Source organism: Drosophila suzukii, chromosome 2L (assembly GCF_043229965.1).
Source record: "Drosophila suzukii chromosome 2L, CBGP_Dsuzu_IsoJpt1.0, whole genome shotgun sequence".
Lineage (NCBI taxonomy): Eukaryota > Metazoa > Arthropoda > Insecta > Diptera > Drosophilidae > Drosophila > Drosophila suzukii.
In genome coordinates, this window is record NC_092080.1 from 13,879,999 (window position 1) to 14,022,186 (window position 142,188).

The window sequence follows — 142,188 nt, forward strand, 5'->3', positions numbered from 1 at the left end:
CACTTTGATATTGTTCAAGAGCAAAAATACATAAAAAATAAATTTTAATTTTCAGAGGAACACATTTCAGCGCCAACCTATCCGCCATAATTGAAGTAAAAGCCAACGGCATTTGATTATTTGTATATAAATAAAACGACATACCTTTTTTTACGATTTGTTTGACATGGAATCAAGAAACACAAGAAACATGATGTTCGTAGAGGGCCAAAGGAAAAGCTCCTTCCCCCAAACAACAATTTTTCATTTCCACCAAGGCAAGAGGAAAATAAAAGTCTACAAATATATGGCAGTCTCATAAATAGGAGACCAGAAATCAATTGACAATTTATTGTTTGAAACATAAAAAATGAGCGAGTGCAAGTTGAGCTTGGGCAGGATGTTGGGTGGTTTTGGGAAAAAAATCTATATTAAATTACGAGCCAGCTAACAAAATGTCAAAATAATAATAATAAAAAAGAAAATGACAAAAAAGGGAAATTCGACAAGTTAAGAAATAAGGATATCCTGTAAAATAAACTGGAAGGATATGAGATATTTTTCGTGTTAGGAATGGAAATATTTTAATATCTCCTATTAGTTTATATTGATAACAATACAATTTATAAATATAGACCTATAATATTGAATTGCAATCGATAAAATCAATTAAGAACAAACAAACCATTTTAAATCGTTTTGCAACATAATATTTTAATAATAAATGTATCTTGGTTCTCACTGCCTGTTGCTCGGATTCTCTGACAGCAAATACACCCATTATTTGAGGAGAATCCCATGACATAGACATATATGTACCATACACATTTATATATAAAGAGATATGGTATGTGCATTGCCTGACTTTTTGTGGCCATTGTTGCTCGGTCGCTGTTGTTGATGCTGTTGCTGTTTCTCTGGTGTGCCCAATTGCCTTTAAATTGTACCGAGTGTTAAGTGGCGCACGTTAAAAAAACATTTAACGTTTTTATTTACGATACACATACACCCAGTCGCCAACAACAGAAACCCCAGAAAAGCAACAGAAAAAAAAAATATTGTAGGACCCCTGATGGAGGAGGCAGTGAAAGTGTTTTGTTCTGGCCCTGGCATTAGGGACTCGCAAAAAAAAGGAAATATATATATGTATCTATAGGTACAACAAAAATAAAAAAGGATATTGGAATCGCAAACGAATGGGAGGCTCAAACCGGGCAAGAAAAAAAATAAAGCGGAAATTAAAGTTAAAATATGGCAGGAGTCTGAATGGCAGAAAGAGCGATTGAGGGTTAGAAGTGAGAGGGCGAGACAATTGCTAGTGGAAATGTGAAAATGGAAAAGTGAGCAAGTGCAAAAAGTTATCGCAACTATGAAATATATAGAATTGAGTACCTGACTATTCAACATGACCATTGAAGTGAAATAAGTGGTTTTACATGCGTGAATTAAATGCATGGTCTCATATCGCTAAAAAATAGCTTTACATGTTTGCATGTTGATAAAAAAATATGATTTTTATTCGAGAATCACTATAAAAGCCAATAAATGTTTACATACATAAATGCATGTATTGTAAATCTCTAACATAAATTTCAAAGATGTATTTGTTTTTTCCCTTACAAAATAATAAAAATATTGACAGTAGATAAAACATTTTTAAACTCACTTGTCGAAATAAATGTACTATGAACAAGTCTTTATTACTTTTCCACTACAAGTAGGCACAATGATACTTGTTTTACTTTGTTGTATTAGCAAACAAGTTACGTATTTTCAAAAGAACAAAAGGGGCGATGTTCCCGGCTGGATTAGCATATTCTCTCCGATTTCTGCGATGCGGGGCTCACTTTTCATCCGCGGATCTGCCACGCCCACAGCCCCCGAAAGAATGTATCGAAGTTCTAGCCCATCATAAACCTAAACAACAGGGCAAAGGCGAAACATATGATGGACCGCGTTTCATATGTCTTCAAAAGGATTTTAAACTGCATCGGTTGACGGAAGGCCCCAGTATGATGGTGTCTCTTAATAAACTCGAGGCCCTGCGGTACTATCGTCAACTTCTGGCCCTTCGTCATTTGGAAATGGCAGCCTCGAATCTTTACAAGGAGCGATTAATTCGAGGATTCTGTCATTTGTATACTGGCCAAGAGGCTTGCGCCGTGGGAATCCGTGCCGCGATGGGCGAACAGGATAAAGTAATTTCAGGATATCGAATACACGGCTGGGCGTACATGATGGGCGTGTCTGCTCAAGGTGTCCTTGCTGAACTCACCGGGCGTTTAACAGGTGGGTTCTTTAATTTTAATTAAATACAAGATTAAGGACTATAGCACTTATATATGAACATATCTAAACTCATATTATGAACAATTTCAACCTATGACATTTTATATACCCCAGGTCTTAACCCTTGAATGATTATTTTCAGGATGTTCGGGTGGAAAAGGCGGTTCCATGCACATGTACGGAAAGAATTTCTATGGCGGAACTGGAATAGTTGGAGATCAGGTACCCTTGGGAGCCGGACTGGCTTTTGCTGGAAAGTATCTGAAAGACGAATCAGTATCTTTAGCTATCTATGGCGATGGTGCTGCTAATCAGGGCCAGATATTCGAAACATTTAACATGGCACAACTTTGGAAGTTACCCATTATCTTCATATGCGAAAACAACAACTATGGCATGGGCACAAGTTCCAATAGATCCTCCAGCAACAATGAGTATTATACAAGAGGGGATCATCTGCCAGGCATCCAAGTCGATGGTCAGGATGTTTTGGCCGTAAGGAGTGCCACCACTTTTGCCATCCAACATGCCAAGGAAATAGGTCCTCTAATACTAGAACTTAAGACCTATCGCTATGGCGGTCATTCAATGTCGGATCCTGGAACGAGTTATAGGAGTAGAGAGGAAATCCAAAAGGTTAAAATGGAGCAAGATCCCATTAAGAGTTTTCAGCAGGTTATTATGAAAGAATTCAACATTTCACAGGATGAAATCAAGGAACTGGATAAGCTGGTGAAAATTGAAATTGAGGAGGCCACAAAGGCAGCTAGATGCGATGAGGAACCCAGTTTACCACATCTCTGGAGCGATGTTTATTCGGGTTATTATGAGGGGTACATAAGGAATATCAGAGAACATTCATTGAAACATATAAATTTGCATAGGATATATGATGTTAAAGCTTAGACCGAATCATAAAATTCAAAGTTCTAAACTGTAAAATCCTACAAATAAATAAATGGGAACTAATCAAAAAATCTTAATTAAAGAAGTGTCTTACTTGCAAAAAGTAAACTTAAGGCGCTTTCTGATTTTTCCGTCTTGCAGAAATCAAAGCCTTTAAAGTTGAACCCTCCACATACTCATCATAACTTTCATTAGCACTTGTGTGTGCTCTATTTAATTTATGCTAAATGATCAGCGGCTGCTTCTTATGTCTACGTTTTATTTTTATTTTCCCGGCAAAACGAAAACAATAATTCAGCACAGCGAGCTGCTGAAACAGCAGAAAGCGAAGAAAAAATTGTTACGGCTCAAGAAAAAAAATGAAAAAAAGGGTAAGCAGGAAAAGGAAGTGTACACACATACACACGCATGCGACCCATTGGGGGCAGGTCCTTGCTTCCCCCTCACCCACACCCACGCACTCATTTGCCTTTGCACTCACGTCTGTGTAATTTATGCCAAAAAACAGTATGCAAGGATTTACCCTGGGCAGCGCACAATTACAATGGGTATATAAGAATTTAAAGTTTTGGTCTAATGTGATCTTGAAAAACTTGTTATTCTGTAAAAAATTCCAATAGATATTTTAAAATTATTTATGGAATATTATAATATGAAAAAGGTTAAAATAATTGAGGAATTTCAATGGATATTGTAAAATTGTTTATGTAAAATTATCAAAAATACAAGCAAGGTTAAAATAATTCTTTAACCAATTATAATTACCAACTATAATTACGTAAAGGTATACTTCACTAAATTTTATTAAAAAAGTAATCCTTATTTTAATTCCACAAATTTTAATTAAATAATTAATGTCATATTTAAAATATTTTTATATTGGACATTGCATTTTACATTTTACATTGTAGCGCCACTGCGAAGAAACATGAAAGCTTTGCAGTTGCTTTCTACATGACATTTTACATTGTGTCGAATTTCTTTTTAAAAAAACTCACACATTTGTTTATAAATAAGAAACTAATTAAACTAAATTAAAATTCACTTACTCGACGCCATCACCACATTACATCCACCTCTTTAGTATTCCAAACTTTTGAGCAGAGGTAAGCCGGAAATGAGATATCACACACGAGTAAGTACACCTCCGAACAGGAAACAAGTGGAAGCGTCGATGATGGGAGATAGTTATGAATAAGAAGGTGGGAAGAGTTAGTGTTTTTACCCTAAAGCCATGGAATTTATATAAATAACAAAAGCATAATTATTAATTGAAGTCTGAGCACCCGGTGAGACCACAATATTGGTTATGAGGTGATAATGGAAAGATTACAAGGGACTTACCGGTTTACCTATAAATGGACGTAGGACTTTAGTTCATTTTTAAGCAGTGATATAATTTTGAATACCAAACCATAATTAATTAAACCCTTATCTACATATTATACAAAATATTTTCCCAGTCTAGGATCTGAAGGAAACGGAAATTTAAGAACATTTTTAACAACATCGGCTTATCAAAGTATCCAAAAAGATGACACTGTGTGTGACCATGTAGATAATAAAATACGTTTTTTAAGCAAGACGAATTTAAATCACTAGTAATTTGTTTTACTTGCAATACGAAATTTAGTAGAACTGGATAAGGTGTAATGAAAAGTAAACAATTTAAAGATTACTATTTAGTCTCCACCCAGGTCTTTATCGAAGGCTCTTATGTACCGCAAAAGTTGTCAAAAATCGACATTTTGGCTAGACCATATCCATATTTAGGTTTGCAAATAATATAATAATGAACAACAAATATGCACAGGTATGTTTTGTATGTAGTAGGTGCTCCCATCGAGAGACGCTTGGCAAAATTTCCTATCAGCAGTTCCCCCGTAAACGCCGGACTCCACATGTACATACAAAGTTGTTATAGTTAAGGGTTTTCTTCTCTGGACAAGACCTACTTGCCTTGTCTTATTACACTGCAAATCCCGTCGAGATTATCTTTCCCAAACGAGCTGTATACGATGATGCGATAATAAAGGGTTGGCACAATAAGTATGTCTTATAGGTGTTTCTTGTAAGTAGTAGCTGTTTCCCAATGAAGCACGCTGTTTATTTCAAATAAAAAAGTACTGGATGCATATATTTCGTCTGCTTATCTTGGCTTTGCCCCGATCCGGACAGGGAAGTACGGACGAGGAAACCCGGCTAGATGGTAGACTCCATATAGAGATGTCAGGTGGCTGCACCCAGTGCTCCTCGACTGGACAAGATCTCTACTTCCTATTCTGGTTGTTGCGGGCCATGTCCTTGGGGAAAGAGCGCAGTGGGGGCGTACGGATGCGGCGAGCCTCGCGGGATCGGTTACGCACCACCTTGGAGTGGATTGCGCAGGACACGCAGTAGTGGAGCTTCGCGTAGAGCTTGGGCAGCACGTACGAGTCCCAGATGCTGGCCTCCGTGATGTCACGGACGGCGGCGGCCTCCACAATGTTGCGGATGACGAACTTCTTGATAGCCTTATCCTTGGGCACGCAGCGGGCGCAGTTGGTGCAACGCACGGGCTTCACATGGCCGCGGTTGTGCTTGTTGCGTCCTCCATTACGGCGCTTCTTGGTCATCTTGCCGGCTGTTTTTCAACGGATTAGAACAGACCGCACGTCGGTTAGCATTTATCACTGGTTTTGCTGCTCGGATGGCTGCCATAATTACCTTATTTATCGATTTTCAAAATCCGCCCAGCGAAATCCGCGTGTGTTCACGTTTCGGGAAACGAAAAGAAAGAAAATAGTGTGGACACACCCCGCGAAACTCGGAAAGAGGGGCTAAAAAATCTCAAGCCGGCAATGGCGGCGTGGTTGGCAACCAGGGCTACTTACTTTTTCCCGCCAGATCTAGCGTTTTTGTGTCAGAAAATAGAAATCGCCTTCAAGAGGCTAGCTTATTATTCATTACCTTTTTTTAAATATTATAAAGTCACAAAATATCATCTTTAAAACCTTTATTTTCAATGCCAGAAAATATATTTGGTCGAAAGCTGCAGCCTTTTTTCCTTTTATATTAAAAATTTGAACGAACAGAAAAGTTTTAAGTATATTCTCTAGAACCATAAAACAAAAACTATATAAAATAAAAACGTTAATAATTAGGGCTATCTTATTTATAATATACATAAAACTGTATGGAATAGAAAATATTTTATATTAGTTGTACTGGTAGCTTTTTTTACCATAAGAAGTAAAAAAAACTTGTACAAAAACATTTTACTTTTCACTGACTAACTATGAAAAATAAAATTTTGTGATGTCCAACAATATGGGCAACCTATCACAGCTGTGTGTGAATTCGGAAGAACATTTTTAAGTTTTCGCTTTTTCTTAAAGAATACGTATTGAGCTTTTAACAATTCAGCAGTTCACAAAGTAAACACAATTTCTAAATTGTTTAGCTTTTTCCCGCTATGATTCTAGTTAGAAAAAGTTGTTATCTTGCTGAAGTTGGCAACGCACATAAGAGTGACCAGTTTTTTAGTGAAAAATAGCTGTCTTTAGCGGGACATTTTGTTAGAAAACGCATTTTTCAACTATAAATATTTTTACATAAACATATTCAAATTATAATATATAAAAAAATGGCTTCAGTAGAAAATAAAAATAAACATGTTCCAGGAAAATATAAATTAAAACTATTTTTTAGTTGAGTAGCATTTTACTGTTCGCATCGGTAACGATTTGTTTGAGAAAATAACTTTCAAGTTTGCTAGTTGAACTTTTTAATATTCTATGGAAATTAAGTTAATTTTCAAAATAAATGAAAAAAATGTCATAAGCTTTAAAAATAATTTTTAGAGAACTCACATTTTGTGAATTTATTTGAATCTTAATATCACTAATATGGGTGAAAGTCAATTAAGTTTTAAGTTTTAAAAGAAGACTACGTTTGCTTATCGAAAAAATTGTTTTCTTACAGTCTTGGCAAAAAAAAATAAATAAATATCTCTTAAAAGTAATGAATACTTTCTGCCCTTGCTTTAATGGAGTACCAAACAAAAAAAAACGGTTGTCAAAACAATAACATGTTATGGTCGATCGATCGATTGCAGTCAGTAGTTAAGTGTTTAATAAATTAATGGTCCACCTTGATATAAATTAAAAAGAATTTGTAAATTAAATGTGTATTTGTATGCTTTAAATTTATTAAATTGGTTTGACAAAATATTACAATTTTTTGTTTATCCTAAGTACAAAGCTGCTGTCAATATAAGAAAAACGAAAATCGCGCAAAACTTTTTTTATCTGTACAAATGTATAAATTTTGTCCAATTGTTAATTACACCTCATCTGAAGAAATGCCTAAAAGTCGTGAATATACGGTATAGTAAAGCGTGTATAACTATTTGACAGTTGCATTTTGTACATTTATTTTTGTTTATCAGCTTAGTGGGTTTTTCTTTGTACACATGTAGAAGTAAAATATTTAACACAAATTTTAATATGCCTTAGTTTTGTCGCGGTTTCCAGTCCAGTCTCCAAATTCAGCCACGCCCCTTGGAACGGTGTGAACTGCGCTCTCCTCGCGAGCGGTCACGGTCACGAGATTCGACGCGTTCCTGGTCACGCTCTCTTTCGCGTCCCCGTTGTCTCTTCAGATCGCGATCACGTTCCTTTTCACGACCACGATCTGACCTTTCACCACGATCAGACCTTTCACCTCGATCTGACCTCTCATCTCTGGACAAACGGTCACCACGTCGGCTGTCTTTTTCACCACGACTGTTCTTCTCAACACGTCTTTCGCGAGGGGAAGAATCCTCTCTTCTGCGAGGTTTCTCATAAGAAAGGGATCGATCTCGTTTTCTTTGCTTATCGTGAGAGATCGACTTTTGAACTTTCCTTTCTTTGTCATATGAATTCTCCCGGTTTCTTTCTCTATCGTATAAAGAATTCTCCCGGTTTCTTTCTCTATCGTATAAAGAATTCTCTCGGTTTCGATCCCTGCCATGGGAAGAAGAATCCCGATTTCTTTTTCTGTCAAAGGAGTTGTCCCTGCGTCTCTGGCCGTTGCCATTCGACTGATTGCGATTGCGTTCTCTAGATTCAGGACCTTCTAGGTTGAATTCATCACTGTCTTGCGGTTGCCCCCGAAATTTGTTGTTTTTTTGGATTTGCTCCTGGCGCTTGATCTTTGCCTTAGGCTCAACGTCGCTTTCTTCGCTGGAAGAATTCGATGAAGAGGATTCAGACGACGACTTTTCGCTTTCTTGGCTGCTGCTGGAACTTGAGCTCTCCTGGCGTTTCCGCTTGCGTTTTGACTTCTTTTTCGCTGCCTTCTTTTCTTTCTCTTTCTCGCGCTTTTTATCCTTCTCCTGTTCCTTCTCTCGTTCTTTTTGCCTTTCCCTTTGTTTCTCTTTTTCCTTTTCCTTTTCCTTCTCAGATTTCAGTTTTTCTTTCTCCCTTTCCTTATCCGCCTTCTTTTTCTTCTCTGCCTTTTTGTTCTTGCCCTTTTTGGCCTTCTCTTTACTGACTTTCTTTGACTTTTTGTCTTTGTCCTTGCGTTTGCGTTTCTTCTTGGGCTCTGCGCTGGAATCGGAGCCTGAAGATTCACTAGAAGATTCGGAACTGGAATCATCTTCACTGGAGTCATCGCTGCTAGTGTCCGAGGAGGATGATGATGACGAGGAGGACGACGGTGGGGCTATCTTGGAATTTCCAGCGGGAGCAGACCCATCTTTAAAAGGATTCCCTCCGGTAGTGGCCAGAATTTCAGCATTTATTGCGGGAACAGCCTTGGGGGCAGTTTTCAAGAATCTTCTCAAATCATCGGTCAGACCACCCAAACCAATGGAGGTGAAGAAATTAATGGAGAAGCGGGTGTTTCTTGGATTATCCTTGGGGAACAAGCCAGCCAGGCTTTCAACCAATACTTCGTCCTTGAGCTTTGCATTTAGTTTGCCCAAGCCCATGTACTCAGCTAGCTCCTGAAATAGGATTTTTATAAAGATCCTGCTCGATGACGTGGTGTCATCCTCGTTCAGTTGGATGCACTCCAGCACATCCCAACTAATGGCGTCTGTAAATAGGAGATGGGCGAAGAACTTGCTGACGTTTCTCAAGCGATTCGTGTCCAATCTGTGGGTGGTTTGATAGGTGTCCTTAAAGATCTCCTCGAAGGGTGGTATATAGATCTTGTTAATGTTGCAGAACCGTTGGGCCAGCAGTCCATAGAACTTTTCATATGTTCTCTGTTCCGCACAGCAATCGAGGAACATGTGGCAGAGTTCTATTTCTTGTCCGGGTTTCAATTGCATCTTCATCAGTTTGTGGGCACACTCCTCGTAATCCAAACTAGAGTTAATTGTTAAGTAAATTGTGCGTCGCAGGGCAATCAGATTGGTCTCGGTGTTGTCAATTATGTCGCCACCCTCGGTTTTCTTTTCCGCATCCGATCCAGATTCTGCATCCGAATCGCTATCCGAGCCCGATCCGGAACCTGATCCCGAACTACTGCCATCATCACTGCCCAGGATCTCGCGACTCAGTCCTTTGTATTTCTCCTCATTCTCCGCGTAGTTGTCGTCAAATTTAAAAACATCTTTAAAGGGAATGAATAAAAGCATTAGGTAAAATACAAATCTATTTATGGTATGGACTTACTCAGTATATCCTCCGTTTCAGTGGCTTCGTCTAACATCATTAGATGCGTGAACTGATCGTCCTCCTCCACCAGCTCCAGTTCCGAAACAACAGCCTGATGGTCCTTAAAGCCATCCTTTCGCACCTGGAACAGCACCTCGATCATGTACTGCACTCGCTTGTCCAATTTTCCCTCATGCAGGATGTTTCTCAGCATCTCGAAGATGGCCCCAATGCCTTTGGACGAAACCTCAGTCAGTTTCATGCCACACTCCTTCAGAAAACTGATGGCCACCTCCACGGAATCATCTGTAGGAGTTTCCACCAGCAGGGTGAGGATCTCTAAAGCCAGAATTTCATGGGCCACACGCTGATTGACCAGGTGACCAATGAATCTAGTGGCCGACATGCAAACCAACTTATCATTACGGCGGAACGCCCTACGAAATTGGATGACGAGACGTTTGAGAAGGAGCTCTCCAATATTCGGAAACTTTGAGTTGATAATGCTCACCAGAGCGGCGTAGACATGGGTAAACGTGGGCGAAGCAGCCTGGGCTTGGATAATACTCCTGCTGAGTAAACCCCTTCCCCTGACGATATTCTCTCTCAAAAGCTCCCTGGTGATAATTGCTATATTTGTTACGTTCACTTTGTTGATGTAACCATGGATGGATTTCTTGAGGGCCTCCCAAGCGATTCTCTGATAGGCAGCAGATGCTTTATCCGTGATCTGTGACTGCATCAAACGCAGCTTAGCTGGTGGAATATAGGCTCCTCCTGTTCTGGAGGTTAAAACATCCACCGTTTTCCGTTGACGCTCTGTTATCTTGGCAGCAGGTTCGGTTACGGTTTCATTATCAGCATTAGTGGGTTCTGGATGGCGAGCAGTTTTGGATGATTTCGATCCTGGGCTCGAGGTGGAACGATCTCGTTTGCGATCTGAAGACTTCTTCCTTTCCCTGGAATCATCTCTACGCCTGCTAGTGGACCTCTTTCTTTCCTTGGAATCATCTCTTCGCCTGCTGGTGGACTTATCACGCTTCTGATGGCGCTTTTCTCGCTCCTTAGCTCTTGCCTCATCCCGTTTATCCCGCTCCTCATGACGCCTCTGGCGCTCCAGGCGTCGTCTCTCCAAGGAATTTGACCTACGACGGATGGGACTGATACTGCGACTTCGGGTCCTACTGTTTCCGCTCCTCGAGCGAGGACGACGGCGGCTGCGAGGTGAGGGACTCCTACTGGAGGATCGTGGCCGACGTCTCTTGTCGTCCTGGCTGTGGCTGCGTTGGCGGTTGGACTCTTTGGATGGACTGCTCTGGGCGGCGCCGGGTTTCTCACTCTCCTTGGCAGGCGGCTCGTCATCATCGTCTTTCTAAAATAGGGGAAAATTAAACACAAGAGTATTAATTTGAATAGTCATAAATAAATTATAAAATGGAGTTGAGTGAATAGACTTTTTTACAAGGTCAATACAGATATTCCGATTTTAAAATTATTTAAAATCAAAAATATGCAAAATTATGATTGATTTGTTACTAATAGTATAATAATCTTGTTAATAAACGATTAAAAACTAATTTTTGAATTTCAGTGATGATGAAATGATACCCTATACCAAAGATTGGTCTTACATCGGTTATTTCGCCCTCCTCGTGGTTGTCCGATGAAGGAGGTTCCACTGCGCCTGCAGCAGCTTCCTCTGGCGATTCCTTGCTACTTCCGCTGCTTCCATTGGTGGTCACCGGCTGCTCCTCCCCATTTCCCCGCTCTTCTGCTTCTTTTTCAACGTGCTCCGCCTGTGTCTTCGGGCTTTCCAGCTTTTTCGTCACACCTGTGGCTTCTGCTTCCTCTTCCCGTTGGACAGGTGTTTCTACATTTTCCGCTTCATTTAATTTCTCACTTTCCGCCGTCGCAGCAGCTGCTTCTTCTTGCTGCTTTTCCACGCCAGCAGAATGGGAAATTGGCTTGGCCGGCGAGGGGGTATCTTCAGCTGCATTTTTTTTATGGTCACGCGGATCCTCATCCTCTTTAGCTACTCCTTCCTTATCGCTATCCTCCTCCCGATCCCTATCATCAGTTTTTTTCGCATCTTTGGCGGATTGCTCCGGCTCTGCTTCCTCTTCCTCGCGCCCGCTGCTCGCCGAGGAGGAGGATTCGCTCCTGGCGTCGCTGTCGCTGCCACTGGAGGAGCCGCTGCTGCTGGAATTACTGCTCGAATCGCTCTCGGCATCGCTTTCCCCCATCGCGCGGTTATTTCGAGAAAATTTAAGGGAAAACAACGATGAAAATTATTTGGGCAAAAAAACACAACGCGGCGATACAGCGGAATTATCGATAAATTATACCGTCCGGCCCTGACAAATATACTTATACCTATTAATATACCAAAAATATTCTCCCAAACGGTCACACTGAAACTCAGGTGGGTGTATTAGCTGACCTAGCGGGTCACCCTTCTGATATAGCGAGGGCACACACCTAGTTCGGGAAATCTATAATTTCTTATTAGATTTTGTTTCGGAAATTCAAAATATTCAATGTCGTTGGTTTTGCTTGACTTTTGATAGGCATACTGCATGGCTTTTTTCTAGGCTTATGGCTATGCTTTTTGAATGATTGCCAGGATTATTACTAGGCTTCTTGTTAGGCTTATGGCGAGGCATATTTGTATGCTTATTTCATTTTTTTCTTGGCTAATTGCTAGGCTGTTTGTTTGGCTTTTTCCCACAATTTTTGCTAGGCTCTAAGCTTTGCTTATTGCCAGTAATTTAAGAAAATTGCCTTAGGGCTCGTGGAGTTGGGAAAAAAAGAAAAAAAAACAATTTGATATTTTCTCTACTTTCAGTCATAGCTCCAAAAATAATTATTTTTGGACCGTCGAATTGCCCTACTAAAATTGCCAATTCATTTACATCAGTGCAATTTCGCAACAAAACAACTAAATTTATTTTAGTTTACAAGTTTACAAATTGTTTATCCATAGTAAATACTTTAAAAATAGGCTTTAATCACGACGGGTTAAACTAGAAAAGGACTTTATCCAAAAGCCACTAAGCCTTGCTGTCCGGTTTGGGTGGAACGGTTTCGGGTATCGATGGCGACACATCGTCGTCGCTGGAGGACGAAGAGGATGACGAAGAGCTGGAGTCATCGGCCTTCGTTCGCTTCTCGGGAATCGTGTAGGGGAACTTCTGCGATTTCTCCTCAACCGCCTGTTTTAAACGAAGCAGAGCTGTCCTATTGATGTTCTCCAGGGAGACATCCTTGATGGCATTGGCCAAAACATCCATGGCCTTGTCGGAGTTTCCTTTGGTCGTCTGGATGTCGATGAGGCAGGAGTACGCATTTCCGATAGCTCCCTCCGAGATTTTGCTGCCCTTCAGCTGGGAAATGACCGTGGAGGCGAGTTTCTCGTCGTTCTGCTCCCGTGCAGTCTGCAAAACGCGCTGGAACATCAGCCTTGGGGCATTGGACAGGTGCTTATCCCAGATCTCCTTGGAGGCCACCTCCTGACCACTGGAAATGAGGTGCATCCATAAGACATTCATGGGTCCAAGTTGATTGTGGGCGGCAAACTTCTCGGCCAGGGATTGGTCTGCAAAATAAGTGGGTTATTATTTTACTCCCTCTTCTACTCTTAAATATTTTGATAACGTACATTGTGGCACCAATTCCGGGTGTTTTTCCAAAATGCCCACAGCACCTCCGCGTGGGAACTTCGCGGCCAGCTTGGTTGACTCCTCAGGAGTTTTGGCTCCATCAATTTCCGTGGTTAAGTGCTTAAGAAACTGTTCCGCCTTTCCGGCCACTATATTGGCATGACAGAAGCGGTTGTCGAACGATACCAGACGCTTTTGCTCCTCGGTCAGCTGCTTGCCAATCTTCTCAAGCGTTTCCAAATCCCCGGCAGCGGCAATTTTGTTGAGGTAAAACTTAAAAATCTTGGGCTGTGGATGCAACTTGTCGCCCAGGAGTTCCTCAACGTATTTTGTGGCCTCTGTTAGGCGATCGGCGCGAACAAGAAGTTCAATCAGTCGGGAAGTGTCCAGGGCACCAACCTTCTCTCCACTCAGAAATCTCTGTTTGTGGGAGATGGCTGCATCGGGATCGTTGGCCAGGATGGCTTTGCGGAAGCCAGACAAATGCGATACGGGTTTTGGTGGAGTAGTCTTTACTGCTTCCGTTTTTGTTTGCTCCTTCTTTGGAGACTTCTCCTTGGGCTGCTCTGAAATCTTAGCAGTTTCTGCAGTTGCTTCTGTTTTCGCTTGATTATTAGCTTTGTTTTTCCTAGCTTTGGCTTGTTCCTTTTGCGTTTCGGGCACCACAAAAGGGACATCAATGTTTTTCCTCTTGAGAATGTCTGCCAGTTTCAAAAGGAAAGCATCGTTGGGTGTCAAAGACTCCTCCTGCATTTTGGTCCACAGGCCAAGTGCCTTCTCCGCCTCATCTGCCTTGTCGTAGCTCAAAAGAAGGGTGTAGTAAATCTTGTTTCTATCGATGTGGCCCAGGTCTTTTGTAGCTTCAATGAGACCTTCCAGAGGCTGGAGCAATCCCTCATTCTTGTAGCGATCACAGGCACTGCTAATCCTCTGGGGACGAGTGCGCAATCCGGGGGTCTCCAGGATCTTCCTGGCCTGCCTCACACGGCCGCATTCCACAAAGGAGAAGACCAGATCGTAAAGGCTGTTGACTTCACCATGAATTGCGGTGCTCAAATCGGTCAACTTCTGCAGATTAGCTGCATCTTCTTTTTGGATCAAGCGGCAAGCCAGCTCATTTTTCCAGGGAGTTGACTTATGCTTCTGGCAAATCTCCTCAAAGGCTTCGATGGCCTTTGGAATATCATCCTTGACCAGATGAACCTTGATCAGAGGACCAAGAAGCACATTGGTGGGCACAACATAGTTGGCAGCGACCAGGGCATCGAATATTTTTCGCAGTTTTTCCGGTTCACCAGCTTCAGCGAGGGAATTTAATATTCTCCACACGGTGCTCACATAGTTAAAGCTTCCTTCGGCTTCGGCAATAGGCGCATCCTTCTTGTTATCCTCGAGTACCTTAAAGGCAGCATCCACACGTTCCTCTTGCAGGAGGAGATCAGCCAGTCGCACAGTCTTTAAGTTATCCAACTTGAAGGTGGCATCCTTGGCCTTCAGTTTTTCATAGTTCTCCAAAGCCTCTGCACTTTTCTTGTGATGCGTATAGAGATCAATGAGCTGGGCATAGACGCCAATCGGGATCTGGAATTTTTCGGTCTCGAGTTTCTCGATGACCTGAAGGGTTTTATCCAGGTTCTGTGATCGGAAACAGGCGGTCAAAAGTTGTCTCTTGATGTTGTTGGCATTTTCTCCCTTGCCCTCTACATTGACTATGAATCGCTCGAGTTCTGGAAAAATATAAAAACTTGTTGAAGAAATAACATTAAACAAAAGTGTTAGAAAGTACTAACCATCAATGGAGAGCGAATCCAGACTTCTCTTGCCGTTATTTGGCAGAGCAACCGGCTGCAGTTCACCTGAGCTTAGTTTGCCCAAAAGTTCCGAAATCCTTGGAGTCAATTCGGAACCCAATTGCTCCGATAACTGGCTAGCTTTGGCACTGCTAATGGACAATCCCTGCTTGACCAATCCCTTGAGGATTTTCTCCAACGTAGCCGCGCGATCTCGTCGGAAGTAAATGGACGCCTCCTGGACAATGGCACCGACCACATCAGGAGTGCTGCGATCCGCAGAAGCAGCAGCTCCGCCTTCCACCGGCTCAGCTTCCTCCTCCTTGCCTTGTCTGAATTGCAAGCCTTCATGAATTTGGCGAACACAGCGGATGAAGGAGGCATAATCATTGGTGTGACTGAGGGCCAGGATCAAGGGTTGTCTAAACAAGAAAGGCACATAGTAAGCTCTGTTCTGCTCCATTAGCTTGGCTGCATCGGCAATTTGATGGGTCACCAGGGCGGAGTAAACGGCAGAGGTTACAGCCGTGGAGTTGGGAACTCCAGCGTCCCTCAAAGCGGTTACAATTCTCTCCCAGTTCTTCTCCTTTAAGTTGGGAATAACATAATCCCTGACGGTTTCAGAGTTAGGGTACACCGAAAACTCCTGCTGCATGCGACGTACGATCTCCAAAACCTGATTGGATTCCACAGAACAGATTAACGGCCAGAAATAATGCTGTCTGATGGGCAAACCAGCATTCTTCATCTCTTGCAGCAGGGGAAGAGCATTGTTTACAACTCCGTTGGTCAGGCCAGCTTCAGTGGCAATTGTCAAAGCCTTGGGATTAAGTCCCTCCGATTGCAACGCCTTGCAGATGGACAGGATCTTCTCCACGGGCCGGTTAGCCTTGACCATTTGCCTGATAAAGAAGGCTCCCACATCAACAGGTTCGCCGTTTACACGACTGCTCCTTGGCATCACTCGGAGGAGTTTCAGACCCACATCCTCGTAACCTTTGTTGACCAGGCGAAGGATCACATTTACCGCATCTTGATTAAAGCCAGGAGAGAGACGCAGCTTGGTCAGGAGCTCATCCACTTGTTCTCCATGGCCATTGACGGTGAGCGTGTAGACGATGTCCAGCAGATCTTTGTCCAGCAAAATGATCTCCTTTTTCTCGCTTTCAGCCAGGGTTTCCTTCAGGGCAGCCAGGTCTCCGTGGCGGGCAAAGGCGCACAGAAGAGTCGTGTATGTGTCCGCACTGGGCTCCAATCCTGCCTGCTTCATCACTCCCAGGATGCCCTTGGCGGACTCCAAGTCGTTGGCCTGTGAATGTCCCAGAATCAGGGAATTGAAGACATTCTCATTGACCGGAAGACTCTTTGCTCTCATGAATTCCAAAATCCTAGTGGCTCCTTCGATGTCGCCCTGCTGGCAATAGCGAGCAATCAATCGCTGATAGGTAACCCTATTGGGCTCGATTCCCTTTGCCTCGATCTCCGCTAGAAAATCAGTGGGCGCAAAGCCGTGCTCGTTCTCCAAGTAAACTCGGAGCAGGGCATTGTAATGCGAGATGTCCATGGGCACATTCAGGGCATTCAGGGTCTTCCAGATCTCCTGGACCAAAGCCGTCCTGACCTCGGGCAGCTCCTCAGGCACCAGGTTTCCGCAGCACCGGATCACTAGGAGGGATTGCGAACTGGTGGCCGTCCTGTGGGTGCGAATCTCATCGAGTATCTCCTCCAGATCTCGTCGAGAAATGCGTCCAATGCGGCGAACATCCTGGTCCAGCCGGCGAATCTGTTTGTCCAGACTCAGCTCAGTTTTTGCTGCGGCATTTGTGGCAAAACCGCTAAAAGGAGGGAATTTAAAAATTAGTAAGTCACTTGAAATCAGCTTTGTCAATTAAAAATAATTTTTTTAAATCGTTCTAATTTTTAAAAAATTTTTATAATTGCAGAATTAGTATAAGTTAATTTAAAAGAAGAATATAAGATATATATTCTTTCTGATTTTACAAGTAAAGGAGTTTTAAGCCATACCGAATGTAGGTACATAAGTTTAAATTGGAAGAGTTTATAAATTATTGATCTTTGTAACTTAAAATAAATATCAACAGTTGGTCCATAAAATATAAATAGCATTTACAGAATTTTTAAGTTTAGTTTAACTTTTGAAGTCCATAAATGGGATGACCACATAGGTGCCTCCCATGGGTCCCCTAAACCAGATGAGGTTATGTAAATATTTGAGACCCTATATGGCCCAGATTACCCTGCCCTATAGTGACATGCCCCCTACTTCTCAGCTATTAATCAATGGAAAACGACTAATCCCAGATTATTTACAGAAATACTCGAATGCATTGCGTAATGCCGGTTCTTTGTGGTTTTTACTCACTTCTGGAACTGTCCGCACATGCAGGGCGCATTGTTCAGCAGATTGCTGCTCTCGTTCTCGCGCACCGAGTTCACCACCACGTTCCTCGTGAAGCCGGCGAAGTAACGCAGCAGTTTCCCCGTCCTCAGGATGGATGCCATTGCGGGATTGCTCGGTTTTAATTAATAAATTCAAATTATTATTAAAATTCGGTCGCACGAGTGCGGTGCGGTAGAGCTGGAACTAAAATCGATGACTATTCGATGACATGGATGTCGAGAATCGAATGCTGCCCAGTGTGACAGCTGCTTACGAACCTAGCTGTGATCCAAACCGATTTTAATTTATCGAATTTAAAAATTGACCGTTAAGGGGTTTGGCTTTTTGGCGCTCGAGCAATGATCTTTAGGCCCCTCTTTCATCTTAGACTTTATAGTTTAGAGAAATGATAGTTTGCATAACTGCGTTTGCATTCCCAAATAGGAAGCTGTGGCACCAAAAAAAATTTTTCACCTGTTTTGATGGTTCTTGTACATTATATGGATAGGGTGTTCTATTTACTTAAACTTTTTGAAAGTAATTTGTTTGATATCCCATTTTTATATAAAAATTGAAGATAAAAGGTTAACTAAAGACAATTGTCTAGGTGATCTTTATTTTCTTTCAAATCTGTGCATATTTGTACAATAAAAAGGATTGATCAGGGATTATCACCTTTCAAATAAAAGTAATCTATAGAAGACATTTTGAATACTCTTATATGTACGTACATTGGACATATATCAGTAAGAATTATTTTTTATTAACAGCCTTTTACTTAAATTGTAAACAACTCTTATTAAAATACATTTAAAATAAAAGTCAAATATTAAGCACTTTCAAAAAATAGTTCAAAATTCTTTCCCAATATGTTACAACAAATATTTTCAACCGAATACCCCAAATGTATAATTTTCGAGTTGAAAATTAAAAACCTACAGGAGGTAATCGACAAACTCTTTGGGGGATCCCGAGGTTTAGGTGAGTCCAACTAAAATTAATTGAATGCTGGTACTGCGAAAGTTTTCAATCTGAAACATTTTCTGTCAACGAATACTTAAAAATCTTAAACTTTGAAAAATTTGTTTAGGAAAAATGTTTTATCAAATCGTAAAAAAATCTATTAATCTTGATAAATTCATTAACTCATTATGCATAATTATCAGTGTATTATCAACGATTCAGTCACATTTTTCATCAGACATTCATCATTTGATGAATTGCGGAACTGCAGCGAAAAGAGAGATAACCGCCCATGCACGTACAAAAACAAAAGCAAGTCATCCACCTGATTAAGAGAAACTGCAAGCTTTGTCGACTCTCTTTTGACATGCAAACTTCTTTTCGCTGCTTTTGTTGTTGCTTTCGCTGAGCGTCATTTTTGCAGCAGACGGCGGCGTCGACGTCGCTGCCGCTTTCTTTTGTCGCGAATTTCCAGTTGAGAATTGCATTTCATTTGCAAAAGTCTCGTTGCACACGGCGGTTCGCGAATCACGCTTCCTCTTCTTGCTGCAACTGTGTGCGTGTGGGTGTACTCGTATTGGCTGTCTGTGTGTGCGTGACTACACTGAAAATTGTGACGAATTCTTGTGGTTTGCAAAAGAGAATTAATTTGCATTTAACAGGTGCGATCGAGTGTCGCAAAGGAGAAAAAAACTGAGAAATTGTGGTTGCATCAACGTTTTGCAGCACTGGTAAGCGAGAAAATTTTTTAAAAACACAGATTACAGAGCAGGAAAAATATTAAAAAATATATGTAGCTTTAGTATTTGCGTGTTTGTGTGCGAGAGAGAGAGAGAAGGAGACGGCGAGAGAGCGAGGGACTGCAGCCAGAAATTGCAATACACACAAACAAATTGCCACGCAAAAAGCGGCCGGCTTGCCTCTCCTCTTGATCCCCTTCTCCCCCCTTTGTATGTGTGCACTGGATGCACTTGGTGCGATTCATTTGCTTTTATTACCATTTTTGCCCCTCTCTGCACTCTTTCTTTTTTTTTTTTTTGCTTATTTGTGGGGGCTTTTGGCACGGTGGCAACCCTGGCAGCCAAATGCGTTGGTGAATAAGTTCTCTACCCTTTTGTCAGTGCGGGACGCGACTTTGAAATGCTTGCAGCTAGTGGCAATGCAGCGGAAAAATGCAATAAAAACATAAAAATATTCACAAAAAATGAAACTTAAAAATACTAATTGAACAAATAAACACATTAATAAATAATGGCTGTTAAATGCTGAGTAGTGCGTGCGTGCAAAAGTGAAAGAAAAACATTTATTGACTATTTTAAACATTATAAAAACTTATAAAGGTTTTAAAAAGGGCTTAAAAAGGAGCCGAAAATAATTAAAGTCACAATTAAAACTATAAACTTAAATAAATATGCACATTGAAAACATTTTCTTTAAAGATTCTATAAGCTAGAGATTTTTTCAACATCAAAATAAATTGAGAAAAACAGATAATAAAAATATTAAATATCTTTCTTGCAATACTTTTTGCTTAAAATACTCATAAAAAACGTTCCCAATTTTTTTGTGCTGAAATTTGTCTTAAATAAATTTATTATTATAACCGTTTTTAAATTTAGTTAAAAAAATCATACTCAAGTTGACCAATTACTCTGTGTTTATACAATTTTGTTCCTTAATTCAGTTACTTACAACTTTCAAAGTATTTTTCTTACAAAAAATACCTTAAAATCATATTTAAACAAGCTAAAACTAAGCCAGACTAAAATTAAACATTTCTGTGCTGCAATTTTCATTATGAAAATCAATTGAAGGCAATTAAAACGCATTTTCTGTGCAATTGATGATGACCTACGACAAAGGAAATGAAGTCATACCCATACACACACGACTCGCACACACACACACACACACGAGCACCGAAAAGCAAAGTGCAGGCCAAAAGCGAATGAGCAAAAACAAAAAAAACAAGCAGGGGGCCCTACGAAAGCCAACAACAACAAATTGAAAATTGCACTGCGCATGCACATGCACACACACATGCAAGAAACTTTAACCCACACAGATGGGCCAACTGAGCGAAACTGCAGTGGTATTCGTGCGCTTTTGTTCGCTTGAAGAAAGAAGAAGCAGCTGGAAAAAGTACTTAAAAATATAATTAAAATTGGAAAATTGCTTTATAGACTCTTTGAATAAATCCACGAAATTCAAAAACATTGCAATGTATAATTAATTAATTTATTCATTGCATTTCTGATCCCTTTTTTCATATTTTATATTTTTTTAATGCGCGTCATGCCAACGGCAGTTGAATGCACTCGGTCTTTTTTCTCGAATGGGGAAGCCATTGGGTTGATAATAAAAATGTACGGATTAATCACTTCTTTTAATATATATAATAGATCTAGCAGATAATTTCTTGCCCAAAGAATTTTTTAAACCCTATTAGGTAATTCCTAACGTATAAATATTTTACGAAACTTGTGAGTGATATTATTTACCTTTAAAAATATTGGAAAAACCTCACAAATAAATTAAACAAATAGTTGATTTCAAGCTTTAAATATGCTGATGCTTACTTACTATTTTGCGATATTATTTTTCCTTAAACTTTCTGGAATAGCAAAACTAATTTACAGTTTTCAAGTTTTTTTTCTCTACAATTTATATTAGCCTTTTTTAATAAGGCCCTCTCATCCCATGCAATTATTATTTTAGTTCTGACTCATAGTCCAGCGTTTCCTTTCGACCTTGGCTGAAGTATTTAAAGTAGAATGGGCAGTGCAATTATTAAATTCTCTACGAACCCCAGAGGCATTCCATTGCACTTGGCGGCTGTCCCTCTCTCTTGGCCATTTCCTCATGTTGTGTATCTACAACTGGAATTACTCATCATCAGCATTTCCATAGAAATCAAAGCGCACAACAAAAAGAAAGCCACTAAAGTGGGGTATTAAATATAAAACGAAAAAACGTTTATTCAATCCTAAAGATACAATACGATTTAAGGGTAAACACATCGTTAAAATATATGCAATACTTAATGAAGGACTTGAAAGCACCATCAATATGTTTACAAACTCGAAAGACGGAAATCAAAGTAAATGTGAATTTATCGAATCCTTTCAGGACTTGAAAACTTTGCAAACAAAACTGGAAAAATATATGAAAATGGCAGCACTTTTTCCTACTTCCTTTTTTTTTACTCGTACCATTTGAACTCCTTATTTTTGTTGGGCAGGCGAAAGAAAGGGATGGGTAGCGGTGCCAAAGGACAATGGTTCAAGTGCAAAGAGGATGCCAAGCCGCATGCAACAATGCCAACAACAACAACAATTACCGAGCGAACGCCGAAGGACATGCCGTGCAATTTCCTTTTCTGTGGTGAGTTGCAGCTATTGCGTATACGCCGTGTGGTGTACAGTGCGAAAGAGAGGGCACCACATCGTCTGGATAGACAGAGAGAGCAGCTATTTATAGCAGGCAGCTCCAAAACCGAGCTCAGCCTTGATTCCGCCCTTGAACTAACATTGCTGGCGAACTATTCCTGTATCTCCAGTCCTCCAGTCCTCCAGTCCTGTCCCCATCCTGTTTTCGTACCCTTCGACCCGCCCAGCAGCAGTCGTCACAGCTGGAAACCAGTTGGATGGACACATATCAAGGGGGAAATATTGGTGGTACAGTACAGGAGGTACTTGGGCACCCAGTGCATATGTCGCCAGTCAAGCGGTGATTCTCTGTTTGCGATTCGCTCTTTCACACTGCCCCAAGTCCTTCCCTTCCACAAACCATCGAACCCAGCAGGCTTTGACATTGATTTTGTGCATCCTGCAGCTGTATTGGTGTATCTGTATCTGTATCTGTGCAGGGCTCTCCTTTCCCAAACAACTCCCACTCGACTCGACTCAGCTGTCAGCAGTTGCTGATGTCATGGCTGTTTATTTATACAAATAATTTGATTGTTTAGCAAACACTTTGAAATCATAGCGGCAAGAGCGAAAAATATGATATCTTATATTGGTTTAGAGCAATACGAGGCGTAGCATCGAGTTACTCGCCATATCGTATTTAACCTTGATTCTGTTGCTCAAAGGCACATTTGTTTGGCATTAAAAAGAATTCAAATGAAATATGAAACCAAGTCCTGATAAATTTAATACAAACAAAATTGCAGGTGTCATACTATTTATAAAAAAAGAAACTTCAGTTAGATCTAAATTGAAAACTAAGATTTTACAAGTATTTTGCTTCTAATAAATAACAGAAAACTGTATGAGTTATCTGTATTTAGGATAAAAAAGTTGTTAGCCAAAATCTTTGATTATTATAATAAACTTAAGATAAATCTTTCTGGATTCCTTTATTGAAATGCATTTAATCTGAGAGCAGATTGCCTATAGAATTACAATGCATCTTTGCCTCCTTATAAATTATTCAAAACTGATGCGTAATAAATGCAAAAATATTTACAAGATAAAAAGAGCTGGTTGATGAAAAAGGAAAAACAAGAAGTACAATTGAAACTTGAGCAAACAAAGGGCTACGTAAAATGTTTGCAAATTGAATTTCAAGTAAATATGAGCAATGCAATGTGAAAAGTAAATACACAGAGGGAAACGCACACAAGTACATAGACCGCTGAGCGACACATCGACAAGTATAGATGTATAAGATGCATTCACAGACAGATGAATAGAGTGAGGAAAAGTCTCTCGGCTTGTATCTTCGGTCTGTGAGTCGGTGAGTCTGTGTGTCTGTGAGCATCTTTGTATCTATATATCTATCGGATGCAGTTTTACGCTTTAAAAGGAATTCTGTAGTTTATGCATGCGATGCGTTGTCTACATTAAGTTTCCTCCCCGCAGCCTTCCTTTCGGTCGCCCAGCTGCCGTCTCTTTCGCTCGCCACCATGCCCTCTCTTTCTATGACTGTACTCCGGCAGCCATGGAAACGACGTCATCGCATCATCGTCGTGCGTTGAGATGCCGAACCTAGTCAGCAATGGCGGCCTCCTCTCCAGTTCCCATTTCCCATCTCTCAGTCGCCAAAAAAATGCAACAAAATTTGGAAAACTTAATTAAAATATAGTATGTAAAGAATTTTTAAAAAATATATAACAAGTATAAAGGTAGAAACTAGGGAATTAATTTGGGAATATTTCCAAAGTCGTGGAAGAAAGAAAATAACAATGCCGAGAAAAGAAAAAAAGTTGAAAAAAGCAAAGACAGAACTTTTTTTTAAGTATTATATGGAAAGCAAAAATCACTGGTACAAGAGGATTGCGAAAAGAAGACCAAATACTTAAAAACAAATATAAAATACAATAAAAAACTAACATCGTAAGGAATAAAAACCATTTTTAAAGGGAAAAATACATTATACAAAGCAGGAAAAAATAAGATACGACTAAAACAGGACAAGGTTAAAGAAAAATTGAAAAAATAAGATGAGAAACCCAAAGAATAGAGGAAAAAGATTCATAAAATAACTAGCCGCAACAACAATGCAAGTGCTAGTACTTCAACCCTCCCGCCGCCCACTTGGCCATCTTGCATCGAGTCAAGTCCATGTTCCTGGCTCTCTTTTGTGTATCTATAGAATGCCTTGTCTTCCTCTTCAGCGCTTTGGGCCGCTGCATCTGCAAAAACTACGAAAAAAAAGTGGGGAGGCGCGGTGAGGTAGGGGTGCTTATAAGCAGCTTAGTGCACAATTAAAGCCTTCTCTTCTTTTTTTTTCAAGTCAAAGTGTCTTTGGCAAAGTATTTCAATTAGAGGCAAAAACATATCACGCATACGCCACGTTGCCTGTTGGTGGGATTAAGGCAGATTAAGCTAGGGGCTTAAAAGCTACAAATTCATCCGAGAATTTCATGAGGGATACCAAAGAAACTTTGAAAAATGTGGCTGCATTTAGAGATTGGTATTAGAGGATGTGGTTAATGTAGAGGGGAAGTCTCCTTTGAAATAGCTGAAAAATTCTTATAAGATTCTTTAGACCATGCTGTAGAGTTAGATAAAATTAATTCTGGCAAAATTCCTGTGCAAAATATTTAAGTTAATGCTTTAACAAAAGAAAGACAAGGCTGATTAAATTCTAAGAGCAATGAAACCGTTAAGTTTTCTATTTAACATTAATATATGTTAGATACAATGTTAGATAGAAAGGAAGTCTTTGATTCTATGAGCTATTTATGTACCTTAATCTTTTTCTTATTGAAACTATAACAGGTTCTATGACCAATTTAATCCCCTAATCCCTCAGATACAGACTCTCAAGTGACTTTGTTGAGGCCAACAAATTGCTGGTCAAAATTGCGCATACGCCATGTTGACTATCACAAACTGCCACAGGAGATGCACCTGTTCAAAGCTCGCCCTCCTGCTGTGTCATCAATAACTAACGACCATAATCCTGGTCACCCGTGGCTTGTACTCCCCCCTTTTCCTCTATAATACCCTTTATATACCAAGGACCTTTTGGTGGTCGAGCAATTGAAACGGAGATGAATTCAGAACGGTAGATTGACAGTAACGGAGGGTCGACAACAGATTAACCCTTGGCCAACTGCTTGGTTGACTTCTGTACGCATGTGCAGGAGGATCACCATCTCGCAAAAAAAAGAAGGTTCCTAACTTGTCCCATAACTGTACTTGCGCGAAAAGAATAAGAACTGTATTCAGAGCATGACCATCAAACATAAAAAAAGGGGGAATCCTCATCAGAAGAAAAAAAAGAGAAATAAGGAAAATAAAAGGGGATCAGAGGGGTAAAATAAAGAGATTGCATTCCAGGTCGTACAAAGGGTTAGCTTTGTCTACATTGCAATTTGCAAAATATTTCCATATGTACGCTTTTTTTCTCTGCTGCTGTCGCTGGCTTCGTTCAAATGCATCGTAATGAATGTCATCCGTTTCACTTTGAATTATGTCATCCACTGTGACACACATTTTCAAACACCACCAGCTTAGAAACACACACAACACACACCCATGTGTAATATATATATATAAAGTGGTATATATACAATCACATAAATATAAACATGGATAGCCCAACCAACTGTTTCTCATTAGCCATAGAAAATGACCCCTTCCTTCGCCTGTTTTCCCCATTTGGTCTTCGGTTTCATTAAGGCTTTGTTTCCGTTTTTGTTATTCAAGAGCTTACATATAAACTTTCAAATAACTGACATCGAAGCGGTTTAAACTTAAATATGGATTTAACTGAGCCTTAGAAAAGCATTGAATGATAAATAGTACTTTGAAATATTTATTTATTTAACTTGTACAAAAGAATAACTTGAAAAAATATCTTTATTTATGGTATGTGAAATATTTTTCAATTTAGCTGTAGATATACATTACAATCATTCGTTAATTGTGTAATCCAAGTGGACTTAACAATTACAGCGAATTGCCATAAATTACGGAATGTTTTCCTAGACGACCAGACACAATAGAAACAATTTTAATCGTTAAAAAAAATGGGCTAACCGACATCAATAAATAAGTTCTCACAACCCGCTATTTAAATGAGAAAAATGGAAATTAATGTGAAAATAGCGGGTAGGGGAAAAAACAATTACGTTAAGTGCAACAAAAAATAACAAAAATTGTGCCTCTGTACCTTAAAATATTTTCGCTGCATTAATTTGGTACTTTTCTTCAAGGTATTTATCTAGTAATTCATTTCAGTACACCTCTTTTTTGGTGAAAATTCCTTGCGTTCATATCAATTACCTGATCGCCTTTCCAAATATGTAACCAATATTTTGCGGCTCTCAATTTCATAAGATTTTATCACAATCATAAGCCCAAATTACAGCCTTCATTCAACACCAGCAAATCCCTTGTAAAAAACCATATTTTCGACCAAAAATTGCCCGAAAATTATATAGTGGCTGTTCTTAACCCTTCGCTGAATTCAACGGTACAACTAATTTGTGCCGCCAGCAAGAGAAGAAACTTCTAAAGAATTGGCCCGAAACAAAGTCAGAAAAACAGACAATAAACTCGAACCGAACAGAACTCGACTAAAGGCGGAAGTTCGCCAAAGAAGCCAATTGAATGCAAAAAAGTTGAATAAAACAAAAAAGAAAATAAGGAACACACAACTCGAGTTGAAGAACAAGTGCTGTTGAACGAGGCTTTAAAGTTTTGGTGAAAGGTTCACATCGAATAATTAAGAAAATAACTTTTTGAAAATACTCTTTAAAAAAATATGGTGGAATTTTAGTAGTTAATACAAAATATTTTAAAAGGCAAGCTCTTACAGAATCTAAAAAATGGTATATTCTTTAAGGGTTTAGTATTTTTATTTCGCATAATATTAACAATATATTAAAAAAGTATTTGGGACTATATGTTAGAACATCAACATAAAAAAAGCAAACACTAATTAATACGTCTTTAATAGAAATTTCCTAAAACTTTGGACTATTAACGGTTTCGAATAGGTACTTTACCCCTTTTAGAGCTCTTATTTGATTAAGAAGGAAATAAAAAAGACATTGTAGAGCGGAGATTGGGGAACGATGGTGGTAAAAACTTCACTTAATTGGCAGCTGCCTTGAGGAGGCCAAAAAGAAGACCAAGGAGTCAAACTATGTAACGAAGAAATGAAAAAACTGCAACCGGTTTGCAGACACTTTTTTCTCAGCTTCTTGGTTGAAATTTGTTTGTTTGGTCTACACGTCGTATGCGTAATTAGATCTTTGTGTTTGCATTAGCTTCGTTTGCTAATTGGACTAAGCTTGGCCAGCACATTGCACTCGAAAGCTAACAAAAGAAGCGTAAAAAAGTTGGTAAAGCGCTATCCAATAGAAAGGCACTGGGAAAAAAATTTAATGATAATGATTAGAGCTATAAAATGCATAGCAGGAATTGCTTGCAGAAATTAAAATTTGGTTTAACTTTCATCCCAAAACTCAGTTTAAATAAATTCGAGTTATCTATTACTTTATTTTCTTTACCAATCGAATATTTATTACTCCATAAAATTTTTTAACGATCTTGTAATTGGATTTATGAGATCGTTAAGTTCCTAATGGTGTGGAGTTTTTAATGGTCGCTTATTTTTTAATTATTTGCTAGATTTCTTTCAGTGCTGGAAAGACATTGGCATTGCATTGATGTTGATAATGACGATGATGAAATTCAGGTTTTGGCTTTAAACGATCCTCGACCCTAGGGTGCTCGCCAGAACTTCTTGCCTTCTCTTTGACTCTTCGAGACCCCTTTTTTTCGCCCCTCCCCCCTTTTTGCAGTGACGTTGCATTTATTTTTTAGCAAGCGGTATAAAACGAGTTTTTGCCACTGTTCTTCCCGCTTTTTTTTTGCCGCTTTTTCACCCCATTCCCCCGCCCCTGAACATACATTCACATTCTTCTGGTACCCCCCTCGAAACCCCTTTCCCCCATTTTGAACCCCTTTTCGCTCCCCCTCCGCGTACCACGCTCTATTGGATTCCTGATGCGCTGCGACTTTGGTTCGTCTACCTTCTGGCTTTTGTTTAGTTGCCATGTTGCATAGGATTTTGAACCCGTTTCGCTCACCCCCTTTCACTCCCTCCAACCACCGCCCATGGCCCATTGCATGTGGCGTCCCTAACCTAACCCAACTTTTTAGCGCAAAGCTTTTTGTTTCTCCCCATTCTCTGCTCTTTGTTGCGGCTTTTGTGTTTGTTGTGTTTGTCTTGCACGTTTTGTTTGCTGTCGTCACACATACAATCATAAAAGGTATAAAAACCAAAAAAGAAATCAACAATATTTTATGGGTTTTCATTGTAGAAATTGCATTTGTCGTTATCTCTCATCGGTGGTGGCATGTGTTAATTGTTTAATTAACCCGATTTGCCCAGAATCTGTTGACATTTTGTCGCAGCTAAATAGGTTTATATAATTGGATAAAAATGGTTATAGTGATCCCAGGATTTTTAAGGTTGGCCATAGAATGAGCATATAGCAGATATAGTCGGGCTCCACTTCTTTTTAATACTTAACACTTTTTAATACTTTTTCAAGACAAGTAACAAGCGAATAATCTTGTGCTTAACCCATATTACATGGTTTAATTGTAACTAATGCATTTTCCTTCTATACAATATCATCAACGTCACTGAAACTAATTAAATTTCTGTTGAAAACTTTCTATAGTTCTTCCACTTTTCCACCTTTTGAGCTCTCACCGAAAGTCTTGGAAACTTTCCTGCCTTCTTTTTATGACCAAACTTTGGCCTGTCAACTGTGAGGAGACTGCTCCCACATGAGGAAGATCTCGTTTTAATGGAAATAATTGCAATTTTGTGCATAATTTATGACCGGCACCCACACACACTGGCAGAAAAGTCGAGCAGAATCGAAATCTTCAGCACTCACATTCATAACTCACTCAAGCCAAAGACAACGGATGCTCTCTCCCGCTTTTCTGGCATATGAAAATTTGCAAAAGTAATTTGTGGCACATGTGGGTGGGCTCTGAATAAATGCCAGTTGTGGGTGCCACAAAGGGGGGCGTGAAATGCAATCAACTACAATGAGAAATTACAGGCACCGAAAGGCAACAAACAAAAAAAGAGGACAACAACAAATGTGTGTAAGCTGCGCGTATTTCCTGTTTGCCTGTGTGTTTGTAGGCAAATATGCAAAATGAATGAAAACGTCAGAGGGCTCCACAAACAAAAATACACTTAAAAAAGATTAAAATAATTTTTGAGCTGGAAACTACACTTCCTAAATGGAGCTTTCTTAAACTGTTTGTGGAATTACCTAATAGCTCAATTTTACTAATTTTAATACTTTTACTTTTTTACATATTTTTTCCTCTATCAAATAATTAATTATTTACCTATAATATTTAAAAAATATTAAACCTTAATCATTTAAAAATAATTTTTCTATCTCATATCTTAATTTTCCTAATTTTAATACTTTTACTATATTACAATTTCTTTCCTCTATCAAATAATTAATTATTTACCTATAATATTTAAAAAATATAAAACGTTAAACATTTAAAAATAATTTTTGTATACCAAATATAAAGTCATCTTATTGAAAATATAATAACAAAAGTCTCATAAATCTCATGTACTTATAAATCAAAGAAAGTAGTGTTCATAAACTTTTAATTTAAGCACGAAGTGTTCAAATTACATCTTTTTAAAAAAAAACAGATTTTTAACTAATTATACAAAAGTATATAAATGTAATTTAAATCCTTTTAAATTTTTTCTTACATTTTTTTTTCCTTAATTTAATTAACATACTGATGACCATGTTTTTTAATACCATAACTCATTAAATTATGATTATTTTCTGAGTGCAAATACAAAATTGCGAATTCTGCAATGCAAATGCAGCGAGAGATTGTAAGGCCAAAGCTAAAGAGAGTGGAAGAGCGCGGCGAAAAGAAAGTTATCTCTTGGGTTCTCTTTATCGCGTTGCGCTGTTGTTGCTGCTGCCGCTGCCGCTGCTGTTGCTGCGCTGCAAGTTGCGTGTCATTGACCTTTGGAATTGCATGTTGCTGCTGTGCTGCCGGCGTCGCTTTTCGCTTCCTCGCTTTTCGCTTGTGTGCCGCTGCTCTCCTCCGGCTACGTCATTCTACGCTACTTCGCACTGGAATACTGCCACTGCCACTGCCACATTGAAGTTTCTGCCACATGAGGCAGCCTGCTGTCTGGCTGCTCACGTGCGCCCTCTCTTTCGCGCCGCGCCACCCGTCTCGCTCGCTCCCCTTTCGCAGTGCGAAATTATATCAAGGAAGGAATACTTTGCCGCTTATCTTCCGCCTCCATTGTTGCCCCCGAAAGTTATTTCAATATCTTCGGGGGTCCCTCGTTCCCCGATTTTTTCCATCCCGTTTTTAATGCTCTTTTTTTGGCCAATATCTGGGGATTTCTTTCTGTTTCAATTAGGTGCTTAATCTTCCACTAAAAAAAAATAATTTGGCAGTTTTAATAGTTTAGAAAGTTAATAAATTAATTATTAAATTAATAAACTTAAATAATTTACAAAAATTATAATCACACCTAAACAGATGTTAATAAATTATTATAATAATAGTTGAAATATTTAAAATAATCGTAGATAATTTAGATGGAAATATTTAACATTATGATAATAAAAAAAAAATTAAAACAAAATGATAAGGAGTAAAACTAAATAGAACAGTAAATAATATTAAACTGTTTAATAAACACCATTATTATTACCATTTGATGGATCCTTGAAAGTTGTCCTGATCTTCTAATACCAGAAATACAAAGAAGGAAAAAATCAACAAATTAAAAAGCTTAAAAGCAATAAAGACGCTCATTCCACTGCACTCACCCATTGACCATCCAGCGGATAATTCGCGACAAACTCCAAAAACGAAAGCAAGTTGTAAGAAGGGAAAAAGTTTGCCAGCGATTGTCTACAGAGACTTGTCCCAGGGCTTTCAGTCGCAGAGTTTCCGAGTTTCCGAGTTCATTGAACGCCTTCGCCTTCGCCAGACATAAAGCAAACTCAATAAGCGAACGCAGCGAGCAAATAAACAGCAGCCAATAAGAGATACGACTGTGCAGATACAAATCGCAGCCAAAGATACTCTTCTGCTGCTGTCACAACAGGCCAAAAGAAGAGTCCAAGACGGCGAAGATAGGTGAAGGAAACGGCAAAAAAGTCAAGGGAACAGGTTGAGATTGGTCCCAGCCAGCGAAGCCCTAGGGATCGATCGATCAATTGAGATTTATATGATGCTTTCTGCCTCGGAAATAACCGATCGCTTGGGAAATAAATGGTATGATTTGCAATAATCATAGAAATATTATAAAGGCCATAATAAAAGGAAAGTCTGAACGATATACATTTAAATAATTTAATAAAAACTGAATGAAAATATATTATTATTATTATAAAATGTTCGGCTGTAATGTAAAAATTACAGGAGAACTTTAATTTTGCTATAGCTACGGGTCCTTAAGCTTAAAACTAGATATCAAATGTAATTCTTCATTTCCTTACATGGACTTATCTACAAGTTTACAAGCTTATTAAATTTTATTATTATATTTTTATATTATATATATTATTATATTATTAGATTTAAGAAATGTTATAGTTTTTTTTATTTGAGATGCGTTGGGGTTAAATATAAAACATATAATTTATAATTTTTGCAGCAATAGATTATGATGATTTCCTTGAAGATCCTCGCATTTAAAACACTTATTTTTTAAGTCCTTCACAATTACTTTTATTTAAAGTTATGTTAAGTTTTGATCTTGTTATTTCATATAACTTATTATGGAAAATCATATATGTAAAAAAAAGTTACGGTTTTTTTCTGATATATCAACTATTTGGAAAATGATATAAATATATTAATAATAGGTATAAAACCAAAATCTATGATTAGTCTTGATTTTTCTATGTTATTTTTTTTTTTAAAGAATGGAAAGTTTTGATGGGTTTAGAGTGGGTTTAGGGATAGGTTTTGTTCTGTTATTTAACCTAGAAATTTGAAAAAATGCAGAAGACGTAAAACCCTGAGAGACACGCGTCACCTGCCATATGATTTAATTGGCGACAAAAATATTGCACAATTTTGTGCCTGCGGCCAACAGCCGAGCAGCGACAAAAGGCCAGTCAAAACACACAAAACACAGCAAGTGCCGCTGTCCCAGGCCCAGAAACAGAAACAGAAAAAGCCAGACCCAGACCCAGACTCGGCCATAAAAAGGAGCAGTCAATGTACTGCGAAAAGGAAAAAGTTGCAAAAAAGCCGAAGGGAAACATATAAAAATAAAAGGGAGAAACAAAGCAGAGTTAAGAGGAACCGTAGCATGACGCGGCAGCCATGACCCACACCAACAAACAGGAAGAGCGGAGCGAAAGGCCAAAACAACTTTTGGCCAAAAAGCGGCAACTGTAATAAAAGTGCAGGCGCGGTGCGAGTGGGATGGCAGCACCCAGTGGTGGCGAAAGGGGGGTTGGGTGCATAGAGAGCGGGCATTTACTCGCTTCAACGCCAAATTTCAATTACAATTACCAACGCGAGCGAAAAGGAAGGAAAAATCCAGGAAAATGGGGAATTTTTCATGACTGGGAAATGGGAGAATTTCCTAAAATCTCACAGGATCAAGAAAAAGCAAATCTAAAGCTTAAGGAATTTTTTTATATTGACTTGCAGATATTTTTGGAAGTGTGAAAAAGTTTATCTACTTCATTTATAATTTGATTGATTTAAAATTTATAAATTTTCAATTAAAGCCAACTACTTAAAAAACCAAAAATTGCTCAAAAAGTGCTGCATACTTTGTGGAGTTTTATAGTACCTACACAATATTTTATCTAGAAAAAAATATTTTCCTAAACAATGTAGTAATGTTTATTTTAATATAATGTTTATTATATTATTTATATATATATTTTAATATATATTTATTTTAGTACAGGTTTTTTCTTGTATCTTGGATACTTATGATCTATACCAACTAAATATATTGCAAAAAATTTATATATTTTAAAAATTCTTAAAAATCCTTTTGTTGAATCTCCTTTGAAAAATGTTAATTAATAATTTATTTTTATGATACATATTATTATATGATATTTGGAAACTCATAAAAAATTGTCTTCTATGATAATGCATATGATATGCAATATTTTTACATTACCTGAACGGGAGGTCAAGTCATTTTCTCCCTGTGTAAATGTTTACGTTGTGGGCCAGAAGGAGTTTGGCGGCTTAGAGTGAATGAAGCATAATCTGAGCAGAACTGCAGATGGAGTTTCGTTCTCCGGATTCTCTCTGCTTGTTGTTGTACGACCGTCGTATGGTCGTATATGGCCATTAAAAATGGCTGCTAACATGGCTGCGAACAACACGCACACACATGCACACAAGAAGAGCAACAGACACTGCAGAAGGAGACACATAAGGCACACAAACGAGCGTGGCACACCAATACAAGTGCCTCTTGGGGCAGCATTTAAATCGGAGCAGCTCCACGAATGAAGTTGCAAAACAGAACGCCCAAAGGTTAATCAACTCTGCAACTCTCGACTCTCCCATCTGCAATATAGGGTTGCCATCGCGCAACTCCACATTTTGTTGTTGTTTGTGGCAAGAAAGGGGGGGTAAAAAGGGGGTTTGAAAACGGCGAAGGCCAAGCAGGAGAGTCTAATTGAATTGGTTGGTTGGATGATGTCGACTCTGCTCCACTCTTTTTTTACTCCCCTTTTACCAACTCCCCCACCCCCTTTAAACCCTATTTTCGGCTCCCATGACAATGGCATTGAGTGAGAATCAACAAAACCGCAAAGAACTCTCTTCAAAGAGAACCCAAAGAGTTAGAAGAAAGCGAAGAGATTAGGGTATTGCATAATTTTGTGCAACTCCCACACATATGGGTGTTTGTGTGTGTGTGTAGGTTCTTCGCTGTGCATGTGTGGCATTGGCTTTGTGTGTGTGTGTAGGAGCTTTGGCCTTGGTTTTTTACAATGCTTGATGTTGGCGTTAATGGGGAAACCGTCAAAATGTAGTTGAATAATTAGGCTGGTTTAAATAATACACAAAAACTAAAGACTTTCTAATATATTTCGAAAAATTACTTGTAGTGGGTAATAAATGATTTAATTATTTATATGAAATATGTAGGGTTATATATTTTGTATAGACATATTTATTGTGTATTGTTTTACTTTATAAAATTGTATTTAAATAATTTGCACTTTTTAAACAAAAGATTTTGTTGTTAATAATATTTTCATTGCAAACTATCTGTCAAAATAATAAACTGATTCTGTGATTTAATTAAAAAACGATATGTTCATGCAAAAGGATGAATATTATTGAATATTTACCTTGTATTTACATACAGAATATTTTCAATCACAGCAAATTATCATTGACAATGTCGCAATTTTAATTTAATTTTCTGCTGCCAGCGATAAATGAAAATTAATGGCAAAAATTCCGTTTGACAAGCAGCGAGCGAAGGAAAAGCAAACAGTTTCCAGATGATTGCATCCTGCCGACTGGACACAAATGAAAATATATTTTTGATTAATGAGCCCAGGGCCAAAGGATGCCCGTTAAAGTGATTTCCTCCACATAAATAACGAACTTTTAATGAAATTGCACAGCAAATAAATTAATGTAAAATATAAGTAAGACACACACGGCGTATGGGTGATATTTTTAATGAAATTAAAGTTTTATGAAATAGCGAAGGTAAACAAAAAGAGAGTTCGACCGAGAGGGTTAAGAGAGCTTAAGAGAAAGCAGAACGAGTTGCAAAAAAAAAAGCATTGTGCAAAAATTTGCAGCGCTGCTCTGCTGCTTTTTGCCGCTGCTGCTGCGGACTGTTACCGGTTTTTAATAGGAAGGAAACCAGAAAGCAGCCCCTCTTGCTGGTGTTAGTGTGTGTGTGCTCGATGGGTGTGTGTGTGTGTGTAGCGTCTGTCTGCTGTGAATTTGTTGAGGCAGGTCCTGGCTGAAATACGCGAAAATAGGTACAGCCAACGAACTGCGCTCCAGACGACTGTCTGCTACCACCGAAAGAAGCATTGAAAACATGTGGAAAAGTGGCAGGGCCAATGGGTGAAGACGGCTGGAGAATCGCATCGGCAGTACCCAGTACTCGGGAACCCGGTACCCCCACTAGTACATATGTAGTATGCTAGCTGCAACATGGAACCGGGAACTGGGAACTGGGAACTGGGAACAGGGAACTCGGGACAACAACACTCATATAGCCATAACACTCGATAGATACAGCCGCAGTCGCCGCTCTGCCGGCGCTCAGCCGAGCATAGTGGCATAGCTATAGCTTCAGGTTCAGCCTCAGTTTCGGTTCTGAGCTTCAGCTGCAGCAACGTTTCCTCACCCAACCAACCAACCAACCATCCATCCATCTATCCATACATAATATATATACCTTCCCGTATATACCCCCTTCTCTGCCTCTCCGCATAGTTTATACGGCTAGATTCGCGTCGAACTATTATGTTCTTTTTTGGTATTTTTTTTTTGGTGATTTTCCCCATCCGTGCAAAAAGATGAATATGTAATGCAATTTTTCCATCGCTGGCTTTCCTTTGTTGCAAATTGAATCGAACTGCAGCGAACTGGGCGATCGGCTTACGTGGCCAGAGAGACAAATCTATCGGGGATTAGACCAAGTCAAGTGGAATTGTATCTTTCGCAAAGCTCTCCTTGCGGTTTATCGCTGCTGGATGTGAACATAAAGAGAAACGGATAATAAACCTATAAATATATGTAATGTTTAACATTAGTTACGAATAAGAAAAACAATTATATTAGGGATTTGGCCAAGTTTATTGAAAATAGTTTTTCATTTTGGTTCCCTCTTTCTCTTGCAGATTATTTGGAATTGCTGTGGCCACAAAGATTTCTTGTAACCACAATAACCATAAACGTAAATATGTGGTAATAACCATTAAATTAAATATTATTGGGTTATTTATTTAAATTGGAAAAAAGATAGACAAGAAGACAACAAATTAAATTAATTTTATATTGACAATATACAAAATTTAACTAAGATAAGGCCAACCAAACTGCAAACTTTTCTGTTTTTGGATATTGGATATGGATTTTAAAATATTTGTGTTGAAATTAAATTAAAAACACTTTTAATATTGCTTTCACAATAGTATTAAAGATTAATTTATATAAGCAATAAATATCTACATTCCTTTTTTTTTTTCAGGTTTTACCTACTAAATCTGATCTGGAGGAAACAAAAACCATCGTAACTATAACATTTCCAATTTAATGAAATATTTAACACATTCTATTGTTACAGATGACTCAGAAGAACCCGGATGACAGCTCTTTTGTCCTGCTGGAATTTCACAACCTTACCAAATGGATTAAAACGAGTCTGCACCCAGATGGGGTTGCTTTTTGATTCCACTATTCCAAATCAATTTCAATCACCGCCTAAATAATTTCTAATCCAACACGAAATGGTGCATACTTACATATGGACCATTAACAGAAACCCGTAAATCCGAACTTGTGCTGTTTTATATCTGTTACAAGACCGGCATTATGGGAGTCTGTCAATGCAAACAACTGGTTTTTGGCAACAAAATCGAATGACATATCAAAAAACTGTAATAATGGCGGAGTAAGGATTAAAATAATAATATAACCAGAATCACTATAAAACAATATTATACAAAATTAAACTAAATGGATTTAAATCATAAAATTAAACCCTTTTTAAAATTAATGCATACACCGTGGCAAAAAACGGAGTTTTACGTTAATATGCTTCAATAAAATTTATTGATCAAAACATTTTCAGTTAAGAATGCTTTGATCAATAAAAAAATGAATAAAAATCCAAATAAAACACAATCAAACTGCTTTTTTATAATTCGGAGTTTAAAAGCAAATCTGATAAACAATAACTATAATGTAGTTTTCTACAATAAAACAATGTAACAAATTAAAAAGAATCAGTATCTTATAAAATATTTTATTTCAAAAGCATATTTAACAACTTTAATTTAAATATATATTTCAATATAATTTCTCCCCATTATTCTTCTTATTTGCCAACATCATTTTAACCAAAAACCGAGCCAATAAAACTACCCAGAAAATCCTTAAACACCAAACCACCCAGCAAAAAGGACTACACCAAGGACCTTTTTCTCTCTGGCAAATTGAGGTAGTAGGTTGTATAGTAGTAATTACAAATCATACTATACAATGTGCTAGCTTTCTTTGCTTGACTACAAGCCACAATTGATTAAAACTCCCAATCAATTGCACCACCAACTCAACCCACTCCCAGCCATACAAAAGTTGGCGGTGCAAGACAATTTGATTGTGGACAACAAGAATAGTGTTTTAAGCCAGACCTTCGTTGAAATTTCATTACGAATGCCTTGGACTTTTAAATGCAACCGGGCGTATGTAAATATTGGCATTAGTGACATGTGCAAATGTTTGTATGGCTGATTCCCTGAGACCCTAACTTGTGACTTTTAATACCAGTTTCACAAGTTTTGATCTCCGGTATTGGACGCAAACTTGCTGATGTTAGTAAAAAAAACGAAGGCATATCCAAAAGCTGACCGAGGGCGGTATTATCGGAAGTAATGCAATAACTTTTCAGAAGGTAAAGGTCTACACAAAACTAATGAAAATCACATACCCTAAGATTCAAGTTTCTTTGACAGACATGCAGTTCGGCTGGTTATGGAATCTTGGAGAATAACTTTCGGATTTAATTGACCGAAGTTCCAGAAAAGTTCATCTTATACGTTGACACCGCGAGCTTTACTTTATTTCGGAAACTACACTCGAATTTAAGATATGAAAACGTAAAATTTTGTTTTAAAGGCGAATTCTTAAAATCCGTGTTTATTTTAATTTTTACTCCGATCTAGTACATAAGAAATATAAAAATTTTAATTAATTTTTTATTGACCCATACGTCATAATATTTTCGGTTATTACACTCGTTACTCGTAGACTAAAAAGGTATTTTGTATTCCCTCTAATATGTATATATTCTTGATTAGGATCAAGCCATGTCCAAAAGTCTGTCCGTATGAATGCTGGGGTCTCGGAAACTTTAAAAATTAGATAGTTGGGATTAATTAAACAGATTCTATGGATTTGAAAGCAGCGCAAGTGTTTTTCGGTGGGATGCTACGCCCACTCTACGAGCTTTGTCTGGCGCCCACATTTTTAGAGATTTTCTCTCAGTGTGAATTGAAATATATTTTACTGATCAATACCTATCTAAATGCTGAAAATGGTACCAATCGCATTGTTATTTTGAAAGTTATGCCAAACTAAGTTAAAGAGGTGTTGGCATGGTCAGTAGTACCGCTGCCATCCGCTAGGTGCCGTGGCGCTGGCATTGATGTTTTATGGCGCTCCAATAGAATTGCCCTGTAATTTTATTTTATTTGAATTTTAAAACAGATTAATGGGTATCTGATAGTTGAGGCACTTGATTATAGCGTTTCCTTTTGTTTTTATTTTATATTTTCAAGTCATTTTATAAATTAATTAGTTAATATTCTTTTCATTAAGTATATTAGTTTTATCTAGTTTATTTAATGTTGTGATTTTATTGTTTTGGTTTAACCCCATTCCCAGTCAATGAATTCCATTTAAATTATTTATCTATAAAAAATCTTTATTGTAAACCCAATGATGTCGTCTACTAAAACCATCACTTAAACCACACAGTAATGTACATGATTTTGATGTATTTAAACTATAAGCTACCTCTAAGATCTAAAGATACAATGTGAGAAAGATTTGAATAAATCGATACAAGTTATGATTTTGATCTGAACAATTTCATTGTCAAGAGAGTACAAAACATATGTATTGAATGTTGTATTGAATGGGGGATTATGGTTCACTGATGCGTGCATTTGTCCTTGGACTTCTTTTTACGATCTTCACTTGAATTTGATCGTCGAGTACCCTGAATTGGCATGTAAGGCGGCGTGGGACTGGCACTTTGATCTGCAATGGGAATATACATCAATATATAGCGATACATTTCAGGGATAAAGTTTTTATACATATATACCGAAATTGCCGGACTTGGAGTATTTCATGTGGGGCGATATGTCCTGACCGCTCAGATTGGAACTGTCATGCGAACCGGCCTCGGATCCATAATGCTCGGATCTGTAAGGAAAAAGATATAATAATTTTATTACAATAAAAAGGCTTAAGGTAGGTATGAGGTATACACAGAAAAATATATCTAAGATCATTGTTCTTGAATTGGGAACATTCGTTCTTAAAATCCGTGTAAGTTCAATTTCAATATCAATTTTCTCAATAATAGAACAAAATGGTGAGAAGAGAAAAGTTAAATTGAGTTTATTTAACCACTTTTTGATTAGTATACACTACGGACTGAACTAATAGTTTAATTGTTGAGATATACAATGTACATAAATCAACTTAAAAATGTCGTTCTATTTTTAAGTACATTTTCAACTCAGATGAGAGCGCTAGAATTTTCTCTGTGATAGATCTTGTAAAATGAATAGTTTAACTGAATGTCCAAGTGGAACATTTTCTTGATAATTAAATAAGAAATATTAAATTTTATATATTACAAGAAATAATCATATATTTTATCATTTCACAAGATATTTTACAAATTCAACTAAATTAAAATGTTTATTTGTGGTTGTACTTGGACTTCACACTCACCTTGTCATGGAATTGTGGTTCTGAAGTTGTTGCACCGCCTCTGCTGCCATGTGTAGTGAAACAGGCCTTGGTCCTGGCCTACAACTGTCCACGGGCAGAGTGTAGATATCGTCTTCTCCCCTAATGGGTGCCATGTTCCTCTGCTGCCTCTGCATGGAGCTGTGATTGGAGCCCGAGCCCCCATCTCTGGTCAGGCTGCCATTGGTCAAAGGTCCATTGTGTGGTCGCTGTTCACGACTATTGTTGAGCACATCTATGGGATTCGAGTAGGCCTCCACATCGATGTCGGCCTGTGAATGATTGGCATTGCTGGAAAGGCAATCCGGGGGCAGCGGCAGCATAGGACCACAATAAGAATTGGTGCCACAGAGCAGACTACCGTTTCCATTGGCAGCCTCTGCGGCTTCCTTCTGCTGAGTTTTTCGCAGACGAGCTTTCTCCTTGGCCCGCTTGGCTTTGGCCTTCTCCTAAAAAGGCAGATTGAGGTGGTATTTCAACATTAGGTGTACACAAAAAAATAAATGAAAGCAGTTAACTGAATATAAGAATATTGGTATACAAATGTAGTGCTCATGATATGAACAGACATGAAAATAGCTAAATAAAGATGTTAATTGAAACATGCTTTGCAAAATAAGACTGCATTGTTTTGGTTTTTTTGTTATTTTAAATTTACCTTTCTTATTCCTAAATAGTTGTATCTATAGCAAAACGAATTCTTTGAATTCATCTGTAATTTGGGTAGTGGGGTAGAATTTAGATTCAGGAAATATTAATATTATTGGTAAAAGTTTGCATCGCATGGGATGATTATAATCTCCTACCCTAAGTATACGGTTTTTCAAGCTCAGAAACGTTATCCTTAATAACATTTTTTAGGAAGAGTAGTGGAATCGTATAAGGCATTTATTTTGACCTTGCTAGTCCTAAATAGCTTTATACATATTTGTATTATTATAATAAATTTAGCTTATGTATATTTGCTTAGTATTTATAAGGAAAGTTTCCTAACCTTTAAAAAAATGTTAACTAGTTAAGATATATTTATACATTTTTTAATATTTTTCGACAACCATATCTTTTAAGTTGGATCGTTTTTTATTCCTAATAATATCTTATGACCATATCTTACATATTTGCTCGAATTGCTATTTTAGATTATCATAGAAATTCTTACCCTGTCCTGCAGCATTTTGGCCAGCTCCTTGTCCTGAGCCTCGATCGCCAGCAGACGATCCCTGTGCTCCTGGCCCACACATTCCTTGGACTCGATGGCCTGCAGTCGGCGAGCCAGCAACTGTAATATCAAAATGTTATAAGACACACCCAATTGAAGCCAGCTTTTTGTGGAGTCACCTCATCCTTCTGCTCCTGCTTGAGTTTCTTGCTCATCTCCTGGATCTCCTCCATGGGCAGTCCGATCTCTCGCAGGCTCGCATAATCGCAGGGATCCACATAGAGTTCGATGTCATCGGCGTGTTGCTGCATGTGTCTCTCAGCTGCCTTGGCCGATCCAGATCCCGATCCAGTTCCATTTCCCAAGCCAAAATTGCCCACCAGTTGATCGTATTTCTCGGGTGACAATTTCTGAAATTTCGGTTCGGTTCTTAGGAGATTTTCGTGTGACGGGGAGCGTTGTTTCAGGAGTGATGTTGCAGCTGCATCGACAACACTGCCCGATGTTGCTGCCGTGCAGCCCGTGACAGCGATATTGTAGTCGCGTATGCTGTCAGCAACATCGGCATAGTCCACCAGCTCATCGATGTCAGCTGAGTGTGCGGTGTGTGTGGGTGGGTGCTGAGTTATGGATGGAGTGCTGGGCATGTTAGTTGTTGCAGTTGTGGTCGGATTTGTTGGTGGACGACGTGCCGGCGATGATGATTGATGTGGCTGCTGCTGCTGTTGCTGCTGCTGCTGTTGTGCATGATGAAAACGTGAGTGATGTTGCTGTTGCTGCTGCTGGTGTTGCGATGATAAGACATCACTCACCAACAGCTGATTGTGTGCCTGTACATTTCTAGTGGGGGTTGTGCATGTTGCTGCTGCTGCCGCTGGCAAATCTACAATATTTGGTATAAGCGATAATCCTACATAGTTGTCTGTTTGTGAAAAGTGTTGCTGCTGCAGTTGCAACGGTTGCTGCTGCTGCTGCTGGTGTTGCTGACTGTGATATCTAGCCTGCTGTGAGGTGCTCGCCTCTGGCTGATGTTGCTGCTGCTGTTGTTGCAGGTGTATACTTGCTTTGGCGGGACGTGGCGGCGGACGGCTCCTGTCTCGTGTTGCTGGCGGCGGCACAGGCGGCAAATTAACATAGATTTCCTGCAATCGAGTTAATCACTCAAGGGACATGATGATACGAAGAAATGCAAGGCACTCACCTGCATTTGCTTGGCTATTAGCTCGCTCTGTTGCAGCTCCTTTTGCTGCTGCTCCTGCAGATCACGTTCCAGTTTGTCAGCAATTTCTTTGGCCACTCGCTTGTCATGCTCCTCCCTGTTGAGATATTGTGATTAGTTCCTTTGAAAATGTAGAATGCATGACTTTCAAAAATTTTGGTCTCTGAATATCTTTGATTTTGGTTACTACAATATATTACCATTACTGAACACAAAATGAGTAATTACGAAAACCTTAAAATGTTTCAAAAGGTCAAAAGGAGTTAATCAAAAATTTATGCTAACATGTTAGCAACAATTTTTGTAATTTGTTGACCATTAAAAATAGTGTAAGTACAAACAAATAAACAAATAACTTTATCATTTTCATTTTACATTGCAAGTCACTCAAAAACCCAACAAACAAAATGACCTAAGGCGTCAGAACAATTATTTAAGTGGGATAATGATTTTAAAGCTTATTTTACAATAATAAAATGCCCTTTGAATTTATTTTTAACTGTTTTCAGCACTCAGGCTGTAGTTTCAGACCCTAAAAATTATATATATTGTTGATCAGGATCCCTAGACGAGTCAAAATGGGAAACAACCGATTTGGGGCATGAATACTTCCATTTCCCTCGCACTGACCTTATCGGATTCTTGCATTTTTTGTGCTTTGATTAAGAATTGAAAAAATTTATTGATTTAGTCTTTCCAAGGCTTATTTTTTCTCATTTTGATTTTTTTGGTATAGTTAGGACTTACTGTTCAGTTAGACGTCTTCTGTAGGCATCTACCCTTCGCTGGGCATGTTCCTTTTCCTTGATCTGTTCGTGCAGGGCAGTTGGGAAATCCTCGCGTACCACAGCGTTTCTGTACCGATTTCCCTTGTAGAAGTCATTAACTGGGGGAAATGATTGTATGCATTAGTTTAATGGTCAAACATTAGTCCCCCTCTGGTACTTACTCTCTTGGGACTGGAGTTTGTAGGCCAAAGCGCCATCCTCACGCACGAGCCACTCCTTGCACACTGCAATGCGGAAACGATAGAAAAAAGCATTTGTGAGTACCTTGAATCACCTTTTTTTTATGGCAGTTAATTACAGTATCTAATGACAAGTGATATTTAATGCGGAACCTATCGGATTACCGATCAAATCCCTATAGAAGCCCTGCAATATCGTAAAAATCTGTTTGCTCCACTTGATGCCTCGGTAAACCGATGAGTCACCTTCGAGATGCAGTCTTTCGAATTGGGGACAGAACCGGGCTCGAACAAAGGAATTCCATTGAAGATGTAATGCAGCTGGAGTGGGGGATTATTTTTTAAGGAGTTGGGACAGCATTTTGATCGATTTAACCGAGCATAGAGCGATCTCAGTTCGCTGATAAGGGAAAGCGTGGTATAAACTTCCTCTTAATTGTGTGTGTAGAATTTTGGTTGGGGTTCGCTTGGGGTTATTTATATGTTTTTGTTATTTTGCTTTGTGGTTCCAGTTCGGTCGTGTGCTCATGTGTTTACACAGAGGAAAAATATCTGTTAGATTTAATAACTTTATAATTTAATTATTTTTAAAATATATGTTGATTGATTCGACCGAAAGATAAGTTGATTTTGTTTTGATATGAAAAGAACACAAGTAAAAATAGTCTTTTTGTGCAAAACATAAGGCTCTCTGGTATTTAAATTAAAAACATTTTGAAAATTAACATGACATATTTGGTTTGAGGATTTGTTTTCTGTGTACAAATACACGATCCACGCAATTGGAACCGTCTGGTTTGGTGTTCTGGTCTGTGTTTAAGTTGCTGTCATTTATCATTTCATTTAGTTGGGGAGCCTCGACTCTCAGTCACTGTCTCTGGAAAGTGGAAGTGTGGCAAAGTGGGAAAGTTGTTGGCCCGATGAGACTATGAGTTGTATCTTCAAGTACGTCTTGTTTTCGGATTGATAGTTCGTATCTAGGTAGATATGCAAGGTATATGATGACTGACAATGACAGCAGAGAGCCAGTATGTAGAAAACTAATTAGATTTCTCTTGAATTTATTATATTTATATTTTATTGTATTATTTTGATATGATAAATAAAAAAATGCTCCCCTTTTGTTGCCCTCACATTTTAAAAATGAATGTTAATTTGCGCACCTGATTAGATCTTTTCAGTAACTCAAGTATGTGTTTTTCAAGTTCTCAACACTTATGTTATCACTCTTAATTACTTTTGACCCCATAATTTCCTTGGCTTCCCACACTTGTAGTTCCATTAGGTTCTTCCTTTCAGTGCATCTATTAACATACATAACTTCCTTATCGCTACACTCCGATCTCCCCACAATGGCTCTAATTTAAAGGTTCTTTGACTTGACAGTTGTCAACTGGCAATTAGTCGACCTCTGACCCTTGATTTCTACGCAATTAGGGCGAGTGCAATTAGAACACTCTAGTTGAAAATGAATTATGGTTCGGACTCTCAGTGCAGCTAATGCACTTAGAGGCGATTTTACTTAATTAACTGCATTGAAACGAAACTGCAACCGCAGCAGGCAGAACAGAGATGTTGGGGCATCGCACTGGCAGACATAATCAATTTAGTTGTTTGATTTCTGACTGCACATAAACACTATATACCCGTAAGTACATAGCTAAGCGGATTCTATATATGCGCGGGCATGCTGCTAAAAGAAAAAAAAAACGTATTTTGTGCCGCTGCATAAACTAAAAAACAAAGTATTTTTTTGCAAACTCGCACTTTTTCTGGCCCGCTCGGTCTGCTGAGTGGTTCGGCCTGATTGCTCAGCTCAGGTTGCTTACCCCGCCTGCCCTCGAAACCCCATCTTAAACTTTTTTACCACTCCCCCTTGGCCAACTCAACACTATGTTTATACCCTAGAAGTGTGTGGTAATTCAAGACAGTTGTTTGCAATGATTTACAAAAAAATTGGGATTATATATACATGGGGTATCATGCATCTTAATATGATCTCGCTGACTTGGCAAAATATGTTCACTTCTTTAGATTTAGGAGAAATAAAATGGTAGATATACTTATTTGTTTGGCTTATTTAAGTACTTTGAAGTCTCTATGAAATATATAAGTATATTTAATTCATTTAAGATTTTTTATAACATACGTCTTTTTGATTCGGGATTTAATTTATAATGTGTTCCACAAATGGAAAGCTTTATTTATATTTAATACATAAAAAGTTTTTGTTTAAGTAATAGGGAGATTATCAAGAACAAATCAATTAAAAATCATAGACCACTTAGTTTGAGACTTCAAAAGGGTATGTCAATCTTCGATTGTTTTCAAATTGAGCCTCAGTTCTTGCTATTTTGCGCTTTCAGCATATAACTTACAAAGTCTCGAATAAGTGCCAGTTTGTGTGTATATGATTTTCTTGTTGTTCCTACGTCTCTGCGCTTTTGCTTTATAATTCTCCGGGCAAGCGCGGCTTTTTATTATGCACAACGGGTAAAATACGAAAACAAATCATATGGCACGAAAAAAAAATGTATATACTCATATATGGAGGAAAAACAAAGAAAACCTGTGCTGAAATTAGCTTACTGTACTCCATACGCTGGCCGTTAAATAGTGTTTCTTTTTTTAGAGTAAGAGAGGAAATGACCGAGGCATAAAAATCGCACAGCATATAAGTCTTGGAAAATTATTGCTAGTGCCATTTGAATTCGCCAGTTGCTATAAACTCACACGACAAATTTGAAATTCCTTCGATTTCCTGTTCCGTCAGCTGACAGCTGACTTATTGCGACTGTCCATATGGGGGGAAAATAGAATATTTAACTGGCCCTGGAACGGGTTTTCGCCAAAAAATAAAAACAGTTAACCTTTGCTGGCCCAAAAATTCACACCACAATGGGTGGTGCAATGTGGGTCACAAAAGCATTTTATTGACTTGACCAAAAAACGGAGGTCCGAGAACGGGTTAGTAAGTCAACAAATGCATGATTCATGGGTCTTGAGATTTCTGAAGAATTCTCTCCACGGGGGAGGAAGACCCGACGGGGAGGGGAGGTATTTTGGGTAAAAATCAGCTGGGTGAAGGTTGATCGAAAGTTGTTGATACGGGCTTTTTGTTTGTTTTCAAGTTCTAAAGAATCTTCTGATTGAATTTTTTGATTGAGATATATAATATGGACTCTTTCTTGCTCTATAAATATATAACATTTCAAAGGATTGTTTATTGTCAATGGAATATGAACACAAAATGAACACAAATTTAGACAAATAATTAAAATTGGTTTGTTGCCATTGGAATATGAACATAATTTTATAATATTTAATTGTTGTCTTAAACGAATTTATGTGACTTACACAATTAATTTTACAAATATGTTTTCATTGGTTATTGATAATAATAGCGGAAAACCATTAAATAAAATTTTTTAAGTTATTAATGCAATCATAAAATAAGTGTTTAAAGTGCTTGTATGATATTCATTTATTTAGTTTTATGAAATAACTATGGGTATTTACTTTCCCTTCCAATAAACCCAGTTAAATGGGGCACTAAATTATTTACATATGTGCAGCAACAATTGTTTAGCTGCCGTTTCCCTGCTATTTGGCCAAGCTGTGTGCACTGCAACCTTTACAAACTCGCCTGCCACATTCAATTAACCTTGTTGGCCAGTCGATTTACAGTTCGCAGCGTTTTCGTCTGGGCCTTTCTGCATTTGGAGGGCTTCACCACCACCTTACTTTCAGCTCGGTTTTCCCCCATTTCTCCCATTCAGATTCTCTTTGATTGGCAACCAAGTTCAAATGGTTGAGCACGCATGAATGGTCTGGCGATCGCGTGAAGAGTTACACAACCCGAGATGGTAATGAATATATAAACCTATGCATATGCATAAATAAAAAAAAAAACTATAAACAAGTGTGGAAAGCCAAAATTAGAAAGCAGTTTGACGGGAAAATTTATGAGAGAGCCCCCGAACAAAATCCAGGAAAATATGTGTGCGCGGCGGGAAAAAAATGCTGTTGACGCTTGACGACGACTGCAACTGCAACTGCAACAGCGGCGAAGAAGCGGCGCGGCGCCGAAAGTGGAAAAACCTGACTCAAGGTTGTTGAACATGCCACTGCCACTGGACGAGAAATGCGGCCTGCAATGTCGACTATTTGAATGTTGCATCTGACAGATACAGATACGCCTCAGATACAGATACACACACACTGCAGTATATTTAGCCAGCCTTACATTGACCTTAGCCTGGCTGCAACATCTCTAGTTTATGTTACATTCAAATGAACTCACATTTCGGGTTCAGTTTCGGTTTCCGTTGATTGATTGAATTGCCTCGCAGGCACTCACAATCCAAGTTATGCACACCGAAAGCAGAAAGGCCAATAATTGTCTATTTGATGGTTATATTTTATGGCAACAAAGCAAAGCCCAAAAATTAGCTTAATTTCGGTTTCATGCTACGATACTTATGAATTTAGACAGGCAAGCTTTCACTGTTTTTGAAAAGAGGAAGTAAGCCTATTAGCTCGCCAATTTGTGTTTGCAACTAATGGATCATGAGTCGTATGGGTTCTTCATTATCATTATTTATTTATTTTTCCACGTCGGTTAAGCAGTTGTAAGTATTGGCAAACAGTCTGATTAAATATTTACTGTTCATAATAGTTATATTGGATACTTTTTTAGCACTAAGAATTGTGACTCATAGTTTTTAGCTGGGTTGAAATGTGAATATTAAATATTTAATAGTTAAAAAAATATTATATTTTCCCTAATGACATTATACTCGTTTTAAGATGCTTACAAAGTACCTGGGTATTAGCTAAAGGCTAAATAAAACATTAGATCAGACTACATTATCTCACCGATGAATGCAAATAGGTCGAGGAGCAATAAAAACCCCATGTGTTCTTAACATTACCTAAACTTGTGTTCTAAATACAAGTGCAATTTTCTCCATATAACTTTTCAGTTTATTTAGAGTTTCATTTGCAAGCACCAGCACTTAAGGTGGATAGCCCAACTCCTTGGAAACTCCATTATTTGGGCTTCTGGAAGAGTTGTTTTATAGGCCACCGCAAGTCATGACAAAGCGATATAAAAGGGGCAAAAAAGAGTGGGGCTTGAGTTTCCTTTAAGTGCTATCCCCATAGAAATGTTAAGAGCCAAATCCAAATGGAGGAGACCTCTTTCCTGGCACTCGCACATCCTGTCATCGTGGCCTGGCGAGTGAATCATTCCTGGCATGCGAGCAAAAAAAGAAATAAACTGCATTCAGGCGGCTCGTCATGCAACTGCTGCTGTTTCTGTTGCTGTTGGGGCTGCTGGGCCCCTTCCCATCATAGCCCCCTCCTGAAAAGAAACCCCTTCACTTGTCAGTCAGCCTGGTTGGCAAAAAAAAAAGAGGCCAGCAGTTGAGTGAGTTTCAGTTGGAGGCACGGCTATTTCAAACCGAGGGCCGACTCTTTGTGGGGGTCTTTTGTCATGCGTGCTTGGGCGCAAATGAAGCGGCTGCAATCCCCTTGGCTAACCGTCAGCTGTTGCCTGCTGCACGCGCTGTATCTTTAAGATACAAATGCTCGGAGTCAGCCTTTTTGCATATCTGCACTGGAGAAAAACCTCAGGAAAATCGGTTAACAACTGGGTACCTAAGCAGCATACCATTTGAATATAGGCACCTAATAAGCAAAGAATAAAACATATTATTTTTATAAAATTGTTATTTATTTTTATATAACATACACAACATTTAATGGAAATTTTAAATTTGGTAAATAATGTTTTCAGATTTATTACTTGGTACTAATAAATTAGTGATTATATCATTATATCATAGCGATCGTTAAGATTTGAAAAGAAAAATATCACGGATAGCAAATTTTGAGAATCTTGTATCAGTTAATAAATGATTTATGTATATATTATCTTTCTAAGTGTATCCATTAAATGGAAAGTGCTTGCGGCAATCATTTTTTTGCACCTCCAAAAAGAAAAAAACAGTGAATATTTTCCCTTTCTGTAGCGGGGATCGCTCGGCTTCCCCTCGATTGCTCTAAAAGAAAACTATATAAGAGCTCGGTGTTTGTTTATTTTTCAACTGAAATTTCTTCTTCACAGCTTTGTCCGCTTTCGGTCGTTGGTCTGAACTATGCGGTTTCCTCAGCTGCTGACTGGCGGCCTTTGTTTTTGTTTATCGTCTCAAAAAGACTTTCAAAACCCCAAAAAAAGAGGGAACTTGCCAACTTCTTGCGATTGTGGCTGAGCGTCGTGAAAGTTTTTTCAGCTCGTGTCTTCTGTGTATTATTTTTTCTTCTTTTGGACAATCTTTCGCATTAGCATAACAACAAATACTAAATGTGATCCCAAGAGATTTGCACAACAGCCATTTCTTTGTCATCGAGATTCCGTACTCGGTTTTCAATTAATTGAGCTTATTCAATGTGTTGAATGAGCCAGCTTTTCATGTTGTAACATTTTCCTATGCAAATGTTTTGATTATTACATAAGGTCAAGCCGAACGCGATAAGGGTAAACGTGCTCGATGGGGTTTGTTTACATCTGAACCAACAGAAAAATAGCTTATATTTTGAACCCCAAGGCACATACGACACTCGAGAAGTTCTGGGAACTTGAATGTTTGTTTTGGCTGATGTCGGCATTCAAAGATATCAAATCGGTGGAATGAATGAGGGTATAGGAAGTGCAAGAATAATTTTCGTTATGATGTGATCAAAGAGATTGCAAAACTATTTTTATGAATAGCTGGAAAATTCTTTAGTCATTTTCAATGATTTATTCACTTTTTTTGTTAAGAATTGTAGATATTAAATGATATTGAACAGTTCTATAAAATAAGGTAACAAATTACAGCGAAATTCCCAACTCCATTAGAACAAAAAAAACCAAATTGTTTACAAATGTCTCAGTGGTTATTCAATATACACATATTTCTTTAAAACTTAGAAATTTTTAAAGAAAAAAAAGGAATGTAACATTTTTTAAGAGATACTTAAGCAAAGGGAATGAAAAAAACCTCTTTAAAAAAACATTTGATCACAAGCCAGGGAATTTCGTTAAAGAAATACCCAGAGAGTTTAAATCTACCCTTGTAGAAACGTCGAAGAGGAATTCTAAAAGACCTCAAATTAATCACTTCTATGTAGTGCCCCTGCCCCTGATTTCTTCCCTCATCTCAATAGCCCCACTCAAACCCAATCAATTTCCAATTATCCAAGGCCCCGTACGAAATTGTTCATGTTCAACCAATTTCGAAATGGTTTGGTTTGGTTTGGTTCGGTTCTTAACCCATGCTTACCCTCATTAACATGTCCTGATCGGGGCAGCGCTTCCTTTGGTGGTGCGGCTGCTGTTGTGGTTGTGAAATTATTCATATCTTTCCCCAGCTCGCTTCCCCTGTCTCGTTCTAACTGGCTGCGGCTGTCTCTTTCGGTGGATCAAATCGCAATCGAATATCTGTATCTCGGTTCTAAAACAGGTGTTTAAAATTGGGTGCAGCCCAAGGACGCGCAGTCTTCCACTTGAGTGATTTTTTAAATATTGGTTTACTTGTTGAAGCGGGCTCGCACAAAAGATACAAAGATACACGTCGGATACAGAGCGTGAGTAAACTATATTTTCATCTAATTGCGTCGCTTTTGGGGGACTATTTCACTTTCACACTTCCACACGAGAAATAATTGTTATAATTCCACAATTTCCATCGACAACACGCGCGCAACGGCAGCTGCAATTCGGTTCGATTCGATTTAATTTTTGTATCTAAAAGATACGCGGCGGCCGTTGTTCCACGAAAACAGCAAAACAGCTCATTCAACAGCGAAAGCCGCTCAGCGAATGGATGTTGTTTGACTTGGCCATCCAGTCCAGCACACTGGAAGTAATAATAACACTGCAAGCGGCGCTGGAACCCGACTGGAAGCAGATACAAAAGTATCTCGCAAGCGGCACTGCAATGGAAGTGAGCGGATGAAGAGTGAGAGAGAGCGCGCTTGGAAGGGCTGGAAAACATGAGATTGAAAAGTGCTGCCAAGTTTTAAGAGCAGTGCAAAATTATATTCTAAAAAAGTGGTTAAACAAATAAAACAATTATTTTTAAATGCTACTTCTAATCTAGTTTAATAATTAATTTTTTTAATAGCATTCAAGACAGTAGTACTTTAACAAGAATAAAATATTTATGTATACAACATCAGTGCTGCCATTAATTGTGCTCTTTAGCGAAGACACGCACCCTCGCGATAGTATGACGAGTTGAACAAAATCGACACTAAGAGAAATTTTTGTGTAAGTAATGTGGTCCATATACTTCCAAATATTTTAAATTTTAAGTTAAACTAAATTTTTATTTAATTTAAAGTTATCATTGCAACAGTGTTAAAAGTAAACAAATCCTGTTTTTTCGTTTTCCATTTTTCGTTTTTTCCATTTTTTGTTTGTACAATGTATATGTATGTCAATATGTCTTATCGACATTTTTTTCTAAATTCATGATGGTTTACTTCCATGAATATGATTCATATTAATTCATAGTTTTAAAAGCAATGTACTTAAAAAAATAGTGAGTAACTAAGTTTCAATGAAATATTTGTTTGTAGTACGCTCCGCCTTTGATATTTATTTTCATTAGTCCAAATACTGCTGAGATGAAAGCAACTGAAGCCGGGTTCAAAGTATTCCGAATTCGGGAAGTATTTCACTCAAAACAGAGAATAAACAGACGATCGCAAATACACAAACACTTGGGTTACCTGCCTCAGCATAGATATAGATATAGAGATACTTTCGCATCCACAATCGACGTGAAAAAAGGTAAACAAAAGTCAAGTCACGGTACGGATGAGTCTGTATTTGAGTTCGGTGCCACTGTGTGAGTGTTGAGTGGTTGGTAACAGCGAGCGATCGAGGTATTACAGCCAGTAACGAGTTGAATGTGGCTCAAAACGCTTCGGTGAACGCTGACCAATAACGTTAAAAATTTCAAAACGGTTAAAAATAACATAGTTTTTGGTGTAAAAATTACATAAATAAATACAAATATTTTGTGTCCGGATATGCTTAGTAGAAACGTGTGAAAATGTGGAAAAACTAAAAGGGAAATCTATGAAAAATGCCGTGAAACTTGGCCAAGATAAACTCGTTTGCACCAATACACATGTGAATAGGCATACAGGCAACAAAAAATACTCAGACTCCAGAAGCCAACAATTAAAAGAGAAGTCAGTAAGCGTCTGGGCCGCGTTATTAGTGTATGAATCATACTTTGGATACGTTTAAAAATAGCAAAACAAAAAGGAAGCGATGCTTATGTAAACTGCGCTCAACCATTGCTGAAATATCGAAAAAAGTTTAACATTAGAAAGACCTCACACATAAAATACCTCAAATGTCGGCCAGAAAAATGGGCGCCCTGTCGCTTTCAGTTGGCGGAATACCGTTGATACCAAGCTTTTCTTTGGTAGCAGCGGCCAATGGAGGCAGTAAGGATTGCCACGGAGTGGTTTGCCATCCGGTGAATGAATTTTGCTATGTTGCAACGGAGAACTGTCATCCGTGCACCGCGGTCTGTAATAATCAAACCCACAACTACGATGCAACATTGTGCCTCAAGGAATGCTCAGGCAAGTATAATCGATAGGTTCCCCAAAGATTACCTCAGATTTTTTTGAAATGCATAGGGTAATTTGGCAAGTTCTATGTGAGTTCAGGTTTTTCCAGCCGGAATCAATTGTTTCGCAATTACAGTGGTTTTGAGCAGGTGATTAACTCATCCCCCATGAGTTGCTAACAAAAGATGCTAAATATCTTGAGGATATACAGTATATATTTAAATTGATTTGTTAGAACTCGCACTGCGAATTTTATTTTTACTCTCTTTTTACTCTTTACAATTCTAGTAATGTCTTAAGAATAATGTATGTTAGTATTAGCGTTATCAAAGAAATTATCTTATATGTACTTTGCTGATCACTTCGCCTTGTAAAGTTTGTAAGTGCAAATCTTAAAGATAGAGTCAGCAAGTATTTATAGCAACTCATTTTTCCCGGACGTAAAGTACCTATGAGTCTTACTTCTGGAGGGGGAAACGTTTTTTTTTGGTTACGATAACAAACACGCATTTTTATTATTATAAAGTCCGGAAATTTGATTGTAGATTTTTTTTCTTATTTTGTCAGCATTATATCCGTCAATACTTGTTTGTTATCACGCTTCTGCAAATTTGAATTTTATGACTATATTAATTTTGTAAGTTAGTCTAGAAATGATTTTTGAAAACTTTTAAATTTGAGGCACATACTCCATTTGTCAGATTTTGGCATATTTCAAGTTATATTAAATCGTTGGAAGGGGTTAGCTTATAAATGTTTTATGACTAACATATCAAAATATTTTTTAACGACAGCTTACAATACATTCGAGCCGCTTAAGGCAGAGATGTTGAACATCCAGAATACCCAACGATTGATCATTTGGCTGCTGACCATCGTACTCATCCTAATCGCCTTTCGCTGTGCCTTCCAATTCTTTCGATGGATGATAGGCAATTGGTGTTTCCAGAAGCTGATGCGCCGTCTGCAAAAAAAGGCCTATCCTCATCCGGTAACGGAGAATGGAAAGGACCTCAATGCCACCACCATCCAGAACCTGAATGCCATCAACCGTCATGGCAGCGACCTTGAGAGGGCGCAATCGCAAATTTACAGTGTGGCAGGTAAGTGTAAGGATCTACCTGTCCGAGATTTTTTTTAAATAGTACATATTATAATATCCTTGATTTATTGCAGGTGTCGCCGAGGGTTCCGTTGTTACAATGACAACGCCGGTGAGTACTCGCTATCCGGCGGAAAATAGTACAACGCCCACTACAGTTATGACGGAGATCGGCTATGGATACGATAATCAGGCCATGGTCGTAACGCCGATTTCCGAGAAACCCACACCGGCGACAGCTCCCGTCGCTTTCTAAAGCCATCTAAATACTTAAAAATAAGTCTTGAACCTAAATCAGTCCAGCGAAAGCGAAATGTGCACCACATTGAAACTAGTGATATTCTTGTAACTTGTTAAGCAAATTTTTTACAGTAAATACAGAAACATATTTATATAATTTGTTTATAATTTTACGTTTTAGCTTATACGTATACCATTGCGGCCTGAAATACTTAAATGAATACAAACTGTATAAAATGCACTACTAATTTAAGTTAACATTAAATTTGAATTTTACATAAAGGAACCAGACAAGTTTCATCAACTATGTGTGTATTGTATTCAATTCATAGTATTGAAAAGAATCGAAGTCACACTTAGTACTTTAACTTCCAATTTATATATATTTAGTTTTCCAGTTTCCTTAAAATAAACTAAAATATTACATCACAATATATTATTTGGTAGAACATTATTATTTAATCTTCTACTTTTGAAAATTCTGTTAGGAATTTCAACACATAATTCAAATTTCGCGCGCTTACCACGAAATTACTCACCACACTTCCATCCGGCCAGACAGTTATCGACAGCAAAAAGTAATCGACCCCCAAAAAATTAAAAATGTTTAGTAAAACAACGGATTACGCTTAAATGTACTGTCATTTATTGTAAAAAGTATTCCACGTTGGCAAACACAATTCTTAGGCTAAGTTAAGTTGGCTTTTTGAGTATAACTCTTGTAATCGTTCTTACTTCTAATCGTTTGTATATGACACGCCAGATATGTATGTATGTTTCTTTACATACTATTATTAAGGTTTTCGTGTATAAAATGCTTAACTTTTCCTAACGAATCTCATAAATCAGCCTTAAACGTAAGCTTAAACTTAAATAAATAACCTAGGACTAATTCCGATCCAATTGGAAATATATAAAATGTGTATATTTGATCCTCTTTTCTCAGTTTCTAAGGCATTTGTAACTCACACCCAATACTGATTCCGCCTTAGCAGGGGATTGGTGGGCGGGGCCGAGGGCGGTGAACTGACCGAACCGGAAATACTTTGCGGCACGGAGGCATAACCGGCAAAATCATTCGCCATATCGCAGGACGAGCTCCAGGCATCATGCTCCAGATGATATGGATTGTATCTCTGCGGCAGCATCATTTGCTGCGGATCGCACTGGTCGTCCGTCTCCTCCTCATCCGGATCGTAATCGGGAAACTCATGCTTATAGGACTCCACGGGTATGATCTTGCAATGGGGAATATTACTGAAACCCGGTAATGGAGTTGAGTTTCCTGTCGGAGGCACAGAATCCGCCTCGGAACTGGCATAATGGTGGCTATGATGGTGATGCAGATGGTGCTGCGGACTCACGGATGTCAAATCCGGAGGACAGGGCAGAGCCGGGGGCTGATCCTTGGATATATCTGCTTTGTGCTTTCTCAGTTTCCTGATTTTCAATATTAACAGCACGATCAGTAGGCAGATCAAGACGATAAATATGGCACATCCTATGGCTAGGTAGTTTATAGATAAACCTGCATTTCCCAAGTGAACTGTCTCCGTTTCCTCAACCCGACTGCGATATTCAATCGATACAGTGGCCTGTGCTGGTTGTACTGTCTTTATGAGTAGTTGATAATCGAAACTATCATTATCCGCCTCCGTCTCTTCCACAGACTCATGGGGCACAAAATATACCACTCCACTTCGTAGCTCTTTGTAGGAGAATATATTCGTGGATCTATCGTTCTGGCCATCGGTTGTCAGGCCCGTACTTCGGATTATCTTTCTAATTTGCCCAGTTGATGGCATCCTAGTGATCACAAACTTTGGATTGAACTTGTTGAGTTTCAGTGACAGAGGATTATCGTTGTCCAAAGCTGTGATAAGTTTTATTTTTCCTCCAGCAGAATCGGCTTCCTTCATTACTATATTGTTGATTTGTATTACAGGCTCCACTTCCATCACCACATCCACTTGAGCTGCATAATTGGTGCCCGGCACATAGGCACTCACCTGGAAGGTGTCATTCGAACGATTTAAATCCGTTTGCATATAGCTTATCTGCGATGTTTCCAACTGCTGCTGGGTAAACCTCAAAGTTGGCTGATGTTTGAAAACTAAAATACCATATAGTGGGGAGTTGGTTATGTTATAAGACAGCCTCTCCACATGAACATTGGTGGTCACTCCAATTTGATCTAGTTTCATTGGAGCTGTAGTGGCTCCTTGCTGAACTTTCACAGGCATTTGCATTGCTGAGGGTTGCAGACTTATTGCCACTATTTTGATGGTAAATATTTCGTAGGCTGGATTAGATTGTCCATCGGATACAGTGAAGCAAAATGTTGTCGACTGCGGCATGCCAAAGTGAACATAAATAATTCGATCGTTGTTAATATCCGATTGGGTAAATTGATTTGAGAAAGCTAGAAGATCCTCGGGTTGTCCATCGTTTGTGATCTTTTTTAGCACTCCCAAAGTGGGACCACTCATCACTTCGTATATGATTTCCTCTGGGGGTGTATCCGCGTCTTCGGTTAGCAAATCATTCCTGGTTATAGTACGATTCTCACCCTCGACGACAGTCATTTGGGGTAGATGGGTGACCAAATGGAAGGGTTGATCGTTGATGGGATTGATGGACACAGGTATTGTCAAATTGCACAGGAAAATGTTCCTAAGATTATGAAAAACCATATCAAATTACAAGATCTGTTTATTTAAATTGGAAGTATATTTTAAAAACTCACCCTTGTGTCAGGTAAACCGACATGAGTATGGTATCCTCCAAAGTATCTGAATGATCGTGTATGTAGTAGACCTTTTTGGTAAAGAAATCACTTGGGTGATATCTTTGCAAGAGTTTAAATTCGTGACCCAGGCCAATGTTGCCATGTGTGGGCTTTTGTATGGCCTCTATGAATAACTCTGGATTATTAATGCCAGCTTTGGTTTTTAGATACTCCAAAATTTTTGAGAAATCCAGCCTAATAGGCACCGAGCCACCTTCATCCACATTAAGTTTGTTTACAGGCAGGAATCTTAGTAAGCCTCCAGACGAAACGGATATCTCTACATTGAACTTCTGATTCAACAAGCGATCACTTCTTTCAGCCACCACATCAAAGTAAAATGAATCATTCGTTCTAAATTCCATTATAACAGCTGTGTGTTCATAGAATATATGACCATTATCCACATCATTTTGGGTAAACTCGCTGACTTCCTTGGTGAAGCCATTATCAATAAACTCATTTACAATGCGACCCAGAGTTGGAGGAACTGTGATATTATATCGTATCTCCCGCTCCTCATCGGAACATTTGAAGTAGAGATAGTCACGCAGGATTTGTTTCTTGGTCAAGGGAAAAACATGAAGATTTTCATTGTGTTCGCCGAGAATTTCAATGGGCTTGATCTCAATATTCAGCATTTGAGTAGTGGTGTTAAATAGGCCATCTGTAACTATAAAGGATAGTTCGTTTCTCCTTGAGTTGGAGTCATGCATGAAATATATTTCTTCGAGGTTTATTTGGGCCTGGGTAAACTGCTCTATTTTGCGATGGGGTGCGGATTTTCTAGCTAAATAACCACCATATATGTGGTGCACAATAAAGGTGAGATTCTCTGGAGGAGTGTCATAATCTTGAGCCACTGTTAAAAAATAATTGATGTTGTAATTAAATATTTTAAAATATATAAATCTCCAACTTACATAGATCAGTATTCCTGATGACATAGCGTCCACCGTTCCACACCTGCAGACCCGTATTGGTGACCATCATGGGCTCCTCATCGTTAACTTGGACCACTGCGAATTCCAGTTCAAATGGAACACTCTCCTTGTTTCTGGCCATGGCCACCAAAGTGATGGTATCGGTGGAATTTTCACTGCCATTGTGAACATACTGAATATTACCCTGTTCGAGCTGCTTTTGAGTGAACCTCTTGACTTTCGAATTTCCGGCCAATATGTGACCGGAATTCGGAGTAATGGTCACTATGTACTCCAGTATCTTCCCCCGATAGTACTCCGAATAGGGTTGTATGTCAGTGGGATTCAATTGCACAGTCTTTCCCTCTACCACTGATATAATATTCGAGTGCATGTACAGCTTTTCTGGCATTATCACAATCTTCAATGTCAATTGTCTTAGCCATGTAATGCCATTGGTAACGTCGAATACAAAGTAATCCGTGGATTGATTGACTCCTGCTTGTATATAAAACATTTTTTCGGTGTTCACGGAAGACTGATCGAACACCTTGCAGTTGTATTCATCATCAAAAGACATGGATTGCATTTCCAGATATCCATGCATGGGTGAGGATGTTACCAAAAAGGTAATATCTCCTGGGGAAATGTTGGGATGAACAACCTACAGATGGAATCAAGGGTTAGATGAAGGGTTTGCTAGGGTTTTGTAATAAAAGCCTACCTCTAAGACATCTCTGGAGATAAGTACACTTGTGGACTCTTCCACATAAAGAGTGTGGTTCTGTTTTACTTGTAGTGGTTCCCAATATGCAGAAGGATAAATCCGGAACATGACCTCCCCTTCAGCAGTTATGTTCTTGATATGCACCCGATATCTGTATTTAAAAATGTAGTTAATCAGCATTTATAAAATCTGTACAAGTTTATGATTTCTCACCTAACTTTATCCATTGAGGCAATTTCCGTATTCCAGTAGACCAATCTCTCCCGTTCAATATCCAAGTGGGTAAAGTTACTCAGTGATGTGTAATTTGTGGCCTTATAAATGGTAGTTCCATTCTCACCCTCATTGGCACTACTCAAATACATGAGTATGCCATACGAGGGCGGTTTAATCACTTCATAGTAGATTTCATCTAGTTTCATATCCAAATTGGTTTCCAATATAAAGTCTTTGTTTTTGAGCACTACGAATTTACCCTCCTGAACAATGGAGGCATTGGTGGCTAACATGGAGACGAACGGATCCGAGGCACGGATCTCCAGCAACCCATTAACCTCATGCTCACGATCGGTGACTATAAAGGAGGCAGTTCCAGAATCAGCACCAGTATGCTGGAACATAATCCTCCTGTTCGCTATATCATCCTGGGTGAAGCTATCGATGTAGTGACCGCTCTTGTAAAAGGCTCCATTGGTGCTGGAGACATGGATGTAGTGGATATCTGTGTGGTTCGTATTGACATCCGCATCCAGATACTGTAGCACTGTCGGATTGAGGGTTCTAATGCCATTCCTCACCACATGGAAAATACGCTCAATGGCAGTGCGATAGGGTTCATTATCGTTCACCAATTTTATGTGCACTTCCATATTGGAGACAAACTGAAGATCTGTTTCGTCTCCCGAGAGTATGAGCAGCTCAAAAGTATCCCTGGTGGATTCCGTATCATCATGGCAATAGTATATATCATTTCGGAACAACTGTTCCAAGGTAAACATTTCCACGGGGGTTGTGAGGCCATTCTGCTCGTCATACTTACAAATAACACCATGTTCCGGACTGGAGGAAACCTGAAACTGCAGACTCTCATAGATGTTGAATCGTATCCCAAAGTGGTTCTTGGTGATTAGAGCTCTTTCGCCCTCCTGCACCTGCAGAGCCTCGTGATTTTGATAGCCCAGCTTGTTGATGAGCTCCTCGGGGGGTCTGTAGTTAATCTCCAGAGATCCCACCACATCATCGCATTCCGCAACAGAAACCACAAACTCCAGATGATCGGTAAAGCTGGAATAGCTAGTGTGATGCGTTTGATAGCGTATTCTTCGCGTCTCTATATCCTGTTGGGTAAAGGAATCCATTTGCTTGGCCGCCTTTCGGGATCCCTCCACATAGATGCCCCCGTAGCGGGTTGGCTTCGTTATCTTGTAAATCACGCTGCGCGGAAAGCTCCCAATGGGCGTGGTCTCGTAGGTGAGTATATCGCTGGTCAGGAGAATCTCCCGGCTGCCATCGATCGATATCTGCGAGGGTCGGTTGCTCGTTATGCGCAGGCGCGTGAATGTGATGCGGAAGTCGAACGTTTGCGTGGTCACAAAGCCAAACGAGGCAATAAACTGTGAAAGTGAAATCAATGCAAATTTATTGGCTACACTGGACAGCAAAGAAAATGGGTGAAGTTGAACTAGGCGGAGCAGTAAGGAGTAGGAGATCTCTAAGGGATATAACTAAGGAAATTTGTTTAGTGTTGAAAAACATAGGAGGTTTTGAAATTTATAGATTTTGAAAATAATTGTCATTCGAAAAAGGATTTCTAATTATTTATAGAGTGGCAATTTATACATTTTGGGTAATATTTGAGATATAAAGTTATTTGTTCATACATATATTGGGTTTATCCAAAAAAAAAGTATCTGATAGAGCTAACTCTTTAGACAAGAAGAGTTTTGGAAAGTAAGCACTGACGCATGATGGATCCCCATGAAATTAGTAAGCTCTAGAGAAAGCTGGGAGTCTGTTAAGACTTAGTGGGTCCCGAAAATTTACAACTTCCCAAAGCATGCAACTTAGTGTTGGCTCCCTGCCCATTTATGGCTAAACTCGTGTTTGGTTTTTTACGATACACACCTTGAATTCGTCTTGCCAAGGGAAATCGCTGCTGTGCAGATAGCGAATGTGGCCGAGCAGCAGCTGGCTATCGCTAAACCAGTCCACGTTAACCCAGGAGCCATCAATCTGCCTCAGCCGCTGGAGAACTCCATGCTGTGGTGCCTTGACGATATCGTACCGAATGTCGATGTGCTCATCCACGGCATTGGTGCCAATCGACAGATTAGCCGGACTGAGGAGCAAGGAGCTCTTGTGTATCATTATAAGACCTGTGTTGTTGACCAATCGAAGCTCCAAAGGATGAACAGAAACCGGCAGATAGACCGTATCACTCGTCTCGATGCCATCGGATACTTGTAGTTGCAGTTGATAGCTAAAAGATTCCGTCGTTGTGGAGTTGTACAGATACGATACCTTTCCCACATTTACTTCGGCCTGTGAAAAGGTTGATGTGGTCGCACCTCCAACCATAAAACATCCAAAGGTCTCCTGCGGATTGTGTGGAGGCAGTATAGTGTAGATCAAATTTCCTGGTTCGCTATCGGGATCGTCAATGTTGAATAAATCCACATCCAGCACCCTTTCAATCCCCTCTATCACTCGCAGGATTTTATGCGAATGCAGTTTTAATTGAGGAGGGTCGTTTATTGGTGTTATGTTCGCGTGTAAAAGGAACCTATGTTTGCCCAATATATTCTCCGGTATCTTGTGCACATCCCCAAAGACCTGCATATCCAATGTGGCATGATCATTGAAGTTCTCTTGGCCATTATGCACATACTTCAGTTTGTCTGTGACCAAATCGACCAGTTTAAATGTGCGGCAGGGCACAAAGTTATTTTTTTCAACTGAGTACTGCAAGAGTTGTCCAAATTTTGGTTGATGTACAACATGGAAAACAAAGGATTGCTCGTTTAGGCTGGGATAGCGACGTAGATCGAGTATTATGTCTATGAAATGGGCAGATAGAAAGGCAGTTCCACCTTCTAATAATTGCATGGGAGACACGTAGAGTAGCTCAAGTTCTGGACTTGTTTCGGTGAAGATCTGAAAGGAAATCGATAGGAAAAGTTAGATAGGAGCTACATCTAGAGAAGTTGAGAAAGAAAAACAGCTAAGGTCAAAAGATCTCCGTTTGAGAGTTTGTCTTCTGAATAATGTTTTTGAAATCAAGACGAAATCGATCTAAATTTTTTTTGTTGAGATGAAAGTAGTCAAAATAACCGTGTTAATGAATTGATTTTAATTAAATAAGTATTTAGCTGTTCAACGATATAAATATATATTTTTTATCACCTTAAAGGGGCCCTGAAAATCAGCCTTGATGCAGTATGACTGATCGCAGTAGCAGATGAATCCGTCCACTCCATACTGACTGCAAACACCGCTCTTCAGACAGGGATTGTACTCCACGCAGGGATACTTCCACAGGCATCCGAGGGCCAAGTTTCGCGAGATGGCCATCTCGGCGAAGCCCAGTGGGAGATCGTTGACCCGGATATCGCGCATGCAGCCCTTGAAGCTGATCTCGTTTATTCGCAGTCCCTTGCCGAAAAGCCGGCGGCGCATCTCCTCCTGAACGCCGCCAAAGAAGACGCTTTTCTCGAGATTTATGCTAGCCTTGGTCTCATTATCGTGGGCTCCCCGATAGCCGCTCGTGGCATCGTCGAGGATTAGCTCCGCAATGGCGGCATTATATCGCAGCAATACCGAATGCCATTTGCCATCCGAGATGTGCTCATTTGTCATGAACTGCACCAGACTGCCGGCCTTGTTGAAGGTCACCTTCAAGCGCTCATCTTGTATTTCGAGGAGTATGAAATCAAAGCCGCCGTTGAAGAATATAACGCCAGCATTAGCCATTGTGCGGAAATGCAACGAGAGACTATACGAAATTGGGAAAAGTTAAATGCTTGAAGTTGAAAATTTAATGCTCTTGAACTCACGTTTCTCCAATGGCATTTGACTCTTTTAGCATCAGTGAGTAGGAATCGTTCTTCAGGAAACTAATGCTGTCCTGTATAGAACCATCGAACTCGGTGCTGCAAGTCCAGGTTACCCCAGTACTGGTCGTGTGACTCGTGCGGTCCTTGGCCCGCTTGATGATGTTGATGTTGTTATAGAAGACCTATGGAAATATTTAAAAGCCAAATGATGGGATGGTTGTGATATATTTTGTGTATAAAATAATCTAACTCGCAGGAATAAATAATTTCTTTAATTTAATCGGTTCATCCCAGTAATATTACATTATATCGGTGTAATAATATGAGTTCCGACGTCTGACCTAATTTATTTTGTCTGTGTTTTATGATTTATATACTCACATCCGATATGCAGCCCCGAAAACCGATAACATCATTCAAGTAGCCGGCCGTAAAGTCCCCCACACCGCCCAGAAATGTACCGAAATGGATATTGAGGGCGGTGAGTTCGCCTGGTAGCTGTTTGCGCATTATAAAGCCGTCCACCTGCAAGGTGATATTATTCTCGAACCGCTGCACCGCCACATCGTGCCATTCCAAATCGTTGAGCTTTTGCTTTTTGGGCGAACGCAACTGTAACCAGAATCGCTGTAATTGCACTCATATGTAAGGTGAGTTAATCGATGGCTCACCTGAACCACATCCCGTTCGATTTTATAGCTGAAACTGATCAGACCGCTCTCCAGTCGCAGCAGGCAGTAGTCCGTCCGTCCGGCGGCCAGGAAGAGGAAGGCGTTCTCCTGCCTGGTGCGAAACTTGACGCGAATGTTCGTTGACATCTTGGCCTCCTGCAGCGGCATCGAAACATAGCCATCGCCGAAGAGCGAAACTGTGGGAGGATGGGTTGGAACAGCGGGGGAAAATTGAAATAGCATAATTGATATCACCAGAGATACTCGGCCATGAATGGATACTAAAGCTTTAAATGCTAGTTTAATGATAAGAATTTATTACGCTTTAAAAAAGCTTATCATTATTTATTAAAGAAATAGGTTCTAATGATATTCCTCCTTTCGAAGGTAGAAGTTTTTACCTTAAAATATATATCATTTCGACAACAGCGCTGCCATATCTAGCCTTTTTCAGGATAGATCTAATATTTGTTTGGAAGGCCAGAAAAAATATCTTCAATATCTATTTTTAAGAAATCTGTATCCCTATCAGCTTTTTGACCTTTTAAAAAAAGAAGTTGTTCTTTGTTCCCATTTTATTACTGGTAGCCAACATAAAAATGTTTATTTTATTTTATTATTCGTATTATTCATTTCGAAGCCTGAAAATATATCCACCCGAACAAAAGATACAGATATTGATACAGTTGCAGCTCTTTGAGATGGATACACTAAACAGTCCGCTGCTCATAATGTTGCAAGAGCTGCCGCCAATTTGATTGGCAATCGCCTTCTATTGCAATCCGTACACAAATTTGTCCAGATCGGTGGATCGTTTTAGATTAGGCCATCAGCTGTCGGGCTGTCAGTCAATGTCTGTCGAGGTCACTCAGTCAGTCAGTCATTTATCTGGCTATCTATTGAGAGCCATCTTTTGTATCTTGATTTGCTTAATTAGTTGTGGGCTTGAGTCAAACGTGCTTTTCTTATGAATAACATGGACCGAAAAAAAATAGTACGAAAGCTTCGAACGTTCTTTGAATAATTTCACATTTCTCGTTCGTTTTTTGAGTCAATCCCACCTCATAAAATTGCATGATTAATGGTTTTCTACATTCTGTTGTACGCTTGTGCAATAAATTATTTTGGAAACATGCATTTGTCAAAACATGGAATTCAACTTTGTGCGAGAGATATTTTAAGAATTTCACTCACACATCTCTGCGGGAAAAGGGAAAATGTTTGCTATCTATTTGTTTACATATGTTTTTCGCTGCTGTTGAGGCGACATATTGACCTAACCCACATGAAAAACGTAGGATAAACATGGAACAGTTGCATAGGAATGGCAGACAAACAGCAGACAGCCGGATAAACAGGCAAACAAAGCGAAATGGGCAACAAATAGTCAACCATTGATGCGTTGGCCGGACCATTTTGACGCCAATTAGCAGCAATCAGGCGTCAAAAGCGGCGGAAAACCTAAGAAAAAACACTTTCCCATCTGCGGGCCCAAGCATTTGACCCACATTAATGCGCGGCTGCCGTTAAAAATGCTACTTTTTCATCTTCAGATGATGCGCGTGCCTTAAACCAAAACAAAGGCGAACCGAGTTGCGGAGGCGATATCGTTGGTTAAACAACAATAAAATGGAAAAAAGATAGCCGAAAATTGTAATACTCTTTTAAAATTATTTATACTACGATGCAAAAATGGCAACGGTGACTTAAGACCTTAATACAGAGAAAGTTTAAAAAAATCTGTGGTATAATTTATAAGCTTTTTATGAGAACTTCAGATCAATCCCTAAGTATATTATTACGTTAAAAATAAAAATATAATTTTTTCGGGCTTAAAAAGCTGTTAAAGAATTCTTTTAAAATTGAAAATGTGTTATTTCATAACCTAAGACTATTTTTCAAATACAAAAATAAATAGTAATAGTGCTAAATTTATTTATTAAAGCCTTTGATTTTGTCACGATTATTTTAGCAATACGATTATCAACATTAAATAAAAATAGTTCTACTATGTTTAAAAATTTCTCAATATTGTTAGCTTTTTAAAGAACTGAAATACATTTGCCAATCATAATTTCCTCTTAAAAAATAACGTATAATATAAAGCGAAAGTCCTCTATCCTAACTACAGAAATGCTTCGCCACACAATCCAAAAGCCTTGTCAAAAATTTCCTTTCTTCTTGCCAATCCTGGACGAAGTAATCACCCCTTTGTGAGGGCAAACACATGCCTTTCAGGAAGTTGGACGCTTAACAATAAATGCAATTTGCATCAACAAAATGTGGTGCAGCCAGAGGAGGGCAGCGGCAACACCAACATCAACATCAGCGTCAGAAGTCATTTCAAATGTCGGGCGGCAACAAATGAGACATCATCAGGCAAAGTCCGTCCAAAAATGGGGAAAACATCAGAGGCGAGCACACGACGCAAGACTTATGGCCACAGATGCTGGGCACCACTCCACCCACTCTCGGCACCACCAAAGGCCCCACCAAATGCAACTCCCCTATCAAATGCTGAATTTATGTTTATCTTTTATGCAGCACGGAGGTGGAGCTGCTAGGTAGCCAGCGAATATTTATGTTATGGCCAATGTTTATTTTATTTGAGTTATATGTCGCCCGGTGTCTCCATGGCTTTGGAGTTATTCGGTTTTCTATAGATTTAATGATCATGTTTTTATTCGCTTCTCGTTTTTTTCTTCGTCTTTAATTAATGCTCCTTTGGTGGCCCGCTGAAGTCGCCGTTCATTAAAACTTTATCTGACATTGGCAATTTATAAATTATTTCTTTGCTATTCGTAGTTTTCATTTCACTAATAATGTCAAAGTTTATTAGTGGTGTTTGTGATTTGTGGGCTTATTACGTGATCTTGAGTGGATTTTTGTTGCAACGTGCTGTTAATATTTATGGAGCGGCGAGTTCTGCTTATGGACGTTAACAGGCAAATTGATGGTCGTACAAGAGGAATGGGATTTCTGCTTTATTGGTTAAGAGATTGAGGTGATCGGGGTATTAATACGTTTCCCTTGAGATGATCGTATTAAAGTTTTCTCTTTGAAAGAGTGCACATAAGAATGGTAGACAGTTATAGTTGTTGTATGTAGGAGTCTTTTAGTTTATTGTACTTTGGGTTTGATTATTAAGATTGATAACAAAGTTTTCTCAAGATAAACATTTTAATTTCTATCATTATTATAAACTGAATATACTGCATCATCATTTCCTATTCTTTGTTATCCCAAATTAAGTTCACAGTTGCATCAAATAGCCTCCCACAAATATATTATTCAAAATTGTCCTGCATTATAGCACATTGTAGAATATTTCCCACAGACTGAACACATTTTAATTTCATTGGATGAAATATTTATTCCAGTGAATCCCCAAATGCCACAAGAACGTCTCCTTAAATTTCTTCGCTGGCCATAATCATTGCAGTAATTCCTGTGATCTTCCAAGTAGTCATCTAAATAGTTTCCTCGCCCATTTACAATCGTTGACACATTCTGAGGCCCCATCGGTTGGCTTAAGAGATCAATCTAAATCAAATAAAAACCGCACTGAAGAACCCCTTTGAGTTGGCATTTCCATGCCGCTTCCCTCGTTTTATGGCCCCCAATGGGCGAACATGTGTCGCCAATGCTAACGTCTTCACCCTAATTAGACTCCGGGGCCGCATAAAATTCAATTATGTATCTGCGAAGGGTAGACTGCAACTATCGACAATTGAGCACATCGCATCGACAAGTCATAAAGACCATATTTTCTCATGATTCAGGGGAAAAAATGGAGAACGGACAATGTCGCCAAAATAAATTGTTGTATTTTATATGCAGGCGACCGTTTTTTACTGCGCCTGCATTTAGCATTGAGCATGTGTTGATATTTATATTGCAAATGCAAATGAATAATAAAGGAGCGACACACAGATCGGCAGATGGCGCGCACCAGATACAAATACGGATACAAACGTGTAGATACATTTGTATCCACACACGTCTATGTTAAATTTGGCACAACGCTTTGCGCGTGTAAATGATTTACAATTCACGTATAAATAAAAAACATATATTTAAATATACACACAGAAAAAAGTGTCTTAAGATATTAATTAATATAAATTAATATAAAAGGCTCTGCAAAAATAAAATAAAATTCTTTGCAGTCATTTTTAAAATTATTTTAAATATATATTTAACTAATTTATTTATGAAAACATTTATTTAAGTGTAAAAAAATCAAGTGAAACAGACTTAAAAAAAGTAAGAAAAACAATTTGCGCCACTGCGGATGATTCACGATTGGCTTCTTAGCCCCCAAGTGACGTCACATGCCAACTAAAAATATCGTTAAAAACACATTTGCGCCAAGACCAAAATATATAACGTACACATTTCTGTGTGTCTCCTTGTGTGTAGATACAACGAAATTAAGAGCACGCCTGACTTTGGATAGCTTATGCGGTGCACCGCACAGATACTTTGAGTTTTTGAGTTTCAGATACTCTGCGTTTCCCTTGGCTTGGCCCAACAACAAAAGGCAGCAGAAAAGCAGAAACGACGACGACGAAAAAAAGTGCGCCCCAAGTCAAATGTCAAGCGTGAAAAATGCGTTAAGTGCACTGCAGCGGCGCATTGTAGTTAAGTAGTTGGATTTTATGGGCCGGCGGGGTTGCCATGGAGCATTGCGAATGCCAAACTACGGGGATAGCTGTATATATATATATATATCTGGGATAGATAGCAACAGGAAGGAAGCCCAAAGTAGACAGCGACCAGTTGGTCAAATTAGTCAGAGAAATGGATTGACATAAATCTTTAAAAGTTCAAGAGGTCAACATAAAATATTCGAGGGAACAGTAACGGACTAAATAGGCTTCTTTAATGGCTGGTAATTCGTGAAGCATAAATATTTCTGATGATTATGAATTCCTAAAATTCTTTTGCGATATAGAATAATGTAAGACATTAAACATATTAAATAAATATTCTAAATTGACTTGTAAAATATCTTTCACTATTTTTTTAGTAATTTTTAAGATACCTTGATCGTAAGAAACATTTTTTTAGAAACCTTGACAACCTACATACAACTCAAATACGTAATCATTTAATGTTTTTTTTTACAAATTTTTATTTAAAAGACTTTTTTATCAGGTCCTCCTAAAAATTATTTTGCATTAGGAACAATGTATATCCTTTTTAGACTTTTTTTTGGGCACAATTATTCTCATACTGTCCCACTGTACTTTGGCGCACGCGAGTAACACCAAAATGTATGTGGCACTGCACCATTTGCAACTCTTTATTTTGACTTTTATTTATGTCGGCTTCGATGGCAGCCAAAGTAAATGCAATTTGGCTTCAGCTGCTTCTGCCTCTCTGGACCGCTTTTTTTTTGTGGCCAATTCGTGGCTGGCCATATTTGTAATGAGCATAAATCGTGCGTTGATCATTTGCCATGATAAATCTCATGTTTATGCGCGGTATTAAGTTCTGGGGCGCGTATCTTTGGCTACCTGACTGTCGTAACATTTAATTAACTGTACGTTCTGTGTCGCAGCTTCTTGTTAACTCATTTTTTTTCTGGTATTTTTTTATATATTTTTTAACTCACCTTTCATGGCTGCGACAGTTTGCAATTGCAGTATGGCGAGCAATAACAGCCATAGCCATCCTAATCCACGGAGGCGCGACATTCCGTTGCAGCTGCTTTGAAGTTATATATGCCAGATATAGGGGGGAATCGTTGGGAAGGATGGTTGGATGATGACGGGGGGAACTGGGACTTAGTGATCCGGAACCCCAAGTACCGCTCGCGCGCTTCGTTCGTTTTCGTTTTTGTTTCTCGTCTTTAATAATTTTGCGTGTTAATTGATTTTTCATGGGGCCACGCATCCGTCGTCGTCGTAGTCTGGGGGCCTCATAAAAATAGCATCATCGGGGCATCGAGGCTTCCTCTCTAACAGCGGCACCGGCACAGCATCACGTCCTGGCCCGATGGCCACATAGACAGATGCTGCATGTCATTTCGTTGACAGAACTCATGAGTTTCCTAGGCAGGAAGGGGCATCACCTCGAATCTTCGCGACTCACCAACTGACTGACAGTCGAACTGGCTTCCTTTTGAAAGGCGGCTGCTTCTCTTAATTTCTTTGCCCGTTTATGTACGCACTTTGGCAGACAACTTTCGCCCGATTACGTTTTAATTTCGTTGAAGTTTTATCATAAACAAATTGACACAGACGATTGATGCGCCTTACCGTTTTTTTTTTTGTTTTTCTTGGCAATTGCACTTCACTGTAATTGGAAACAGATTTATGGGTATTACATATTTGCTTTCCTTTTTATTTAAATTTGTACTGAAATTTATATGGCACGCTTTATGCATTTTTAATTGGTCAGTTGGGGGAAGACATTTAGTGGCTATATTTTATTTTATTTTAGTTTTTGTAGGTAATTTCACAATTAATTAGGAAAAACTAGATTTTATTTTCTTGTTTGTGTCCCCAGGGGAACGTAATTTTCACTTTTGGATTTATTGAGAATATTATTAAGATTTAGAAGTTAATAATGATTGAATTAAAATATTAAATTGAAATATTTTTTTATTTTCCACACTATTTTCATGGTTTGTTTCGCTTGCTCTCAGTCATGTTTATTTCCAAAGATTTTATGGTCAATTTGATTTTATATTCTTTCGATATTATATACATCGCCCACTTGACTCATTCATTTGCTATTTTAATTGCCGTAGATTTTAAGACAAACAAATCTCTAATAAATTCAAGTACCCAAGACCTCCGAAGCTTTGGGGTTACATATGAAAATACATATATATCATTGATTAGCGTATCTACAGATACTTTATGGAGACTTAATTGAGTTGCTGCCGCAGCATGCTCGAGATACGAGTATGCTCCTCCACTTCAGTGGAAATTGCTGCACTGTTGAGTAAAATTTATTGTATTTTTTTTTGGTGGTGACGGAGCGGGGGGATCGCCCCATAAAAAGTGGCCTTAAGTGGCCGGGTAGCTTAAGCTCTTTTTCCCGGCAATATGAGGGATTTTGTGTTATAAAGTGGAATTTCTAGTTCGAGATTTTGCAACGGCAGGCAAAGTTCATGGGCTTTGGGTAACCGAAAATGTTCGTATGCTAAATTTAGGGCACTTTCAAGTTTAGAATGCAAATCGAGAGGGACTTGTAATCCCAAGGGGGAAAGATCCCCAAGGAAAAAAGGAAACTCCGGGCGACGCCAAAACGTCAACAACTGTGACTGGAAAATGAATTATTTACGCCGGGGGTATCTAAAAATACCGCCAGACGACTGTCTTATGTTTATGCATTTATTTCTGAGGCAAAATGCAGCACGAATCTGCGGCAGGTTCGACATCATGAGGTCAATTGCACAGCCTCCAGGAACAGCAGTCGTGTCTTGCGTTCTTGTTAAGTTGGCTCTGCTAATTCAGCTTGTTAAATTTTATATGCACCGCCCAAGTTCTTGTCGTTTCGAACATATTTTTATAGCCCGTCGCAGCAGTCAAAATACAATTTGAAACGCCTTGCCGCTTGCAGACGACACCGAAACCGAAAAAATAAAGTGACAATCGCCAGGGTGCCAGGCTTTATGACGGACGCGTGTTCCCTCTTTTTTTTCCCCATTTACATAAAAATTAATAAATGTATCTACCGAATAGTCGGAGTCTGTCAGCTGCCGATATATGCACTTTTTGGGAAAGTTCTTTCCGTGTTGCTAGTTTATATTTTTTATGGTAATTAAAAAATTGGTGGCACACAAACGTTTTTGGGGAAACAAAAGGCCAACAAAATACCGCTCTACCAAATTGAAAATTGATTTGATAAGCCATGAAAACGTTGTTTTCATATGGAAAATTGGTAGGCGTCGCTGCCCACGCCGATTTGAACGCTTTCCTAACTCAAAAGGCCTCCAAGGTGTGCAGAGTTTTTTTTACTCCACCTCAGTTGCATTCGATGATTTAGTCACACTCTTTTTGGGCACTGTGATTTATGATCGCCGAGTACTGCGATTGATGAATGGAGTTGTGCTCTGGTGCGATTTCTGCACCATATGTCCCAAATATGAGTTTTATTGGTGCAAATATGTATCCACAGGCTGAGGGAATTGGGTACAGTTGATAAATCCAAGTATAACTATGTTTTTAGTTCGGATATTATGTTTTAAAATTTTAGAAAAAATCAAAATTATTTGTTCTTGTTTATTTCAAATATTTCACTTTAATTTTATTGGTTCATTTTTATTTTATGTCAGATTACAGATAACTAATTTGCATTATATTTAGACAGTTCGTTTGATATCACTCTCTAATTTGGCACAGTTTTCGTTTTTCACATTGGCTTTTCGGCATTTATTTTCTTTTCTCACAACTTGATTCATTAATTTTCTCGACTTCTGCCAAAGATTTCAGCACCCCATTTTTCACACTCTTTATGCCTTAAATTAAATGATTTATATTTAATTTTTCTAAGCTGCTTGTGCATACGTTTTTGGATCACTTCCGTTAAGATCATTGGCTTTGTTCGTCTTAGCCCTTTGGCAATCTTCACAGATTTATCAGAATGAAACGTATTCACGGTCAATTTGCAAAGTTCTGTATCTTTTGTGTTCCCAATAAGATATCCAACGGGCACAATAACAAACGTTTCCATTCACAATGAGTTTTTAGCCAGAATTCTTGTCAGAAAAGTGCCGACCATAAAGATGGGGAAGGGAAAACAGAAACTTAAAAATAAATTAAATTTCTATTTTTCTACACACACACACACTGGCCGACTCACGTTGGAGAAAAACTCTGAAGGGGCGCGCTAAGAGTTTTCCGCGTTTTCCCGATTACCGCCACCCGCACCAAGAAGCAACCGAATTTCCGAATTGCCGACTTTCCGATAAGCAAACGAACCGAACACGCCAACGATTTCTCACAGACTGAGCCGAGAGGAAAGAAAATTCCGCACGCAGTAGTGCGCTCGCTCGAAATGCCCAATGAGACCCGGACCCCATGGTTTCCCTCAGCGGCATGAAAGGCCTCAGATGCCTCCGATGTCGATTTTATGCCCACCACTCCATGGCGCACCCGCGAGTGACTTTTGTGCGCTCTGCGAACGCGCGAACGCAAACGCGAGCCCAATATGTATCTCTATCTAGATAACAGTGATGAGCCGCCTCCTCGTGGCCAAGGGATGAAAATGGAACAGCCAGGAATTTTGGAGATCCTATAAATTAATTGAGGATTACAAATCTTATAAAACTACTTAAGCCATCTTTAGAACTTACATATTTTTTTTTGTTTCCTCAAAGGACCCTTAGGTCCTGACTTAAGTTGAAAGATCTACAAGTCAAATTTTGAAATATCATTTGGTTTTTAAAAGGGGTGGGTCCATTAGGGTCTATTCTTATTATGGGTCTATTATTTTACTCGAATGTTGATTGACCTTTCAGTTTTATTTATTAAAAAGTTTTTTGTAAGTTTATTTTTTCATTTGAATGAGACTTTTCAGTTAATAGTGATTTATAAGTTATGATGGTATTTTTGTTTAGACAGTGTTCCCAAACACAAAAAATTATAATATATTGTAATACATTTTTTCAAGACTGCATGTTAGTTCTTAGACATCGTGAAAATCTTGACAAGTATTATTTGTTTAACTTAAAAATCTAATACTGAAAAATTTTATCATTAATGGAAATTAGGCTTAGCTGAATCGAAATCACTTTAAAATTACCATCACACATCATTAGGTCCTCTTTGTCATAAATTCTTGGTATTACAAGTGAATCATAGCTGGTAAAATGTACACTCTTTCCGTTCTTTCGGCTTCATTAATTCTATACTATATGATTCTCCGAAGATCCATTCACCCCTTTACCAAATTGGAAAGACTCTTTGCTCATCACTGAGACACCGCTGATGACACTCTGTTGTTCCTCTGCTCATTTTCAGTGCTGGGTGCTCTCCGCATTTTCCCCCCTTTTCCATTTCATTTTCATTTTCCTGTGCAGCACGCGAAAATACGCGGATTGAGCAATTGCGAGCGCCAAGAGGCTGAGGACTTGAAATTTTTCAATTTGTTTAGCGGTGCTTGGACGCTGCTGCCGCTGCTCTCTGATGATCTTCATCTTCAATGTGGATGGCAGGGGTCTTATACATGGACAAAAATTTATAATATATAAAAAAATTTAAATGTTTGATATTAAAATTAATATAAAATTAAACAAATGACACAACAATATTATTTAACTAGCAAATATCTACCGAATATAAAAAATATTTTAGTCCTGATCTCGAGTATCTGATATATTGATCTGATTAGGGAACTTTAAATTTGTTGTATTGAAATGATTAAATATCAGACAAATGACAAAGAAAAGATTATATTACTATGGAAATGACTGAAATAAAATACAACTATTTTAGTCCTGATGCTAAATATCTCAAGTATAGATCTGATTAATTGTAGTACTGATTTCTTCCTGTGCACCCACACATGTGGCTGCAATTTGGCTGGGGCATCGCCTTTGCCTTCGACTCTGCCACATGTTGTTTGCCTTCCTCTGTCTGTCTCTGCATGTCGAGTGATAAAAATCTCTTAACCATTTTTCATCAGCCTATTAAGTTACATAAGTCACACGGTTCCTGCTTGTTGTTATGCCCACCGTCTGTCCTGTTGTGTAAATATCCTTTGGCGTGCTAATGAACCCTTTGACACCAGTAGGAATCAGCCACAAGCGACCCGCACCCAGCGATTATTCGACCTCCCTGACAGCCATCAGAAATTCTTACTGACAGCAGATGCCACATAAATCAGGCGCTGCGAATGAAGAATTCGCTGCGGTAAGCTCATTAATAAATTAAATGCATAAAATCACACAAAAACACCTAGGAATACTCCTAAGCCAGATGGGCGGGAGCATAGCTATAGATGCACCGGCAAAAAATTGTTTTATGGTAAAAAAAATTAGGACCCTACGATATGGGGCATTTTTATCTATTAGATAATATTACTTACAGGAAAAAAAAAATCTGTGAGCCGAGATCAGCATACATCAATCTTTGAAAGTTTGGTTGTTATATTGAAAAACCAATATTATAAAACTCTTAGTGTAAATTGTATTATATATTACAAATTGTTATTAAATTAATCGTAAGTTGTTCTTTGATATCAAGAAATGGTATTTAATTAATTCTTATTTAATTCGTACAGCTATACATCGGAAAACACTTATTTTTCTCTGTGTACCTTCGATTACACGCCCCCTTTCAAGGCTGACTAGAACAACTGCAGCGCGAATGGAAACCCTTAGGGGCTGTTCCTGATAACGGCGACGGCAACGACTCCATATCACGCACAATTTGTGTTCGGGAAAAGTGTTCCGGAGGAGTGCCTGCTACAGCGTCTATAGACGTATACGTGGATGGATCTAGGTTAGGCCACACAGCTGTGGCATATGTAAAAATAAACACATAAAACTGCACTTTTACTAATTGCTCCAGGGAAGCAAAAGAGCACCACCGCCGAAAACGGATAGAGGAATGCTGAAAATGCCTTGGGTGCAATCCGAAAAAACATTCGAAACCAAATCGACAATAAAGCCCCAGTGAGATAGATACGCAGTCAAATGTGTTTCGAAAGTATTATGTTTGTGGCAGGAAAACTTAATGTTCACGTGCTGTCTGCATTCATGATTGTCAAGTGGTTCGACCATAATTCGGTGTATTTGCGTAGTCTATCTTGAATTATATATCAGCATTAGTGTTTTTATAGTATGAGATAAAGAGCCACCCTCTAGAGACTCTTCACCGAAATTCTACCCCAAAAGAGGCGTATAATACGATAGAACATTTGGTGATGGGATTATGTTTTTAGTCATCATAAATTATAAACTTAATGAAAACCAGCAGATCTTAATAAGTTAACTACATTAAAATAAAGGAAAACATATTGGAATCACTATATTACTTCCGTAGCCACTTAAAGCAACTAAGAATGAAACCTCTATTTCACTTCACACAATATCTGAAGGATGCAAGAGAACCATGGAGGATCCCCAATCTTTTGCCTCTTTGAACCCACCGTGTAAACCCTGATAGTGCTATCTCGAAAGGAAGTGGTAAGTACACCACCATTACAATGTAAATTTCTAAGGGCCTGTGCATCCTTTTACGCTTCAACAGTTTTTATAGTTGTTTGCCTGTAACGAAGGAAAGTGCCTGATATTCATGGTATATAAGGGGGAGTTCCTATGGCAGTGAATCACTTTAAGGGCGTGTCCAGTGTTCTGGTTAAATAGTTTATATTATGTTAAGGTAATGAACTTGAAATTTATATGCAAAGGCCATGTAATTTGCTCATTAACAAATTGGTCGAGGTTAAGACTACCAAATATTTGAGATAGCGGGGTTGGTCACTGAACCATCGGGAATCCCCAACCACTTCAGCTCTGTAGACAACCCTTAAAGTAACACACATTTCGAGACCATCTCGTCTGTCACATTATAACTCAATTTTAAATTGTGCTGAATTCTGCTTTCGACATATTAAATTAATATTGACACATTGACAGCTGCCAAAACAAGATTCTCTCCCTTTCAGTCTCAACAATTTTCTGCCATCGTGGGCAATCCGACCACACGCTGCTGACTGTTGGATTCGAGTTTTTCCGATGCGGGTTCGGATCGAACTTCTCAAATTCGTCGACTAATCATGCGCAACGTTTGCTATTTGGGTGAAATTTTTAATTGACCCGAGCAACGCAACGCGATCGAATTGAAAGGCCAACGTTCCGTGGAAATTGTCAGTGTCATCGCGGGGTTTGGTTCCCATTTTATGTTCGATGGTGTCTTTATCTAAAGCGCGCCTGGGAAAAGCGCACGTTGCCTTAATTGATTGATAGATAGATATATAGATATAGACTAATGGCATCATGAGTTACAAAAGGTCTCAGTCCTATGCGTTTTTGTTTGATTTACCCTAATTTGGCCGTGGACTGAAGTGCAAAGTAAACATTAAATTGGCGTAAACTAACAAATAGTGCTGTGTATTTCATTCCCATTTTAGTCAATTTTCATTTGGGATGGGTTTTGAGTATGAAATGGTGTATGGTTCCATTGATCAGAGCAATCTTATATGGGGCATGGTGTTTTAGGCAATTTGTCGTTTGCACCTCGTAAATGATTCATGGTGAATCATTCTTTATTGTCGCTAGGGGTTGATTCTATAGTACATAGAAAAAGCTTAATTAAATGCAAACTATATGCTTAAAAACATATTGTTATAGCACCATTACTGTCAGATATGTCAAATCGCTTAGTTATAATCCTATTAAATCTCTGTTAATGATAATAGGTCTCTTATCTTTAAACTTTTTGGACCCCTTCCATTTAGAAACTTAAATAAATTCAATTTTTATTTTATTTGCCTCAGCTTTAATGAGCTGTTTGTTCCTCCACCATTTTCTCCTCGCTTTTCTCCTCCGACATTTTTTGTTACAGGCCATTCATTTTCATTGTGGCATGTCCACTGCGATCTTATGAATGAACATTTTCTTTTTGGTGGCCTTTCCTGGCGATCGCTTGCATCAAAAGTGCCGTTCTTGGCCATGTCTTGAGTTGCCATCAAAACAGCGCCTGGGGCATGGTCGTCCATCATCGTCGCCGGCTTGGGTGAACGCCCACGCCCATCCCCTGCCACGCCCCCTGCGCCCCCTCCCGCCCCTTTTGGGACTGCGTTTCCAGCGTTTTGTGACTCGCTTCAATGAAGCGTGCCAATTTTCAATGAAATGTTTCGGCATCTTGTGTTGTGTGCCCTTTTTTAGACGACTTTGGTTTGGTTTCTTTTTTTTATTCCCTTGCTGGCCTAATTTGTTGCATGTTCTCAGTGGGCTTTATGACATTTGTGATATCTTTAGGCTTTCCCTCTTCTTTCCTTGCCAACCATAAAATGTCAACAAACATCATTTATCATTTAATGATATGACTTATCATCAAGTGAACTTGACCGCTCCCAAGGTGAATGCACAAAATACATTCATTTAATACGTGTTATACTAAATGTAATTTACCCACAAAAAATGTCGGCTTACCTTTCCGTTTACATATGAAACACGTTTTTTATAAACTTATTCAATAATGGCAGGTCATTGTTTTAATTCTGACGAACAAGGAAATGCGGTTAGTAATTGGCTTCGGAATTCCCCTGGGAAAGCAAGTGGTTTTCTTAGATAGAAGTTCGTGCTTTATTCAAAGCGTTGTATCCTGAAGCGATTTCTGTGGAAAATATGATTCTATTCTTTGTTGATAAGAATATGTTGTTAGTAATCTTTAATGAAAAAAAATATTGTGTTGATTTACTACATACAATTGTTGTTTTTTTCGCAATGGAATTTTATAAACCGGTTGATTACATATTTATTTCGCTTTAAAATGTCAAAATGAGTTAGAAAAAAATTATCGCCAAAAAATGAAAGCTTTTTCATTACCTCTGGAGCTTAAAATTGTAAGAAACCTATATAGAATTATATTTGGAATTCGATTTCTTTGTTTTGATGAAACGGCAAATTTCTTGTTAAGCTGGTTCGTTGTTGTTTGCTGTCAAAATTCCCAGTCTAATTAATTTATTGAACTGTGTTCTCAAAAGTTCATTGGCCAAGCCTATTTCGCAGTACAAAATTATATGTTTGCAAGTTCTGAACACGTGAACACCCATATGATCGGTAAGGGGTGAAAATGTGGGCTAATAATTATTTTGGCAAGACTGGCAATCAACTGTGACCACTTTGTAATTATCACAGCACATATTCGAGACAGTCAAACAATAAGATTAAGGCAAACAACAAGCGTCGCCGGTTGTATCTTTTTGTGTCTCAGTGCCAGGGCGGCATTAACACTTGAATCCCACAGATACTGCTAAGCTTTTTTTTCTATATGCTTTGTGTATCTGCCGACGTCGGCTGAGACTTCGACTTCGGCTGAGGCTAATGCTGATTAAGTTGAGGTGTTCAACGCTTCGTGCCGCCGACTTTTAGTGATAACCGCACTTTGGTGCCCAGTGGTCGCGTTTCGCGCTAAACTTCAGTTTGAATTCGAAACGTGCTAATTTTGTTGAATTTCGAGTGTAAATATATTCAAGTGCTTTCTTTGCAACAAAAAAAGACAGCTCATTCTAAAAAAGGTTAATGATTTGTCCTTAAACACAATAAAAATAATGTTTGCACTGTCGGTATGGCTGAAAATGTTTTTAAAGTTAAAACAAATTGAGTACGATAGATGATAGAATAATTACAATTTGTTTTATATAATTTCGCAGCTGGTTAATGAAAATTAGCTTGTGTAGAATTATTTAATAAATCTTAATCTTCAGAAAATTTACAACTAAACAGCTCTAATTGTTGCAATTACTGTCATAAAAAACGGCAACCAGTTTATATTGCATAAAAAATCGTTTTGTAAATGTCAAGAATCTTCAAATGATTTAAAAACTATCAATTATATTTGCTTATAAAAATGTTCAAAAGACAAAAATGTTATTTCGGTTGCCCAAAAAAACTTTCACATTCCGCTCAATCGCAATAAATTACTTTTACTTTCGAAATTCATTTGCTTCGACTCTTTTATCCATCAAATCTTTTAAATTGTTACAAGACCACTTGGAAAAAATAATATATTTTTAATTCCCAACAAATAAACAATTAGTGGTGGCAAGCAATAAACAAATTACAGCGCAATTATGCCCTAACATCCAACCTTGACCAAAGCCTAGAAAAAACTTAGTTAGCTTACAATTCCACTGGAATTACATAGCTAATATGAGGAAACACAATTAAGCTATAAAAGTATAACAGTAAAATGCAATACGAATAGCGAGCTGCGATGACAAAATTATTTCCACATGCGATTTATCAGCACGGCTCAATGACGACAACTTGTAGCATGTTTACTTGTGTGTTTCACTTAGCTGTTATAGAGCGTCAACCTATACAATAAGTTACAAACAAATTAGCCCGGAAAAATTTCAGCCAGATGTTGAAATACGCTATCATTTTTCATTTTATAAGGTTTACCCAACACCCAAGTAAAGTTAAAATTCTCAGTACATAAAAGGTGTGAGTGTGGGTTATAAATAAATTAGGCTCATTGCTCAACATTCGTACCTTGTTTCAGGGTAACAAACAAATAAAATTCAATTAAATAACAAAGCCCTCATTTAAATCCAATAAAACTAAGTTTAATTTAGGCTCCACAATCTAACTTTTCAAGGACAGATAAACAAGTGAAACCTTTTCGGAAATTTACGAATGTTGACCCACTTCCAGATAGCGATAAGCTATTAAAGATTAGACCAACATAATGAAATTTTTATAATGTCTGGAAATCTAAGTGATAGTGTCAAGTTGAAACCTACCATTTAAGGGGTGTAAACAACAAGAATGCTGTCTGGTCCACTTAAAATATTAATTGCTAATTTCAAAATGATGAAATTACCTTGCTGCATTTCAATAAGATCTAATTCTCTGACAGAAAGCCGAGGGTGTGTTCACTTAATAGACTGAATCTATAAAAGTCTGAAAAATCCAGATGCAATACAAAGAAATATCGGATCAGATATGATTCCCATATTAGTTGCATTATAATTTAAATATTTATTTATGCCAAGTGGACAAAGAACATGTGAACGTAAGCGGTTTATAGAGGTGTTAACTTCAATTAATTATTCAGTTGTAACAGTTTCCCTTTCATCCATGTGCACCACATTCATTTTCCAACTGGAAGATCCATCAAACCAGAAATATCATCAATAACACAATCATTTGCAATCAGAATGTGTAATGCACTTTGCGTTATGCAAATAACGAAATCAAACACCGAACATAAACTGCAACTAATGCTAATCTGTCGCTAATAAAGCGGCTCGCCAGACAATTTAATTGAGGCTGTTAATTGTCAATGTTGATTTCGATTCAGATGGAGATGCAGCTGCAATGGAAGTGTTGGATGTTGATCTTCCTGATCGGACTGCCGGAATTTGGATCTGGCTACCGGATACTCTTCATGGGACCCTTTCCCGCCCCAAGTCACTGGCTCTGGTTGGAGCACTTCCAAAAAGATCTTCTGCGGCATGGACACCATGTGACCAGTGTGAACAATCATCCCACCAAGCAGCCCCACGAAAATCTTACGGAGATTATCATCAGCCCCTCTTTTGATATACCCAAACACTGTGAGTTGGATAGAATAAAATCCTAAATATTTAAAAATAAATCATTTTCGAATACCTAGTTCCAAAGGAGAACATCTTCACGATGCAGTTTGTAAGCGATTTTAATAACCTGGATCTTTGGTGGACTGTCGGTCTTATGACCACGGAGCATGCTTTCAAGGATCCGAAAGTGCAAAAACTAATTGAGAGCAAAGATGATCATTATGATTTGGTTATACTGGAGCAGTTCTTCCACGAGGCCTTTCTGATGTTTGGCAAGAGGTTTAATTGTCCGGTGGTTACAATTGGCACTATGGGCTATCCCGATAATATCGATCATGCTATGGGTATCCTAACTCCTTGGTCCTTCATTCCCCATCTGGTGTTGTCGCATACAGATCGCATGACCTTCAGCCAACGTGCTTATAATGCCTATTTATCTTTGTACGATGCGATTATGCGACGTTGGGTTTACTTACCAAAAATGCAGAAGCTCGCAGAGAAGTATTTCAAGGGAGCCATTGAGGGTGAGTTCTTGAGATACGACCTAGTTGATCATTTATTTATTTATTTAATATATATGTTTAAGGTCCCTTACCCAACGTTCTTGACCTTGAGCGCAACATCTCGCTTGTCCTGATCAATGCCCATCGCAGTATAGATCTTCCGAGACCCAGTATGCCAGGACTTATAGACGTGGGCGGAGCGCACATTCAGAAACCAAAGAAGTTGCCCACTGACCTTCAGAACTTCTTAGATAATGCCGATAATGGAGTGGTCTACTTCAGTATGGGTTCTTATGTGAAGAGCACAGATCTGCCGCCCGAGAAGACAGCTCTGATTCTCAAGGCCTTTGGCCAGCTCAAGCAGAAGGTGATTTGGAAGTTTGAGAATGATTCTATAGGTGATCTACCCTCGAATGTGATGATCAAGAAGTGGATGCCCCAGAACGACATTCTGGCCCATCCGAATGTCAAGCTCTTCATCACGCATGGTGGTATTTTTGGAACCCAGGAGGGCATCTACTGGGGTGTTCCGATGCTGTGTATACCGCTCTATGGAGATCAACACCGAAACACGATCAAATCGGTGCGGGAGGGTTATGCCCGTTCGTTGGTGTTCTCCAAACTTACCACCGATGATCTGGTGCGGAATATCAACACACTGATCAACGATCCGCAGTACAAACGCAGTGCTCTGGAGGTCTCACAGCGTTTCCGCGATAATCCCATACATCCGCTGGATGAGGCCACCTTCTGGATAGAGTACACCATCCGACATCGTGGGGCAAGGCATCTGAAGTCGCAGGGCGCCTTCATGCCCCTTTACCAGTATCTTCTGCTCGACGTCTTGGGCTGCCTGTTGCTGGGCGCTTTCCTCGCCATCTGGCTGCCCTGGCGGATGATCAGGAGGGTCCACAAGTGGTGGCTCAAAGGGGAGGTCTCCGACAAGCTTAACGAGAGCAAGAAGCGGCTGTAGGAGATGGCCAGCTCTTAACTAGTCGCCGGGATGATTAATTGTGATATATTTTTAGATCACATAATATAAAGGAATTGATTTTATTGTGTACGCATTACTTGCTATTGTTAGCTAACAATAAAAACTGTAATTAATTAGACAATAATAAAAGAAAATGTTTTTGCTTACATTATTTACTTTGTATGAATGTATATACCAAACGATCGTCTTTTATTTAAAAAAGTTTCCGCAAAGCTTGCCATCATTTTCTGTTTGGACGATATTTTATTTAAAATTATTGCCTACTTTTTAGCGGGCTAGAAAATAATAAGTTAAAATGTTGCATGCTTAATGGGGCATAATTAATATGTAAAATGTAATATGTATGTAATAAAGAAAACTTGATTTAATAACACGTTAAAATAGATTAATATAATAAGAATAATAAGAACTTTTTTTGGAAAAAAAGACAAAAAATAGACAATTAGACAATTTAAGTTTTTTATACACGAAAATCTGAAATTTTCTTTATTTTAAAATGTGATAAAATAAAAAAGGATCAAATTTTATGTCTCTATAAAATTGTTCTACCAAAACTTTCAGACTTTAAATTAAGCATCTCCATATTTAAGTCTTAAGTGATGTGCCAATTAAATAAGCTAAAATAGGAAAATAGTTAAAACATTGAAAACAATGAAAAAATGCCAATACATTTCTCATAGTTAAAAGTGTTTTGTTTGTTGCCGGCTCAATCAACAATCACGAAGTGTTAGACATTCTTGAACCTCATAAAACACCCACATAAAGCACGTTTCTGTGGATTATAAAAAATAAAATTGAAATGATGCAGCAATTTAAACTGAAGTGGAGAACAAAGATATCAAAGTTGGACAAGAGATTTTGGGGACGGACTTAATTTGCAAAGGGGAACATGAGTTTATTTATATTTGTATCGTACTTGTAGTAATCAGAAAACTATATGTAATGTTCTAGTGTTTAGGAATGTGTTTATAAAGTAAAACGTTTAAACAGTTGTGGAAAATTGTATCTATACCTGTTAAACATTTTTTATGGTTTTTTTATACTTTCACTGCGTGGCCACCTTGAGGAGGGTTAAAGTGCGAATATTTTATAGCTGATAAAGGGGAACCGGTTGAACTAAGGCTTACAAAGTCATGTGGGCATCTTTTATTGTTGTTGCCGCTGCTGTTTGTCTTCTGTTTGCCGACTTTAAATTGTAAATTTTAATTTTATCGATACATAAATTACCGACTGGCCCTTTCGCCCCCTTCTTCAGTCATTGAAATTAGTTTGACATAACGTGAACAACACGTTAAACACTTGAACGACTTTTCGGAGGCAGCTTTTTGTATATTATATTATTTTTGACTAACGGAATTTTTTACCCTTTTTTTGTCTCATTTTTTGTATAAATTGTTTTCAAATATCATTAAAGCGATATTTTTTTATTTCTCTGTGATCGTCTCTTTTACGTAATGCGTTAAACCGGACCTCGAAACTTGGCAGATCTTGACGCCATTTGAAGAGCCGTAAAAAAATCGATTTAGTGCCTGGCACACGATATTCTCGAGGCTGAAGATTGGAGAACGGCCACTCTATGACACATAAGAGGCTCTTGTGATATAGAAACCTATAAAAAAGATCTGACAAAAATTTCAGATACAAGTTCGTAAGTTTGACGCCAGACACTAAAGAATTCAACCGGATAGAATAAACCTTTATTTGATTTCTTCAAGATATTCATAAAAGGATCTTAAGGTCAATTGTGCCGTATAAAAACCCCACATCCGTTATGACAATTAGCAAGTGTTGGCCCAAAACCGAAAGTAATATAATGTATTTGCCCCGCCATTGCATTTATTAATTATTGTTAACCAAAAAAAGTCGCCACTCTCCGTTCGCGTCGTTCAGATCACATGAGTTCAAGCAAAAACAAAAAACAACCGAACAAACAACTTTGGTTTTCGATGTTTTCTTTAGTTAGAGCTTTGGGGCTTGGTTCCTGTTACTACCACTATTTGCTGAAGTCAAGCTGCAGAGGGCAAACCACGAAGTCGAAAACGTTAAAAATCCAAAATGGAGATTAGCATTAAGCACGTGATGCCATCTTGTGATGCCAATGTTTTTTGTATTTCATTTTTTTCAGAGAAATATCTTTATAGAGATGCTGGCTCGCCGTGTGCTCAAGTTTGTCAACACATCTATTGTAATTAAGCGAGCGGTAGCTGAAATGGTCGTTTAAGTGTAATTTAAGCTATGTTTTTGTTTTGGTCAACGGAGGTGACAAATTAAGGCTCCATCGCAAGGTCATGTGAGGGGCGTCCATTAGCCATGAAGAGACATCAAAAGGGTAAAACAGCAGCTGAAAAAAATGGCAACAAATCAAATGACACCGGCTGCGCAGATCTTCAAAAGTAAAATGTCGTGCCATTTGTCGCCGTGCATTTCAGCTCCCGTGCGCTGATTGATTGGAAAGTTAAGGTTGTCCATCATCATCATCATCATCGAAATGAGGAAAACATAATGCCAGCTAATGTGAGATTATGCAAATGAAAATGCGCATCATCCAGCTCTCGATAAATACATTGACCTGCATGCCTGCGGGCCTGAGCAAATTCCACACAACACGGTTTTCTTCATGTCTTTAATGATGAAATTATTCCGAAAATGAACACGAAAAGGTGGGCACTCATGTCAGAATGCACTTTCTACAAGGGAACATGTTGACGTTGTTTTCGAGTTGTTAACGATTTTAGGAAGATATTTAACACATGTTTTTAGTGGGTATCAATTTGGGCATAAGTGTGGGAATTTCTTTATTATTAGCTATTGACATAAGTAATTATGGAAAAAAAAGTTATTAATGTATGCAGTGGTATTAAATTTATTAATTTACTAAAATCATTTTTTTGTTAAATAATAATAATAATTTAGAGGAAAAAGTTTTCAATGGTTGTTATTTAAAACAAATTGTCCAATGCATAAATATTATAAGTCGAATTAGAATAATTTTATTCTAAATCAATAATACAATATTCGATTTTTTTAAATTTGATTTGATTTTTGTTTGTTTTGTTATTTAGAAAAATACTTAGTTTTTGGAAAGATTATTAACAATGTTGAACAATTGCTGCAAATAGTTTTTTAAATATAAATATTTAAAGATAATTAATGTTTTTTGATGAGAAAATGAAGGCTGATGAATGCAAAAGTTTTTTTTTCCAGAATGTCGGGGAATTCCCGATTGCTAAAATACTACCCGTGAAACAAAGTTGATGATATTTTTAAACAGAATTATTCAAATTAGGTTAAGCTATGACGCATTTCAGATTATTGGACAACATTGTACATATCAAGTTGATTTTCGGTTAGAAACTTCACGTGAGCCTGTTGCATCAATATTCATGCAAATTTCTCTGCACCAAAAATATATTGAATTCAAAGGTCTAAGTGTTTTTGGCTGATTTCAATTAGCGATTCAAGTGTCAGCCTAATATTTATTTTTTCTTTTCGGGGCGAAGCCTTCTTTTTGATGACATTTAGCTGTCCAATTTATGGCTGTCGGACATGCGCCACCTGTCGGCGGTGTTTGTCTGGCATTTTAGCACCCGGTCACTAACTGAAATGTTTGGCCAAGTAATTAACTTGGCCAAGTCAGCTCTTGTGTCTGGGCATCGCGGGGGATGCCCTACCGTTGCATTCGATTTCTAAACGAGTCACATTGCCCAATGGCAGAAGAGAGACCTTTGCAGGCTGCCTACGAATCTGAGTCTTAGAGTGGAATTGGAATTGGAACCCTAAGATCGAGACTAAGTCTGGGAATGTCTATGAGGTCTTGGGTGCTTGGATCTTACATCACAGCAGGAGATCCCAGAGTCGAGACGAGTCTCGTCCCACAATAAGATGAAACTTGTTTCCTCTCGACTCTTAGCCAGCAATAAATATTTGCCTCCTCACTCGGCTTTTATATCTTCTTACTTTTCGTCTGCTTTTTTGGGGGGAACTTTTGTTTTTGCTTCTTGTGCAAATTACAAAGCGCGTGACTCCTTTCACAAGATGCGATTTGAAATCAAGAGTGCAGACAAAAGGTGTCAAAAAAAAGAGCCTCTGACCGCAGACGAAACAAAAGCGTAAGTTTTTGGCCTGATTTTTGTATGTCATATATATATATATATTTCTTTTATAACTCCTTTTTTTTGGTTGATGGTCAATACTGGTGGTATTGGCCCTGTCTCATGCTGTGTAGTTGAGTGTACGACAGTCGCATCAATTTTACTTTCTCCCCTCAAACTCAAGCTGAAGCTCGAGAAAGAGAGAATATGAGGTGTTGGCCCAGAGAGCCCAAAAACCGCACAGAGAGCAGAGCTTCGTGTCGGTGTTACCGGTTTCGCTATGGGGTGAAGCTTGGCTTACAGCAGATCCGTTTTGGTGTCTGTGTGCCTTGCCTTTTAAGCCCGGCCACCGGGACTGGCAGCTTTCAGATACGTTTTTGCCTCTGCCGCGTTCAGAGTCAGAGTCGGATTTATCGTCGGGGTCTGGGTCTGGAAAAGATCTTGGATCTTGGTCTCCGTTTGTCGGTTTACGGTTTCGTTTTGTGTGTTTCGGTTTCGGTCGCAGATTCAGTTTCAGTTCGTTGGCGCGTTCGCACGGATCGAGACGTGTGCACGGCTTAAATCACACAACTAAAAAATAAATATATATATTAATACATATAGATATATAATACCCCTATTTGGTGGCCAAGATAGGCTCGTCGCTCTGCTATTCGGGTCAATGCTGTGCTCTGCATTGCCAACGTTATGCTAATTACCGAAAGGATACAAATCATAGCATACATCATCGGTTACAATCTCTTTGGCAAGACTCCGTCGCACCGCTGGTGACAAATTCCTCGCCCGGTGCCCCACCCGCCTGTTAAGCGCTAGAAGTAAAAAGAGTTAAAACCAGCCAGGAGAATAGCTAGCAACACATATATTATATATATTACTGATATTTATTTAATATAATATATATATCAAATCAACAAATTTGCAAAACGTGCCAAATATAATTTAAATCTATTTATTTTGTTTAACAAAGAGCTGATAAGTCTTAACCATATAAATTAGTAAGTCGTTTAATTTAAATCCTCATAAAAAAGCCACAACAAAGAAAGTTGCCGCAGGAGCAGCCATTGGCTTCAACATGAAGAAGCCAGAAATGCTGATTAGTTTAATTTTATGGTGAGTTGAACATTCTTAATTAAGCCGTTAATGTTTAATGTGTGAAATGGTGGAGTCAAGAATTAAAATAGCTATTGTTTTTTTTAATGTGCGATTGTACGGATCCTTTTAATTGTTTGACAAATTTAAGATTTTTATCTAATGTTCCAAAACATGTTGTCTTAGCCTTTGGCTTACAAATGGAATTAACAATTATATTTTTACTACCTTACTAGGACAAATGTATTAAAATGTCCTTGTCTTAATCAACCAATTTAATTGCAAGAATATGTAAATCTCAACTTATATGTTTGACCTTAAAAACTAGTTTTTTGGCATATATTTGAAGGCGGGTTTCAGCTGCATTTATGACTTTATTTATGCATTAGCTTGGAGCATTTGAGCTTAGGCCAAATGACCAAATGGCCGGCCTACTACAGTGAGCACGCATAAAAAACACAGATGGCCATTAAAGCAAATTATAGTCTGTAAGGCAGGCGAATACAATTTGGCCATTTGGTCGGGCCGAGAGCATCATTAATCATGAATTTTCTACTCGCCTCGCGTTCAACAAGAAGCGTCAACGGAAGTCAGAGATTGACAGAGTCAGTCAGCTTATCACTGAGCCATTCGACTTCCCCGTTTTAATGGTCCTTGAGGCGTTTCATTAACTCAACACAAAATCGAAAACTAAAAAAACTATATAGAATTTGCATGATGAAAGAGATAAAAACACTCGAATATATCTGCATATAAATATTTATTTGTCGAGGTGTGATCGCCGCTATGACGATCGTGTAATATCGATTCGAAATGGATTTCTTTGCTCGGCGGTGAAAAATCAATTTGAAAAGTTTCACTTTCATTTTTCCCTCTCTTGACTGGGAAGATGCCAAGGCAAATCGAAGAGAAAAAGTTGTCAGCGGCAACAAAAGACTCTTTCGCTTTTTATGTTTGTGTGTCGTGCCAGGTGGTTTTTGGAACGGTTACACAATCATGACTTTATTTTCGTTTTCAGTCCGCGCTGTTCGCCTCTTTTTTTGGGTCTTGTGTTAACCGCATTGACATAATTTCCAGCGTAGGCATCCCAAATAAAAAAATAAAAAAGAAACCGAAGCATAATACTTTACATAATTTTCAGGCATATCCGATTCGTAGGCCTGCAATTAATCTGGCCTTATCGATAAAGACAAGCTCAGCGTCGAAGCCTAGTTTTAATTAACAGATTTTTTGTTCGTTAACTTAACATTCGGCTGCTAAGTGTAGAAAGTTTTCTCCTATCTCCGGTCGCATTAATTTGGCGTTTTGTGTTAATCAGTGTGTTTAAGTTATGCAAATGGGAACGCGGCGTTAGCATTTCGATTATGCAATTGGTTGGATAATCCCCGTAGCCGGCTGGCGACATTGGTGGACCAGGCCGGGCTCACCAGATTCACTATTTTAGAGGCCTTGGCCAGTTGTGACTTCTTTGGCTTAGTCATGCGGCGACGCTCAGAATGCAGCCGAGCAACTTGATTGCTCAGGCAAATTAAGCACAAGTGCTGCCGATTGCCAACTGAACTGCCGACTGCGCTGCCAGATGCTGACATTGTCTAGTTGACACACTTAAGTCACTTAAATGTCGTAGAATTCTTGCTAAAAGTTTTCTCGAGTGTTTTACAGCATACAAACATTTTTAAACACTTTTTGACATTTTTTTTATTGACTGCGGCGTCAAGGTTTGGCGCCCCCTAATGCGATGTTACCGGCTAAAAAAATGTGATTTTTGCGAGCGAAATATTTAAAGTGAATTCGGAGCATTTGCGTGGGTCGAAACGAAAGACTTAGGCAACGAACTTGAATTGACAGTCAGGCTGAAAGCTTCAACGGTAGCAAGGCCAACGCGGATGTGGGTGAATATTATAGGATGAAATGATGGGACACGTGCCCTTAGAGATTATACTTTTCGAAGGTCAGGCGTTCGAATCGAAAAAGAACCAGGAAGGAAGATTTTTTAAGAAGTTTCCATATATCAAACACCAAAAACAAGAACTGATTAAACAAACAAACTAATACAAACAATATTAATAGAGCTTAAACCTAACATAATTGATACCTAACGTAGGAGTATATAAGAGATAAATCAGATAAAAATGATTTGTCTCTATAAGAACGCCAAACATGGAAATTTAGAATTCAAAATAAATATTAGACGATCCTAAGCAAGGTTTTTAAACCCACTTACTATTCCGCATAGCTCTCCCATCATCGTTTATGTGTTTAGTCTGTGATTAATCTATTTCACTGACAAACATTAGCACCTGGCCAAAATTTAAAATTTAAACTTAAACTTAAACTGGCGCCGCCTCTTCGCCTAACACATATTTGAAGATAGAATTAGTCAAGATGTTGTCTAATTTTTTGTGGGCTAGAACTGCTTAAAAATCAATTAGCCAACGTGTATATGATAAATAAGTAATTAAGAGAGCAAAAACAGAACGACGAGTTCAAGGCTAAAACGAAATCTGAAACTGAAACCGAATTCTCTTGGTCGAGAATCGGTTTTTTATGTCTTTTTGTAAATTTAATTTGCAAGTTTCGCCCGTCTTTCGATGCTCTGCCATTTATCATATTTATTTCATTTGTTGTTTGCTGAGTCGAGACACGTTTTTTTATTTATGTCTAAGTCTAATATATTGACTAATTAATCATCGTTTGTCTGGGCTAGAGGTCCAAACATCGAAAGTTGTTCCAGTGAAAAGTTGAATAAACCTTTTGTGTCATTCAGCCCGTGGCAAGATGGCCAAGAATTCCTTTTCTTCCTCGGCCTTCCTGGTGAAAGGCAATCAGAACTAGAGATCGATGTAGTTGTTGACCCTGAGATAGCATGCATAACTCTGTCGTTGGCCAACTCCAAGTGATTCCATAAATCAAGAAGCCGTTGCCCAACTTGTTTTCTGCTCCGCCAAGAATAATTCAAAGCGCACAAATATTTCTGCGAGTGTCCAACTCTGGCAGCGCCTGTCTGACCACTTTGTTCATTTCTACACACATAGGTCCCAAAAAACGGGTTAACCCGAATAAAATAAAAGTATATTGACCAACAAAAAAAATAAGAGAAAAATCTAAAAGGAACGGCCCGCCAATTGTCTTTTTCCATATAGCTCGAAGTCTTTCCCTTCGATACATAAAAATGTGACACAATCAACCGCAACACATTTATAAAATGTGTACCCATGCATATATCTTGTTTGCGACTGGTTTATTTGGGTTAAAAAGAAATTTTTCGGATGCGACTTGAAGAGATAACGGTACAAGGCGTCTGTGAAAAAAAAGCGTCCAAAAGACCAATAACAAAATCTGAAGCAAAATGCCAAGCAGACGAAAGTGAAATTTTTGTTGTTTTCATTGTAAGACGTAATCAACTTCAACAGGATGAAGTGGCCAACAGGCTTGACTGGGCCATATTTTTTCGGTTTTTGAGTAATTTTGCTGTCCAGCAACGGAACTAAGTATTTGTTGATGCGCCCAGCTCTTCAAATGGAGTTAAAAGAGCCTTTTGAGGTTTCATTTGACACTTGCCTGCTGAGTGAAGCTGGCGTCTTCCGTCATTTCAAGGTGCTGCAACAGGTTGCCTTTCTTACATAAGTCGGATGAGGATAGCAATGGAGATGATTATTATACTGGGGTGAGAGATTAGGAGTTTTCCGAATAATTTAGATGGGTTTTTTCTAATTAAAGTTTCACAATCTAAGCTGTGTAAGTTATTTTATAATATTTTTAGTTCCTAATCCCATTTAATTTTTTCTATAAAATATTTTTGGATTTTTTTTTATTTTAAGGTCTGAAAATGTAATCTTCAAAAAAGAAATTATAATTATTAAAAGCCTCTTTTCGATACTATATCCCTATTTAGTGTTCTCTATAAAAATTCTACGTAAAACTACTAAATTTATATGGGCATCTGCACCCTGTTCCCCTTATCGACTTCTATCTTAATGTCCATTCCCAAAAATTCGTATAACTTTCTCACATTTCACCTCAAATTGCCCGAAAAGATTTCACAGCATTTGGCTGCTGGCTAGGTGACACAGAAACATTTTCACCATACAAAGATGGGTGCGTTGTCAATTTTTTTAAATTACTCGACGATTATGAGCGATCATATCGCTATTATCACCTTAATGGGCCGTTTAGAGAGTTCGAGGTCTAAAATTGGGCCAAATAGCCCAATTATATTTTCCCTTTGCCAAACGAGCCGCGACCTTGATGCCGTTAACAAACGGCCATTTGATCGTATATCAAATGAATACTCCCCACCAATTTGCATGCAGGCAACACCCTGTTAGATTGTGAGATACTGGGGCCAAAAAGCTGCTCTACGGATTGTTTACCAATATCAAGTTGTATGCACTTTCGCAATGAAAACGAAAGTTACGCCCCGCTATTCGTTTATTCGTATATCCATATGGCTGTCTGCGGCGCGTGACTTTGCCAGCGTTTACACTTTCTTGCCATAAAAAGCAACGGCCCCATGGGGACACACACTGGCATAGAATTATGATCTTCACGCCTCTTGGCTGTTCACCAGCAACCATCTGCAGCCGCAACTTTGTACTACAGACTTGGCAATGTAACCAATATTCGAAGCCACATCGATGAGTCTTGCTGCAAAAAAAAGAGGTAAACATGAAAATTGCATCATGCCTGCATTTGACGTCGAATGTCGGATGATCATCAAAGTTGCCAATGATCATCGCCATGGTAATGAAGTGCACTTGAAAATTTCTGTATGCAGATCTTCGGTTGGCCCGCTTTTTCGGTGCATATTTCCTCATCCATCCAGAGAAGTGCGGTAAAAACTGAATGAGGGCGTAATGTATTCAATCACGAGTATTTTTCATAGGCTTTTGTCTAGTTTTTGGCCCTGTCTACTCCTACCCATTGTGCAATGTTTAGAGCCAAGAAACTGGCTATGTAATGAACACGACAAAGAAACCACGACGCTGGAGTGAAACAAAAAGTGTTTGGGGAGTGTGTAATGGTGATCACATGACCATCACATGATGCCAGGAAAAAAAGAGACTTGAACTGGGCTTGGGAAAATATTCAAACCGGCTAAGCTGGATATTTTTGGAAATTTTAAGAAATTTTGAAGAAATACATAAACATATTTAAAAATATATGAAAAAGACTAACTGATTAATTTTTTTTAAACGCTCACATACATTTGAGAATATTTCTAACTGACTTAATATTTGTAACACATCAGGCCTGAATCTTAAGTAATCAAACAATATATATAGTATAGGAACATATGTTTAATTTTAAGGGTTTGCAAATATCTGTAATAAATGTATTATATTATATATTATTACATTTTTAAAGATTTTTAAAATAACTTTTTTGATATGTTCTGATACCAATGGCTTATGTTAACCTGGTGAAATTTTTTGAATTTAAATATTTAAATTTTAATATAATACCTCTTTGAACTAGTAGAGTATGCAGGACTCGACTTTGGTTGGAGTTACTTTCGCTTTCTTGTTTTGTTCCCTGCTTTTGTGGTAGTAGTAGTTGCTGTTGCTGCTGTCGCTGGTGTTGCTGATTTTCCGGCTGCCTGTGTTGGTGGTAGGAAATCATGTGCAAAGTCACATGACGATGACGCTACGTGCCTTTGTGGTAATTGCAGCAAGGCATGGATGCCAGGGGGTGTTGCCAGCCGCCGACAGGCGTGCAAATACATAAAGATATAGGTAGCTATACGGATGAAGATATGGGTATACAAGCATATATACAATGTATGTGTTTGGCCCGGTCCGTCTGCATATTTGGCCAGGTGGCAGCGACTGCGGACTGATGATAATGAAAAAGCGACGTCAAACGGCCGTTCGCATGAGTAATGCGCATACCAAACACTCGATGGCTTCCGCAATCGGGTTTATTTGTTATTATTGCTGGGTGCCACACTAACCCATTTGTGTAAGCCTTCTGCGGAGGCATAAGTAATTTTTGTATTGTACCGGCTGCTGTTGCTATTGCTGCATGATTTGGCAATTGGCAGCCAGTCAAGTTTGTTGCCTAAGTCTTTTGTTTTCCCGCTGATTGCGCAAAGCGCGATTGGGGGTGTTCGGAGATTTTCCGTTTCTAAGTATTCCCCTGCAGAGTGCTCATACATATGTGGGTAGTGCCTTATCTAAGGCCACTTAATTCATGAATTGCACAGACAATTAATTCGTGACTCTCAATTGCGCACAGCTACCGAACTATCAGCACTTGCAAATTAAACATAAATCGCTTATCGGCATCGCCGGGAATTTATGCAAATCGAAAAATAGCAGCATAATTTCCAGCCAGCCATCGCTTGTGCAATATTTATTAAATAAGACAAATTAACAATGATTTATTGTAAGCAATTGTGTTGGGCTTATGCAAGCCGCTTGATTGCCAGACAAAAGTCAACTATTTTAGGATTGGCACGCGTTCATCAGCTCTTCAAAGCAACTGGTTTGACTTGTTACATGTGCCATTTGGTATTTTTACAATTCTTACTCACGTGTTTTGTAATTGCCAATCGATCGTCGGTATGACTAACTACCGATTTTAAAACGGCTGTAAACAAAATGCAAATACCACGAGCTGCTGCTTACAATGGGTTTGTGCATCTTAATAATAAGCCTCTCCATCAATATAAACGCAATTATCCCGAAAAAAATGTCGATGTGACCGATAATCGAGTACGATTTTTACGAGGAATTTGACTCAAGCGAATTCTTATAAAATCATCTACCTGTCATATATATGATTACCATACTGGGCGCCGTTTCCGTTTGCCGACCAGTCAGCTGAGCAAACCAAATAAATGTCAAACAAATAAATAAATTTCGCCGAAAACAAGTTCAAGCAATCGCTACGCAAATCAGAAAAATCAGCAAAAATCCCCACGTTCAACTGAAAGGCTTATGACAACTTAAAATCGATCTCTGCTTCCGTTTGTCCATGGAAGCCCATGATTGATAAACCCCACACGAACTTTCCTTTTCAATATTTGATTTATTTAACTGTTGAACCATTTGGATAACAACAAATAGCGCTAGATAAAAATATAAAAAGAAAAAAAAGAAATGCTAACTATTGATGTCATAATGCTGTTAAATAACGTATACGCGGCATGTGCCGTGCATTTCTATTTGCGGTTTTTTTCGACCGCTGTTTTGTTTGTTTGTTTATTTGTTGGTTTTATGGGTGCCATCAGTGGTGAGGCATGACACACATTTTTGCATTTCAGCTGGTGACATAAATACCAGGCGACCCGCTCCGTACCGCATAAAAGCCATAAACAAACAAATGTAAATTGCCAGCACTTCTGCTTTCGCTTTCAGCTCAGTTTCGGCCAAGTTTTTTGAGAGACGTGTCGGCAGTCAAGTTCTGCAAAAGTACAACTAAAAGGGGATTACTCGTGCCCGGTAATAAATTAACTTATGTGTGCCAATTGCCAGCCGACTGCTGCCTGCATATTGGCCAATGAATCCGCATTCGACTGGCCCCAATGGGCAGCCACGCACCTGGCAAATGGGTAATCGCATTACGAATTATTTTCGGTAATCGTTACTTCATTTGGCATTTCTTTTTTATTTTTAATACCAGAATCGCAATAATGAATATGGTTTTGTAATGGGTTTCGCGTGATTGCGAATAAATGGGAGAGATTTGTGTACACGAAACAGTGACCCAAATTACCTCATAATTACCAAGATTATGTGCCGAGGATGCCACACCTCATACATCTTAGCCATGGAAAACTCCAACCATAATTAACCCAATCATTTCCTGCGGTTTTTTCACCCCTCAACAAAACAGATTTATGTGGCTCTTGAACTCTAGACAAGTTTATAGACCAAACATTGCTATCTTCAATCATTAAAATCGACTGGAAGCGGTCACTTAAAAGTTACCAAAAACATACAAAAGCCTTGAACATTCGTCTAAACAATCCGAACGAAATACCACAAATTACGTTCAACTTTTAAAAGAGTGCTAAATAAAATAAGCAAAAATAAAACCAATTAAACAAAAACCAGAAAGTTAACTCTGCTTGAATATAATTTTGTATCAGTGGAGTTTGGCAAAAAATTGTATGTAGGGGAAGGTGAGGACGTTTACCCAAAAAAATTGAAATGAGCTCATTAGGCGGGTTCTAAAAGCGGATCTTCTACGCCCACATCCACCAGATTGCAGAGTGTTGCATAATCTTGGATCTTGACGTCAAGCGCATATAAATTGCATATTGTTGCTGTTGACAAAAGACTTCAATTCCGAAATTAATGTCAATGCAACCACAAAAGAAACTCCGTCACGTGAGCCGAGGCGGCTGGCCGAAATCAATAGAATAGCATAATGACAGGCCAACAAAGTGCGGCTTAATAAGCCATTCAGTCAATCAGCCAGTCAGTCACTCAGTCAGTCAGTCAAAGCCTTTTGGGGGCAGTCGGCGTCATTGTTCATAATTCGAAATTGATTTGTTCGACAGACGTTTCTCATATCCGGTTAGGCAGAAAATCGCAGACCTACGCCTCCTCTATTATTTAGCTTTTTATATGCATGGTTTCAGTTTCGGTTTAATTATCAGTGTGAGCAAACGACGTCGTTGTGAGAAAACTTGTAATTAAATGCCGGAAAATGCAGTACGAGCTCATGAATGAATGAAACGGAGACGATTCCGCGCAATTTACAATCACGTTGTCGGAGTTTTTGGGTTAAACCTAGTTGTGATAACAAAATAGCAGGAAAAACCTTTGTAAAAGTTTTTAATATTTTTGGGTAAAGCCAACAGATTAGCAATTATTGTGTCGGGAAATTTAACCCGGAAAGAAAGTACCTGTTTCGATAGTTGTTTTGATGAGTAAGCAATCGTCTAAAGCCTATTAACGAGTGATTTAATTGTATTTTATTCAAAAGCTTTGTTTAATGGCTTGGTTGCATTATAATGAATGAGAAGAATAAAACTGGCATTATTTTCATATTCTCTCTTTCTTAATGAAAACTAGTTTTTATTTAAGAGAATATGAAGATCTAAAATTAAATTCTTCGTTTCAAATTAATTATGAAAAGCATGTGATAAAGACATTAGGGGTTAGATTGCTTGTTTATGTTTAAAATTCGTGATTTTAAAGGTCATACTATAGACATCTTGGCATTAAAGTGAATTTTGTTAACTGTGGAAGCTTTCGGATTTGTGAAACGCACTTCTTAAATAAATTTATTTTATTTCCCTTAGACTGGACTCGACCATTGATAATATTGATTTATTTATTACTCATTGTTAAAATATGTTACTAATTTATTATCCTTCCTCTTGTAATTTCCAGGTGCCTTTGCGCTCCCAGTCTGACACTTCGTATCCCCGAGGACCTGGAGAATGCGGCCATCAATGCCCTGAGCTCCGAGCGTGCCCGTTCCCTGACCCAATGCGGATCCTCCGATGAGGGAGAGGGCAGTGTGGCCGGCGACTATGATGTTTGCCCGCCGAGCAAGTACCGCCAGCCGACCGCCGAGTGCAACAATGTGTCCCACCGGAAGTGGGGTGCCCGAGGGGATATCTTCCAACGCCTCTTGGTGGCCGATTATGCCGATGGCGTTAGCCAGCCGAGGACCTCCAAGGGAACCCATGCTCTACCCGATGCCGAGCTGGTGATCGAGCAACTACAGCGCCATGTGGAGGGTGAACTGCGCCATGCCCACATCACGGCCATGCTGCCCGCCTGGGGTCAACTGCTGGCCAATGACCTGGTCGAGGTCGGACAGCTGCCCATCTCCGGAAAGTGCTGCGAACGCGACTCCGCCGTCAAGGATCCCAGCGAGCTGCAGCAGTGCTTCGTTCGGGCGGGTCCCGATTGCAAGGAGTACAAGCGATCCGCACCAGGATTCGATGCGGAGGCGTGCCAGAAACGTAGGTCTAAGCCAAAGAAAAATTGGGAAAGGAAAAGAGCTAAGACCAAATGGTCTCCGTTTTTTTACTTATTGAAGAAAAAACGTTCTTAAAATCAAGAGAAATGTGTTCTCAAATATGTTTTTCAACTGAAGATTTGTGAATAGGAAATAAGGAAGTATCGCAAATGGGGAACACCTAATCTCTATTTGAGATTGATTTTGGCCTACTTATAAAACCGAGAGAATGGCATTAAGAACTTTTTTTCTTCTGTGTGAAGAGATTTGACGAATTCGAAGTAGTGCGTAAAATAAATCATCTTTTTTTGCAGACACTCGCCAGCAGATGAACATTGCCTCGGCTTATATCGATGGCTCTGGATTGTATGGCTCTACTCGCCATGAATTCGACCAGCTGCGCACCTACATCAGTGGAGGAGTCAAGGTGGAGTCCTGCAAGTACTGCCAAGTGGCCGGAGCCACCGGAGCCCTGCATCGTGCCCTTCTGCAGCAGCACAATAACATTGGCGAGCGATTGGCGCACATCAATCCCGATTGGTCCGAGGAGGATGTGTTCCTGGAGGCCAGGAGAATCATTACGGCCACCATTCAGCACATCACCTACAACGAGTTCCTTCCCCTGGTTTTGGGACAGGAGACGACGGCCAAGGAGGGTCTGCGACTAACGCCCGAGAAGCACTCGAGCAACTACTCCAGCTCGGTAAGGGGAGGCATCTACAATGAGTTCGCCACCGCCGCCATGCCCGCCTTCTGGAGCATGTATCCCCCGGAGATGCTGGCCAAGAAGATGTCCGCCCACGAACTGTTGTCCATTGCCGCCCTGCAAAAGTCCCTGGTGCCCAGTCAAACTAATGCCGAAGGCTGGTCCGAGTTGGCCCTGGCTGTCCATCGTGGTCGTGACCACGGAGTGGCCTCCTATGTCCACGCCCTGGATCTCTGCGAGCGTCGTTTTGCCGACCAGGCTGCTGCCAATGTGAGCTTCGATACTCTGGCCCAGGTGTCCAACATTCCCGAGGAGTACATCACCAATCTGCGTGACATTTACCAGTGAGTTTTTATGGCACTTTTAAATTATGGACCCCCATTTTAAACCGAACCTTTTAAATACCGGTTTAGTTCAGTTTTTTGGCAAATTGAAATGATTTTAATGTACCATTAAATAAATTCCAAATTGGGCTTCTTTTTATTCTAAATTAATCCAAATAAGTGTAAAATCATTAAAAACCCAAAATGAATTTTTTATTAATACAACATTTAAAAATGAAACATGTTTGTTCACTTTTTTTAATATAAATAAGATCAATACCAAATCCACACTCAATTTATATATTCTGCATTATACTCTATATTTACTTTTTCATTTTTTTTAATACTTGTAAAATTGATAATTATAACTTATATATACTGCATTAAAAATGTACACAGTGTGGTTAATTTTATTATGTTCAAGTGATATAAAGTTTTTATATTTATAATTTTCTCTTTTAGAAACGCTGAGGATGTTGATTTGTTGGTTGGTGCCCTGCTTGAAGAGCCCGTGGTTGGGGCCCTCTTTGGACCCACTATCAGCTGTCTGCTGACCCTGCAGTTCGAGCAACTGAAGCAGACCGATCGCTTCTGGTACGAGAACGAGATCCCGCCGTCTTCCTTCACTTTGGACCAGCTGAAGAGCATTCGTCAGACTTCCCTTTCCGGTTTGCTGTGTGGATCCCATCAAGTGAGCACTGCCCAGTCCAAGGCTTTCATTCTAGAAGACAACTACCTGTGAGTAATAAATGGTTATATTATTAAGATCATAAATTCTAGAGCCTTGTCTCTTTTTTTAGTAACTCAATTTTGGACTGCGATCAGCTGCCCAAGTTCGATCTGAAGCCCTGGCAAGTGAATCCCGAGGATGAGGTTCATGTGGAGCACGTGGAAGTTGAACCAGCTACCAAGGAAGCCATTGCCGAGCTGAGTCCCGAGCTCATCGAGGCTGCTGTGGAACGTGCCAAGCAGGAATTGGAGGAACGCAAGCGTTTCGAGTACGAAGTGTGGCGTACAAGTAGGTTTTATATGATTTTTGATAAAAATTTAAACTAATATCATACCCATTTCCTTTCCAGAGGGTGGCATCAGTGCCCGCTCCCCCGATGGCACTGCTGCCTCTTTCAGCAAGGCCAACTTGGCTGCCCTGAACCTGGCCAACTCCTCGCTGATCTTCGAGCTGACCTCCAATGAGATTGTGAAGTCCCTTAATCACATCACCAGACGCAAGCGTCAGATCTTCAATCCCAACCAGAATGCTTTTAATCGCAACGAACTGACTGATACCCTGCAAACGGTGGACATTAGTGGTCTGCTTGGCGGTGCCCAGAAGCCACTGGATGAGTGCCCCGAACCCAATCAGCAGTGCGATGCCAACTCTCCATTCCGCACCATGTCCGGAAAGTGCAACAATCTGCGTAATCCCAACTGGGGCAAGTCGCTGACCACTTTCTCCCGCCTGCTGCCCGCTCAGTATGAGGATGGTATTTCGGCACCCCGAGTTACTGGAGTGACTGGAACCCAGTTGCCCAATCCCCGTACCATTTCCACTACCATCCATCCTGATATCTCGAACCTGCACACTCGCTACTCCCTGATGGTGATGCAGTTCGCCCAGTTTGTCGATCACGATTTGACTTTGACCCCAATCCACAAGGGTTTCCACGAGTCCATCCCCAGTTGCCGACCCTGCAACTCCCGCCAGACAGTCCACCCTGAGTGTAATCCCTTCCCGGTGCCCGCCGGTGACTTCTATTATCCCGAGGTGAATGTTACGAGTGGCGAGCGATTCTGCTTCCCCTCGATGAGATCGCTGCCTGGCCAGCAATCTCTGGGTCCCCGCGACCAGATCAACCAGAACACTCACTTCTTGGATGGTTCCATGGTTTATGGCGAGACCACTTGTCTGTCAAGCAAACTGAGAGGATTCTCCGGACGGATGAACAGCACCCAGTTGAGGGGCAAGGAACTGCTGCCCCTGGGACCCCATCCCGAGTGCAAATCCCGCAACGGTCTGTGCTTCTATGGAGGCGATGATCGTGCCTCCGAGCAGCCAGGTCTGACTGCCATCCACACTGCCTTTCTGCGTGAGCATAACCGGATTGTCGAGGGTCTCCGCGGAGTGAATCCCCACTGGAATGGAGAGCAGCTTTTCCATCATGCCCGTAAAATTGTTGGTGCCCAGGTGCAACATATTGTGTTCAATGAGTTCCTGCCCCGTATCCTCAGCTGGAATGCCGTCAATCTGTATGGCCTGAAGCTCCTGCCCCAGGGATACTACAAGGATTACAACCCATCCTGCTCACCGATTGTCTTCAATGAATTTGCAGCTGCTGCCTTCCGTATTGGACACTCCCTGCTGCGTCCCCATATTCCTCGTCTGAGTGTCCAGCACCAGCCTGTGGAACCTCCACTACTTTTGCGCGATGGCTTCTTCCGCATGGATGCCCTCCTGCAGCCTGGAATTATTGATGAAATCCTGCGTGGTCTGGTGGCCACTCCTATGGAGACCCTAGATCAGTTCATCACCGGAGAGGTGACCAACCATCTGTTCGAGGACCGCAAGATTCCCTTCTCCGGCATTGACTTGATCGCTCTGAATATCCAGAGGGGTAAGTTTTAATAATTCATCTGATTTTTCTGGAGGAGATTTAATAACTTTAATTGTTATCCTCCAGCTCGTGACCATGGAATCCCCTCATACAACAACTACCGTGCCCTTTGCAACCTGAAACGCGCCACCAACTGGAACGATCTGAGCCGGGAGATTCCCACGGAGGTGATCAACCGCTTCCAAAAGGTCTATGCCAGCGTGGATGATATCGATCTGTTCCCTGGCGCCATGACGGAGCGTCCTCTTCAGGGCGGTCTGGTGGGACCCACCTTGGCCTGCATCATTGGCATCCAGTTCAGGCAGCTGAGGAAATGCGATCGCTTCTGGTACGAGAACCAGAACCCAGAGGTCAAGTTCACGGAGGCTCAGCTGGCTGAGGTCCGCAAGGTGACGCTGGCCAAGATTGTGTGCGAGAACCTGGAGATCACCGGAGATATGCAGCGTGCTGCCTTCGACTTGCCCAGCAATTTCCTGTGAGTGCTTATATTTTTAATTTTCTTAATTTTTAAATTACTAATTATTATGTTTCTTAATTATTTTTAAAGAAACCCACGTGTGCCCTGCGCCTCCATGCCCCAGATTGACTTGAATGCCTGGCGTGAAAATGTCCAGGGCTGTCAGATTGGCAACCGTAATGTTCGTGTGGGCGAATCTGCCTTCCCATCGCCCTGCACTAGTTGTGTTTGCTCTGCCGAAGGGGTAAGTCCTTAAATAATCCTTGAAGTAAGATTTTCTAAACGTTTTTTTCCCCTTTTAGGCCCAGTGTGCCTCTCTGCGCATCACCGACTGCGGCCAGTTGATCCGCCAGTGGCCCAAGGAAGCCATTCTGCGCGACGAGGTGTGTAACTCGCAGTGCGGCATTTACCTCACCGGCCAGCAGGCCAGTGGCTTCAATCCCCAACAGCGACAGGGTCAGGCTCAGCCTCGTGTCACCCGATCCCGCAACCAGAATCTCTTCAAGTTCCCCGACCTGACGCCCTTCATTGCTTCCCTGTAAAATCCAGGAAGCCAATCAATCAATTTTGAGTGCGGAGGAGTAAGCAAAAGCGATCAATAATGGCGTATTTTGTGAATAACTCTAGCGTTTGTACATATGATTCTTTGTTGTTTGCTTACCTAAAGACTTGTCCAATGCATAAGCGAGATCTATATACATACATATACTCGCCAGTTCTGTACGTCATAAGATACAAAACACTCGGCCCCATCATCAGACATTTGTTGAGCGCAGTGTCCTAGTTATATCCTAATTAAAGTTACAGCATAACTATTAACAAATTATAATAAACACTTATGTGAGTGAAATAACAACTGATTGTTTCTATTGTATTTCTACACCTCGTTGGTCGAGTCCAAGATCACTAATCTTAGTGCACTTATATTTTGACTAGTTCCCGAAACACTTTAATGTTAGCCACCCTTTTAAAACTAATAGTTCCAACATCAGGTCCTCAGGTTACCAAATCAATGCTATTCTAAGCAGTACCCAATCTATAAAAAAGATACTTCAAAGGATCAAAATTCTGTCTCTCAAAAACAATGCATGCAAAGTAGTAGAAAGATTTAGATATATCCAAGGAATAAAACACAATTATTAGATATTATGTTGCTTTATTTAGTTTTGCCTTATTGAACATGGTCCTTTACAGCAAATATTTTGTGTATTTTCGATAGGTTTCTCTATAATGCCGACAATAAATAACAAAACTCACAAAGTACAATTTAATCTAAAGAAGGATTATATGAATTTATATAGACGCATCTGCTAAATATGTACGAGCAGTGGGTCCAAGTGACACCCACACACAGAACGTTAGACGTGCTGATGTGATGGTACAAGGACCTTCCAAGATGCTCCCTAGATGGTCTGGGTTTTGCACATTAGGCCAGCCCATTGAGGCCATCGAGTACATAGGTAGATACACATACATTTCTTACTATCGCATAACATTACAATTATTTAAATTCGAAAAGAGCGCAGAGATGGGTAAGATCAAAGCGCTTAGTGTTTGTTTTGTTTTCTGGTTTCTTGTTTCGGGTGTACTATTAAGGGTATTCACTATAATCTAGGGTCGCGATCGGATCGGTTTTTCGTTACTCGACAGCTAACATCATCACTAAGCGGTTGGTTAATGCTACTAAAGTTAGACTTTTGGTACCCATAGAGATAATTCAACTAACGTTTACAGTTATACAGTGTTATCGTACTCGTATATGTATGTGTTTCGGGACATTACAATACTTTTATCCTTGCTGTGTTTTCAATCGAAGATGAGCGTTACTTGCAAGCAAACGACAATTGGAGAATTCACTACTCTTCCCTTTTTTTTTTGGTACAATTTTTCTTTTGTTTCTTTTGTTGGTTGGTGCTTAAACATCTAGAGAATTTGACTTCTTTGCATTATCATTAACTAACGCTGACGGTATGAACTAAATATTTAAGTTAAAAGACACACAGATCAAAATATACACATACATAAGAATATATACGAATTACATACGTTTATAGGAATCTTTCTATTTAGTTTTAGTTGTAGGCTATTAAATTGCTGTGCCACAATTTTCTTATGGTATGTGTTTAACCTTTCATTATCCTTTCCTACTGCACTGCGATACTGTTGCTCAAAGTGGATATTATATACAAGATGAGAGTGGGTGGTTGTTTTGTGTGTGTGGCGATAAAGATGAGGTGGATAGAACTATGTACATATTGAAGATATGCTAGTGTGATCTAGAATTCTCGATACAGTGGTTTTTGTTTAGAAAACACTTTTCAAGAGATAGGACCAATACAAGTGTCTTGCATAATTTCAGACATCACAAATATGTTTAAAGAGTTTTCTGTTTAACTATTAGATCCCTTATCTCTTACTATATGAGTTTCTAGGAACACACCAGATTGGGATGTATTTATTTTTCAGCCGCCACAGCGGTGGCCCCATTGCTGTTTGTCTCCGAATGACGACGCGCCAGGAGATGATGATGATGATGATGATGATGATTTTGATAGCTGCCGAAGGGCAACGGCAACCCATGACCATTTTGTGGGCCTCCAATGCCGTTGGCAAAGGGCAGGCCATCGAGATTTCCGAGTTTGCCCACGATTTTTGGTATCCTATCACTATCCGTCGCCAGCAGCGGTGTTGTCAGGCTGATTAGGCCACTTCCACCGATGCTGGCACTGCCAATCCCGATCCCATGCTGGCCATGATTGTGATGCGAGTGATGATGATGATGGTGGTTATGGTTGTGGTTGTGGCTGTGATTATGACTATGGTGATGGCTGTGGTTATTGATCACGGGCGTGCTTTTGCAGAGAGCAGCGTTGTTTCCATTCTTTGCCCTGCCATCCAGCTCGAGTTCCTGGGCGCCACGCAGAGAGCTCGTCTTGCGAATCTGCAGCCCGCTGCGGGAATGGTCGCAACTCTTGCAACGTTGCTTTTGGGATTGAACCTGGTTGGTTGACTGCCTTTGCAAGGCATTCAAATTGGCAGCCACCAGCCTGGCCTGAAGGGTTTTCGAGGGCGAAACTGGCGTGCTGTCATCCTCGCCGGTGGGCGGTGGCGTTGATAGGCGACTGGAGGCGGTCGAGGAGCTGCAGGTACTGTTCGAGGCCTCCTCCACTTCGTCATCGAGACCATTCTCCTCCTTAGCCTTCGCCTTCGCATCATCATCATCATCACTGGGCTGGGTGCTGGTGGGATGAGAAGCGACGGCAATGTTCTTATTAGTGGTGCTGTTGGTGCTGGCAACATTTGGGCCATTTACGCTTGTTTGCTCCGCTGTCACTGGCACTTCCGCTTCCGGCGCAGCCACATCATCATCACTCATCGCCTTGCAGTCACCGTTCGATATCACATTTTTCTGCTGCTCCTCCCCTGGCTCCTGATCCTGACTAGCTTTGGATTTCACAACATCGGCCAGATCGATCCAATGACCGCGGTTATCGCGCACGCCCTCCACAAGAGGCTCCAGCTTGTCGGAGAGGGTGGCGAAGGCCTGTTAGGTTCAACAGAAATTATTATACAATTAATATATAAGTAAACAGCCCATACAAACCTCATAGATTGGCAAGCAAATGGAGTCAATAAAGTTGACTTGCATCATGGGCAGCTCATCCTCCTTCTCGCGATTCATGATGTCCTAAAAAGACGAATTTCTCTTTAAACTTTTACTTTTTTTTTAGTTTTTTCTAACTTACAATAGGAGTTATGTTCAGCTCCTGCTTCTCCATGTCGCCCTGCTCGAAGAACTCCGAACTAACCAAATCGGCCACACGCTTTTCGATCTCCCACGGCTTCGTGATGGCCGACAAATCACAGACAGTCATGCTCATGGCACGCAAAAGTGCGCGCGGCTCCTCGGCCACCCAATGGCTTACCGGTTGGTCCACACTCTCCAAGAAAGGTCCTCGTTTCCTGTTTAATAAATAGAGAAATTAAAAACTAACTTATTAAATATATGTTTCACCCAAACTCACTTGAAATACACTGCCAAATCAGTGGACAAAATAGCATCTTCCAACACCCTTATAACGCGACAATAATCATCGGAGGATAGATTAGCCAGGATTTGATTTCCAGGACTATTCAAGATCATTAGACACTGATCAAAGTGATGATGCTCCATTGTGGAGGTGGAGTACAGCTGCGCCAAAGGCGACGAGGCCCTAAAAAAATTAAAGGTTTAATTAAGTACTGTCTCTTTTTTTTCAGAGTTATATACTCACTTAATCTGGAAGGAGTTGTTAGTCCCTCGATGATCGAGATCATGACAAAGACAGCCAATAATAAGCGCCAAGCATTCGATTTCGCCAAAGATCTTCCACCATTGCGTGGTCTTTAAATAATATTTTCAATAAATATTTATTTCAAATATAGTTGAAGTTCTTTACTCACAGTTAGAATAGCAAACATCATTTGGGCCACATTGAAGGCATGCCGCCAATTGTGATAGGTAACATTGCGATAGTTTTTCTTGACGCTCAACAGCCAACGGCATAGAACTTCATAGTCAATATGAAAACGTTCCACAAAATCGAGATCCAAAAACATGCGAAGGCAGGCCTAAAAAATAAAACAATATAATAAAATATTTTTGTAATATTTTTATATAGCTTTCCAAGCTTACCTTCAATGTGTCATCATCTTCAAAGTGTATGTCATCGAACTTGAAGTCATGTAGTCGGAAATGTACAGCTGAGGGTACCCGAAGCCGCTAAAAATAAATAATTATATTAAATATTGTAAAGTACTTGAATCGAATTAGGTTTTCATGTCTGAAAGTTTAAATGTCTAATTTGTAAGAACCCACAATATCTCAAAATTTCATAAACTTTAGACCAGAGCCACTTATTTTCCACACCTCAAAGAAAAGGCAGCACGTGCTCGAACCCAAGACACCAACAAGAAAAGAAATAAATTAGGAAAATCTCCCCGCCGGACCTTCATCTGTTTGCTGTCGGCAAATGTAAATGGTGCTATATTAGCCACCAAAGCCAAGAGGTTTATCAAATTTTCTGACATTTTCCGCCAGTGGAAACTGTGGACCGGAAAAAAGGGTTTCCCAGCTTGATGCCATAATCGTCTCTCCGCCTTCGCTTGTTGCAAAAGTAAAGCCTACTATGGCATAATTTTAATTAAAATTAATAACCCAGCATCTTTGTCTGGCGGGCAACTCGACAGGCGGTCATAATTTTCCCAGCATAATTACAGAGAGTGTCCGGCGATGAAGAGCCAGCTTTGGGGAGTAGTCGCACGATTCAGTAGAAAAGTTTCTTTTTGTCATACTTGTGCGAACAAACTAATTACAACTGTCAACACGTTGAAGCTTTTTCTGGGGGGAGGCAAGGGGAAATGGGTGCCAGTGGGACAGCTTGTTGCTGCTGTTTCTGTCACACAGAAATAATAAAAGCATAAAAACCGTGAAGCTAACACTGAAGACAGAGGAGCACTGAGGACAATGCAACAGGGAAGCACATAAAGTGGGTCTCCGGCAGGACACATTAATTTATGGCTCTGCGTAAAAATTAAGAGAGCAAACTAGTGGACGACCTCTTGGCCTCGGGCAAATTAAGTGAGTGCAAATAAAATTAAGCATTTCACTGGCCTCCATACAACGGCACCCGGGAGGGCAATTTAATCCGGAACGGAATGCGAGAATACGAGAATACTACGAGCTGATGGGAACTCACCCGCAGCCGATGAGCCTCGTCCATGGTGGCCGATGCGTGGTAACTGAGCACCTCCAGGGTGACACTCTGCTTGGCCATCGCCACGATGGCCTTCTCGTACATGTGCGTGTTGTGGATGCCCATGCCGCAGAAGATGGCGAACGCCTCCACGAAGTTCTCGTCGTTCTTGGTGAAGTCCTGAGGGAGCAGAAAGAGCAGTTTAAATTAATGATATGTATATTAAGGGAGTTTAATGATACTTACCGAATATTTTTCGAGAATTTTAAGGTTAATAGATAAAGAAAAACTTCAACGGGTTTGACTAATTTGCTCTTGAGTTATTCGAAAGCAATAGGTTCTCTATTTTGCATACAGAGGGAATTTGGATGTTTCTAACTCAGTTGAAAGCTTCCTCAAAAATGTTACTTAAAATCAAGTTGAATTGGTTCTTAAAATATGGTTTTCACAAAAATGTTCTTCAAGTAAGAACATAAACCTCTTAAAATGAGTTGCTTTCGTATAAAGTTGTTATTAAGGTAATTTTGGTTTTAATTTCCTGTGTATTATAATGTTTATAAGTTCCTAGCTCAGTTTAAAATGTTCTCAAAAATGTTACATACAAATCAAGATAAATTTGTTCTTGAATTGCTATTGAAAATGTTCCTTGAGAAAGAACAAAAACAGCTTAAATTGAGTTGCTTTTGTATTCAAAGTTAAGTAGAGGTGATCATAGCAAAAAGACAATTTTTTAGAAAATCTGTAAAATTGAAATATATGTTTTCAGATGTTCTTTCTTGTTTCTCTCTGTGTAGAATATTCTTGTAAACGTTTAGCTAATATACAAAAAGTATTTTAAGTTTCTCGAAAAATTTTTCCCAGTAATTATTGAGTACCATTCCAAAAACATCCCCAGTACTTACCAACTCATTAAACTTGTTGATCAGCTGGATAACACCAATGATCTGTCCCAGGGAGTTCTTAATGGCCATGCAGAGAATAGAACGGTGCTTGAAGCAGGAGTTCTCATCCACACTGGCATCGAAACGATCGTCCTCGTAGGCATTGGGTACATTTACGGTTTCCCCGGTGGTGGCCACATGTCCGGTGATCCCTATGTTGATGGGAAACCGGGATTCGTAGGGACTGGTTCGGGAGGTGGCCTCCTCCTCGCTCAGGTCGTTCGCCTCGAAGTCGAAGACCCGCGAAAAGCTACCCTTATCCGCTTCGTGGACCAGGAGGATCTGGACCCGCTGACACTGGATGAGACTCTGCATGTGGGTAAGGATGCGGAAGACCATGTGCTCGATGGTGCTCTGCTCCTCGAAGATCATACGGGCCAGATCCAGAAGCACTTGGTTCCGCTTGATTTCCAATTGAGATTTCTCATACAGCTGTGCATTTCGCAGTCCAATGCCACAAAACTGCAGATACGAGGCAAAGACCTGTAAAGGGGGATTACCGCAGGGGATTAACATTACTCAAAACAGCAAAAAGTAGAGCTTGCTAAATGCCATAAAAATTATGAGAGAGTCCCAGTGGCAGGCACACATCGGATAATCCCTTATGGCATTTTGCCTGACATTCTGCTAAGCTTTCTTAACAAGTTTCCCCTTTGTTGAATAATGAATGCAATTTGCCAGGCTGGGTGGGTGCAGCTCTTATGCGGCTTTATTCGGAACAAAAGAAACCATCAGACTGCCCCGTCATGTGATCTCCACATGGCCCCATTTGTCCGCTTCCGCATTTGGCTCCCCCCCCCCCCACTGTTCCCATTCAGACCCACTCACCTTTTCATCGATTTCGGAGAAGCACTCGCCATTCATTTTGTTGATGACCTGCGCCACGCCAATCACATCCCCGGCTGAATCCTTGATGGGCATGCAGAGCAAGGCCTTCGTCCGATAGCCGGTCAACGAGTCAATTTCACAATTGAATCGCTCGTCCTGTGGGGAAATTGGGGGAAACGAAATTAATTTGTGCACGAATTAGTTATCCATTTAAATGAGTTTTTGTTGTTAACCTAGGTTTTGTGCACGTAAGCCTTTATTAATGATTTCAATGCTACTTCCTGGTTGCTTTGTATATTTTGAGGAGATTAATTAAATTGATTGTATACAACATAATACAAATCAATCTATATAAAATCTATGCTTTGTCCTTATCCTTATGGTCATTTAAATATTATTTAATACGATTTCAGTCATTCCTTGTTTTCTTATACATTTTGGGATATTAATTTAATTGATTAATATATTGTTGGAGACCCACAATGGAAGGTATCGCTTTATCTGAGCTTTAAAAACAACTTGACTAACTAATCTTACTAGCAATTTATCATTTAATTACTATTAACAATGTATATATTATCCATCTCTTCTCTTTGAAATTCTTCTTAGACATGTTTACTAAATGTTTATCTACCTTTTCTCCCCCAAAATATCACTGATAATAATGCCCGACCAGAACCATGTTCTCTATCAATCTTTCTCCGTTGGACCAGTCTATTTTAGGCCCACTTGGCACACATTCTCCATGATCTATCTGCCTTTCTCCCCCCAGAAATTGGGAGGTTATCAGCTCAGAGACGCCTCCGACTGTCGCTGCCGGCTGACATTTGTTTGGCCAGCCATTTAGCCAAGTCAAAAGTCCACTGGGATCGACTGAAAGATCTGCACCCGAGCGTAACTGGTGAGTCCATAACCATAATAAGCCGCCTCATTCGCACCAAAAATCGTCGGGCTTTCGGTGTATTTTGGGCTCGATTCTCTATTCTCTGGTCTGCTGGTCGCGCTGTCTGGTACCGACGCAAGTGTCAAATTCAGGCCTTTATTAATTGTGCCAACAATCAGGAGATCTCAGATCTGAGGGGTACAAGTACAAGTACAAGCGATCTGTCTGTGCGTCACGTATTTTCAGGCAGTTTATCTACACGCATTGGTTTAGAATGACTAGGGAAAACATTTCAAGGAGCCGCAATTGTTATCGTTAGCCGACCAGCTTAAAGCTGAAAACATATAAAAGCATTGGGACTCCATATCTTGGTGATATAACATGCCTAACACGGCCTTGTCTTGGCGTAAGATTAATTACGCTCCAATTGGCAGACAGGCCGAAGAAAAACTGCCGAAAAAATAGGGGCAAAAAAAAATTGGAAGTGGGCAGTCGGAAGCTGGTAAATGTGAAAAGTGCTGCTTTGCCATCGAGTTCACTGAGCAATATTGAAAACTTAAAGAGCATATATACACACACACTTACACACACATCGCATCCGTATCTGGCACCATAAATCTTACAATCGAATGAATAATCTCCAACTCTCACAGTTGAGGTTGATTTATGACCCAGTTGGCATTCAAATTTGTCAAATTTCCCTCAAGATAGTACTTGTTTTTCGGTACTGACCTGGTAAGCATCTGGTATGTTGACGGGCTCCCCACTCTCGGCCACATGCCCGGCGATTCCGGTGCCCCAGGCCACCCGCACCTCGTCCTGCTGCTCCATCTCCTCCACGGTGCTCCGGGGGCACACATCGAACAGTTTCGAGACGAGGCATCTGAGGGAGAAACGGAATCCAAAGTTGAGAATTATAAATTGTGTTGCAGGGCGAAGTTATCGACCATTGTCATCGGAGACAATGCAAACCTATTGTTATTACACTTAACAAAAAAGAACAAGATATGCAAGGGCAAAAGTAAGAGTTATTCTTAAATAATATATCAACTAAAAAGTGAGCAAAGTACATATCCAAAGTAAGAAAATAATAGATTCCTTGAGTAATACATACCAAAATAACATAAAAAATATTGTTTTTCTTTTAAGAACAGGCATTTTATACCTTATTTTGTACTACTAAGCATGGTATTTAGATCTTCCTTATTAAAAACCATTGGTTTCCCAGTGTATTGCCTACTTTCCTAGCTTTTCTTTTCCTTTTCCTTCGGCTTTAAAAAGTTTTTACCCAACAGTATGCATTTGGCAATGCGCGTGCAGACAATTGCAATTAGTGTTGGCAGCAAAATGGCGTCATACGATGCATACAAAATGGCTGACATGCCCCAATGACCCCTACCCCCACCTACCCCCCTCAAACACCATTCAGGTTTCTACCGGGGTTATGGCATTTATGGGGTAAGTTTCGGGGTATGAGGATTCGCAGCATCCATGCAATGCACTCATAAAATGCCAAAAATAAATGCCATAAAAATGTTGCCAAGACAAAGTTGAAGTTGAGATGCTTCTGCTTCTACTGGGGTGCACTATCCACAATGTCCACAAAAATGCAGCTATATGAAGTCATCAACAAATTGTTGAAAATAAGTGCACGATGTGGAGGACTGGAGCAACTTGGCTGATTGCTATATGCGATGGTCCCAGTCCACTTTTAGGATAATAGAATATGAGTGATTTATGATAGATGGGTGTCTTCACTGCAGTTCTATTTATAAACTAAAACTTAAATATGCGTTTCTGGTATTTAAAGCTTTAAGTTATCCTACAGAAGTTTATCTTTGAAACTTCTTAGAAAACTGCATTAAAAATGGATTTCAAATGGAAATATTTGATACATGTTTAAGTTAATACTTGTTATATAAAAACCACTAAATTTAGTATACAAATAAGTCATCACAAGACCAACAAGTTTCCAGCCACAAATAACCATCATTTAGCATTATTTAGATACTTCTTAAGTCCAATATCACGAAACTTAAACAACGTATGATTGATATTCACAAAAATAATATCTATTTTTAAATTTCTCCAATGATCTAGATCTAGTTCCACTTACTTTTTGAGTCCATCGGGTCCATTGCATCGTCCTTGCACCAAAAACAGAGACCCTCGATCGGCATTCAGCAAAATGGAAACATTCTGTAGTATCTTGTGGCACAAAGTTCGCACCTCCAACTCGTTGCAAATGTCCTTTACCTGGAGGCGGTGACAAACAGAGTCTCATTATTTACACGTCTGATAAGCTTAAATAAGCGGTTGCAATGGAAAGAGAAAGAGCTATTGGGGAAATACAGACTGTGACTGACGTCTTTGGAGTGTTTGCCGATAACAACGTCAATGGGCCGACAACAAAGCCAAATAGGGCCAACAAACAAACAAGTTTGCGGAACTCAACAAATAGTCATCGACGAACTATCGAGATTCGCGCTAACAATCAATTTGATATCTAATGGTTACGCATTCTAGGGAAATTTTACTCATTCATATACTCAGTAACTAAGTACTTAATACTTTTTATATAAAGGGGTGTGTCATATTATTTCTGAATGGCATTTACTAAGAAGTGAGGGGATTTCACATTAAAACTGAATAAGTTATTATTTAAAAAGAAAGATATTTCAGCAGACATTCTCTTTTGTTGGGATCATTAATAAGATTTGATAGAACGTTTTGTTATTTTGTTGAGGTTTTTTGAATATCTTAGGTGGATTTTCGATACCATTCTTAATAACTTGTAAATATATATATTTTTATGTATATTAAAACTCCCTTTACTTACCAGTTCGAAAATCAACTCCTTCTCATCCAGCTGCTTGAGCTCGTTGCGTGACAGCCGCTGTGGTCGCTGATGACAATGATAGTATTGATATTGATGTCCATTTCCGGCTCCACCACTGCCCCCCACTCCGGGTGCCCCGCCCGCTCCACCGGCGCCACTGGTTATGCCCAAACTGCTGCTACCAACGGCCCCGCCCGCCTGGTAATGACTGTGCTGGCTGTGGTGCAGATGCTGATGGTTGTGGTGCTGCTGATGGTGATACTGATACTGTCCTGCCACAACGCCGCCGACGTTCTGCAGATTGCCGCAGCTGCCGCCCACGCCGCCATTGTCCATGGGCGGACCAATGCTCAGGAAAGTGGGCGTGCCATCTATTGTATTGACAATCGGCTTCAGCAGACCGCCGCGCTCAAACTCATGAGCAGAGATTTTTCTACAAGAAAATAATAATAAATAACTCATATTTGTCTAGCAATTTGTCTTTCCTTAAACTTAAAACTCTTGAAAAAAAATCTTAAAAATTGTGAAGCAATTACAGAAAAATATGAAAGATTTTGAGCACTTTAAGCTTATTAACAAAACAAGTCAACACTTTTAATTTAATATTTACATGAAAGTTTTAACAATATCCTGTTAAAATCTTAAAAAGCTCGTAAGTAAAGGTGGAACGTGTACTCTTTTATATTTACAAGCTACTTTGAGCAAACAAAAAATATATGTAATATTGTGTAAAACAAATGTTAAAATATTTTAAAAACGTTCGTTCTTTGCCTGAAGTTTTAAAACTATAGTTTTCTGTCTCTTGATCTTGCCATATTTATATTACCAAAGAATATAATCTCATTTATCTGTTCTTAATTATTATCTTTGCCAAGATTTTAATTAGTTATATAATTTGAGTTACCCCTATTTGATTACTTACCGCACTGGTGTGGTGGCTCCGGATCCGCCCCGCGAGGAGCTCGTCTGTCCATTGGCGTGGGTGGGCGAGGTGCTGCTGACCACATCGTTTCCTGCCGAGGTGGCATGTGAAACCAGCCAGGCATCCACCGTCTGACGTGTGGCTTTCCTGCGGGAAATAGCGTAAAAAAATTCAGTTAGAAAACACATTAAAACCTTATTAAAAATCGCAAATGAATAGCCGCCAGACGACCGAACCATCGCAGCGTTCTATATGCATGTGCCGCATAAAATTGTCTAATAAAATGCCAACTCATAAATATTCAGGCTGCGAGGAAACCCCACAACAGCTGCTCCTTCTCCTGACCAACATGTGTCCTTTGGGGCACGCGCTTTTGGCATAAAACCTTAACCAAACCCCACAAAACATCGGGCAATCACAGCACACAACTCTTTGGTGAGACCAGTGAGGGGAAGTTGGAAAACAAAGCCTAAGCTTTAAACATTCTGGCATTTTAAATTGCCCATATTTAAAATTTAATGAAATTTTGTAAGTACAAGTTATTCAAAAGCGATTCAAACTTATCCTTAAACTAAAAACACAAAGTGTTTTAGCGATTCCAAAGCTTGTTTAAAAACTTTGTGAATATCAAAGTAGGTTTAACATTTTACAAAAAATTTATTTTCGAAATTTAATATATTTATTTTAATATTTCTTCTCCATCTAAAACTAAACGTATAACTCCATCTATAAGGTCGCAAAAAAAGCTATTCAAGGGAGAATGGGACTACTGTTTAGGACATGCGGCATATTCTTATGCAAAGTACACACAACACAGCAGAATGAAGCCTTTTTCAGCCCCATTTAATGACCGCCCCGGAGGCCAAAAAGCGAGAAAAGAACGACGGACGTTGGCCTGCTCCGCTCGACCATGAAAATAAAGCCCAATTTATGCTTTTAGTTGTTAGTGATTTTTATTATGTGTCATAGACAACTGTCGTCCCTTAACCCGCTTTGACGCTTTGCCGCCGGGCTGGCCTAGATGTCCTGCTGTGGCAAAGGCAATTTCCGGTTTATAGCGGAAACGAGCTGTCCCCGCCCATGGCCAAATCCTCACCATCACCATCACCATCTCCATCGCCCATAAATATGGCCGATTGTTTGGCATGCCGGCAGGGTCAACTGACAATGCACTTTCAAATTTAAGAATTTATCCGTTCGATGGGCAAAATACATTATTGGCTCGATGGGTTCATCGCAAAACGCTTGTAGGCAGATGCAATTTATGACTCTACAAGGATTCGGTTAGTTTTCCGTCTGTCTGGCTAATGGAAGAAATATCGATTGCTGATTTGGGATGTTTCACGAGAAATCCGAAATGGTTGGTTTGGGCTTGGTAAAGGATTCTAACTGAACTGCCAAGCAGATTGTGGAATTTTGGGAATTCGGAATGTTATAACATTCTATAGGATTTGTAATTACTTGATTTAAATTCCATTTAATATTTTTCAGTTCATTAATATATATTTAACATTTTCTAGAACATATAAAAAAAAAATACAATAACTATCAAGTAATCCGTGGTAACTTAGAATCGTAAGAGAAAATTCTAAATTAAAATTCCATTAATTCCAAGGGTATAAAATGATCTACCTATACAACTTTCTTTTAAATATACGGGCTGTAATCTTTCTGGGTTCCCTTAATGATTTTATACTGTCTAAACATTCTAACTAATCTCCAAATTAGTGACTAAAGTGTGAGAACCTTACCTCACCTTAAATAATCCTGTACAAACTCCTTAGAAATGAAAAAAAAGTTCCTATAAAATTATCTATAAATATTTCCTTTAAATACAAGAGGCTGTAATTTTTCTGGGTTCCCTTACTAATTTTATAATATCAAAACATCCTAACTTATCTCAAAACCTCAACTCACCTTATAAAATAACACGGATCAAATTCCTGATAAATGAAAAAATACCTATAAAATGGTCTATACATTTTTCCTTTAAACATAGGAGGGTGTAATCTTTCTGGGTTCCCATACTAATTTTATAATAACTAAACATTCTTGCTAATCCCCGAAATCTGAGTAAAGTGTTAAAACCTCGCCTCTCCTTATATTCGTGTAAAAATTCCTTATAAATGAAAAAAAACTTCCTATAGAATAATCTATACATACTTCCATTAAATACAAGAGAATGTACTCTTTCCGGGTTCCCTTACTAATTTTAAAATATTTAAACAATTTAATTAGTCTTCAAATTACTGACTATATCGTTAAAACCCCGACTTACCTTATAAAATAATCCTGTACAAATTCCTGATTCTCATCCAACCAGGCCTCCATCCGCGCGTGCTCCGGATCGTAGGGTCTGTGGTGCTGTGGGGAGTTTCCTGGGTGGTGATAGTGGTGCTGGTACTGGTACTGGTACTGTTGCACCTGATACTGCTGCTGCTGTTGCTGCGGGAATACGGATGCTGGATGTCCGCCGGCGGTGGCAGAGGAGGAGGATCCGTTGGTGGCGGAGGCGGAGGCGGAGGAGGGCGGGGCTTGGCCGGAGTGGCTCAGCGGCTGATAGTGGGCGGGGAGTGGCTGCTGCTGGGCGAGGGGCAGGGGGACACCGGCGTGGCGTGTGGCGATGAGCAGCGAGTGCTCGCTGGACCCGTAGCCGCCGTACCCCGTGCCCCCCTGCTCCGCGTTCATCCTGCCAGACGGCTGGAATTGGAGCGGCGTCGTCGCTGGCTCCTCGATGCTCCGCAAATGCAGGCCTGCAACGAGGAAGGATTAATGGAAAGATTAATAATTAATTCGCTTTATGTGGAGTTTAAATTTTGGATTTCTGCAGCCCACATATTTGATATCCGTACACCGTTGTATAAATAAAAGAGGTTAAATTTCAGGAACAAATTGGGTATTTATTTCCGGAATAAATCTAGGAAATTTATTGTCAAGACAAAAATCATAAGTTATGGCTCAATTTGTGTGACAGAAAACCAAAGATAATTTTTAATGGGAAAATCTTTAAGTTTAAAAAAGTCTTAAGCAGAAAGTCCTTATAAAGTACGCATGTTTTCAGTTTTTAGAGAATTTATATTAATTGTATTTATATTAATTTAATTTAAAAATCCTTTTAAAAGGTCATACTTAAGACTCCTTTTTGCCCCGTGTGTAATTTGCCTGCTGCATGTGCTGACAGTTTTATGAGCTTTCTGCCATCTCATTCCCGCCTGACTCGGTATTTGCATTGCAAATGGGTCATATTCTTTAGGGGAAGTCACACTTGGCACGTGACCGCGGCCACGCCCCTCTCTACGACCCTGGCAACTGACATGGCTTTCATTTTTTCAGCTTTTCCGCTGCTTTCTTTTCAATTTCAGCAATTTGACTGCGAGAGAAAATCACATAAATTTGTTCAATTGCTTTTACAGCTCATCAATTTGATGCCATCTCTGTCGCTCCTTGAACAATTAAGTGTCAAGGAGCGACTTTTAAGGGAATTCACTCAGACTTTAACACACAGCTGTGTGGTATATGTATGGCATGGCAAACGCGGCGTATACGTAACGCCATAAATAACAGTGACAGTTGAGGCCCCCAAAAGTGTTTCAGTTAACATTAACCGGAAATATTGGCAATTTCCTTGAAATATTGACTCCGTGTGTGCATGTGGGGGAGTGTCTGGCGTCTGTAATGGCAGCATTGAGGGCCTGATTAAGTGCTAAAAATAGATATAAATACGACAACGAGTAACCCACTGATGAATGTCTCAAGGATGCGAGGGAGGACTTCCTTCTTATATCCTTCTCTATATTTTCCCCATTCGTTGTTTGTGTGTCTGACTTACTTATTCTATAGAAAATATGATTTATGTGATGCTTTTTTGGACTCACACAAAAGAAATAAACAAACGACTTGTTCCTGTCGCCTGACAATTTGACTTTCGGGCTAAGCTGCTAGACAATAAAAGCCAAGGATATTTTGTTGGCTTAAATGCGTTGGAGTAGTCAATCTTTGGCTAGAGTAGATAAGGATATATTTTGTATCTATTATATATATTATATATATTCACATCACTCCACATTTCTTTGAAATGGATTATTAATTTGAATTTATAGCAGACAATATTTAATTGGAATTTATCTGAACATACTTTACTTGCGGGCACTTTGGCGTCGCCATTTAATATTCACTTTAGTATTTATTTCAGCTTCTCCCCCATGATTTGTACCCCCAAGAATTTCCCTGTGCAGACATAAATTTCGATGTTAAGCATCTGGAGGGTTTCGCTCCCCCTCCTCTTTTGGGTACTAGATACTTTTCGTTGGTCTTTCGCTTTTTAGCTTGCCAATAAGTTGAAAGTCGGCTACTTAGTGTTGCAGTGGGGAATTTATATGGAAAGACTAGAAGACCGGCTCACTGAACAGCGCACACATGCCACCCATGTAAGGCACACCCCTTTTGAGGGAAAGGGAATTTAATCTTTTAAGCTGCATTTGCCTTGCACACACATCCAACATCCAACATGCAACATGCTTAAGCTGCTGCAAAACATTTGGCGCAGAGCACAAGCACTTTTCCACCCATCCATCCCGAATTCCTTTGGCTTTCCTGCCATTTCCTGCACTCGAAGTCAAATGACAAGTTGACAGAGTCGTGTGGGAGGTGTTTGTGCCACCTACCACCCACTGTTGCCAGTTTCCTATTTTCATTGCTGCCGCCAACACTTTGCTGCGGTTTGATGCGTCAGCTTTATGTAAGACATTCATATGGCTCCTCAGCCAACTTTGGCCCCCCGAATCCCTTTCTTTTCCTCTGAGTGTATGCGTATGTGTGGCTGTGTCAGGCGAATGGCAAATTTTTATACAACATTTGTAATGGAATTTTACTTTTAGCAGGAAAAAGCAAGGATCAAGCGTTGTCTGAGATATGATAACAAATTTAATACTCTTTGGGAATGACATTAATTTGATTTACATTGTATGTGATAATGGGAATAAGTTGACACGAGTTTAAATAGAATTTTTAGTAAATTTATTTAATCCTTAAAATGAAATAAACTGGTTTATCATGAGAAGTTGTTAAAGATGTGACATACTACATCTTTAAAGGTTAACAGGTAAAAAGTATTTTTTAGTATATTCCACTCAGTGGCGAATCCAGAAATTGCTTGTGGGGATATACAAAAATATGATTAGTAGAAATCAAAAATTTGGAATAAGAAACATATTACGTATACTTTTTACCCGAGTGGGGGGATCAATTCGCCAATCCCCTCCTCCCGTTAATAAAATACTAAAAATAGTAGATATAACTATGAAATTGTAGTATTTTATCCACAGATTGATTTATTCTGTTAATAATACCCAATCAAACCAGGTTTTTGCCAAAGGTTCATGATATAATTGATAATATCACCATAGTGGGATATAAAAAAAAAAATATGTTGAGTAGAAATACAAAATTTGGAATAAAATACATATTACATATACTTTTTAACCCGAGGAGGGGGATCTATCCCCCAAAACAAAACTAAGAAATTGTAATATTTCAACTACAGATTGATGTATTCTGTTAATAATACCCAATAAAATCACGTTTTTGCCAAAGGTTCATGATATAATTGATAAGATCACCATATAAAGAGTATGTTTCCACACACAACACCCCATATATCTGCAAATGCTCGCTTGCATACATGCATGGACCAGTGTGTAAATGGCATTGTTGCTTTTGAGTGCAGCCAAATGCAAATTGAAAGTTGGCAAATGTACAAAAGAGAACCATTTTTTTGCTGCCATTCGGATCGATGTTGGGTAGCTGAAAGGCGGAAAAACGGAAAAGCGGAAGTGGGTTTGGGTTTGGGGGAAAAGGAGGAAAGCTTCTGGGTATGAAATAAGCACGCTTGTTCTTTTCTGTTCTTTTGGTCTCTTGTTGTTTTCCTGCATTGTTTGTCCTGAAGTTTTGTGTGACAAAATATTTATGCAAATTCGAGACATGACCAAAACTTTTCTTTTCTGCCACTTTCTCACCTGTTGTAGCTGGGATTACTTCAGAATGATGTTGTATCTGAGGACTATGGCTGGGTGTTTGCTGTTGTTGTTGTTGTTGCTGGTGGTGCTCTTGTTGTAGCTGCTGCTGTTGTTGTTGTTGTTGCTTGCTGTTTTTGTTTTTATTTTTGTAGCGACAACCACGAAATCGACACATACTTGCCGCTTGGCCCATGGGGCCCGCCAGCAATGCGAATGTTAAACCCTCCGTTTTAATGAATTGAATTTTGTCAAACTTGAGCAATTCAGCCGCGTAACGTAAATTGTATTTTTTAGCCGCTGTTGTTGTTGTTGTGGTATTTGAAGTTGTGGAATCAATTTTGTTGATTTTACTGCCGCCAAATGGCCGCAGGATGTTGTCAACCAATTGATATTGTCGAATTTTCGATTAATTTGCACACTTTTGTTGCGGTCGCTTCTGTTTCGGTTCACTTTCATAATAACTTATTTACTTTGTCAATTATTCAGTTAGCGAGAGTTTAAAAGTTTTATCAAGACCTGTTGGAGTTTCGGTTTTGAATAAATAAATATGTTTATGCATGACCCAAAGTTCACGTGAAAACTTTGCAGACAAAAAAGTTTTTGGACCAACTATTTAGCAGAGTAACTCGACAGTTTCCTTCCCTCTAACAACACCAGTTTTATCTCATTTTCCCGGCAGTTTTCAAAAGCTTTATCGTCGGCGATTTTCCCATGTGTCGAGAGAGAGGCAATTCAATTAACGCTTTTTGGGGTCGCCAATGGGGTTATCGTGGGGAAAGGGCCACACAGACAGGCCGCCAATTGATGAGCAAACAAGACCCCCAAATGTCGCGGGAAATTCGAGCGGTAGAGGGACAGACGGTGCTGCACAAGCACACGTAGGCCATAGTAAAATGTCAGTTAAGTAAAATAAACATCGCTGGAACGTCAACAGTGCCAATACCCAAAAGCCAATGGCAAACAATGGCAGGAAAGTGCGACGAGAGTGGGTATAAACGGGATAAATGGACGGGAATGCTCTGAAAGGATTGTTGTGGCTTGCGGTCAAGCAGATTTTAATTGCGAATAGGTATTTATTAAGTAATTGAAAAAAGCACTTTGGATTTCCATTTAATTTGGCATCAAAATGTATTTATTATCTCTCAGCCTGTTTGCGAAAATTGTTCTTTTAACAATGAATATTTGTATAATGATTGAAGTGTTTCGTGGAAAAGCGCGATTTTATTGGATAAAGTGTATTTCATTAAAAAGCCATTTGTATTGCATAAAAAAAAGGTGAAAAAACCAGTGGTTCGTAAAAAAAAGTGCGATTTTGTCGGAAAAAGTTTAATTCAGTATTTTATTAAAAAAGGACCATAAAGCTAGTCAGCAAAAAATTGATAAAAAGTGTAATTAAACTAAGCATAGGCATGCACCAAAAAACAATATATAAAATTCCATAAAAAAGGTTAGTTGGTAAAATAAAAATTTAATTTGTTAAACAGATACGAATAGATAAATTATTTTCTTGAAGACTTTTTAAAAAATGGGGAATTAAATTTACTTAAACTGGTAACTGGTTTTCATTTATAGTTCACTTTTTACAGACTTCTTGTCACAGCTTATAAACCCTATTGCACAATGGTAATCCTAGGGAAATGCGTTCCCACAACTCGACTCAATTGGGTGGCCCATTGACTTTCGTTTGTTTTTGGCAACCAATCCACCAATAGTCTGCTCTCTAGCAAACCACCTTTCATTCACTTTTCATCCGGTTTTCACAATTTCCCAGCTTCTGCCGCACTTCCTCCACCCACGACAAACAGTCCGCAAGTTTGACAATTTTGGTATTGAATTTAGTGAGTGCAACTTGCCATGAGCAGATCTTCACCGATTTGGTTTCAATCGCTCACGCAGACCCCTCTTCGGTTTTTCAACTGACAGCTGTTGCTTGACAGGGGCCAGCGATAGTTGACAGCGGAAATGATTTAATTTCCGTTCGGCAACAATGGAAAATCATCGTGCTGCGTTTGGCAGCTGTGAAGTGTGAAAGGATTGCACAACTTGAAACTGAAACTATGTATATTTCTGCTTTTGTTCGCATTTGAATAGACAATGAGTTTGAGCTGATGACGGGCAAAGTTGCAGTTGAGTGTTAAATCTGTTGATTTTACCAATGCTGCCCCAAGAATATTAACATATACTGGGGAAAATTCATTGCTAGCTCAATTGAAAATATGAAATATTTAAGCACCTCCCATAAGCATACAAAAGAAAGTTCATTTTATACTCAATAAATAAAATACTGCTTCTGATAACCACAAGCCTCAACAAATCAATCATACATATATGTGATTCCTAATGAAAAATTCACTGTAACTATTGCTCAACCCAGTTCATATTAAATTCTTTGTGGCTCACAAAGCTCTGGTCAACTTGATATGCCCCATTACTCATACGCAACGTTGTCTGGCCATCAAGCATACGCACCGTTGTTGCTTCTCTTTATTTTTCGCCATCCTTTTTGCATTTCTATCTTTGTACACCTAGCAACTGGTAGCCAAAGGAGAGAGGACCCAAAAAAAAAGTGACAAAAACTATTTTTATGCCAACGAGAACAAATGGGAAACAGAAAGTACTCTCGCACAGACAGACCTCGGTGGCTTACATTATGTCAATAGCATAGGGAAGGTAGGTAGAATTTTGATGAAGGGTGGAGGCATGGTGGGGGTCAGTCTGGATAAGCAAACGATGTTCATTAGTGGCGCACGCCATACAGAGGGAAAAATTCCGTAATATTTCAATTGAAAATGAATATTTTTAACCTTTAATGTACCTAATATTCGGTATTAAGCTAGTTTTGCTAAGATGGGGAATTAAAAAAAAATATTTTTCATAGAATATGTCATCCGCTTTATAGGTTTTTCGACTTTTTTAGGTAACCAACTGGTTATATTCTTTTTCCCTTTAATATACCTAATATTTTATATTAAGCTGGTTATACTTAGATGGGGAACTTCTTAAAAATGTTTTTTATAGATTAGCCCATCTGCTTTATAGGTTTTTCCATCTTTTTAGGTATTCAACTGGTTACATTATTTTTTCCAAGTGCACCATTTCTGTGAAACTCAATTCGGTTTGGTCTGCATTTGGCTGACACCGTTGATAGTGGCACAAAAGGCGGGCCAGATAACAGATAACAAAGCCATATACTATATATATCTACGCGTGTATCGTTGTCTGTGCCTCCGTCGCCGGGTATCTATGTATCTGTGTATCTGTACCCCGTTTTCATGGGTATTTGTGGCAATGCAAACAAGCGGGGGCAAGATGGCGTAAGCCATCGAGGAGCGGAAAAGCCAAAAGGGGCAGGTTGAGGCGGGAAAAACTGTCATTAGGCGGCGGCGTTGGCGCGTCATGAACTAGCAAACGGCGATTAGTGAAGGAAAAACAGGCAAAAAAAAATACTGAAAAGGACGAATCGAAATGCTATTTGCATTCTGGTAACGCTCGAATTGACGGCCTGGATCAATAACCTGTTGCTGGCCAAAGAGATGGATAAATAGCTACCACAATATTATTCTTTTTAGCATTTGCTTGTGAATTATGTTACTTGTCCCACATAACACGAAAAACAAAGAGCGAGAGTGCGGTATGAGAGAGAGCTGGCAATTTAAATTGAATAAATAAATAAATCTCATTATCACATGTGGCTCGTGTGTTCAATTATATTATCAGCTTGGTAAACATCGAAAAAGTCAGGGAGTCAAAAGGGGTGAAAAAGGGGGTAAAACGACACCCCCACGCACTTGATGAGCTCAAGTTTCACACATGTTTGATAACTTATCAAAAAAAAAAGGCAGCTAACTGATATAAACAAAATTACCTAGATTAAAAGTCTGGAATATACAAATTTTAAAGAATGAAACGCAATTTAACATAACAGTAACTCAAAAACAGTATAAAGTTATGTATCCCAGAGATATGAAATACAAACATAGCCCACATATGTGCCATACAGCTCACTTTTATTATTGGCAGTCAATATTTTAATATACACAGTTTATTTATATATGAACGTATGCATATTGTAACTACGCGTACTCATGCATGGCCCCAAGGTCACAGAGGGGAAAAAAGTTATCCAAATGGCAGCCATAAACGGATCTCATTTGTCTGGCGGCAAAAGGCAAACTCTGAGGGGCGAATATGGCAAAACATTAATATTATACAACTGGTGGGACCCACTATTACGCAGCAGGCAAGTAAAAAAGTAAGCATACACGAAAAGAGCATTAAAATGGTTAAAAACATATTTAATAAAGATCATTTTAATGACAAGCAACTGGGATATGTTTCCATATTAATGTTGATAGTTACAATATCAATTATTTTGGAAACTATAATATATTTAATAACTTTTTTATGCCATTTAAGTTACAATTTCTATGGGTTTCATTACTAGAAAAAGCCAAAGCCATCAAATAAATTTCGCCAATTCGAATTGAAGCCAACTCAATTTTAAAACCGAATTCTCTGAGCTATCAAAACCATTTATTGAACCCCACGTAATCCCATTACAGATGAGAGAAATGTAGGAGAGACTATCTAATTGCATGTTGTTCGAACGAATGGCTTTAATTAAAGTCAGCTTTTATGACGCCAATGCAAGTGTTATTTATTTCCCGCTCGCATTTAATGGCTAAGCGAAACATTAAAGTCCAGCCGACCACGGGGCGTATGAGCAACTTTCTATTCTCCTGTGGCAGGCCAACTCCCCGAGCTTCATTTTTGCTGCGTATCGCATTTCCAATTTGAACGCATCCGCAGACATAAAAAAAAAAGAGAAAAGGAAGAAGCCAGCTACAAAATGCTGTCAGCTACTTGAGCAAGATTTTCAATTTACTTCCACTGGCTAAGGGAAACCCCAGACGCCTTTTTCTCCTTTACTTTGTTAGCCTGATGAAGAAATATTGAAATTGTATGCGCGAGCAAAAGGCGTCGCCAGTTAGTTCCCATCATAAATCTCTTGTGCGGCCAACTTATTACACTTCTTTTTTTTCTGAAGCGGATTATGTGACATTTTTAATAAAAATATATTGCCGAATGCTGTACGACAATTTGTTGGACGAACGAAACCACTTCAAAGATACTTTTCCCGGAATTTAATTTCATTTTCCGTCCACAGCCCGAGGAATTGTTTCGCAGAATGACTCCCCCTTTCTTTTCTCTTTTATCAATTACATGAAGTGAACTACGTGAGCCGCTGGTTAAATATTTGCCCAGGTCTGAGTTTAATAGCTGAGTTCGCTCATAAGGTGCAGGAAGAGGTCAGGAGTTTTGGTCTAAAAATAAATTATAAGCAAACATTGGCCTCTTTGCATCTCCGACTCCTAGCCATATGTTCCCCCGTTTGTTTGAGTTATCATTATGACATGCTCGAAATTACCAATGACAAACGTGCCCTGACTATCAAAACGACCACAGCCCAGACTCATCCCCCAAGTTGGCGCTACACGGGGAGAAAATATCTTAAGTATCTGTAAGTAATTTGTGGTTTTTTTAAGTAATACCTGTGTGATTGAATTTTGCTTGGTAGTTGGAATATTTTAATTACAATTCTTTTTTTTTAATTAAGAAATTAAATGTATTATATCAAAATACTTGCCAAATGAAGACCGTTTTTTGCCCAATAATTTATTTTAAAAGATCTCATTTTTTCTCCCTGTGCAGCCCTCAATGAAGGTCAAACTTTAGGAGGCTGCCACTGACTGCCTTGTTCTTCTGCTTGTGCCCCAGTGTTATTGCGCTGATTGCGCTTGTCGCCGGAATGTTCGGTTAGGAGACTTCACTCCCACTCCCGATCCCAATCCCAATCCCACTCCCAGTTCCAAAAACCCACTGCCGAATTCCCAGAGCCATGTCCAGTGTCCAACATGGTGCAGCATGACTAAGCGGGTCAAAATTAGTTTGTTTGTTTGTCTATCGAAAAAGGCGGGGTCGGGGGGTCGAAAGAAAGGTCGTGAGGGGAATGGCGGTGGAGGTGGCCAATCTCTGCGTGCTCTGCCATGCAGCAGGAAGTCAAAGCTTTGCCAAGAATTTAAATGCTCCATTTGAGATTTTGATTAAACTATTTTCATCTGCCAAGCAGCAGCCAAATGGCAAGTAAGGAATAGAGAAGGAAAGTAGGGTATACGCCATGGGGAATTTGGGATATACCTCGGCTGCATTGGGAAAGGGGATTTATCTTCTTCTCGAACATAAAAAAATTGTTCTAATGAAATTCTTTTTTTTTTTTTTAGGAAAAGTATAGAAAAATTTACGTTTCCATCAAAAGAAACAATAAAAATAAATGCAGAGACCCCATTTCAAGTGCCATAGACATAAATGTATCAATATATTTTCTATTAGGCCATCACACACCACTTCCTTATGGCACCCAATCATTATCTCTGGTTCGCAACCACTTGAAAGTTGCCATATCATTTGGCCTGTTTCCAGCCACGCACTCAATGAACAAATATTTGCACAATTTCAACTGAACAATCATTAATTAAATTACCTGACAATAAAAGAGTAGAATATACAATTTTATACGATATACCCCGAAGATAGGAGAATTATGAATGGGGCAAAAAGACTCGAACCCGTATAGAAAGAAATCAAATGGTAGGAAAGGTCCGATAGTCTGATGGTCGTTTCCTGTGGGTGGAATTCTTTTTTTTTTTTGACTCAGTCAAGTTGGTAGAACTTGAGCAAACACTCTATTTTCGGTGTGGAAATTTACCATCTTGCGTTGAAGGAAACAAAGCGAGTTCAATGATTTTGCTTGTGGGCTAAAATTAGCCGAAACAACAATGGTTGACCACAGGGAAAATCTGGTTGTTGCTATTGCTGCTGTTGCATTTGCATGACGTCAAGAGGAAAAGTCGGAGAGCAGCTCGTGGAAGCGGCAAAAGCGTCGGCAGCTCTAATTAAGACAAAATAGTTTTGTGCTGCCAGTCAAGGCCAGGAGATAAAGTGGTGGAGGCTGCTGCTGGAGGTCTTCTGGCCCGCTGCTTTCTAAAGCCCCGCCTTCTGCCTTCTGCGTTCTGCACTTTTGGCCAAGCAGCCAGCAAATGTTGCATACCATGCGGCAAAAGCACAAGCACACATGCCTGCCTGCATCCAAAGAGGCAGCAAGTGGATGCACCTAAAGAAGACTTCACTTGGCCAGGCTGAGCAGACTTAAAGCCCCACTTTTGGCCAGCAATTAAACGTGACTTCAACTGCAACAGGAGCACCGGTGATAAAACCGCACAGCCAAAACAGTTGCAACAGCAGAATCTGCATCAGCCATGGTTTTCCGAAGCAGGACAACAAAAATATTGATTTAGAAACACAAAGCTAGCCCAAATATCTGCAACCACATATGCAAATCAACAAAATGCAGCTGCCAAAACAGCACTGGTTGTTTTAACCACATCAGAAACAATACCAATTACAGTTTTTGCTGCGAAGTATACACAAATGTGAATCCAATTTCAATCAAAGTTTGTTTAATCATTATAAAATAGTTTTACTATTCCAAGGAGGACCCTATTTACGTTCATTTGGATTCTCGGAACTCACCATTGCGCGTGATTTGCAAGGAAATTTAATCCTTTTTACAAACTACGGGCGAACCTTCAACACTATTCCTTTGAAAAAGATGTAAATCAATTTTCTAGTGAAATAGCTAAAGCGAAATTACATGAAACATTGAAAGCCTTAATATGTAAAGTGAACTTGATTATTATTCGGAGTTAATAAGAACTTTATTTTAATTTAGAAAATGTTTTCTTCATTAAGTAAATTTAGTTAAACTGAAAAGTATATATTGTTTTTAATGTATAAAATCAGTGTTCCCTGACTTCTAAAGCCATTCTTTTTAGGAATATATGAGAATAATCTAGAATTTAAAGACCCCAAAGCCGCATAATTCTCAAATTAAATGACAAACACCTCTTTAAAATGGGAATTGGTAATTTAAAAACAAATGAGCGTTCGACAATGAGATGGGAAAGCGGCAGCAACATTGTTGAAAGACCTTCGTTTTCAAGACCTGCGTGCAAAAACCAACGACAGCGGCAACATTAACCCCACCAGCAACATTAACCCACGGCAGCTGGTGTTGCTTCCACTAAATGCGAGTTGATTCCATGCACATACATTAGATTTACCAGCAATCCGACCGTAAAAATCAACAAAACAGTCAATGAACCCCTCGCGCGTCAATGGGACAGAAACGCAGAAAGACAAAACAAAATAATACATCCATGGGGAAAGGCGAAAAGAAACTAAACGTAAAATTGACGCACCGAGGAAAGAGTGTTGGCAAAAGTCAAAGACTATCAGGAGTTGCCGTACCCGTTGCCGTTTGATTATCGTGTCATTTCTTTGGACTTTTTTTTCGAATACTCACTCATTCACTGGCACAGTCGTTCATTCATTCGGCTTTCAGTTCAGTTTGAGTTTCAGTGCTGCCAGTTTCAAGACAATAACAAGAAAATAATATGTTTTGCAGCCAGCCATTGTTGTTGCACTTATAATTGCCGGCCAGCAACAACAGTGTGACGCCAGCCAAAGCAATTTCTGTGACTGACTCTTGGACCTGGCCCGTCCCGCCTTCACGGCCCGCCTTCAAGCGAGTCGCCAGCGAGGAGCCGTCATCATGCCCTGCCGCAAGGTATTCAAAACTTGGCCAAAAGAGGTACCCAAGTATTTAATAATATGATATTCAAAAAACCGTAACCATTGAAGACCAAGAATATATAGAATAGAATATATATAAATTATTATTTCGACCTGGCAGTATATCGAACGATAGTTGACTAACATGCCAAATTGGCCTAGGATAAACAGTCTATAATGTATAGTTAACGGAAGAATAGAAAACCATTCATATACGGTAAATCTAAAATTCATTTTAAAAAGAATTATTTCTAATTAGCATTTACTCAGCTTATAAAGGTGGCATTACGACGAGAAGCCGTCATCGTGGTCTGTCGCATACTATTCAAAACTTGGCATCATAGGTTACCTTTATAATAAAAATCTGATATTCGAAAATCCTTAACCTTTGAAAACCCAGAATATATATTAATTATTAATTCAACTTGGCATTTTATTAATCTATGGTTGGCTAGCATGCCAAATTTGACTAACAGTTTATAATGTATAGTCTGAAGAACGGTAGGAAACCATTCATATAAGGCAGATATAAAAATAATTTTTGACAAAATTGTTAATAATAAGCATATACTCGGGTTATAAATGAGGTATTACGGCGAGGAACCGTCATCATGCCCAGTCGCATACTATTCAAGACTTGGCATCATAGGGAACCTTTTCAGAAAAAATCGGATATTCAAAAAACCTTAACCGTTTGAAGACCCAAAATATATATAAACTAATAATTCAACTTGGCAGTTTATCATACGATGCTTGGCTAACATGCCAAATTTGCCTAAGATCAACAGTTTATAATATAAGGTCTATAGAAAGATAGAAAAATACTCATATATGGTGAGGAAAAAAATTCATATTTCAAATAATTTTTTTTTTAATTAGCCTATACTCAGCATATAAATGAAGCATCATACATTTTTAATTGGATTTTATTTATAAAACATTTTAAAAGCTTTTAAGGGCAATCATATATTGAAAAAAAAAGGAATTTTTCTAAATTTAGAAGAGTATACCCCTGCTGTTGTGACTGAATCTCTACTTCCTTTTTGGTATTTTTTTCATCAGTTTCTCTGGTGCCCCTCCTCAAATGCATTTGCACACTCGAGGAGTGTGTGCTCATTGTGTGTGCGAGTGTGTGAGCTTGGCTGGGTGCAGTTCAATTAACCGGCTGATTGCACACACACTCACGCACAGCCGTCAACTCCCACACTCCGCCCCCCTCCCCTCTGGCAATCAACTCTATCTTTTCGTGGAGCGAAGCTTTTTAATTAATCTGTCAAATTAATTGCTAATTTTTTGCCATCTCTGCAGTACACACAAACGAATTATGAATCGCATTTTAATAGCTGCAGATGCTGCCAATGTCAAGTCGTGAAATACACATTTTCTCAATCCACAAACGAAAGAAACAATGGACGCAAAAACCAATCATGCGAAAATAATTTCTCATTTCACTGAAATAATTATAGACATGATTTAATAAACCAAAAGGGCACATGTTCGCAGTCCAATTAGCGCACAAAAATTAATAATTTAAATTGTGTGACATTTTAAATTACATTTTAATAAGGCAGGGCTTACACGTGGCGTATGCGCAATATGGTTAATGGCTGGAAATTTAAATGGGCTGTATAGTTAAGGCTACAAAGAACCAACAAATAAATAAATTATATTAATTAAAATATTTTAAATAATGAATATTGCCATTTGATTCTGCTTAAAAGCAAGCAAGCCAAAACTAACGTAATGGAAAAGCAAGTAAAATGTAGTTCAGCCACTTTAAAACTATTTCCACCCAACCAACACTTGTTTCGATTCACTGAAACCCAAGCACTTTTGAAGCAATTTTCCCAGGAAATTCACTATGATTTTCCTTGACCGCCGTGGCCGTCTTGGCCACACCTAGACGTCCTGCTGACTTTACTTTCTTGGCCATCGGCGCGTGCAATCAACCCAAGCAAAACCGAAGACATCAGGACCCATCAGCAGATGTGAACGGACCGTTAAAGGTTAAAGTCACTTTCGAAAACAAAAACCGAACAACCTGTCAATAAAAATCTGTCGACAACAATCATCAATGGAAAACGCAAGAGAAACAAAACACTAATTATCTACCTATAGGTAAACAAAAACATGAGTGAAAATTACTCATGCAGCAATAGATTTTTGTCATTGGTGACAAATGGTTTGTTGCTCAAAACTATGCATGATTCGCAATACGACCAATAAGTTAGAGAATATATCGTCATTGATTCAAAGGAAATTGACGTCAGTATCAATCAAAGGAGAATAAAAAACAAGCATGCCACATAAATCGAATCCAACAATTAGCAATATGTGAAAAATGCTCGCAACACTTTTTCGCCAAAGTGTGAAAATCTAATCAACTCGCACACGATCTTCTCTCGCCTTTCAAACAACATTTTAAATGTACCGCAAAAAAATGGAATTGAAAAACTTTTGCAGACACTTTTTTTGATACAATTTAAATGATTTTTATCTGCAGCTAAGTAATTAATTTTATAAATGGAAATTTTGGTGGCCAAATTTTTGAACCCTTGCCAGCTGGCGAGCTTGGCGAAACGGAGGGAAAATATTTATGAGTGGGCAAGGTAAGTTCTGCGCCAAAAGATGATGTGGCTAAGTATGCACTGGAAATAGATATCAGATATCAAAGGCGAAAAGTGATGGAAATTTAAGATGAAAGTATTTTTTTAAGTCGCAAATGTGTTTATTAGTAACAACTGCGCGTCAGACAAATGAATTGTTTTGCTCCCACTCATCAGTTAATAATTTAACACAAATTGTATGGGGTAAAAATGATTTTCCTTTGACCTTAGGGCCAAAACTGAACTTAGGCCAATTCCAAATCACCCTTTTAACTCAATAAATCTCCATTATATTTCCCTTTGATCTAGCTCTTGACAACTGTCCACTCGTGTTCATAAAGTGCTAATTAGCCCCTGATCAGACATTACGTAGTGTCTGCGACAATATTTGTTTACTCGCGTTTACCGCTTGACTTTGATCTGGTCTGAATGTCCGAGAATGACACCGAAAATAAATACAAATATCTTTACAAATATTATTCATTAATGGAAACTTTTTTACAAACGAATTTCGGAATTGTCACGGAGACTAATTCAAGGAAATGAACCGAACAAATAAATAATACGAAATCGCCCCCGTACTCGATGCTCCGTTACCATAAACCAAACAAATATATACGATAATATCTATTTGAATTCAGTGACTGGAAAAGTTTCGGAATAAGTACAAGCGATTCACTTGTTTATTTGGTTTGGGCCATAAATTGTAAATAGAATCGGTTAACGAGGATCAATATCGATATCAGTTGGGTCAACAGTTGCCAAGGAACTTTTCCAACTCTGTGGCAGGTTTGAAAACCCTTTTCTTCCCCCAAACATTCTCAAAATAAACAGAGACACGAGTGTGTGTCTTGGATATTAATTTCAAGTCGTAACTTCGAGGTTTGAGTTGGTTATTACCCATCAGAAGCATAAATTGTAAGACGATGCCTGCCTGAGTCGAAGCCTTGGGCCATCCCGGGAAAAAATATGGCATACAATAATCAAAAATATTGCAAGACATTGCATATTTATAAGTAAACAGGAACGGCAACAGCACAAATTGTGCCTTCTTGGAAATTGGAAAATTCGTAACAATTTTCAATGTAAGCCCTTTGCAAGCTGACTGAACAGCTGACAACGGCGTAAAGGTTAATTCTTTTGAAGTTCAAAACTCTGCAGAACTGCAAATGTTGTTGACGTCTCGTCTGATAAGGGTAATGAGCAGGCTAATGAAATCATAAATAATTTCGGTTCACTTGAAGATGCTTTTGTCTTTTTTGCTGGCGAATGTTTTTGACAGGCAAAAGGAGCTTTATTAGCCATTAAAATTAATTTATGAAAAAAGGTGTGAGTACATATATGTAAAGAAGTAAGGAAAGAATTATAAATTTAATTATTGAAAAATGCGCAGCTCTCTGGAATTATTATACTACCTTTTTTCTTTAAAACATCCCCTTTTCCCACCATTTAATTGAGTAATCTGAATCAAACTAGTAACTTGGTTTTAGCACATTAGGCAATCTGATTTGTGGTTGTGTAATTTCTATGATTTCCGAGTTGCGACGAGTTTAAAGGGCTGATTGCCGACCACAAACCCCCTAGAACTGCGGTCGAACAACAATTGCAAATTGCCCCTTTGGGTAATTAAAAAAAAAATAAAGCAAGATAAAAAGACCTATAAACGGGAAAAATGCAATTGCCTGGAACAACAAAAGCGTTTAAGCTGGCGCCAACCCCCTTCCTACCCCCTCCCACCTGCCGTGATATACCCCCTTTTTAGCGGTTTTAGAATCAATTTTAATTCCATACACTTACTGAGTGCTGGAAAATTTTCCACCACAACTCTCGGCAGGAAAACAAAATAAAGGCAAACAAAAACATACTTAGGTACATAAACAAAACAAACGGCAGAAAGAGAGAGCCGCTCAGCATATGCCTGATATAAATTAATTAAATCTGTTTGATTTCTATAAACAAACGAAGATTAATTACAGCCAAGCGCACAAAATATACGTTATTAAGGCATATTAATTAACATGCTGCTGAAAAGATTGTTTTTTTTTCTCTTTTAGTTCAGCTGCGAAAGAGAGGGCAGATCGAAACGGAAAGAGACAGGGATAAAATAGGCATGGGGAGAAAAAGTGAAAAAAAGAGTGATAAGCGTGGGGGAAATGAGCAAAAGCTGCGCGTCTCACTTTGCGGCGAATTGGCAAAGAGCGTAATGCTCATATCTACACAGAAAAATACTATATACCAATTTAAGCAAATTATAAGAATTTTTGGAAAAGAGTATATGATATGATAAATATGTAAAACCTCCAGAAAGCTTAAAAATTAAATGATTTAAGGTAGAAACAAAGCAAATTAAAAGAATTATTTAAATAGATATAAAATATAATAACCATAAATTACCTCCAGATAGTTTAGAAATTAAATTTATAAAACCATGATTTTGTTCAATGTGTTAATATTGCTTCGAAATAGATCTTTAAATTTAGTCTTGTAATATTCCATATATTTAAAAAAATGTTAAAACAATTTTTTAATTTGTATAAAAGTATGTTCATGATAATATCTACCAACTCCAAAAAAAATAGGTTCTGAAAAAATCATTTCACTTCGTATAAAATATTTTTGTTACTTTTCTTTTCGTATATGTATATTTTAAATATTCCCTTGTTAAATATTAATTTAAAAGTGTACCTTCGAGAGAGCCCAAGTATGACGACAGTTTACCCCTACGTACATTTCCCTTTTTCTCGCAATTTTCGTGTGTGGGCAGCTGCCTCGATTCCTCCCGATCGTATTTTATATATGCAAATGTATATACACGAATTTTAAATCGTTCAATTGGCACACATTTTTCTTTTGTCCATCAAATTGTGACGCAAGCACACACCCCCTCGCAAAAAAAAGGAAATGCCTATGATGTGAGTCAATTCCAAATGGGTTTCCCAATAAAAAGAACACATTTTCATTGCTGGGAATTTCTGTTCTGAGAAGCATTAAAATGCATTTATTTGACTCACATTAATTAATAGAAAATGCTGTCAAACGTGGAAAACTCTTGTTGAATATGTTTACATATGTTTTGAGGTCTAGCCTTGAGGCATCGAACTGCGAATGATCTATATACATATGCGCATATGTATAAACAGAAGTAAGAATGAAATACTTTTGTAGACAAGTCGGGCTATATTTTCGACATTTTACGAGTCGCGGGAATTGTGTAAGATAAAATAAAATCTTTTCCTCGTCATAGTCCCATGATTTTTTATCATATGAGCGACATAAATAAGGAGCACCAAAAATAAACATACAATTAAAAGAATTTAAGCGATGTTTTGGGGAATTTCCGTATGGTAAATGGATTAACAATTTGTTGCCAAGCAACTCAGGATACCTAAAGAAATTTTTTAAAGAAATTATTAAAAATTTAATAACAACCAATCAATTTGAATACGTTAATTATCTTGTTAACCTGACCAAGCATTAAATGATTTTTACAATACATTCTAAAGTGAAATATACCCCTACATATAAGATGATAATGCTTTTTTCGGGTAAGCCAAAACAAAACACTTTTTTATCAATCAGCCAAAAAAGAATTTGAATTTCGCCATCGAAAGAACGAAGGCATTTGAATATTTAAATAATTAATTTGAAAATACTGCACATGATTTAAATTTGGAGGGTTCCAAACGAGTTTGGCAAGCAAACTACCTCCCAAAAAACCCCGCCGGTTCTCATCGCCTTTGACGAACCATAAACGAGATGCGAATTAAATAAATCAACAGCCACACGAACCAAATAAAAGAAAATAATATATATATCCGCAAGATCGACAGCAGAAGATACAACTAGAATTCATCCAGCTGACACGTGCCAAATTCCAGTAACAGAGGCCGAACCAATCGAGAAAAGGAAAACAGCTGTTTGGCATTCCCCGATAAAAAGCAATAACATCAATAAAAATTAAGCAAAACAAAAGTCGGGGCTGCAACAACCATAATGAAACCAAAAAAAATGGGAACAACAAAAGGTGTCAAACAAAAAGCGAACCAAGGAAAGGTTCAAAGACTCGGCGAAGAAGCGATAAATAAACATTAAATGTCCATAAAGAACTCTTCATATCTACATATTGGCTTGTATACACAACTTGAATGCATTTAATGATTTCAATAAATAAAAAAGGATTTTAAAGAAAAAAGGGACTTGATAATCTTCTTGGTTCCCTTTTGCAAACATTTACATACGTTTATAGATATTGGGATATATTAAAAAACATTTAAGAACATAATAAAATAGATTTCAGAATATGTTAATGTAGATTTTCAATAATTTACGATATTAACATTCTTATGAAAATAATGTGGTGTTATAAAAACAAAGAAAAACGTTGGAAAAATTTAAAATCTCTGGAATTTTTTCATAATTGTACAGAACAAATTTAAAGGCATTTTAATTGTAAAAATCCCAATTCTCATAAATATTCAAATTTAACAGTATATGTACTGATATACAAAGATATAAAAAGAGAAATGGTAAAAGAACACAAAACCTATATTGTTCATTGAAATTCAAATAGCTTTATTCATTTAATAAATATTTATTAATAAGGCAAAGTAAATTCATTTGCCGAACATTAACAAATTGATTTTATTCAATTATTTTCAATAACAAAGCAGCAATGAAGCAACGGCAAACGTAGGAGGAATACGAGTGTGTCCGATTCTTTTGTTCGATTTTATTGGAATTCCTCCAAGAACGGTTAACCCACATCGAAGAAGGCCTCCAACGAGCTAGGCCCAATCCGACCAAATGTGGGCAGCAGGAAGCCAGTCACATGCGGCTAAAACTGCCAGTCGAGCCAAACCAGCTAACAACCTCCATGGACCACCTTCTGCATTCGGCCATAATAATCCGGGCGTAATTACCATATATGTGTGCAACTTTTGCCATTGCAATCAACTTGAGATCTTTTATATTGTATGTACTGTACTTATATTGGGTCAATTTCACCGCCCCCTCTCCTTTTTGTAAATAAGGCTCGGGTACCACGGAGAACCCATTTGGACAGCACGGCGACTACTTGATATTGTATCATATACTCACACACACACTTCTGTGGGCTTGTATAATATCATGGATAACTGGTCGCAAGTGCGTCAAAGAAACTTCATTAAAAAACTTGATATCAGAAGAGTATTCATTAGGACGGGGCCAAAACTTCAAAACAAATAAGTGATTCCGAAGGGAGCTTAATATCTTTTAAAAAAAACTTTGCGGCCTGTTTGTTCTTGGAAGTGTTATAGTCATGACGTCTTTATGATGGCCTTTATAATTTTGATGTACGGTATTAACCGATTATTAAAATTTTGGGGGAATCACAAAAAGCTTTAAAAAGTGGTTCTTGGATTTATTATTTCTGATTACAATATAAATATTTTTTAGGTAATTTACAGCTTGTGTTCTTGTAAGTTAATAAATGTTTTATATATTTTTTAAGATCTTAGGGAAATTAAATTTGTAAAATTGACGGAACCTACAGTCATTCAATCTAGTTCTGATTTCGTATCTTTCCGTGCCTAATCTGGACGCCCCCACTTTTCCATCAGGAAATTCCCAACACATGGTCAACAACAATGACCAGTCAATGATTATTTTGGCCAAGTGACGGCATTGTTTCAATGTGACTGATAGGCCGTAGCCCCACTGGAGCACTGGAACAGGTAAGCCAAGTCAGGGCGTATTATCAGCATCAAAAGCACGAGTCGGGCACCCACTGATAAGGTCCCCGTGGGTGCGAGCGAGATGAGCAGCGCGTGAGTGAGTAATGACTAGATTTAGCCGGATAACAATGGTAATTCCTTCTGATAATGACAATCATAAACAACCAGGGCTTGTGGGAAATCCGAAGCGGGGCAGCGGAGGGGATACCCAATCTGTTCATATGTGTGTGTGCAGCTGATTAGCATTGATTCGGTTTTTGGGGAACAAGATGTATTTTCAAGTTTAGGTTCTATACAAATTATGGATTCCAATCGACACAGGCTTTGATGTAGGCTCCTTCAAAGCCTAAATTAAATAGTAGATAGGAGCATAATAATAATGAGCAATCATTTCTCAGTCTTAAATAAGTTTGCTTTTTAAATCTTGTTAAAAAAATCCACAAAATAACTATGTTTGCTATTCATGTCTTATTAAATAAGCGTCAAAATAAGTTACCAGGAGCTAAGAAAGTTTGAAACTTATTTAAAAGTGAGTTTTTGCAAATTCATTTGGAAGTTTAGCTGTTGCGCAGGGGCCTACTGAAAAATCCTGGCTATACCCTAGACTTTAAATATTATTTTAATAACAAGTAATGCAAACACTTTAATTAAACAATTTTGTTTAAACATTTAAAATTTTAATTAAATCTAAAAAAATCTTTGTGCTGAAATCAAGCAACGTATGTATTTTCAAGATACGTTTTTTTCAGATTCGCTCTGAAGTAGTTTTAAAATCCTACAAAAACTGCCAAAAAAAGCAACAACTACATAAGAGCGACAAAACCACTTCCGTTACACCAATAATAACAACAACTAAAGGCAAGAGACTTTAATGACTAAACTGGCCGACCACCCACACACTCACACGGGAAACATATGCGAGCGTGTGTGTATTGTTCTCTTGATAAAAGAGCGAGAAAAACAACAATAAAACCCAAGTGACAACAAAAGCGAATTGAACTCGGTGAACGCACCTGTCTGCTGAGTGAGAAGGGGGTGGAAGGGGGGTAAAGGGCTGCCCAGACAGCTTATCGCCTATAAACTTGCGCACTCTGCTCTCTCTTTCACAGGTTCCCCTCTCTCTCTTTCGTTTATTTTATCGGGCCAGGAAAACGCAGTTTCCGCCAAAAAAAAACCTTATAAAAACCAACTGACCAACACAATTTATATTTGATAAATAGAAACATTATATTAATAACGATAATTATTTTATAAATGAAAACAAAAAACAGTGGAATAACGTGTAATTAAACTTTAAAATAAATGTTGTTTTTTTACTTGCATTATATTTAAAAAAAAAAAGTTCCATTAATGTAATATTTTAATAAAAAAGAGCGGACTTATTTTTCAGTTGTTAATTGGGATTGATCGTGTCAAGATATTTCAACTGTATAGCCTTTTTAAAAATTTTTTCCAATTTTGCTATTCAATTACTTATAAAATTTCACATTTCTCCCATTACTTCACAAAACCGTAGAAGAGACTTTAAATTTTTAAAGATTTGTTGAAAAAGAACGAAGGGAAATGGGGCAAGTGCCTAATTGTGAAATATTGTTTAAATTTCGTTTAGAATAACGTTTCAAACTTTTTTTATGCACGCTTGGACGACGCTTTGCAAATTCGCCGCAACAATATCAAATAATAAAAAACAAAGTAGCGAAAAGCACACACACACACACACACACCCACAAATGGCGATAAGCACACTGGGCAAAGAAAATGCAGAGCTGGCAACACTGGCTTTGTAGAAGGAGAGCGAGAGAGAGCCGCTGATCAGCTGCAAAGAATAAAATGCATCTTCTTTTTTCACTTCGCGATACGAGATACTCTGCGAAAAAAAAATTCGTTGGATCACAAAATCCATTTAGTTTACCCAGCCACTTAGCGGACGATCTAGAAATTCAAATTGGTGTGCTTAATTTTACGCCTTTTATTTGGCTTGCGTTAATTGTGGCACCGCTATTATGCAGTTGTGTATATAGATACTTTTTCGTTGTATCGCTTGAGATATTTATGTATATATGTGGGTATATTTTCACACCTTGGCGACACGCACACACACACTCACACAGGCGAATTGAGCACGCGACCGTTGATCGCATATACAAAAACGTTTCATTGGATCATCTCGAGAAATGATTACATTTGTACTTTTCATTCGGGGTTTTCTTTGGGATTTTTTTTCTATTTCTCTACACACGCGCACAAAACTCTGCCCGATTTTGAGATATATGGTTTTCAGATCGATTTCCTATTTTTCTGGGCTGCCAGTGGGGCAGTATTTAAATGTAATTTATTTTCGGGCCGCTTTTGTCGCGCGTTCTCTTTTCGAGCGAACCGAACGCTTTGAATATCTGAGCGATACTAAGGCGAACTGCGAACGTCGAACGGCGAACGTAGCTGCCAGATACGCGGCGAAAAACGAGCGCGGCGAATTCGCCTAAAATAAACAAAGCCAAGTCACTCAAATCGTTTGCGAGTGTGCGTGTGAGTCTGAGTGATTTTCTTTGTTTTTTACTTTTTATTTACATTTGCCGTTTTTAGTTTATCGCGAGCGACTAATGAACTTTTGATTCCCTCTCTCTGTCCCCCATTTTTGTTGTTCTCGCTCTCCGCCGCTCGTTTATCGTTTATTCTCTTTGCTGTGGCATTCGCATTCAACTTGTTGATAGCGCTAAGTTTTTTCCTTTTTTTCAGATTTCTTATCAGCGAAAAGCAATTGTATCTGTGTTCTGTGACCTGGGAAATGTGCGACTTTTTTTTGTCGCTGTTAACGGTAATGCGACCATGGCCGTAATTGATTGTGGCTGCCTGCTGATAGAATAATTAATCAATAGCGAAAAACTAAAATGCTGAACAAAGCTCAAAATGTTTCTGTTTTTAAATTTCAATAAATGTTAATACATAGAATTCTATTTTCTTTTTTTTACACATTTTTTAGAAATTTAGTTCAATCTAAACCATAGAAGAGACTCTTGGTTCCTTTTAAGTTTATTTCGTAGAATTTATAATATACTGTTAATTCTTTCAAAACAAAAATTTGCATAAAGATATAAAAACCATTTTTTGAAAATAAACATCAGTCATTTAAAAAATGATTTTAAATTCGTTATACAATGTTTTTTTCAGACATTTTACTAATTTAAAAGCCCTGTTATTATCCATACAGATAATATGTCTCTTAGATTAAGAAAATGCACATCTTATTCAACATTCTTATGTCATTCCATATGAAAGATAAGCGCGAGAAAGCTCAAATGAATTAAGAAGATTAAATAAACAAGCAAAACAAAAAAAAAACTAAGAAGGCCAAAACATTTTTTAAATTAAATTTGTAATTTTCTTGGGCAATATCAATTCGTACCAAGATAACAGCTGTTTTTCTTTCCCCAAACTCATTCCCCCGAAGAAAAAAGAAGTATCTGAGACATGACACAAAACCGAATCGAATCTTATTGTATCGATAAATGCACCGTTAGTTGGACAAGGAAAATAACATGAGGCCCACAAATACACAGGTATCCATAGTGTGTCTGTGTGCTTCTCAGTCAGTTGGACAAAAGAACCGGCTTTGAGAAACAAAATACCAAAGCAAAAATCGCAAAAGAGGAGAAAAAATGATTTCAAAATTGCTCACAGTTAGCTTTAGACTGCATCTGTTCAAGTTAAACTTTTCGATAAACTTCACCGCAGCTTTGACTCCACCAATAAAAAAGCTCCCACCCCTCCGCACTCAAAACTTACGATATTAGCCCCCTTTTTTGAGTCCGGAACTGAACTTTTGCTCATTGCCAAGTTGCCGGTTAACGGAGATGGAGTGGAGTGAAAACACTGAGAATCAAAACAAAGCAAAGTAAACGCAAAGTCAAAATAAAGCCGGGAATAATGCAAAATTCACTCAAATAGAGTAAGTGAGTATCTTAAAAGAAACTTGTATCTTTTAGGTATTTTAAGTTTTCAAGATTAAAACTAAAAATGTTTTAGTAAAAGAATTCAGTTTTTTAAAAATGTACATTACTCCACACTTTTTCATAAGATAAAGTTCTTGATTTTTTAACTATTTTATAAGTATTTCTATTATTTTTATAAAATAAAAATTGTTACCCTAAATGTATTTTCGTTTCAAGCTATCTACAAAACCGCATTTTTACTATTTGCTTTTTAAAAGTGACTCAGAAACAGCTCCTCAGCTTATATTTCTCTATTATTCGGTTTACTTTCCACTCATTTTTTTCGGCCTCTGTTTGCCAGTGTTTTTGTGGAAACGGAAACGGAAATGACGGCACCCAAGTGTGTGTGTGTGTGTGTGCGAGAGTCCCTATAAACCACACGGAGCGTGACAGCGACGACATCAGCGACTTTTGCTTCCGGAAGAGTGTTGACAAAGCGTGCAAAGTCTTTTCCTCAGCCCTATGCTGCTTCTTGTTACCATTATAAAGGCAAACACATAGTCCTCCACTCGTGGTTTCACTGTACCAAAAGGGGGGGAGGGGGAAGAGGGGCAAAAGGGGCTTGGAGCCACGCGACAGCAACCATAAATTGTGCAAAGTTCTCTAGTTCTGTCGGTTGGCTCTGTTTGTTTGGCTGGCCCGCTGTTTGTTTGGCCGTTTGTTTGAAATTAATTAAAACTTTACGTGATTGTTTTCAGCCAACCAGAAGTTTGGGTTACTATTAGGCAGCCGAAAAACCCCCACTTGACCCCAACTAACGCATCAGCACAGCGGAAAAAATGCAAATCCGCTTGGCATTGATTTCTGCCCTGATCCAAAATGTATTTACTAATTGCAGACACACTTAGGCTTTTCAAAAATTCATAAGCCATCCTTTGATTTCAAGTTTTCAATTTGACGCCACTTAAAATCCTGCCTTGTCTCGTTAATATTTGATGGCGCAAACACAAAGAAAGATTTTAAACCCATTCCCCGATTATTCGGCAGGCAGGATAATGAACATTTAAACATGCACAAATGACATTGAACCCTGACTGACAGCTTTTGGCTTTAAAGTCAGCACATAAATCTGGTCTAAAATTAATGACCCAAAGCAGTGCTGATTGCTTAGCTGGAAATATGTTAACAAAGTTTTTTGAGGGGGGAACTTACCAATTTTACGTCTCGCCCGCCATAAAACAGGCGGCGCCGCATTGTTCGGGGATGATGCCATTCCAAGTGAATCTGCAATTGAAGAGATCAAACATTACTTCATATTTCGTAGAGGATTTACCTAGAAATTCATTCGCCAGATTCATTTGATTGCGGCACCGTTTCAAATGGTTCAGTGGAAAAACCCTCGAGCCACAAATCCGGCCAAAACTTTTCATAGGGGCCATGGTATTGCCAACAAAAAAAACCCCGAAATCAAACCCTAAGATAATATTGAACACCCCGAAACACAAGATACATCCGCCAGCAAAAAGGCAGTGAATGAATGCCGGTCTAAACGGGTGAATGACTGAGTGACAAGCTGTGATTAATGGAGTCAGCAGTCCAAGCAACATCATTAGACCATTTATGAATGTTTGCAAAAAAATATGCAAACAAAATGTATACCATTGAACGGCCAAGTTTTCCAATGGAAAATTTCCATCATAAATAATTTTCAGACATATTTTCTTGGAAGACAAAATTTATAGTTTTTGTTTAATGAAGCATGGATTGATACGAAAAAATGACAACTACAAAAGTTAAAATATTATAAATGCTG

The 142,188-nt window shown here is 38.9% G+C and overlaps 11 protein-coding genes and 1 long non-coding RNA gene across 26 annotated transcripts in view; 6 read left to right on the forward strand and 6 right to left on the reverse strand.

Annotated features, from left to right (window-relative positions):
- Positions 1-1,647: 1,647 nt before the first annotated feature.
- On the forward strand, positions 1,648-3,214 carry LOC108008850 (pyruvate dehydrogenase E1 component subunit alpha, mitochondrial-like). The gene is made up of 2 exons (XM_017072759.4): positions 1,648-2,268; positions 2,411-3,214. Exons 1-2 carry the CDS (start codon positions 1,773-1,775, stop codon positions 3,172-3,174), a joined length of 1,260 nt encoding a protein of 419 aa, XP_016928248.3. The 5' UTR covers positions 1,648-1,772; the 3' UTR covers positions 3,175-3,214.
- A 2,025-nt stretch (positions 3,215-5,239) lies between these two features.
- RpS26 (ribosomal protein S26) lies at positions 5,240-5,931 on the reverse strand. The gene is made up of 2 exons (XM_017070345.4): positions 5,881-5,931; positions 5,240-5,797 (listed from the first exon to the last, which is right to left on the reverse strand). The coding sequence occupies exon 2, from the start codon at positions 5,787-5,789 to the stop codon at positions 5,445-5,447; it is 345 nt and encodes a 114-aa protein (XP_016925834.1). The 5' UTR covers positions 5,790-5,797; positions 5,881-5,931; the 3' UTR covers positions 5,240-5,444.
- A 1,632-nt stretch (positions 5,932-7,563) lies between these two features.
- Positions 7,564-12,140, reverse strand: ncm (pre-mRNA-splicing factor nucampholin). The gene is made up of 4 exons (XM_070996324.1): positions 11,435-12,140; positions 10,835-11,175; positions 9,822-10,792; positions 7,564-9,759 (listed from the first exon to the last, which is right to left on the reverse strand). Exons 1-4 carry the CDS (start codon positions 12,044-12,046, stop codon positions 7,703-7,705), a joined length of 3,981 nt encoding a protein of 1,326 aa, XP_070852425.1. The 5' UTR covers positions 12,047-12,140; the 3' UTR covers positions 7,564-7,702.
- Positions 12,141-12,725: 585 nt separating this feature from the next.
- bsf (bicoid stability factor) lies at positions 12,726-17,863 on the reverse strand. Its single transcript, XM_070996304.1, has 4 exons — positions 17,636-17,863; positions 15,253-17,087; positions 13,462-15,189; positions 12,726-13,398 (listed from the first exon to the last, which is right to left on the reverse strand). The coding sequence occupies exons 1-4, from the start codon at positions 17,773-17,775 to the stop codon at positions 12,854-12,856; spliced, it is 4,248 nt and encodes a 1,415-aa protein (XP_070852405.1). The 5' UTR covers positions 17,776-17,863; the 3' UTR covers positions 12,726-12,853.
- Positions 17,864-19,108: 1,245 nt separating this feature from the next.
- Positions 19,109-36,622, forward strand: LOC118878283 (uncharacterized). 6 transcript variants are annotated; one of them, XR_010653882.2, is made up of 4 exons: positions 19,109-19,347; positions 35,985-36,051; positions 36,335-36,376; positions 36,431-36,622. XR_010653882.2 is itself a non-coding variant. In XM_070996319.1 (4 exons), the coding sequence occupies exons 1-4, from the start codon at positions 21,871-21,873 to the stop codon at positions 36,432-36,434; spliced, it is 243 nt and encodes an 80-aa protein (XP_070852420.1). In that variant the 5' UTR covers positions 21,431-21,870; the 3' UTR covers positions 36,435-36,622. The 6 variants fall into 6 exon arrangements, 3 of the variants coding, with proteins under 3 accessions (XP_070852420.1, XP_070852417.1, XP_070852422.1); XR_010653883.2 differs by having other exon boundaries at positions 35,985-36,040; positions 36,431-36,449; XM_070996319.1 differs by lacking the exon at positions 19,109-19,347 and adding an exon at positions 21,431-22,000.
- Positions 36,623-36,856: 234 nt separating this feature from the next.
- Positions 36,857-38,947, forward strand: LOC139353094 (uncharacterized). The gene is made up of 2 exons (XR_011604229.1): positions 36,857-37,759; positions 37,821-38,947. It is a non-coding gene; the product is annotated as an uncharacterized lncRNA (long non-coding RNA).
- On the reverse strand, positions 38,848-51,099 carry LOC108021468 (calponin homology domain-containing protein DDB_G0272472). Of its 6 annotated transcripts, none has more exons than XM_017090204.4 (11): positions 50,526-51,098; positions 43,180-43,242; positions 42,978-43,116; positions 42,213-42,327; positions 41,824-42,153; positions 41,191-41,421; positions 41,012-41,131; positions 40,511-40,564; positions 39,835-40,301; positions 39,189-39,297; positions 38,848-39,129 (listed from the first exon to the last, which is right to left on the reverse strand). In XM_017090204.4, exons 1-11 carry the CDS (start codon positions 50,599-50,601, stop codon positions 39,013-39,015), a joined length of 1,821 nt encoding a protein of 606 aa, XP_016945693.3. In that variant the 5' UTR covers positions 50,602-51,098; the 3' UTR covers positions 38,848-39,012. The 6 variants fall into 6 exon arrangements, with proteins under 6 accessions (XP_016945693.3, XP_016945694.3, XP_016945695.3 ...); XM_017090205.4 differs by having other exon boundaries at positions 41,926-42,153; positions 50,526-51,097; XM_017090206.4 differs by having other exon boundaries at positions 42,076-42,153; positions 50,526-51,096.
- A 1,514-nt stretch (positions 51,100-52,613) lies between these two features.
- On the forward strand, positions 52,614-55,105 carry grnd (grindelwald). 2 transcript variants are annotated; one of them, XM_070996312.1, is made up of 3 exons: positions 52,614-52,848; positions 53,631-53,939; positions 54,013-55,105. In XM_070996312.1, exons 1-3 carry the CDS (start codon positions 52,614-52,616, stop codon positions 54,192-54,194), a joined length of 726 nt encoding a protein of 241 aa, XP_070852413.1. In that variant the 3' UTR covers positions 54,195-55,105. The 2 variants fall into 2 exon arrangements, with proteins under 2 accessions (XP_070852413.1, XP_065720176.2); XM_065864104.2 differs by having other exon boundaries at positions 52,614-52,843; positions 53,626-53,939.
- Positions 54,802-69,438, reverse strand: kon (chondroitin sulfate proteoglycan 4-like protein). Its single transcript, XM_017089611.4, has 11 exons — positions 68,960-69,438; positions 63,340-63,536; positions 63,050-63,280; positions 62,669-62,850; positions 62,019-62,607; positions 60,741-61,769; positions 58,830-60,229; positions 58,614-58,767; positions 57,890-58,553; positions 56,925-57,828; positions 54,802-56,851 (listed from the first exon to the last, which is right to left on the reverse strand). The coding sequence occupies exons 1-11, from the start codon at positions 69,039-69,041 to the stop codon at positions 55,144-55,146; spliced, it is 7,140 nt and encodes a 2,379-aa protein (XP_016945100.3). The 5' UTR covers positions 69,042-69,438; the 3' UTR covers positions 54,802-55,143.
- Positions 69,439-78,395: 8,957 nt separating this feature from the next.
- Ugt301D1 (UDP-glycosyltransferase family 301 member D1) lies at positions 78,396-82,205 on the forward strand. 2 transcript variants are annotated; one of them, XM_017067992.4, is made up of 4 exons: positions 78,396-78,546; positions 80,337-80,592; positions 80,652-81,098; positions 81,161-82,205. In XM_017067992.4, the coding sequence occupies exons 2-4, from the start codon at positions 80,337-80,339 to the stop codon at positions 82,048-82,050; spliced, it is 1,593 nt and encodes a 530-aa protein (XP_016923481.3). In that variant the 5' UTR covers positions 78,396-78,546; the 3' UTR covers positions 82,051-82,205. The 2 variants fall into 2 exon arrangements, with proteins under 2 accessions (XP_016923481.3, XP_070852398.1); XM_070996297.1 differs by having other exon boundaries at positions 78,405-78,543; positions 80,335-80,592.
- A 4,328-nt stretch (positions 82,206-86,533) lies between these two features.
- Positions 86,534-101,885, forward strand: LOC108021574 (peroxidasin homolog pxn-1). Its single transcript, XM_017090356.4, has 9 exons — positions 86,534-87,272; positions 96,599-97,179; positions 97,490-98,225; positions 98,667-98,942; positions 99,005-99,222; positions 99,284-100,816; positions 100,883-101,291; positions 101,364-101,517; positions 101,576-101,885. The coding sequence occupies exons 1-9, from the start codon at positions 87,235-87,237 to the stop codon at positions 101,813-101,815; spliced, it is 4,185 nt and encodes a 1,394-aa protein (XP_016945845.3). The 5' UTR covers positions 86,534-87,234; the 3' UTR covers positions 101,816-101,885.
- Positions 101,886-103,668: 1,783 nt separating this feature from the next.
- The window catches only part of Pde11 (Phosphodiesterase 11), a 45,927-nt gene continuing 7,407 nt past the window's right edge, over positions 103,669-142,188 (reverse strand). The window contains exons 1-17 of one of the 3 annotated variants that reach the window (XM_036812819.3): positions 119,436-119,895; positions 115,700-116,174; positions 113,422-113,568; positions 112,500-112,932; positions 111,777-111,916; positions 110,393-110,543; positions 108,778-108,933; positions 107,911-108,432; positions 107,012-107,188; positions 105,949-106,035; positions 105,717-105,884; positions 105,548-105,657; positions 105,299-105,487; positions 105,020-105,236; positions 104,878-104,961; positions 104,587-104,817; positions 104,356-104,512 (exon numbers count right to left, since the gene is read on the reverse strand). In XM_036812819.3, coding sequence (XP_036668714.3) covers positions 104,498-104,512; positions 104,587-104,817; positions 104,878-104,961; positions 105,020-105,236; positions 105,299-105,487; positions 105,548-105,657; positions 105,717-105,884; positions 105,949-106,035; positions 107,012-107,188; positions 107,911-108,432; positions 108,778-108,933; positions 110,393-110,543; positions 111,777-111,916; positions 112,500-112,932; positions 113,422-113,568; positions 115,700-116,174; positions 119,436-119,628 — 3,495 coding nt within the window. In that variant the 5' untranslated portion in view covers positions 119,629-119,895 and the 3' untranslated portion in view covers positions 104,356-104,497. Of the gene's footprint in view, positions 104,818-104,877; positions 104,962-105,019; positions 105,237-105,298; positions 105,488-105,547; positions 105,658-105,716; positions 105,885-105,948; positions 106,036-107,011; positions 107,189-107,910; positions 108,433-108,777; positions 108,934-110,392; positions 110,544-111,776; positions 111,917-112,499; positions 112,933-113,421; positions 113,569-115,699; positions 116,175-119,435; positions 119,896-141,587; positions 141,660-142,188 lie in introns of those variants that run through there. The other 2 variants (XM_036812818.3, XM_036812817.3) reach the window with 2 other exon arrangements.

Coding starts and splice junctions, on each gene's coding strand:
- ncm (XM_070996324.1), bottom strand. CDS start 12,046: ATGGGGGAAAGCGATGCCGAGAGCGATTCGAGCAGTAATTCCAGCAGC. Junction 11,176..11,434: donor AGGAGGGCGAAATAACCGAT/GTAAGACCAATC, acceptor CCCCTATTTTAG/AAAGACGATGATGACGAGCC. Junction 9,760..9,821: donor TGAAACGGAGGATATACTGA/GTAAGTCCATAC, acceptor TTCCCTTTAAAG/ATGTTTTTAAATTTGACGAC.
- Ugt301D1 (XM_017067992.4), top strand. CDS start 80,337: ATGGAGATGCAGCTGCAATGGAAGTGTTGGATGTTGATCTTCCTGATC. Junction 80,593..80,651: donor TTTTGATATACCCAAACACT/GTGAGTTGGATA, acceptor TCGAATACCTAG/TTCCAAAGGAGAACATCTTC. Junction 81,099..81,160: donor TTTCAAGGGAGCCATTGAGG/GTGAGTTCTTGA, acceptor TATATGTTTAAG/GTCCCTTACCCAACGTTCTT.
- LOC108021468 (XM_017090201.4), bottom strand. CDS start 50,601: ATGAATAATTTCACAACCACAACAGCAGCCGCACCACCAAAGGAAGCG. Junction 40,302..40,510: donor ACTATTTAGGAATAAGAAAG/GTAAATTTAAAA, acceptor CTGCCTTTTTAG/GAGAAGGCCAAAGCCAAGCG. Junction 39,298..39,834: donor AACCACAATTCCATGACAAG/GTGAGTGTGAAG, acceptor TTTTCCTTACAG/ATCCGAGCATTATGGATCCG.
- grnd (XM_070996312.1), top strand. CDS start 52,614: ATGTCGGCCAGAAAAATGGGCGCCCTGTCGCTTTCAGTTGGCGGAATA. Junction 52,849..53,630: donor GTGCCTCAAGGAATGCTCAG/GCAAGTATAATC, acceptor TTTTAACGACAG/CTTACAATACATTCGAGCCG. Junction 53,940..54,012: donor GCAAATTTACAGTGTGGCAG/GTAAGTGTAAGG, acceptor GATTTATTGCAG/GTGTCGCCGAGGGTTCCGTT.
- RpS26 (XM_017070345.4), bottom strand. CDS start 5,789: ATGACCAAGAAGCGCCGTAATGGAGGACGCAACAAGCACAACCGCGGC.
- LOC118878283 (XM_070996316.1), top strand. CDS start 21,871: ATGGGTAGCGGTGCCAAAGGACAATGGTTCAAGTGCAAAGAGGATGCC. Junction 22,001..35,984: donor GTGCAATTTCCTTTTCTGTG/GTGAGTTGCAGC, acceptor TTTCTCTTGCAG/ATTATTTGGAATTGCTGTGG. Junction 36,041..36,334: donor TAACCACAATAACCATAAAC/GTAAATATGTGG, acceptor TTTTTTTTTCAG/GTTTTACCTACTAAATCTGA.
- kon (XM_017089611.4), bottom strand. CDS start 69,041: ATGTCGCGCCTCCGTGGATTAGGATGGCTATGGCTGTTATTGCTCGCC. Junction 62,608..62,668: donor TCAAATGCCATTGGAGAAAC/GTGAGTTCAAGA, acceptor AATTTCGTATAG/TCTCTCGTTGCATTTCCGCA. Junction 58,554..58,613: donor TCTCCAGAGATGTCTTAGAG/GTAGGCTTTTAT, acceptor TTCCATCTGTAG/GTTGTTCATCCCAACATTTC.
- LOC108021574 (XM_017090356.4), top strand. CDS start 87,235: ATGAAGAAGCCAGAAATGCTGATTAGTTTAATTTTATG. Junction 98,943..99,004: donor ATTCTAGAAGACAACTACCT/GTGAGTAATAAA, acceptor CTCTTTTTTTAG/TAACTCAATTTTGGACTGCG. Junction 99,223..99,283: donor GTACGAAGTGTGGCGTACAA/GTAGGTTTTATA, acceptor TTTCCTTTCCAG/AGGGTGGCATCAGTGCCCGC.
- LOC108008850 (XM_017072759.4), top strand. CDS start 1,773: ATGTTCCCGGCTGGATTAGCATATTCTCTCCGATTTCTGCGATGCGGG. Junction 2,269..2,410: donor ACTCACCGGGCGTTTAACAG/GTGGGTTCTTTA, acceptor GATTATTTTCAG/GATGTTCGGGTGGAAAAGGC.
- bsf (XM_070996304.1), bottom strand. CDS start 17,775: ATGGCATCCATCCTGAGGACGGGGAAACTGCTGCGTTACTTCGCCGGC. Junction 17,088..17,635: donor ATGTGCGGACAGTTCCAGAA/GTGAGTAAAAAC, acceptor CCCTCCTTTTAG/CGGTTTTGCCACAAATGCCG. Junction 15,190..15,252: donor GGATTCGCTCTCCATTGATG/GTTAGTACTTTC, acceptor ATATTTTTCCAG/AACTCGAGCGATTCATAGTC.